The sequence below is a fragment of the Phyllobates terribilis genome, unplaced genomic scaffold, assembly GCF_046119375.1.
Source record: "Phyllobates terribilis strain yellow unplaced genomic scaffold, ASM4611937v1 Scaffold_1__5_contigs__length_1240528914, whole genome shotgun sequence".
NCBI lineage: Eukaryota > Metazoa > Chordata > Amphibia > Anura > Dendrobatidae > Phyllobates > Phyllobates terribilis.
The window spans coordinates 365,477,994-365,599,889 of record NW_027362761.1 but is presented as its reverse complement, the minus strand read 5'-3'; the positions used below and the strand labels follow the sequence as shown (position 1 = coordinate 365,599,889).

The following is a 121,896-nucleotide window of genomic DNA, read 5'->3' as shown; positions in this document are numbered from 1 at the left end:
CACCATAACTCAGTTTTTGCAGGACACCCGGGGAGTAAAGCAACTGTGGATCTCCTCTCGCGTCGGTTTTGGTGGCCTAACTTACATAAGGAGGTGGTAACTTTTGTCGCGTCCTGTGGGGTTTGTGCGCGCTCTAAGACCTCACATACCCGTCCGTCTGGGGCCCTCTTACCTTTGAAGATCCCGGAGCGTCCTTGGACTCATCTGTCTATGGACTTTATTACGGACCTCCCTCCGTCTTCGGGTAAAACGGTCATACTCGTTGTAGTGGACAGGTTCAGCAAGATGGCACATTTTATCGCTCTTCCGGCTCTCCTTAATGCTAAAACTCTTGCGCAGGTGTTCATTGGGGAGATTGTGAGGCTTCACGGGGTACCCTCCGAGGTGGTGTCTGATCGGGGGTCTCAGTTTGTGTCCAAGTTCTGGAAGGCGTTTTGTGCACGGCGGGGGATGCATTTGTCATTCTCATCGGCTTTTCATCCTCAGACCAATGGTCAGACGGAACGTATGAACCAGAGCTTGGAGACATATCTCCGGTGTTTTGTGTCAGAGAACCAGGAGGACTGGGCTTCTTTCTTACCTCTGGCAGAGTTTGCTCTTAATAATAGGCGGAGCGAGTCCACTGGTAAGTCCCCGTTTTTTGGGGCATATGGTTTTCACCCCCAGTTTTGTACTTTCAGTAGGGGGGGCTCTTCGGGGGTTCCTGAGGAGTAACGATTTTCCTCATCACTCGCTTCAGTATGGAGAGGGGTGCTGAAGAATCTGAATACTATGGGGAACCGATACAAACGTATGGCTGATAGGAGGAGAGTGTCTGGTCCGGACCTAAGTGTGAACGATCGGGTATGGTTGTCTACCAGGAATATTAAACTTAAGGTTCCCTCCTGGAAATTGGGTCCCAGGTTCATCGGGCCGTACAGAATCAGTTCTATTATTAATCCGGTGGCATTCCGTCTTGACCTCCCCCCTACGTTTAAAATTCACAACGTGTTCCACAGATCGTTGCTTAAGAGGTATGTGGCGCCGGTGGTACCGTCACCTTTACCTCCCCCTCCAGTGGTGGTCAATGGTAACTTGGAGTTCCAGGTATCGAGGGTCATCGATTCACGCTTTAATCGCCGGTCCCTTCAGTACCTGGTTCATTGGAAAGGGTATGGTCCTGAGGAGAGGATGTGGGTTCCTGCGTCAGATATTAACGCAGACCGATTAGTTCGGGCCTTCCACACGACTCACCCGGATAAACCTGGCCCTGAGGGTCCGGAGGCCCCTCGTAGAAGGGGGGATACTGTCACGGGTGTGTCGCCACGAAGATCGTCACGATTACACAGCCTGACTTCTCGCAGCTGACTTGTTGGTGCTTTGTGTTTTTCGGCAGTGAGGGAGTTAATTCTCTCTCTCTCTGTGCTAGACGAGGTCCTACCTCGCCCAGCTGCAATCAATGCTGCTGTAGTGAGACTCCTTCAAATGCCTGCTGGTCTGTTAGGGAAGTGTCGGTGAAAGCATTTCATGCAGACTAACAGAGCGGATCGTGGTATTTGGAGTTTCTGAGATAAGTGTATTTGGAGTGTTTTTTCCCTTCCTCGCTTTATCATTTATCTCCTTTCCCGTTGGTGTTCCCTCTGTTGTAGTTGTGTAGTTTTTGTATGCAAGGTGGTTTTGGTTTTTCCCTTGTACTGTCTCGTTCGTCTAAGTACTGTGTGTGGGCATATTATTACTTGTCCCCTTTTGTTGTGATCGGGGTCCTTCTCAGGACTAGATTACTTAGGTGCAGGGATCCTCAGGAGATAGGGGTTACGCTGGCGGCCTGGACCTCTGTACCTTTAACAGTACCTCCAGGTTGAGGGATTAGTCAGGGCCCCAGCTTAGGGTCAGCTTAGGCCCCCTACCTCCAGTATACAGAGACAGCGTGACAGTGTCCCATGAATCCGAATTTAGTCAAGACTGCTTGAAGGTATCCCCAGTGTACTCGATCAAACGCTTTTTCTGCGTCCAACGAAACGAGCACACTGGGGACCCCAGATTTTTCTGCTCTGTGGATTAAGTTTAGAACACGTCGAGTGGCGTCTCTGGTTTGTCTCCCCGGCACAAAACCCATTTGATCTGGGGCTACCAGCTGAGGAAGGACCGTATTAATTCTTTGGGCTAGAATTTTAGAGTACAATTTAAGGTCACAATTCAATAGTGAAATAGGTCGGAAATTTTCAGGTTTATTTGGGGGTTTGCCTGGTTTTGGGAGGGTAACTATAGTCGCTTCCAAGAATAATGGATTAATTTTACCCTTGATTCTCCAGTCCAAAAATAGTTGGTGCAAGTACGGGGATAACTGCTCCGAAAGCAGTTTATAAAATTCATTGGCAAAGCCATCTGGCCCTGGTGTGGAGTGTAATTTAGAGGCTTTAATTGCCCTTTTTATTTCGCCAACCTGTATAGGAGAGTTCAAAGATTCAAGTTGGGATTGTGAGATTTTCGGTAAGTCAATAGGTTTTAAAAATTGTTCTATATGTAGAGTCGAGGGATGTCGGATGGTATGATCCATATTCAGATTGTACAAATGAGAATAATAGTCCGCAAATGCGTTGGCAATCTCTATTGGGTCAAAAATTTTGTCCCCATTCGTCTGAAGCAAATGGTCAATCCTCCCCTTAGCAGTCAGTTTTTTCACTCTACGGGCCAGTATAGCACTTGCTCTATCCCCCAAGGCATAGTATTTTGCTTTAACTCGTTTTAAATTATATTCATAATTGAATAATAAGAGTTTCCGAAGGTCATTTCTACTCCAGCAAAACACTATTAACTGCCGGGGTCTTGTTTTGTTTCTGGTTGTTTTCCAAGATTTTAATTTTATTTATGACTGATTGCACTTTGCACTCTCTGCGTCTTTTTTCTCGTGAAGCCAATTTTATACATAAACCTCTCATAAAGGCTTTTTGCGATAGCCATAAAGTCTCATCGGAAACTTCTCCATTATCATTAATTTCGAGAAAATGTTTCAGTTCATTAGAGCAGGGTTCCCCAACTCCAGTCCTCAAGGCCCACCAACAGGTCATGTGTTCAGGATTTCCTTAGTATTACACAGGTGATAATTGCATCACCTGCACAGGCAATAATTCCATCACCTGTGCAATACTAAGGAAATCCTGAAAACATGACCTGTTGGTGGGCCTTGAGGACTGGAGTTGGGGAACCCTGCATTAGAGAGATATTCCCTATTATGAGCAGATTTTAAAAGAAAAGTGTTCAAACGCCAAGTAAGCGCAGAGGGTGGAGGGCCGCCGTCATCGAGTTCCAATATAATTGGGGCATGATCGGACCAGGTTATCGGACCAGGTTATCGAACCTATATATGAGGATTTACATAGTGATAAGGCTGTTCTATTTACTAAGAAATAGTCTATTCGAGAAAGTGATGAAAATCTAGGGGAAAAATACGTATAGTCCCTTTCGTTGGCATGATGATATCTCCAAACATCGTGGAGAGCTTCTTCTGATATAATTCCTTTTAACTCCTCCCGACCCGTGGTTCGATCCGAGTCCGTGTCTAAATCTCTAGATACAGGGGCATTGAAATCTCCGCAAATTATCAATGGTCCTTGAGAAACGGAGCAAATTTTTTTAAGAACTTTAGAGAAGAAAATTTTGGGTTTGTTATTAGGGCTATATAAAGTCACAATTGTGTATTGGGAATTATTTAGTAAACAAGATAGGACTATGTATCTCCCTCTGGGGTCAGTATAGAGGGACAACATGGAATATGATATGGTATGTTTTATGAGTATCGCAACACCTGCTTTTTTATTTGGGGCATTGGCCTGAATTATTGTAGGGAAATGAATATTGGATAATCTAGGTGCGTCTTGGGAAAGCAGATGAGTCTCCTGCAAACAAATAACTTCGCATTTAGATGATCCTATCGCTTTCCAGAGGAGAGACCTTTTAAAAGGGGAGTTTAAACCCATCACATTAAGAGATAAGATCTTAATACCCATGGCAATGTTCAAAGTTCTCGAGTACGATCAAAGGGGAAAACATTTGTACATCAATACATATTCCTGACATGGAGAGAGATAAAACAATTCTATTTCGAGCATTTGGAGAATAGGGACCCAGTGGGTGAGGGTTAATTAACCAAACATAAACATGTCTAGGAAAGAAAAAAAACAGAACAACAAAAAATACATATATGGAACAAGTATTCAAATGATAGCGAACCATCTGGATATACGCTATCGAGTGGGGGTATTCAAAGAATACGGACACAACAAAAAGAACAACCAAAGTCGTCAGGTCCGTACTCCCGTGCCAAAAGGCAACAAGAGAAAACAACAAATACAAAATTGGAGAATAGGGGTGGACTCCCAGAAAGAAAAGACTGCAGACCTCAACGATTTACAGTGATCCAATCAGTTGGAATTTTTTTATACTGTTGTTCTGGAGGAAGAGATAAGACAAACCCTTCCGGAAGAAGCTTCCATTTGCTGAGTTGTTTTTCTGCATGCCGCGGTGACAGGCAGACCACCACGTCATCGTCTTTAATGATTAGTAATTTGACCGGGTATCCCCAGCGGTAGGGAATGCCGACGTTTCTCAAAATTGCTGTGTGAGGAGCAAACTCCCTGCGTTTTGCTAAAGTGGCGGCTGACAGATCTTGAAAAATGGTGATCCCTTGAAACGGAGCAGGTAGATCTGGATTATCTCTGATGCAGCGTAGAAATTTTTCTTTGATGGTGAAAAAATGAATCCTTGCCAGAGTATCTCTAGGCAGCGAGGGATTTACATGTTTAGGTTTAGGAACCCTGTGAATTCTATCCACTACCAACTCAGAGTTAGATGCGTCTGGAAGTATGGACTGCAGCAGATTGTGAAAAAATTGGGGTAGATCAGAGTTTTTGACGCTTTCAGGAATCCCACGTAGTCTCACGTTATTCCTACGAGATCTGTCCTCTTGGTCTCCCATTTTATTTCTGAGATATTCTGAGGCATCTTTTAATTCGTAGTATGCATCAACCAGAGAGTTGTGAGAATCCGCAAATTCTACCATTTTGTCATCTAACCGTGAGGTACGCTCCTCCAGGTTTCTCACATCTTTTTTCAGGGCACTCACCATTTGTTTCATATCATCCTTTAAAGATTTACGCGGAGAACTCAGTAACTCTTGCATCATGTTTTTGGTTAACGGAGCATCTGCAGTCCCTGGATCTTCTCCCATAGTTGAACTTTCACGGGAGGAGCGACCAGAGGGTGGTGAGGAGTCTCGTTGTGTCTCTTTCTGATTGGATGTAGATTGTACCGCTCCCCGTGAGAAAAATTCAGTCAGTTTAGTAGGTGATGCTGTTTTACGAGGTCTGCCCCTGGTCATTTTTACTTTTATTAATGGGATCAAGATATAAAAGTATTAAGCGTGTTCTCTATCTTGGAATGTTAGCTTAGCTTCACTGCTCTCTGTGAATAAAAATGCTTCGTGCCGCTTTTATAGAGGTCTGCACAATAGGAGTCACCTCATCTTGGGGTCAACATAATGGGGTTAGGCACAGGACAAAATTATGTCACTATACATTGGGGAATGATTTGGTGTTTACTGTGTTTCCCAAAAGTTCCAGTAGATGGCAGACTAGCATTAGAAAACACAGGGAAAGATTCTCACAGCAGCAGCGTGGAGACTACAATGTACTGTCACCAAAAAATAGTCCCAAAGTACCCTTGTTATTGGCCCAGGAAGTTCCAGAAGGGCAGGGTGCTTTGGACGTGGGAAAAGGTGTGGGATTATGAGGAGTGATGTATAGGGGGTCTCTGCTTGTGTCTCAGGGGAGATCACTCACTGTGCTTTCCTCGTGTTGAGGCACCTCAGAATAAAATTCTCCCATCCACCGACTTTCACTCGATCACCGCAGCCTCTCTCCGGACAGGGCGCCCGCTCCGCTGCCGCACAGCCAGGCCGCTGCAAGTCACAGCCCACGGAGATCTCCGATGGTAAGCTGATGAAGGTGGTTGCGTCTCAAGATGGCGCCTTCTCTCCTGGGTTCCCGGCCGTCTCTACTCCCCGCTCTCACCAAGGGTGCAAGGGTGCCAGGCTGAATGATAGGAGGGCACCGGGGGTTCACCGGGTCTGTGAGGGCTCGATAGAGCCAAGATTCTTCTGTTTAAGAATGCGTGGGCCTCTGAAAAGATTAAAGTCTGAGGAGCATCTGTGAAGCACCTCTGCTCAGGAAGACAGTCAAGCCACGCCCCCCGATATTCTACTTTAGTGAGATGCACTTGTATGTGCACAGCGGAGAGTACAGGCTAAATGTGAACCGAGCCTTATTCTGATTTTTGGGAGTTAGAATGAACAAATAGACAGCAGTACAAGAACAGTTATTTTTACGACGGTTTTCGTGCAGTATAAGTCATGAGACTGCTTATTATGCGGGTCGGCTCGATTCCAGTGATACCAGATTTATATCCGGTTTAACAGGACAGGGTCTAACAGGACACTGTTATCAGATAACCTCAGGGTGCCATGGCAACTATCAGCAACTCCTGCGATTATGATTACTTGGGGCAGATAGTGTTAGAGGGTTTTTTAACCCCTTTTTAACCACTTAGATGCTGCCACGTTTGACAGCTCCATTTAGCGAGTTAATCGCCCCCATATCGATACTAAAACCGGTTGGGGCCGATGCCGCAGGGTGTCAGCTGTCATTTAAAGCTGTCTCCAGTGGGACTTTTGCCCACTGGGGGGGTGCTATGTATTTATTTGTCACCACCATTTTAAAACGGTGATGAGTAATAAGACCCCTTAAGCCCTTCACTCCTCAAGCCTGTTTTCTGTTTTCACCTTCATGACCAAGCCAAATTTTACAATTCTGACCATAGAATCATAGAATGGTAGAGTTGGAGGGGACCTCCTGGGTCATCTGGTCCAACCCCCTGCTCAAAGCAGGATTCACTAAACCATCTCAGACAGATGTCTGTCCAGCCTCTGTTTAAAGATGTCCATTGAAGGGGAACTCACCACTAGTGTTGAGCGAGCACTAAAATGCTCGGTTGCTCGAAGCTTGGGCCGAGCTCACTGTGATACTCGGGTGCTCGACCCGAGCAACGAGCCCAATGTTAGTCTATGGGAGACCCGAACATTTTTGCGGCGGCACCCCCGGCAGTCTGTAGAAAGCCTAAAAAGTGCCCAAAACGATAGTGACAGTGCTCAAAAGACATGGGGGCAGCATGGGGATCGCCCCTGGAAGCATTTCTGACCCCCAGGTCACTGCTGTCAACAACGTGGTCAGTGGTATTAAGCCACTTTTACAGGCTCACAATAAAACGTTCAAAAACGAAAGTGAAAGTGCTTTCCTGTGAAATATGTTAACCCTTTTACGACCATGGGTCTTTCTGTTTTTGTGTTTTCCTTTTTTGCTCCCCTTCTTCCCAGAGCCAGAACTTTTTAAATTTTCGTTCAATATGGCCATGTGCGGGCTTATTTTTTGCGGGACGAGTTGTACTTTTAAACACCATCACTGGTTTTACCATATCTTGTGCTGGAAAATGGGAAAAAGTTAAACTGCAAAAAAAATGCAATTCCACAGTTGTTTTTTGGGTCCTTTTTTTACCACGTTCACAGATTGCTAAAACTGACCTGCCATCATTATTTTCCAGGTCATTACGAGTTCATAGACACCAAACATGTATAGGTTCTTTTTTATTTAAGTGGTGAAAAAAAAATCCAAAGCTTGCTAAAAAAAACAAAAAAAATGACACCATTTTCCGAGACCCATGGCTTCTCCATTTTTCGGGATCTGGGGCCAGGTGAGGGCTTATTTTTTGCGTTCCGGGCTGACGTTTTTATTGATACCATTTTGGGGTAGATCCGATGTTTTGATCGTCTGTTATTGCATTTTATTGCAAAGTTGTAGCGACCAAAAAAACGTAATTCTGGCGTTTAAAATTTTTTTCTCGTTACGCCGTTTACTGATTGTATTAATTCTTCTTTCATATTGATAGATCGGGCGATTCTGAACGCGGCGATACCAAATATGTGTATGTGGTGTTTTTTTTATATATATATATTTTATTTTGAATGGGGCGAAAGGGGGGTGACTTAAACTTTTATATATTTTTTATTTTTTTATTTTTTTAAAAACTTTTTTTTACACTTTCTGCTTGCTTCTATAGTCACCAGAGGAGACTAGAAGCAGCAGTTGTCTGCATACAAGCGATGAGCAGATCGCTTGTATGCAGGAGAAATGCTCACTTGCTATGAGCGCTGACCACTAGGTGGCGCTCATAGCAATTGAGACATGACAACCACAGGCGTCTGCTGCAGACCCTGAGTTGTCATGCCCACCCATTGGTGACCCGCGATCACGTGACGGGGTCACTGATGGGCGGGGCTTAGGACTCCCGGAAGCGCGAGTTAAATGCCACTGTCAGATATTTAACATGTTAACAGCCGCGGGTGGATTGCGATTCCAATAATCAGCTGACATGTGCTCGCTTCAGTGCGGGCTCACCGCCGGAGCCCCCGCTGAACCGGCCTTCCCGACCTGGTGCGTACTATTACTGACCAGGTCGGAAAGGGGTTAAGGAACATCCTTTCCAGGGTAAAGACTTGTGTATAAGGTAAAATAAATAACCAAAAACAAAAATACTCCTCCACACCTTGGGCTATGTTCACAAGTAGCATTTTTTATGCGTTTTTGCACGTTTGTATTGCTTTCAACCGTGACAAATGCATTCACCGGTAAATGTCATTTTAACATTTTACAACCTTATCTGGCCATGTGCTGTGTGACACATGCATACAGTGCTAAAAAGACAGGGGAACAGCATGGGGAAGACCCCTGGAAGCATTTCTGACACCCAGGTTACTGCCTAAAAGTGTGCCCATCAGAAGTGATCCTTGCCGCATCAGAAGATGCAGACTTGCAACTATCCCCGTGCAAGTCCTTGTCCCAGGGCAGTGTTCAATTGTACCTCCCCCATAACTTGCAATACAAGCGCAAGTATGCAGCCTGCCACCCACCCACCCCCAGGCTGCAATACCATACTGCTAGCTTGCTTGCACTTGAAATTGGGCCTTTTAGGCATGTGGAGGTGGAATCTGGCCACCACGTCATGGCTGCGTCGGTAGCCTGGTATTCATACTCAGTCCCCAGCCGCCCGGCGGCCGGGTGTCCACGCTTGGTCCCCAGCCGCCAGGGGGCGGCCAGGTGTCCATACTCAGTCCCCAGCCGCCCCGCGGCCGGGTGCCCACACACAGTCCCCAGCCGCGTGGGGGTGGCCGGGTGTCCATAAACGGTCCCCAGCCGCCCCTATTTGTCCCGGTGCGCCTTATACACAAGCGCGCATACCAAAACATTACCTGTGCCCTCCCCAATGCATTTAGTGGGAAGGACAGCCTAACCACAAACACGTGGACAAGTGAATGTGGCCAGGAATGGTCCACCTCACTGATGCCTTCACACTGGGTTAATATTGTGGAAGCCGGGACACAGTTGGACACTGGGATGCAACACGTCCTCCAGACATAGAGGATTGCGGGTTCTGGGTCAATCAGGCTTCAACACAAAGTTCAGAAGGTAGACAGCAGCAGTGGTCGGCCTCCTACACAACGAGTAAATTATTCATGATCATGAGGCCATCCACCTCCTTAGCTTTCTGTTCCTTGGAATGCAAGCGCATGTATGTAGTAGCAGCTAGGCCTGAGGTGGTCAGCGTTTTGGCGCATATTCTACCTCCTTCGAGGATTGCTGGATGTTTTCCTGCTACTATCCCAGTTCTATGACTCCTGTTAAAACAAAGCTTCAGGTGATGGATGATGGATGAGGTGGTGGCAAAGGAGAAAGAGCAGGAGGAACAGGGACCATTCACATCAATATCAGGCCAGCCAACCACACATGTCTTGTAGGATATGTTTCTGTACCAAAAGGAGCGGTTCAGCTACACAGTTATAAGGCATACAGTGAATGCAATGCCTACCAAAAATTTCGAGGCACTCCAATGCCCCTTGGAAGTGACATGGAGGTCAGAGGGCCTTAACTAAACCGTTTTTTCCATTTATAGCAACTGGGTCTCCTGTACACTGTTGGCCTAAGCAGGGAATGGAAGGCTTTCCAAAAATTATTAGACACTGCAATGCCCCTTGAAACAGACGTGGATTACAGCGTATTAAAAACCTTCTACCCATTATTGGGGAGTGGGTCTCCCTTAGTGTTCGCCTATGCATTGAAAAGCAAAAGCTGACAAAAATTAGGAGGAAATGCAATGCCCGTTGCAAGAGTCGTGGAGGTTAGAGGTAATTAAAAACAACATGTCAATGCCCCTTGGAAGAGCTGTGGAGTTCAGAGTGGTTTAACAAGACGGTTTTAATGCCCCTTAGAAGAGACGTGGAGTTCAGAGTGGTTTAACAAGACAGTTTTAATGCCCCTTGGAAGAGATGTGGAGGTCACAGTAGCTTAACAAGGTGGTTTTAATGCCCCTTGGAAGAGACGTGGAGTTCAGAGTGGTTTAACAAGACAGTTTTAATGCCCCTTGGAAGAGTGGTGGAGGTTACAGTGGAATAAAAAGACAATATCAATGCCCCGTGGAAGAGACGTGGAGGTCACAGTAGCTTAACAAGACGGTTTTAATGCCCCTTGGAAGAGTGGTGGAGGTCGCAGTGGAATAAAAAGACAATATCAATGCCCCTTGGAAGAGTGGTGGAGGTTACAGTGGAATAAAAAGACAATATCAACGCCCTGTGGAAGAGACGTGGAGATCACAGTAGCTTAACAAGACGCTTTTAATACCCCTTGGAAGAGACGTGGAGGTCACAGTAGCTTAACAAGACGATTTTAATGCCCCTTACAAGAGCCATGCAGTACCGCATATTAAAAACATTATTCCCATTATTGGGGAGTGGGTCTCCCATAGTCTTTGCCTATGCCTTCCAAGCAAAAGCTGCCAAAAATTAGGAAGGGGGAACTTGGAATGTCCCTTACAAGAGCCATGCAGTACAGCATATTAAAAACATTATTCCCATTATTGGGGAGTGGGTCTCCCATAGTCTTTGCCTATGCCTTCCAAGCAAAAGCTGCCAAAAATTAGGACAGAGGAACTTGCAATGCTGGCAACATGGACCACGGTCACCCTGGTGGTATAGTGGTCGTGGAGGCTGAGGATAAGGAGAAGAGCAAAAAACAGCCGAAATGAGGAAGCGTATACCCATGTGAGGGTGTGAAGCGATGCATGGGAATACACCTCCCGAAATAACACAGATGATTTGACTTTATGTTACTCTGCTGTCATTTGGTGGTGATGAGAAGTCTGGCCCAATCCAGCCCTTGTTCATTTTGATAAGGGTCAGCTTGTCAGCATTGTCAGTTGACAGGCGAGTGCGCTTATCAGTTATAATTCCCCCAGCGGCACTAAAAACACGCTCCGACAACACGCTAGCGGCAGGGCAGGCCAGGACCTCCAAGGCATACAGAGTGAGTTCATTCCAAGTGTCCAGCTTGGATACCCAATAATTAAAAGGCACAGAGGAATCACGGAGGACGCTGGTACTCCCTCACCATCTTTTGAAACTTTCCACTCCTTGTGAGAGTACCCCGCGCCTCAGGGCCTGTAAGCTGGGCGGGTGTCAGAAAACTGTCCCAGAACATTGACAGTGTTCCCCTGCCTCTGCTGGATTGGAGTTGCATCTCTCTCGCCTGTATGCCTTAGTTGGGCAGCGAACTGTGACCTCTGCCGCTAGCGTGTTCAGATGGGAATTTTTTTAAGAGTTCTGCAGCAAGGGCCTTCTGGTATTGCCCCATTTTTGTAGACCTCTCCACCTCAGGAATAAGAGAGTGAAAGTTCTCCTTGTAGCGGGGGTCTACAAGTGTCACCAACCAGTAATGACTGTCACCCAACATTTTGACAACGCGAGGGTCACGGTTAAGGCAGCATAACATAAAGTCAGCCATGCGTGCCAGACTGGTAACGGGCAAGATTTCCGTGTCCTCACCAAGATGACGACTGATCATGCTCTCCTCCTCCTCCTCCTCTTCCTCCTCCCCCCTGTCCTCAGGCCACCCATGCTGAACCGACGGTATGACACTTGTACAGGTACTACCGTCTACAATGCATGATAGCAGCTCCTGTTCTTCCTCCTCCTCCTCCTCTCCTTCATTGTCCCCCAATGCACGTTGGGATGAGATGAGGCTGGGCTGTGTGTAATCGCCCGCTACGGCTTCTTGATCCATCTCATCATACTCTGGCTGCAATGCCTCCTCTTTAATTCTCTGCAGAGAGCGTTGCAAAAGACAGACAAGTGGGATGCTGACACTAATGTTGGCGTCATCGCCACTCACCATCTTGGTGGCCTCCTCAAAGTTTGTCAGGATGGTACATATGTCAGACATCCAGGTCCACTCCTGAGGTCTTATGTGTGGAGTCTGACCTGAATATCGATGGCCTTGTTGCAGCTGGTACTCCACAACTGCTCTCTTCTGCTCACAAATCCTTTGCAACATGTGGAGGGTAGAGTTCCAACGTGTGGGGACATCACACACCAGTCGGTGTGCCGGAAGCTGCAAACGCTGCTGCAACACAGCAAGGGCGGCGGAAGCTGTAGCCGACTTGCGAAAATTAGCTGACAGGCGGCATACTTTCACGAGCAGATCTTGCAACTCGGGGTACGATTTAAGAAACCGCTGAACCACGAGGTTAAGCACATGAGCCAGGCATGGTACGTGTGTGATCTCACCTCGCCTCAGAGCCGCCACCAGGTTACGGCCATTGTCACACACGACCATGCCGGGATGTAGGTTCAGCGGTCTCAGCCACAGATCTGCCTGCTCTTTCACAGCTGTCCACAACTCACAAGCAGTGTGAGGTTTATCATCTAAGCTTATGAGTTTCAGCACAGCCTGTTGCCGCTTGGCGGAGGCAGTACTGCAATGCTTCCAGCTTGTAACTGATGTGGTGATATCTGAGATGGAGGCTGAACATGAGGAGGAGGAGGAGGAGGAGGATGTGCAGGAGCTGTACACTATGGGGGCAACTCTGACATAGGGCCCGCAATCCTCGGTGTGGGGAGGATGCGTTCCGTCCCAAGGTCCAACTGGGTCCCAGCTTCCACTATGTTTACCCAGTGTGCCGTCAGAGAGATGTACCGTCCCTGGCCACAAGCACTTGTCCACGTGTCCGTTGTCAGGTGGACTCTCCCAGTAACTGCGTTGTTGAGGGCACGGCCGATGCTTTGGGACACGTGCTTGTGTAGTGCGGGGATGGCACACCGGGCAAAATAGTGTCGGCTGGGGACCGAGTACCGAGGGACGGCCACCGCCAAAAGATTGCGGAAGGATTCCGTCTCCACCAGCCTAAAAGGCAGCATTTCCAATGCAAGCAGTCGTGAAATGTGCGAATTTAAGACTGTGGCCTGTGGGGCGTTAGCTGCGAATTTCCGCTTTCGTTCAAAGGTCTGGGATATGGACAATTGAACGCTGCGGTGGGACGTGGACGTGGACGTTGATGCTGCTTCTTGAGAAACTGCCATAACAAGTGAAGACTGAGAGGAGGGGGCATCTTTACATGCAGTATGGACAGGGGATTGCCTTGCACAAAAACAGGGGGTTTCTATTGCACGCACAACAGTGGAAAAAGCAGTGGTGACACCCGCTGACACTGGTCGTGGACCCTGGGTTTCACCCCACAAAGTCGGGTGCTTTGCTGCCATGTGCCTGATCATGCTGGTGGTGGTCAGGCTGGTAGTTTTGTCACCCCTGCTGATGCTGGCATGGCAGGTGGAACATATGGCCTTTTTGGGATTATCAGCAGAGTCTTTAAAAAAATTCCAGACTCTGGAAGACCTACTGCTTGTACTGGCAACGTCCCTCGTGTTGGTGTTACGGGGAACGGTTGCCTGCCTTCTGTCTGCGGCCACCACACTGCTTCTTCCTGCCTGTTGGGGTACGCTGCCTCCCTCCCCCTGTGTGCTGCTGGCCTCACTCTGCATGTCCTCCTTCCACGTTGGGTCAGTTACTAGATCATCCACCACCTCCTCCTCTTCCACTTGCGCACCACGATCCTCCTCCTCACTTCCTGGCAATTGTGTCTCGTCATCGTCCACCTCTTGTGACAGATTGCCAACGTCGACTTCCTGTGGCCGTGGCTGTTCAAATATTTGGGCATCGCAACATGGGATCTCCTCTTCCACCACTTCAAGCGTATCAGGCGAGGGGCCCAAATATGGAAATGGACCAGTGAACAGCTCTTCAGAGTGTCCAAGTGTGGGATCACTTGCTGTCTGACGACACTCGGCATGGTGGGGGGAAGGAGCATCAGGGTGAGGAGGAGTATGCGGTCGAGACTCACGGCTACTAAGAGTTGACCGTGTGGAAGACAGACCGGAGGTGGTGGTGCCCAGGTAACTGGAAGTATTGTCTGCTATCCAATTAATAACCTGTTCACACTGATCAGTTCTCAATACTGGTGTTTTTCTGTGCTTCCCTAGTAATTCGGTCAAGAAGTGGGAGCGAGAAGATGTGGCTGTTGGTTGTGGCACATTTTCACCTTGGCCACGGCCCCGTCCTCTGCACGAACCATCACCAGAACGTCCACTTCCACGTCCCTTGCCACGCGCCTTGCCCATTGTAAATGAAGTAAAATAGCTTACACTTGCACTATCAATGGAAAAAGGGTAATAAAGAGTAGATTAGAACCGTGGAAGAGGAAAACCACAGTTATTGTTTACTGGGGTATACCACACTTTTTTAAATAGAGATATTTGTGGCTGAACAGTGAGCGACACACTCAAACTGCTTTTTTTTAGATACCAAAGGCCCAAAACTGGATAGTACAGCGATTTGACCCGTGGAACTGCGAAACCACACTGGGATGTCGGGCCTACACAAGACTATTTTCAACAGATATATTTTTGTGTCACAACAGTCAGGAGACACTACTGTTTTTCTTTACGGAAAAAACTACCAAAACCTGAATAATAGAGATTTTTTATCGTGGGATGGCAAAACCACAGTTATTGTTTACTGGGGTATACCACACTTTTTTAAATAGAGATATTTGCGGCTGAACAGTGAGCGACACACTCAAACTGCTTTTTTTTTTAGATACCAAAGGCCCAAAACTGTATAGTACAGCGATTTGACCCGTGGAACTGCGAAACCACACTGGGATGTCGGGCCTACACAAGACTATTTTCAACAGATATATTTTTGTGTCACAACAGTCAGGAGACACTATTGTTTTTCTTTACGGAAAAAACTACCAAAACCTGAATAATAGAGATTTTTTACCGTGGGATGGCAAAACCACAGTTATTGTTTACTGGGGTATACCACACTTTTTTAAATAGAGATATTTGCGGCTGAACAGTGAGCGACACACTCAAACTGTTTTTTTTTAGATACAAATGGCCCAAAAGTGGATAATACAGAGGTTTGAACCGTGAAACTGCAAAGCCACACTTGTATTTCTCGGGCCTACACCAGACTATTTTCAACAGATATATTTGATTCTGAACAATCAGGAGACACTATTTATTTTTTACGGCAAAAAATGCCAAAAGCAGGATAATAGAGATGTTTTACCGTGGAACAGCAAAACCACAGTTATAATTTACTGGTGTATACCAGACTTTTTTGAATATATATATATTTGCGGCTGAACAGTGAGCGACACACTCAAACTGTTTTTTTTAGATACAAATGGCCCATAGAACTGCAAAACCACACTTCTATTTCTCTGGCCTACACCAGACTATTTTCAACAGATATATTTGTGTCTGAAAAATCAGAGGCACACTTTTTTTTTTTTTGGGGGGGGGGGGGCACCAAAAGGTTAATAAGATGGGTATTTGTACATTGTGAAGGAGGAAAAAAAAAAGAGGATTTAGATTAAAAAAAAGGATTTTTCCTGGCCCCCGGGACCTGGAGCTAAGTCCAGCAATTTCAGCAACAGGAGCAGCACACAGGACTGTAATGCAGCGTTTGCTGGTATAACCACTGCGTCTCCTATACAGCCTGCCTGCCTGCCTGATATACCTGGGATGGATATTAATCCTGAGAAGGACTGTTTGTTTGATCTGGCAGCCTTTACAGACCCTACACTAACTATTTTGCAGGATATATCTCTCCCTAAATCAGCAGCGCTGTCCCTACACTGTCTGATCCGGAGCGACTGTGTCCAAGATGGCGGCGCCCGGTTTTAAATACTCGAGGTGACGCTGTGTGGCCAGCCAATCACTGTAATGCCCACAAACAACATGGCTGCGGCATTACAGTGACTGGCTGGCAATCCCTGCATGTTCATTGGCTCTGTAAAGAGCGCCAAACATGCAGGGCGGAGACCCGAGCTCCCGCCCGAGTAACCCGGAAATGCTCGGTGCTCGCCGAACATCCCTAGTAGCGTGATGCTCGGGCGAGTACCGAGCAGTGTCGAGCATGTTCGCTCAACACTACTCACCACCTCTCGTGGCAGCCTGTTCCACTCATTGATCACCCTAACTGTCAAAAAGTTTTTTCTAATATCTAATCGGTGTCTCCTCCCATTCAGTTTCATCCCATTGCTTCTAGTCTTTCCTTGTGCAAATGAGAATAAAAATGATCCTTCTACAATGTGACAGCCCTTGAGATATTTGTAGACAGCTATTGTCACTTTATGTGGTAATAACGCTGGAACGCTTCAATGGATCCCGCCGATTCTGAAATAGTTTTTGCCTGATAGTGGAGTGTCACTGTGACTTCCGGGCACCTGCGCACAAGATCACTGCTAGAAAAAATATAGCCAGGAGATAAAAAAGCGTGCCTTGCGTTATAGGTGATTTGCGCAGGATCTGGAAGACGAGACTGCACATCACAGGGCAGGCATTGTAACGTGCAGGGGATGGGGGGAACGTTATAATTAACAAAATAGGTGGGGATTTCTTCCCGTCCCCCGACCCGCTAGAATGAGAAAACGGACTGAATAAAAAGCAATTTCAAAGCAACCAGACCTTTAATATGGGCCATACAGGTATGTATAGATTTACTTTTCTATTACCTGTATGCCCATAGTAGAGGTCTGATATCTCCCAGGGGGTGACACATTCCCTTTAACAAATCAACAGCAGATGAAGAATTGGTTTTATTTTTTTTTATGCTGTTCCTGGAGCGATATAAGTGATTAAATGACTTTATTCTTCGAGCGATTACAGTGATACCAAATTTATTTAAGCGTTTTTTTACGTTTGGCTGCTGTCACACACTAAAAGACGCCTTTATTTGTTATTGCTTATTGGTCACTTTCACATTATTAGATCAGGCGGACTGTCCATCACCATGAAGGTGCACCCCGTGAAAATAAATAAAGGAATGAAGATTAAAGACTGAAACAGAATGCAGGGTTATTAAAAAGTTTGTCCACTATTAGGACAAACTTCTCATTCCCTATGTTTGGCCCAATAAAACAAAAAAAGCTTATACTTGCCTTCCCATGCTGGCGCCATTCCAGCTGTGTCTATACTCGCTCTCCCAGGGCTCATGTGTGATTGTTATGATTCGTGAGCCCCTCCCAGTTTGAAGGAGGTGTAAAATGGCCACCGGACATGTCCTTGAGGGGAGATATGTATTGCTAAGGTTGGCAACTTTAAAACCAGAAAAGCAAGCTCCAGCACAAGTAGTGCTGAGAGGGTGAATTAGGTGTATCAGGGCTGTTTTTTTTTTTTTTCGAGCAGTCCTAATAGATGGACGGATTGGCTGCTCACATATCCCCACCCCCAGGGCGTGTGTATAAAATGGAGACCAAGTGTCTCATTCAGTGTCTGTGGCTGGAGGTGTGGAGACCTCCAGAGTGTTTGTGCCAAAAAGACACTGACTGTGAGCGGGTGAACCCGCCATGTTGTATTGGACTGTTAATTTTCTGTTTTTGTTACACTGTGCCGGACAAGGCTTTCTTTTGTTTACTTCTGAAAGTGCGGTTTATGCAGCATAATAAACCTGCCTTCGACATTTTAAAAAGACAGTGTCCCATGCCTACCTCTAACGCGGCTAAGGGAGTACCGAACCCTACATAGGAGACAGTGACACCTGTGGTGATTGGGAGCCGAGCTCATGTGTCATAACAACCGCACGTGAGCCCCAGGATAGCAAGTGCCAACACCACTGGAATGGCGCTGAAATGGCACCGGCACGGGAAGAGAGTATAATTTTCTTTATTTTATCAGGGCCAAACATAGGGAATAAGAAGGGGTTGTTCTAGTAGTGGACCAACCATTTAAATAAAGGGAACCACTAACGTGTAAAAAACATTTTTTTCCTATGTCAAACGGTGCCCATAGCCTTCAAAGCCAGTTAGACCTAAAATATACGGTGATATGTACAGTATCTAAAGAATATTTATTAATGCTAAACCTATTCACATAAATAAAAATGAAACTAAAGGATGTAACAAACAATGGATTTTGTAGTTTCCTTATTTTTATTTTACTAAAGTGCTTTGGTGAATCTCTGTTCTTGACTTGAATTTTTTACCTTTACCACCATCTAAGGATCCTAGGTTGTTCGATACGTGTTCCACTGCCTGCATGCAATTTAACTTCATCCTTCCAACCAAGAAGTTGTCTAGATACGGAATGAACAATACATCTTTTTCCCCGATATGGGCTGACATCTCGGCAATAATCTTTGTAAACACTATGTGCCATGAACAGCCCGAAGGGAAAAGCTTGAAATTGGAAATTGTCAGCCCCTCTGAATAGTCACTGCAATCCTTACAAATTTTTGATGTTCCTGGAGGATAGGTATATGCTAATATGCATCCTGGAGATCCAATATTGTCATGTAGCATTTTTGGAAAGAGAAGATTTACTGTCATTCATACGGTTTCCATTTTGAAAGATTTGACCTTCAGGCAGCGATATAAAAGTCTTTTAAGTTTACAATATCCCTCAAGTAGAGGTCTGACTTCCTCCTTAAAAAGAGAGGACTGTAAAATCCTCTCCCTTTTTCTGATATTGGAACAGGAGCAAGGACCCCTTCCATACTAAGGATAGGACGTCTCATTCTAAGGATGCTTTCACATTGCGTTTTGTCACATGTTCCTTGGTCTCCTCGGGGCTTGCATCCGTAACCCCCACTCTTTCCCCGCAAAACAGGATTAGAGTGTATGCATAGATGGGGACATAGTGGACGTGTGCTCTGCCGTGCATTATTTTTGGCCGTATATGCTTACTGGAGACGTACACTCTGACGTAATGGACAGCATCAGAGCACACGGTCAATCTGTCTGCACCGTTATAGTCTATGGTCCTGTTAGCGCATACGCCTAAATTCAGTTTTGGGGGAGGGGGTTCTGGACATAAGCCCTAATGGCCTAAAGGGAACAAGGAACATATGACAAAACACAATGTCAAAGCACCCAAGGACTGTTGCTCTTCTTTGGAGGCCTGGATATTGGTAACTAGAAATATTTCTGGTGGCCAGGAGCTGAATTCTAGTTTCAAACCCTGATCTATGGTGTTTATTATCCAACTGTTTATTGATATTCCTAACCAGGCAAGAAGAAACCTTTTTATCCTTCATCTACCTGGGGCCTGGTGTCATTGACTTCCAGCTCTTTTCCGGGGGTCAGCGGAAAGAAGTCATACATGAAAATTTTCCCCCTTGGATCTTTGGACCTTCCATCTTGGTTCTCGTGGGAACAAGCGGCCTCTTCCAGGATGGACCAAAGGATATTCTCTGAAAGGAATTAGAGGGGAATCCTTTCTTGTTATTTGCAGCTTTTGCCAATATCTCATCCAGCACTGGACCGAAGAGGAACTCTTCTTGACAAGAGATACCGCATAGCCTACCTTTAGATTGAAGATCCCTGACCAATTTTTCAACCATAGCTCTCGATGTGCGGAGTTAGATAAGGAGCAAGATTGGGCTGCTAGTCTTACTGCATCAATGGAGGCATCTACTAAAGAGTCTGGCGCTTTTTGGATGATTGGAAAGCTGGCTAAAATCTGATCACTTTTATTTATTATGCTCAAACCTATTAGAAGTATTGTAAATAGAAAATTCAAAAAGAAAAAATTCATAAAAAAATATCATGATCTCAATCTTTATTAATTTCAAATACACAAAACAATATAAAAAGGTTACTGCAGAAAAATCTTCGTAGTGGTTCCTCAATTAAATGTGTAAATATGCCTATAACTGGTAAGCAAAATTTATATAGCTCACGTAGAGAAAGTATATAAAATCAATTTATGAGTATATTAGGCTAGTATAGATCATGTCTATAGAACTAACCTTGTAATCAGAAATTTATACACTATGGGACAAACATGTTATTATTGTATATACACGATTAATATACAGAAAGATAAATATACAACAGGTAAATAACTGATTTTCGGAAGGGTAATAATATATTATTACTATAGCACCATTTATTCCATGGAGCTTTACATGTGAAATATATAGAGTTGTTTTTGAAAAAACACTAACATGTTAAATTCCAATTCAGGTAAGTGCATTCAGAATCACTTGTATAGCCAACAGATCCATATATAAGCAAACAAAGGTTAATCCACTCAACAAAGAAGGCTCAGCATGGGTGACAAGTTGATATATACCACCGGAAGACCCCCTGATGCGTGTTTCGCATTATAGGGGCCTCAGAAAGGAAGGCCCTAAAGCACCCTAATTGAGTTTTTGACCTCTATTTTATGTATAGCTTTCATGCTCTTCATAAATGATGAGGACTCTTCTGCCAAAGTTTTTTGGATGCAATGTTGACAACTTTTTATCATACGAAGTTAATTTAACTCTACAAAGCGCACATTCCTTATGCTATGTTTTTTACAGCGCTTTCCTAGGTCTGTCCTATAACAAAACACATTTAAAAGGGGAAAGCATTAAACCCAAAGGCTAGTAGGGTATTTTAGGACTTGTCCACCCCAATAGGCAGGAAACTACCATACATTGTGGAGCTACTTCATCAACAGGATCCCTGGCCATGTTGTCCTTTTCCATCCTTCAAAAGTGCTGTGAGTACAGGGCATGCACTCTCCTTACAGCTCCGGAGGTGCCCTGCCTTTTATAAATATCCTGCGCCTGGAACAACCACGCGCCCACTAGGTAGCGTTTCTGTGACGTCAGACGCTCCGGCGTTGGGTCACCATACTTCATTGCTTTGTGCATGGATTTTGCTCTGGAAGCTCACCACTGCGGTCGTTGGGTAACTGAGGATTTAGGAACAGCTCATGTCTCGAAGCGGCCTCCCAGCTTGGCACCCACAGAGAACTCCCGCGAGTGCTGCCATCACTCCCCAGCCCAGGGAATAAAGTAAACACCAACCATCCAGGGGCTGTATATCTCCCTCCAAAGAAAAGAAACCACTGAAGCTGGAAGAGAGGCTCCGCTTTTTAAACCTGTAGGTTTCCTGTCCTTGGGGGCGGATCCTCTCTCTCACTATGGTGCTGTCGTGGGGATGGGAAAAAAAAAAAAAAAAAAAAAAAGTATCTTCACCTTCTACATTCTGTCAGTATGTGAAAATCGGAACACACTCCGAGAGCGGTCCAATGTTTTTCACAGACCCATAGACTTGCATTGATGATTTTGAGCCAACACTCGAATCAAAAATCAGACATGTGCACAGCCCCATTGACCATCATGGGTATGAATGCCATGAAAACCACAGAAAGCACTTGTCTGATATAATCGGTCGCGTGCACAATCCCTTGGGTTGATTTGCTTGTCTAAGACACCATTGGTTTTTAAACGTGTCCATGATATGAACAGGCCTGCGCACAAAGAGTGGATCAACTGTGTAAACTTTGGTCCAAAACGTCAAAAGTTTTGTGAATGTGCAGTTGCTCTTAATTATTGACTCAATTTTTTTTTTTAAATGAAAAATGGAGACATTGAGACATTTCAGTAAAATCTTTTTATATACATTAATGCATATTTACATTATAATACTGATCTGAAAAAAAATGACATATCATACAATAAACATCGCAAGACAAATTAAATATGCTTACTACACTAAAGAAACGAGATTAAGAATGATGAACCACAGCAACAGATTAGACACTGATATTCTTCCATGGTTTATTCTCCATCTGAATTCCTTGAACTCAGAACAAGATTGTTCAAAATGCAATAATTAATTTAGCCTTCCTAAAGGCCTGATGAGAACTTGCATGGAGAATAAAAAAATAACTTGCTATCAACAAATAAAGGCAACATTTCTGCCAAATTCTAAATTCTTTAATTAGTGCATTTGTACATAGTCAGGTCAGGATTAGGATTTTAGCACCCAAGTTTAAGATGAATAAATCTCATACGTTAAACAAGATGTTTCCAAAATTATATGTACATTTTGCCTTCAAAGTACAGAAATTAGCCCATAACATGAAACCCTTGTGGTCAAGATAATTAAAATAGTTGAACTTACAAGATGTCAAAGCATGTCCACAAGTGGTAGAAATGGTAAATTACACAATACATTCAGAGTTGGCATCTGAAGGATGTATACAGACCTCCAAGTAAATGGTTGATATTTCTATAGTATATCCTGGTTCTTTTTGTTGGTATTTCACTGACCAGGGTCTTACCAATGAAGCCTACAACGATAGATTTTAGGTGGTTCTTGTAGTCATAGACCTTAGGATATCCCAACGGTCCATTATAATAAACCTTTGTAGACATTTCCTGTACACAAAGGGGCAGATTAATCAAGACCAGCATTTCATACACAAGCCTTAATGAAGGGCTCGTTGGAGTACGAAGTGCTGAATTCATAAAGCAGCGCAAGCCACTTAATGAATTCGACACATCTCAGTAGCGGACGCTTTGTCGGAAATGCTACTCCCGACTGGAGTAGTATTTTTGGCTTAAAAAAAGGCTGACATTTTTGTACATTTTGACAAGTGGGCGTGGTGTAGTCACATATCTTCCCCAACTCCTCCCTAGCTCTACAATTTGGCAGAGCTGCATTTAACTGGCGCGAAAACATGAAAAGTCACAAAATTCTTACGCATCTCAGTGTTGCGCAAAAAGTTAGACTTTTCAAAGCCTTTTATGCCAGTTTTCTGGTGTAAAAGCTTTGGCAAATCACCAAAAAGAGCCCAAAAATGTCAACAGTAGGTAAGAAGCCTAAACAAAAAGATTATAGTCCTTTCCAATAATGTAGATTGAGGTGGTAAGAGTTAGGTGTCAAATAAACATGCAAATTTTGTAGCAGGTACATTTATAAGAAGGATCAAATTCAAAAATCACATTTCCTTACTTCTATTCTTTGTTTAATAATTCCAATTAGTTTTAATATATAGTACGCTCGCATCATAGACTTCAGATAAACTATAAATATGGAACGCCTTGCTCATTCTACTTATGGTGTGTAACCTGCCTAGATAAGCTAGGCTCATCTCTGTGTTCTTTAACGACATGGCGGACACCAAAGGCACCTGATAGACTCGGCTGAGATCCATCATGGTGTTAGGTAATTTTACGTGATAAAAAAAAAAGGTAGGAGGAAAGGATTATAGGGATTTTTTTCACAGCTAAGTCAACAATCTTTTGATTGGTCCAACAGCTAGCATAAATGACTCCATTTACACAATATTAGCAATATCCTAATGCTTTGGGATGGGATTACACAAAGTCTTCACAGTTGTGAATATATGTAAAAGGACAGTCATGAGCACATATATTGCCCAGATCACCACCATGCCTCTCTGACCGAATATTAAAATAAAGGAATATACCTCCGGTAGCTTAGTAACATTGTTCAGTAACTTGTTACATGTGCACCTAAGGAACATTTATCAGATGATGGATGTAGACAATTCTTTGGTTGCTTTTAAAATAAAATATACAAGGATGCAAAAGGTATTTCACTAACAGAACATTAAATTGACGTGTTTGACATCACCAAATGCACTGGAATGGAGAATACTGAGTGACTGAAGGGCAGATAGATTAGGTCCACCAGAAAAAATGATAAACTCTTCTAAATTGCAATAGTTTGGATTGGTCTTCCAATCAAAATGATTCCATCTTTATCTCCTATAAAACAAACATTGACTTAACACTCAAACCATCAAGACCAAACAAGATCACTTTACAGTGTCAACTCCACAGACAAAAATTTCAAGTCCTTACTTAAACCCCCAAAAAATCCAGCCCTTCTCACAGCTTAATGTCACCTGTCTAGAAACTAAAACAGGCATCAGGGTCAGTAAGGGTGATGTGCAAGTCAAAATATTGGTAGCTTGGAGTGAGGATCTATTTTTGTCTTAGACTAAAAGCTGCAAAACTGTACATATATAGTTTCAAGTGTATAATGAACTCCTGACGTCAGCACCATGAAACCGCTATAATAATAATCATCAACAAGACAAAAACCTGTTGATATAAATAAAATCCAGATAATCTGTGAGTCACAAAATTCAATTACTAACCCCAATTTTCTGGCTTTACCACCTCAAGATAGGATTTTCTTCACTGCGATGTCCAATGGGTCCCAAAATTAACTGTAAATGTACGTCAATGGACAAGAAACTTTAGGAAATAAAAAAAATAGGAGGAAAAGTAGCTGTCCAGCGTATAGTGACCAATTATTCTAATGACCTGATTGGTTGATTAATATTTATGGTTGGTTTTGTCAATGATCCCATTATACCATATCTTCTCATCACTACTGCTGTCTACACACTATACTATTAATAAAATTATGCTACGCATAAAAGTATATATTTCTCAAAATAGTGTTTTTGGGTAATGACCACAATACAACGACAAACCTGAAAAACTTAGTGACAGAGAACACAACTTAGTTTACAATTTCAAAAGAATCTTTTTTTTTTTTTTTTTTTTTTAGAAAAGAATGGTTGTGCTTGTGCCAATTTGAACATTTTTGCTACTCCCATTGGGACCATGCATGTAAAATGACCTACATACTGGAAACAGGAACAGAGACCCTCTCATTGTAGGCATCAGGGTGTCTCAGCTGACACACCAGAACAAGGGGGGACTTTTTAAAAAAAAAAAATGAGCTCGACTTGTGATGACCCAAGGGTTTTTAAATTAAAAAAACACTTAGATTTTAGAATCTGAAACCTAAATGAGTAATAATTATTAATATACAACTAACGCCATGCAGATAGCTTGGAAACAGACTGCATTGTATACGGCATGCCTTATAGCAGAGTTCCCACTGCTTGGCTGTTCTTGTGGCATCCAACAGATATGCATTAAACTAAAAGGGATTTCTGACTTGGAGAGATTTTCATTCAGTCAGTCATTCTGTAAATCATTCTCTTTTTGGAAGAATGATTAAAAAAAGCATTTGTGTAAAAAAAATATGTTGTAATCATAATGACCACATCATCTTTAGGATCCTAGCAGCAAAACAGATTTTACAGAAAATTGGTAAACTGTTCTTTCATTTCTACACCACAGAATTGGTAAATAAAATTAATCATTGTAATAAATAAAATTATTTGGTTGCTGGTTACATCTATTTAATAAAAAGCCCTCACCTGCGTTTTCATCACGAAGGCATAAACTTTGAGGGTCACATGCTATGTGTGATCAACTCTTCACCACAATCCAAACCTACACTACCTCCTGACCACCATAGATACGATACTGATTGCCTACCCAACGATAGCCCGACAATATTTTGATTCTGGAAAACCACTTTAATAAAGAGCCTGACGAAAATTTCTTTAATGTTTTCTACTTTTTGCTCCTGATGGTCCCCCTACTGCACGCTGAGTTGCATCTTCAGAGAGCACCCCCTTTTCCTCCAACACGGAGGTCCGTATGGGCAGCACACCATTTTCACCAATAGGTGCTGTACTGTATGCCTAGGAGAGCTAGGTCTCCATCAAAGCCACGGTAACCTTTTCATGGAAAACTGATACTTTTCATACGGAAAGCTGTCGATATAGTAATTGGCTTTTAGCGCTAGTACCAATCTAGATCAGTATAATAGGAAATCCAGACAGTACCGTCTACCATTATAATTAAGATATAAAAAGTCTGTAAAAAGTATAGAAAACCAAATTTGTGCCAGGAGGGTATCTTCACATGTAGTATTTGAAGGCTAGAGCTTATATGTTATATGGAGGACTGATAAAATTAAGGATTATTATTCAAAGAAAACCCTTTGAAGGTCCATTTCCATAAATTAGTGATAAGTGCAGGTCCCATTAAAGAAGTTGGCCACAACTTTTTATTATGCCCCCAATGTATCCCCCCCGGGGCCCATAAGTGTGTTTGTAATTACCTTCTGTTGCAGGTTCTGCCTGTGAGCGGCGCTATCGGTGGCCAGCCACTGATGTTACGTCAAGTGAGGCGTGACATCAGTGACATGGTCTCCGCAGTGGCTGCTGGGTTGTGGGAGGGGTTACCCCCCGCGTCACACCCAGCATCCACGCACGCTTTCCCGATGAATGAGAAGAGGGAGAGCGCGCAGTGGATGCTGGGTGTGACGCGCAGGGTAACTCCGCCCACAACCCTGCAGCCACCGGTGGAACACAGAAGAGGGAGACCCCTGGCTGCAGCCTGAACTTGTCGTGACGTCAGCAGATGTCAGAGCCGGCTGCAGCCGGGGGTCACGTGATGCCTGGTGAGCGGCCACCGATCGCGCCGCTCACAGGCAGTAACTGCAACAGAAGGTAATTACAAGAAGTCTTAGGGGCCCCGGGGGGGATACATTGGGAAGGGGATAATAAGTAGTGGACAACCCCTTTAATCACTTCATTTCCTGTACATGAACATTAGATCTCCTCCAAAAGAAAGAAAACTGTCTGTAGTGCCAATGATATGTTGCTACCCAGTAGAGTAATGTCCAACCTGTTAAAAAGCCTTGAAACATGATTAAACATATCCACCAATGCAAAGACTCATCTTCGTTAATGTTTTTTTCCCTAGTTATGTTTTTAATGAGTTGATATTATAGTCGTCACTAGAGACCGTTTTCTTCCTTCTGGAGGAGAGCTAATTTGCATGATTTCTCATGAAGGCATTGCTTGCTAAGCTCTGTAAACCAGCTGGATAGCTACAAGGAAACTCAGTAACTTCAAGAGTTTCATTTTAAAGCAAAATTGTCAGTATGAATGTGGTTAGGGAACGTGGTAATGCAGGATAGGGCAGAAAACACATTTCCAACTCACATTTTACCTTATTCTATCATTATCCGGTGTGCGCTTCGTTACCCTGAAATTCATGTTTTAGTAATATGCAAATTAGGCTAGCAAGTGCACTGGTGGGCATATCTGTGCACTTGCAGTTCGCAGCTCCTCTTAGTCTCCCCCTCACTGGCACCAGCCCCGCATCTTGATAATGGATAGCAGAGGTGACATCGTGCAGCATAGCCTCTACATCCACTGTCAATCAAAATAAGGGAAGAAACAAAGAGGAGCAGAGGACTGCAAGTGCACCAATATGCCCACCAGTGCACTTGTGAACCTAATTTGCATATATGAATAAAACATACATTTTGGCACAATGCAAAGTTGGATAACAACAGAGCAGGTAGAGTTGGAAATGTAGTTTCCTGCCATATACTACAGTACCTTAGGTGTATTAGGCACATTCTTACTGACAGGTACCCTAGGGTTCATATATCTTTAATGGAGGCATAGCACTCCATTCAAACTTCAAATAAATCTGCATTTAGGGTTTTCTAGTTGAATAAGTGCTAGCCTTTAAAAGACAATATATGATGCTACCCAGAAGCAACAAAAAGAATACAACTAACTTTTGCAGCAGGTTTTCTAGATGATTTATATTTCACATTCTGATCTATACAGTAATACTTATAAACTATGAACTGCAGTATAAGTGTCCTTGATTCCAGCATAGAACAAAAAGTAAGTATATATTCATAAAGTGGATAGGCCACTGAGGATGACCTTCACACGTCAGCGGATTGTAATAAATATAGGTCAATACAATATGGAAGTCCTACGAACTCTATTAGGACACGGCTTCGACTTGAAATATTCTACCAAAAAGCAGACTTGCAGACAGCAAAGCAGAATAAAAAGTAGACTATGATATAATAAAATAACATATACAGACAGAAATGAAGAACAAACAATCTGGAAGAATTCTCCAACTATACACCAATGCACATTCAACTAATCTCTCTAGTACAAAAAAGCTTAGAAGATGAAGCCAGGAGATATACCCCCGCAAAGAAAGCGGTGGGTGACTTCAACTGTGCCACAAGACACCAACACTGTTGCTAAGAAATATGTTTAAAGAGAACCCTAGAATTGGCACTTCAGTCTGCAGCTCATCGCTGCGAGTTTAGGCAACGAGTTTATGCCACATATGCATATTTTGTATTGAAGAAAGGGTTAAAATAGAAATAAAGCTATATACAACACAATCTATTAAAGCTCAAAGCTGTGCAGTTAAAAGTGAAAAATAAAAAAACGCACCACACAAAAATAAAAGTGATAAAAAAATTCAACATTTGAACAGATCATAAAATGCAACAGATCTTAAAAACATAGGTAGTGATCTGATTTACTATGTTATAGTACAGCAGCGCCACCTATTGGAAAATAAACTAACAAAAAAATCTGACAATTCCAGGGTTGGTAATTTCATGAAAGTTCTACCCATATAGGTAGGCTTTACCGATATCTTAAAGAGCAATCGTCATTATAAGTGTTTTTCATAAATCATTAGCACACATGAGAATTAATAAATGTTGTAATATATATTTTAAATCAGAAAAATATTCTCCTTTCTCCTACAGGGTCTCTGTAAACTCTGTATTCAAATGGTAAAATCTGTATTCATTGAAGACCGATTTCTCCCAGAACGGAGAAAGGAAATGATTGTTTCTACTTGTATCTACGGATTGGGAAGGGGGAAGGAGCCGGACATTCTGCTGCAAGTTCTTATGAAATGACAGTTACGCTTTGAACTTTTTTTTATTTAAGTGTAACTGTCATTTCAGGAGAACTTGCGGCAAAATGTGTGCCTCTCCTCCCACCTCATCATAGCAACGCTTCCCATAGAACTTGATGAATGCTAACGGTCATCTCCTCTCTCAGTAATATGAAAATCTGTCTTCACTGAAGACAAATTTTACCCCTTAATTCAGAGTAAAATATAACCCAGAAGGATAAAAAGGCAAATTTCTCTGATAAGATATATTAAAAAGTTTGTTATTTTCATGTGTACTATTGATGTACGAAATAAAAAAAAAAAAAAATCAACAGCTACTCTTGAAGTATTGGTAGCATGTGAAAGTCACATTTCTTTCTGAATTATACTGGCACATTTGCAGAGCAGCTGGTGAACATTTCAAAGGTATGTGCTCTTTCCAATTATTCCTGAGGAAATTGCTAGCCAGTGTAACCAAGTCAGTTACATTCCACAAAGCATTCTTCAAGTATGTTACTGTATTGACTACCGTTCACACTGGTGTTGTCTGGTAGTGTAAGGATCGAGCAGCTGCTAGCTACCTAGGAGCAAAAAATGGAGAGGGCTCATACCTTTCTGGAGTACTACAAAGCCATTAACGACTGTGTATTCCCTGCTAGGATTGTACCTATTAACAGTACAGTAGTGTGAAAAAAAATATTTAAATCAGTTCATCATTTTCCTAAATAAATTACAGTACCAATGATTTTTTTTTCTTAAACGCCTATCTACATGTATGCTGTATTTTCAAGCACTGTGGAAATTCAGTGATATAATTTACATAAAACTATTTTACAGTTATTTAAGATGCAAGATTTTTTATCTTCTAAAAAAGAAAATAAAATAAAAACAGAACAAAAAAAAAAAAAAAAACCCCTTTCGCTACTGCGATTCTTCTTGAGAATTTGTTCGCTCCTCGATAACTTGTTTGACTATTTCTGCAAGTTTGAGGCGATCGACTTTGTCTGTAAATCCTTGGCCTAAAATAGACAAATAAAAGGTTAATGTGAAGGGATCTTGTATAAAATAAGTGGTTAGAACATAAACATGCTCATTCCATAAAAAAACACCAACAAAGTCAAAACAGGCTTTCTCCATTCACCTGAGGTCAGGATATCTGCATTCAATGCACTAAGATGCTATGAAATGGAGACATCCCCATGGATTAACTCTTTACATGCTCTCTCATACATGCCTCTAATACAAGTTTTATAATATAAAAATGTGCCATTCATTAAAAAGGTCCTATCAGCGGATTCTTAAGTCCAGAATCACAGGCAGCGTGAATCAGAATGGCTCCATCATTTCAGACATATATGGTGAACCCTGAAACATTGTTGCACTTCAGAGAGAACAGACTTTGATACCGCTTCTCCCTGCTCCATTCCCCTTGACTGATGGCTCTCTCCCTATACACTCAGAGAGACCTGTTGATCTAGGGCAGGGGTCTCAAACACGCAGCCCCCAAGGCTCAATTGTGCAGCCCCCATGCCTGTGAACTCCCGAGACTATCATGTCCAGGGATTAAGGGGACCACCGATGCCAGCACTTGTTTTCAGTTGAATGTATGTCAGAGGACGCACATTCAATTGAATTTGTATTGCGGTGCAGAGACCAGATCTCTGCGTCGTCGCAATACCTATACCAGCTATTGGCCAATCAGAGGCTGGCAGCTGACGTCGTGCCCGTCGCGGCAGTACATGACATCACTGCCATGCGCCGCCCCAGCTGGGGAGGAGGAAGAGGACACTATTTGCCGAGGGAGCAAGGTCAGGAGAGAAGATTTTTTTTAATGTGTATGTGAAAAACTGCATATTGGGGGACATTATAAGAAGAGGAACTGGATGGGGACATGACTACAAGATGGGACCAGGTTGGGGAACATTACTGTAAGATTAGGACCAGGATGGAGACATTACTACAAGAAGGGGACATTAGGGGCCAGAATTACTATGTGGGGTTAACTGTTAAACAACATTACTGTATGGGGCTGATTGGGGGACAAAAGAAAGGAAAAAAACTAATATAAAATTAAAAAGAAAATCAATATTAAAATATTTTGCAACTAAAAATTATGTATGTAAAAACTGAAGTAAAAAAAGAAAACTTGTACCATAACACGTGATAAACACCATAAAAAAAACATACCAAAAATTGTAAAAATTATCAAAAAGTCATATAGAACAAAAATGGTATCACTGAAAACATCTTTTCGTGCAAAGAACGAGGCCCGTCATATTAAAATTTTTGCTATGTGCGGCCCATTTACTTGGCTGAGCTTGAGACCCCTGATCTAGGGGATTGGGGCAAGAAAAAGCCAAAGGAGGATCTACTCCTTGAACTAGTCATCCTAGTCACCTTGTCTTGGGCTGTTTTTTCAAAGCATGTTCTCTCTGAAACGAAGCAGTGTTGGTCATGACGGACCGGGTCTCCGATACATGCTGCCCTTGGTTCGGCGGCATGAATGAGACAACATGATCACTTAAAATAAAACATATCCATTGTTCAAGGCATACAGCTTTGCAGACCACATTCAGGAGACACGTCTGCCTTAGCACAGAGTCATTAACTTTTGTGCACTGCTGAACATTTTGTGTCTGCACAGATAATCGGCTTTACAAGTATTTCACCCGACATTACACAACAGAAAAATCAATGTAAGCTTCTGTATAAAATTGGAGACATACAGAGATAGTGTTGAGAACTCATGCACCTTTTTTCCTTTTTTAAAGAGCATGCCCATGCATATTTCTGCGTAGTAACTGGAGGGTGACAATTACTGGCCAATTTGCTCTCCTGACGTGTCTACTTTAGTAAATGCTGTAATTGTTTCCTCACAATATAACAATTCTGGAGCATTTCTAGAAATGTATGATTAAAATATGAGCTGGGCATTACCAGTTTGGGGTGGGTGTGTCACCACGTTAGTTGGCAATGCCCAATCCATGCCAACTGTGTAAGGGCATATCCCATTAACATAGAGAATGGTAACAATTTCTAAATTTCTAGGAGTAACCGGGGAAGGGCACAATGCAGAGTTGTAAGGAAAGAGGTTTCAGAACTGTTTTTTTTCTTTTTATGAATTTATTAAAACAGATTTGTCACGAGAGCTGAAAGATCCACTATAATGTCTACAAGCTCGAGCAATGTACATTTATGATCTCACCATTCCAACTAAAACTTTGTAAAGTGTCTCTGAGCAATTTACAATCTCTATTGTATTCCCAAGCTTCTAGTACAACTTCATTTAATTTTTCATCTTCATTTTCTCCTGCCAAAAAAAATATAAATAATAATTAACAAAATTTCCCAGACTTGATATAGATCAACTGATGCTGTGAACTTAATTGGCAACAAGAGTGCACAATACTTACAGGCATGCAATTTGCTCTTTTGTTCTAGCTTTGATAGATACTCACTAAACAGACGCAATATATTTTTCATACAAGTACACCGCGTTCCAAGTTCTAATGCAAATGCTATTTTTCTCTGATTTTCCAACATGGTCAATGCAAATGAGATAGTGTAATGTTTAAATCATCAACCATTAGACTATAAATCCAATTTTATTGGACAAACCTCTCAATGATAACAGTATTGTTTTCAAAACTACAAAAAGAAAAAAAAAAAACCCTCAAAATTCACTGTTCCATATTATTATGCACAAGAGAGTTTCCAAACATTGTATAGGTTGTAAAGAACTGGAAATGCTCATTTGTAGAATTTGCAGCATCAATAGGTCAAACTTACTGAAATCAAAACATTTTTCAATAAAAAAAAATGTCATCTTAACAGGACAAGTTACATGTTAACATAGGACCCCTTCTATGATATCACCTTCACAATTCTTACATGTATTGACCTTGTGAGTTTTTGGATCGTTTCTGGTTGAATTTCTTTGCAGGATGTCAGAATAGCCTCCCAAAGCTGCTGTTTTGATGTGAAATGCCTCTCACCCTCAGAGATCTTTTCTTGAGGATACGGAGGTCAGGGGAGGATGGTGACCACACCATGAGTTTCTATTCTCTAATGCCCATTGCAGCCAATGACTCAGAGATATTCTTTACAGCATGAGATGGTGCATTGTCATGCATGAAGATTATTTTGCTATGGTTCCTCTTTTTGTACCATGGAAAAAAGTTGTCAGTCAAACTCTATATACTTTGTCAAGGTGATTTTCACACCTTCAGGGATCCTAAAGGGGCCTACCAGCTCTCGACCCATGATTCTGGCCCAAAACATGACTCAGTCACAGCCTTTCTGACATTGCAGCCTTGTTGGGAAATGGTGGCCATCCACTACTCCATCCATCTGGACCATTCAGGGTTGTACGGCACTCATCAGTAAACAAGACTGTTTTAAACCGCAAGCCTCTGGAGGATCCTACACCTTGAGGTTTGCGGAACTTGAGGCACCAGCAACTTCAAATACCTGTTTGCTGCTTTGTGATTGTATTTTAGCAGCTGCTCTCGTAATCCGATGAATTTGTCTGGCAGAAGCCTTCCTCATTATGCCTTTATCTGCACAAACCTGTCTGTGCTTTGAATCAGCGACAAATCTCTTCACAGTATGATGATCATATATCATATTTAAGTTTACGTGAAATATCTAAGGTTTTCATACCTTGTCCAAAGCATTGCATTATGAATCTCTCGGCAGCAGAGAGATCCTTCTTCTTTCTTACATTGCTTATAACCTGTGACCTGCTTAATAACGTGGAATGTCCTAAGTACTTTTCTTTAATTGGGCTGATCTAGCACACTAATTATCACAGGTGTTTGAGATTGATTTCAGTGATCCAAAAAGCCCTGAGACACAATACCATCCAGGAGTTTGTTTGAAAAACAAAAATTATATCTTTATGACACTTAAATCCAATTTGCATAATAATTTAGAACATGATGTAAGCCACGCTTAACTTCAGATAAAAATAAAAAAAAAAGCCAATATGCAGACAATCCACTTACTATACCCAAGCAGAAAAAGAAAAGTAGAAATAGGAGTGGAACTTACCAGCTTGTGGTAGTATACATTGTGCAATCACATCCCGGAGTTTTTCTAGAGCAACATTAGAATCTTCAGCTAAATTTTCAGGGTCTTGGCTGTAAACATTATCCTTCGGCTTTGTCCTGGTATCAAACACAGATGAATAAATGCTGACACACTACAAACTCTTGTTTCAGGCTACCTATATAGACATACTGTAACCAGCCCAGAAGCTGTGTAGCAGGAGACCTGGGGCAGCTATTCAGTATTTGAATGTAAGCAATGAGTGCGCCAATTCACTGGTTTCAGGCAGGGACGTTAAAAATAGTCCACAAATTAGGTTTTTTTAGTTAGAATTTTCATTAATTTAAAATGGAACCCATTATTACATTCGGGTTGTCTGAAGAACAGGCAGCGTAAATCAAAGCCTGGATGTGCGATTGCAGTCAGGCATGCTTTACTCTGAATCGCTGAAGTGTTTTCAGAGCTGGCGGGGGTCTCTAAGGAGATCTGACTAGTTGTAATTTTCTATAGGCCTACCGGAAATATCCGAGTGCAGTACTGGGCTTTCTCCAGCACTCCCATAGGCAATGAAATAATAGCAGAGGTCGAGCATGGGCACCTCCACTCCATTCAAGGAGGGACTCTGCAGAGTAGCAATCTTGGAGTCCAGAGACCCTTATCGGGAATGCTCAGTTGGACTTTCCCCAATGATCAGTAAATTATCCCCTATCTTACCCCACTAAATGACTTACTAGTGCCAAAAAGTGGGGGCAATTAAAATGGACTATAGTCATTTTGCTTGGAGAATGTGGATACACATTAGGGGCACAATTTATATGACACATCAGAAGGGGACTTAAGCTGGATTTAATAATCTAGGACAATATTTACCCCAGAAGTTTTCTTTTCCGCAATATGGGATTATTGACAATATTCAAAGGTTTCAAGTTGACATTGAGATCTTGAATTCTCATGTTGGCAAGCTGCTCAGCATGGGCTTGTTGTATCCCAGCAACCATCGCCTGCAATTGAAAATGGCACACGTTAATTAGTTCCTCTGGAGCTCTCCAAAGATAAAAGCTTCAGAAGTGAGGATAGCGGACGAGTTTTTAAACGGAACTTGTCATGTCCCCTAATATCAAGCAGATATACGTTTACTCAGCAGGTTAATCTGCACTGATACACTGCAGAGATGGCTGTCAGTCAGTGCCGAGGCATGGATACAACTGAAGCTGTGTGATGAGTGGTGACTGAAAGCCGGAGGCTGCTGGGAGGAATAAAGTTGGTCTCCTCCTGGCAGTAGCAGCACTTTTAGGGTGGCAGCCAGGCAGATTTAGATTGCTATTAACCTGCAGATTAACCATGTATTTGCAGCTTAACCCCTTTCCGACGACATCAATAATAGTACGTAGCTGTGCCCTGGGACTTATGGACCAGCTACGTACTATTATGCATAATGCGATCGCGCCCGCACACAAGCGGTGCGGGGTGATCGCGCCGGGTGTCAGCTGTTTGTCACAGCTTACACCCGGTGCTATGTGCAGGGAGCAGTCCCACACCGCTCCCAGCACATTAACCTCCGCAATGCTGTGAACGAAGTCGATCGCAGCTTTGCGGGGGGCAAGGGGGAAGGTAAGCGCCGGTACTCACCTCCTTTCCGGCCTCCAGCGAAGTCTGCGGCGGCTCCCGGATATTGTTATGATGATCCGATGTCGTCACGACAACATCCAGGAGGCAGGAAGTTACTTTGGTCATGCGCAGTGCGTGACCAAAGTAATGTCTCCCCAGTGTGCAGCGCTGACAGGCTGCATGGCATAGGGAGCTGCTGCTAGAGTTAGGGTTGGGGGTTGTATTAGGGTTGGGGTTTTTTCAAAAGTAAAGAAAGAAAAAAATGATGATGATATGGCGACCAGTGTTGAACGCAAGTGCTCGCTACCCGAGTTTGCATTGGGTGCTCGGGTATGCACTGAGTATCGTGGGTGTTCGAGTGACATGCTCGAGTCTCTGCCCCATATGCTTCACGGCCAAAAGAAACGTTGCTGGGATCGCCTGCCATGCACTAGCGATCCCCGCATTGTTTTTTTTAGGTGTCTAAAAACCGTGAAACATGCGGGGCGGGGACTCGACCATGTCACTCGAGCAACCGTGATACATGGTGCATACCCGAGTACACGATGCAAACTCAAGTAGTGAACACTTGCGCTCAAGACTAATGACAAGTTATTCAAAATGATGACCTAATGTTATCAAATTCTGTCGTACCTATGGGTTCAAAATGTACACTATACCCCTTGATAAAATCCTTGAGGGGTCTAGTTCCAAAACGGAGTCAATTGTTGGGGGTTTTCAATATTTAGGCGCATCAGGGGCTCACGAAATGTGACATGGCGTCCGCTCTTGATTCCAGCCAATTTTGAGTTCAAAAAGTCACAGAGTGCTCCTTCCCTTTTGAACCCAGACGTGCGCCCAAAGAGTGTATTTTCCCCACATATGGGGTATTGGCGTACTGAAGAGAAATTGCACAACAGTTTTTAGGTTCCATTTTCTCCTCTTACCCTTGTGAAAATAAAACATTTGGGGCTAAAAGATCATTTTTGTGTAAAAAGTTTGATTTTTTTATTTTCACGGCTCCATGTTATAAACTTCTGTGAAGCACCTAGGGGTTACGGGTGCTCACCACACATCTAGATAAGTTCCTTGAGGGGTCTAGTTTCCAAAATGGTGTCACTTGTGGGGGGTTTCCACTGTTTAGGCACATCAGGGGCACATCCGCTAATTATTCAAGTAATTTTTCCATTCAAAAAGTCAAATGGCGCTCCTTCCCTTCCGAACCCTGCCGTGCGCCAATATGGGGTAGCGGCTTACTCAGGAGAAATTGCACAACAAGTTGCATGGGGCAATTTCTCCTGTTACCCTTATGAAAATGCAAAACTGGGGGCTAAAAAACATTTTTGTGGGAAAAATGTGAAAATTTTATTTTGATGGCTCGATTGGTTTAAACTTCTGTGAAGCACCTGGGGATTCAAGGTGCTCACCACACATCTAGACAAGTTCCCTGAGGGGTCTAGTTTCCAAAATGGTGTCACTTGTGGGGGGTTTCCACTGTTTAGGCACATCAGGGGCTCTCCAAATGCAACATGGCATCCGCTAATTATTCAAGCAAATTTTACATTCAAAAAGTCAAATGGCGCTCCTTCCCTTCTGAGCCCTGCCGTGCGCCTAAACAGTGTTTTTTCCCCATGTATGTGGCATCTGCGTGCTGAGGAGAAATTGTACAACAAATTTTGGGGTCCATTTTCTCCTCCTACCCCTGCAAAAATAAAAAAATTGGGGTCTAAAGTAACATTTTTGTGAAAAAAGTTAAATGTTCATTTTTTTCTTCCCCATTACAAAAATTCCTGTGAAGCACCTGAACGGTTAATAAACTTCTTGAATGTGGTTTTCAGCACCTTGAAGGGTGCAGTTTTTAGAATGGTGTCACTTTTGGGTATTTTCTGTCATAAAGGCCCCTCAAAGTCACTTCAAATGTGATGTGGTCCCTAAAAAAATGGTTTTGTAAATTTTGTTGTAAAAAAGAGAAATCGCTGGTCAACCCTTATAGCTCCCTAATAAAAAAAAAAATTTGGGTTCCAAAATTGTGCTGATTTAAAGTAGACATGTGGGAAATGTTATTTATTATTAACTATTTTGTGAGATATATCTCTCGGATTTAAGAGCATTAAAATTTAAATTTTGAAAATGGACAAATTTCTGATTTTTTCACAAATAAATGCAAGTGATATCGAAGACATTTTACCACTATTATGAAGTACAATATGTCACGAAAAAACAATCTCCGAATCAGGGGGATCCGTTGAAGCGTTCCAGAGTAATTACCTCATAAAGTGACGGTGGTCAGATTTGTAAAAATTGGCCCGGTCATTAACGTGCAAACCACCCTCGGAGGTAAAGGGGTTAATAGCGTTTGGGGACATGGCAGGTTCCCTTCAATATGATATTCTGCAGACAAGTGAAAAATGCTTGTCCTTTATTACACACTCTCAATGAGATAGTATTTGCAACAGGATACAAAAACCTTAATGTTGTGTCCAAATGCAATACTTTGGAGGTATTTTTCAGCCTCATTTAAGATACAAATGCTGGAAGATGGGGTGGGTGTAAAGCTGAGCTACTATACATTGGATACACAATAGGAGCCTCCTTTGGTAGCTGAAATAGGGGTAAAACTATACAAATATTGGTATCCTAATAGATTTTTATTATTATTCCCATATGTCCAAAAAATATAAGTATAATGCTAGACACGCTCCTGGAAGAAGTGAGCAGTGAAATGGCGCCTGTCGGGTGTGGGGTGGACACAGCGGGTCCTACAGGCTCCTGGTTCAGCCTAGTTTTAGGTAATATACCACGTGTTACATTTAGCAAATGGTGCTGGGTGTGTTGCCAGGGTTTTGCCCTCTTAGGAATGTCATTATAGGAGGAGTGATAAAAAGCAGGTTAAATATTCATTTAGATCTGTGCATTGGTACTTCACTCATATTATGCTCTTCACTCCTGCCAGCTATCATTTAGCCTTTAGATGGGGGCATATGGCACTAGGTCTATTATCTAGCTCTGATTCTGCCTTCTGAATTTTTCTGATTATGTATTAGCATGTATCTTTTTCACATTTTTTGCTGATTATACTACATAATTGATTATAGGCCTGGCACAGTATACAGTGTAAGTATTCAGATACTTCTACTTGGCTATTTGTGGAATTTGCGGTGTTTCCTCCCTCTTTTTGGAGGTCTTTTGCTCTATCTTTTTTAATGGTATGTTTTTAGGTCTATAATTAATAAAATGTTATGTTTTTATGTTATTTTTGGTTGGAATCTCATCTTCTCGGATGGCTACGTGCCGTAAAGTTAAGTTGTGTTACAGATTTTAATTATTACCTGCAACAGGGGCAAGTCAGGAAATCATGTGTTTGTTACTCTGTATATAAAGTACGGGCAAATCTGAAGAAGCTAATGCGAAATGTGTGTTGGGGTGGTTTTGGTAATACACAATTGAATGTGTTTTATCCCTTTGCTCTGCTTCTTGTCCATGTTAGATGTATAACCTTCACCATTTGGATAGATTATTGTGAGATGGGATTACAGTTTGTATTTTTATGGATATTATTTTTTGTATTTTTATGGATATTATTTACAGATATTAGCGCTGAGCATCTTATTGGCCTTTGATTTATTAATAAATTTACATTTGGGTTTCATAAACAACATTTGCACTTCAGGAGCGGGTGAATTCCAGGATATGAAGGTGTACAACCTGACCTTCATTCCATTTTTAATGTGTTTCTTTATTGAGAATTATGGCTTAATAAAGATTATTATGTGTACATAGTGGTATTATGTCCTCTATCTAGAGGTGGTTATAATATAGATAGAGAATAATTATTTGTACATATTTTGGCCTACTTTGGTTTACATGTACAATGCACAGCAGTAGAGAGATATTGAACCAATGCATCCAATCATTTTAAACATGCCATTATGACATGCCAGAAGTTCCTAAACTTTGTGTAAACCCCTGCCTGGGAACCTCTAATCTGTAGTCCTAGTAACCAATTTTTGTTACGTTTTCAAATTAAGAAAATTTGATTTGCATTTGTAATATTAGTTATATACAACAAGAAAAGATATTTGGTCTTTTTTTTAATGTTGAGTACAGCTACTTCCCCATAATATCTAAGAAGGGTCCAAGTAGAGCCTTATCTGTGTTAATAATGGTATCATCCTGCCATATTAGGCCTTCAGTACCCCAGGATAGTAGTAATTCAAACCTAGCCCCATTCCCCAAACCATTATATATATTTTTTATTTTTAACATAGACCTGATTGGATTACCAGCTATTAGTCTATACTGTCCACCACTAACCGAACCAATTTTGGGCTGCACTGTAAAAGTTATTGACACTAGCTGGTTTTCCCTATATGTGATGATGACTCAAATTTAACAACAATGTGAAATCTACTATTCACATTGACTGGATTATCAGCAAATGCTTCACTATACAGCTAGAAACTATATAAATTCCCATTGACACTAGTCAGACACTTGTACAATATGCATATTTTGTAACTGGTACAGAGAAAAAAATCCAATGACAACCTTGTCCATCATCATCTGTGCAGATGGCAAAATGTTATCGAGAGCTTCAGTAGAGTTCAGCCAAGGGTGGTCCAGGACTCCTTCAATGGTGAGACGCTCTTCTGGCTTAACCTTCAGCAGCCTGGATGGGAGACAGGTTTGCACACTCATCAGTCATGTGAAAAGTGAGCTTTACTTACAAGCCACACAGTAAGAGGAAAGGGGTAAATAGGTCTTGGCTACTTCAAATGTATATGACGTGAACTTTCTAAGCCATCACTGCAAATCAAATCTCTGAAAACATACGTTTGCTTTCTAAAGAAAATATGTAAAACTTGTATATCGTACCATCCTTAGAATAATAAATGATCAATGGATTTGAACATTGTATAAATGTTAGTTTCCCAGCTAGAAGTTCAAGGCCTGAGCTGTAAAGCAACGTATCGCCTGCAATGTGTTACTCCGTGATCTCATGCAGACTTACTTGCGATATGCTGACAGCATTTGCTACATTTTGGTTGGGTACTTTAAGGCCACCTTCACACGTTGAGTATTTGGTCAGTATTTCACACCAGTATTTGTGTTTCAATGATTTATTTATTGAACTTTAGAGAACATTTAGAGGGAGGAAAAGGAAGGGAGGAAGATTAAAGGGGTTGTCTGGTACTTTTAAAAGAAATGCCAGTGTGTTTTAATGATAAATACAACCTTCTTTCTAATTACCTTGCGCTGTTGATACTGCCTGTGAGCGGCGCCATCGGGTGTGACGTGCGGGATAACCCCGCCCACAACCCAGCAGCCACCGGTGGAACGCGGAAGAGGGACCCCCGGCTGCAGCCGCAACTTGTCGTGACGTCAGCGGATGTTAGAACCGGCTGCAGCCGGGGGTCAAGTGATGCCTGTGAGTGGCAGTATCAGAAGCGCAAGATAATTAGGAAGAAGCTTCTATCTATCATTAAAACACACTGGCATTTTTTTAAAAGTACCGGACAACCCCTTTAAGGAAATAAAAAAAAGGGGGGGGGAGTAAATATTTATTAAGAAGTCACATCAGTATTGTAAGCCAAAACCAGGAGTGGAACAATCAGAGGAAAAGTATAATAGAAACACGTCACCACTTCTGTATTTTCACCCGCTCCAGGTTTTGGGTTACAAATACTGAGGTAAAATACTGACCACATACTGAATGTGTGAATTTGGTTTCTGGACTGCAAGAAATATGATGAGATATCTCAACGTCATTCAGCGTACATGCACAATAACTTTACCCATTTAAATGGCCCAATAGGTATCGGTCATTAGAGTATCTTGACAGGTTATGACAGGTCCAATAGGCTAACATACCAGACACCACAAAAAAACAAAAACTAGAATACAAACCAAACCATGTTGTTGTTTTTTTTTTAACACACACAAAAAAAAAAATTAATACAGCATATAAACATGAATTGGCAGTTATCCCACTCCCTCACTAACAGCATAGACACATGTAGCAGATCTGTTGCAGAAATTTCTGAGAATTAAGATCGGTTCTGTATATGTGAATGTGGATTATAGTAAGTGTATCTACCCTCTAATAATGCCCGTAGTGCTGCAGACAGAGACAACTGCTGACAATCATTGAGGGTGGTTGAAGGAGGCCCAGTTTATGAGGATTCTTGGCCCATATGCAAATAGTACAATGGTCCTGATTCATTAAGGTGTTTTTGTCAGTTTTCTGTATAAATATAGTATTACAATAAAGTTATGGAACCTTGTAAATACTCAGATTCAAATACCTTACATTTATGGTTTACCTCGAGTGTCAGAAAACCTTTGACATGCCAGTGACAAGTCACAAATTTTTATTGGTGAGGGTCCGAGTGTGATGATATCTTGTGATTGATGAAATGAGGGGCTGAGGCAGAGCACTGTACTTATTTGCTGTGTTTGGCTGACCCTTGGAAAGGTGGGGTTAGTGGTGTGGGGCCTCACAAAGTATACAGTATGAGTATCTACAACGCTCTGCTTAGGTCTATATGGGTAGTTGTATTTGGTCAGCATATCACTAGTATTTGTAAGCCAAAATCAGGAGTGGCTACCAACAGAGAACAGGTGGGAATCTTTCCATTATACGTTCTCTATCCAAAGGTTCCACTGCGCTCAGCTTATGGCCTTTACTGTTCTTTTTGAGACTTCGTGACAGGTCCAATAATCAGAATTGTGTTCCCCAATACCCTGCAGATTGTAAGCTGTAAGTCCTTGCTTAAACTTTGTACACATATGTTATGTATGGAACCCCTTTTCACATGTACAGCACCCTGGAATTAAGGGTGCTTTAAAAAAAAAAAAAAAAAAAAAAAAAAAATGGCCCAAAGCTCCAGGAAGTGTCTACTGGGTGCCATACTCTGGTGGCTACATATGATAGATTGGTCTCTTTATACAGATAAATACAGAGGGAGCATCAAGCTCAGTGAGGGGGCAGGCAACTCAGCATTTTATTATATGGGCATTTCATATATTTTACAGTCAGTATTAGTACCATCCCAAATACCTAGAGAAGGAAAATAAACACTAGAACTCACTTTCTCACAATGTCTTTTGCCATTTCAGAGATCTGGCTCCATTCTTCCTCTGGGAACTCAAAGCTTCCGGTCATTATTTTCTTCCTCATGTCCTTTGGGATAGTCCGACTGTGATGCTTGGAGTAAAATGGAGGATAGCCACAGAGCATCACATAGATAATGACACCTAAGGACCACAAGTCACAGCTCTGGGAGAGAAAACCACAGAAGACACACACATTTTGGTATAGTTACTGAAACCATCTAGAACACAAAACTAAACTAGTTTGAAAATAATCTTTAAAAAAAAAAAAGATAAGAACATCTTCAGGGACATTTATATTTTCTTAAATACAAGTATTTTGTTCTAAAGTAAGTTTTTGCAATTAGGTTATAAACATTTTTGGACAGGTTGCCTACTATAGTCTGGCTGCTTTGCTGCCGCCAGTCGAGATGGGATTATTGATTTGCAGGACTCCGCTCCAGGACCAGGTCAGTAATCTGTGATTGCTGGATGGGGGTCCTGCGAATCTCCTCACCGCTCTGCATCCCCGGCTACTCGGATATCACACCAGTCCGGGTAATCAAAAGAGCTGGGAATGTCAGGGGGCAAGGCGATTACAAGGTCCACTAATAGAACCAACTCACGGATTAATTTTCAGGTAACTCATTCAGACATTTTTTTTTTATAAAAAACTCAATTGCAAAAGTTAAGTCCACATCACAAACAACACGACCAACTGACTTCATGTTACTTAGAAATAAAGGACAGCAGATTGTTGATAAAACTGAACAAGGACACAGGTCCATCACTACAGTGATGATCGAGAAGGAGAAACTCCTATGGAGGTATAAAATATTATCATACAGTAAGTTAACTCCTCCAAAACATTTTTCTCCAAACTGAATAACGCCAAGTTTGATAACTTGTCTTTGTACTGCAGTCTACCCATTCCCTTAATAACCTTGGTCGCTCTTCTCTGGGCCTGCTGTGGTCCACAATATTACAAGTGTGGCCTGACAAGTGACTTGTAAAGAGGAAAACAATGGGGGGGGGGGGCAGGGTCAGCTACGACACTGCCTATAGTGAATGATGGATCCTGTGTTATCAGCTGTGTTAATAGCTCATTTTGAGAGGATAGTTCCAAGTGTTTCCATCCCTGTACTCCCCACAAGATTGTCTGCACTCCTTTTTGTATACAGTGTACTACCCTGAAGAAGTTCAGCCTCTTGTTTTATTCTCTTCAGTGTTGAATCTTGAATCCTAGCTCTGGTCCTGCACATTTTCCTCTATTAATCCCATAATACATTAGCACAGCATTACATAACCATCTAGTGACATCACTGTCTGCCAAGGGATCACCGCAATTATTCTTCCCTCTTTAGTTCTTTAAATAGGCTAAATATAATAGAAGTGAAGCAAGGGAGGCTGAACTGTCATCTCCTAAATTATAACTGTGTGACAGGAGCTGAGCAGTCATCATCATTTGTGGTTGCCGTTTTGTATCCCCCCTGTGAGCATTTCAGTGGTGCAGTCCATGCAATTTCATCATGCAAGAACTTCTTGTCACTTACATGGTGACCTTCCCTTCAAAAGAGCGTAAAACCATGCAATTCCGAGGAAATCATAATGGGATCACATAATGTAACTGAAGAGAAGGATACCATGAATTTCCAGATAAATAGGAACAACTAATGAGGTAATACTAGCTGAATTATATGCATTGGGGAATTAGTGACAGGAAGATTAAAAAAAAGAAGAAAAAAAAAAAGGACATTTAGAGTAGGGATGAGCGAACCTGAACTATAACGTTTGGGGTTTGTACCGGACAGCTAGTGTCCTGTGCTAGACTCCAAACACGGACTTCTCCTGAAGTCCATGTTACTGTTCGGATGCTTAATAAAATTTGTTGAAAGGTCTATATAACCGCCGGATCACGGGTAGTGCTGCCATTGTGCTCTGACCAGTGTAGTGACAGCTCGAGTGAGGGACAGTAAAATAAATAATTAAAAAACAATGTAGGGTCCCCCATATTTTTAATAATCAGCCAAGGGAAAGCAGACAGCTATGAGCTGGTCTTATTATGCTGGGAAGGGGACAATATCCGTGGACCTTATCAGCCTATTAGTTTCATCCCCAGCAGTCTGCTTTGCCTTTGCTGGTTACTAAAAATGGGGGTCCCCCCTATTTTTAACAATCAGCTAAGCCAAAGCAGATAGCTGGGGGCTGATATTAATCGGCTGGGAATGTCCATGGACATTGGCCGCTTCCCAGCCTAATAAGATCAGCCCTCAGCCGCACCAGAAATGACGCCCCAATTCTGGCGCTTAGCCTCGGCTCTTCCCAATATCCCTGGTGCGGTGGCAATCAGGGTAATGGTTTATGGGGTTGATGTCAGCTTTGTAGTGTAAGCTGGCATTAAGCCCATGGGTTAGTAATGGAGAGGTGTCAGTCAGACGCCCCCATTACTAACCCCGTATTTAGCAAAAGGGCAATCGGGAAGAAACAAGGCTAAGCGCCAGAATTAGCGCATCTAATGGATGCGCCATTTCTGGGGCGGCTGAGGGATGGTCCTATTAAGCTGGGAAGGGGCCACCTTCCCAGCCTATTAATATCAGCCCCCAGATGTCTACTTTGGCTTAGCTGGTTATTAAAAATAGGGGGGACCCCACGTCATTTATTTATTTTTTTTTTAAAGAGTCCCCCCATTTTTAATAACCAGCAAAGGCAAAGCAGACAGCTGGGGGCTGATAATAGTCCGGAAAGGTCTATGGATATTAGCCCCTTCCCAGCATAATAAGACTAGCTCACAGCTGTCTGCTTTCCCTTGGCTGCTTATTAAAAATAGGGGGGACCCACATTGTTTTTTTTCACCATTTATTTATGAGCAAGTAAAGTAAACTACACATGCAAGGCACTGCTCCACTCCTCCACTTGGACCTCTGCCTCCTGGTTCAAGATTATGATTTTTTATTTCATTATATGTCATTTTAAGTCATTTTCTTATCCACATGGCAATTGTCCTGCTCTTACTCTCATTTTGCTTCCTTTTTCAGGCCCTTAGCCATCACTACGAACATTTTACAGTACCAAAGTTCGGGTCCAGGGTCAAGTTCTGGTACCCAAACCGAACTTTGGACTAAAGTTGGTCCGAACCAGAGCTCATCCCTAATTAAGGGTGCAAACAAAATCTGCATTTAAGGGTATGTGCACGTCTTTTTCAGGTGGATTCTGCCTGGAACCCACCTGATAAAACTGTAAAAACAAACAAACCCCCCCCCTAAAATGAATGAATATATACATAGCAATGGCGAAAAACTTGCTGTGCATATGTCCAGTTTATTTTAGCTTCTTTTAAACACTCTAGGCTCCGAAAGGCACTAAGTGGTTAAAAGAAGTGACTGGCCCATTCTTCTGTATGCTTGAGCTTAGAAGCCACTCTCTAATAATACATACAATTAAAGAAAAAAAACAAAAACAAAAACCAAAAAAACACCAGTTGCAGAGCCGCAGCAAAAAATATATCAGAAAATAAGCTTTGGGAAAACACTACTAGTGCTTTCCTGAAGTTCTTTTGCAGGGAAAACTCAGTGTGTACACCAGCGTCTAAACGACACTGTTGTGCACGTTCCCGAAGGCTGTTTTCTGTGATTTTCAAAAAAAAGGTAGTTGTGGAAAAACCTCTTTAATTCTGTTACACCTGTTCTACATTCCATTATTACAATATTGATGGGCAGTATAGATCTAGATGTGGTGAGAAATCCACGAAAAACGAGCAGGCAGTCTCTCCACAAAGTACCCTTAACATACACTACTATGGGACCACAACTCCGATGTACGGTGAAGCGTTACCTTGTTGTAAGTGTACGGTGTTGGTGAGGTAGGAATAATTCCAGACTTCTCTTTCTGGTGTCTTCTTTGTGCCTCCAGAACCTGATAATTAGCACACCAAAGAAAGGATATGTCACTTACAGTGTGGTGGAGCATGCCATTATACATTGTACAAGCACAGTAACCGCACTGATTCTGCCTGATCTGTACAGCAGAAATAGAATTATATATATTGATGTTCAACTGTAATAATGGATAATGAATCCATTCAAAGTATTGGGGTTGAAAAGGACATGGTTATATGCTAAAGAGTTTTCTACCTCTGATTTTTCTTTTAAAATAAAAAAAAATGGGTTAAGAAAAATGAAATAAAATATATATTAAAATCAACAATCCAACGCCACTTCTCTTCACAGAATTTCTATTTTTATCACATATATGTTTGTTTAATAATTCAAAACAAGCAACAACGAGTTAAAATTTTGCTAAAATCAGTTCACATTTCAATGGTACTTGGAAAAAACTGGCCAAAATGACTGGCAAGGTTTGATTAACTCAAGAAAACCTTTACGGTATTCCTTAGAGTAACACTTTTTTTTTTTTTTATCTATGGTAGTCCAATTAGAGTCATACCTTGATTTACTTTAACCTTTAAAGTCTTTGGGATTGAACTTTGTAGGCAACAGGCAATTTTAGGATGGTTTCACACGTCTAACATTCACGGTCCAAAAAATGGACAACGATGTCCAGACTGACTGGATCTGCTGACCTTGAAACACAACAGCCTCACACACTCTTCAACGTATTGTATCACCTAGAAGGAATACTTGTGAAATTATGGAAATCACAGGATCGATAGATATGTTAATGATATGCAAATGATAAAAGTTGAGACATTTTGAAAATTTTGTTTTACATTTTTTTTAAGTATCAAGTATGACCGTCACACAGAAATACAGGCACTTACACGTCTTGACTGCCATCAATTAGGTTATTAAATGGTTGTTTGAGGAATGTTCTGCCACGCTGAATGCACTTGGGAAAGCAAATTAGCAAGATCCACTGTTGGGAGCTCGCTTTGCAACTTGTGACCAATGACATCCCATATGCGCTCGATGGGAGACAATATTGAAAATGCTGCAGATCATGGTAGCACGTTTAGGCCCCACAGACTACTCATAGTAGAAAAACCAATATGCGGCCTGGTGTTAAGTTAAAAGTCCTTTTCATAGTGTTGCTCACATGGTCTCCAGACTAATCTCAAGCTATCACTGCCTCCAAGACAAAAGCAGGACTTCTAGCTAAAAAGGATAGGCCTCCATTGCAGTCTTGCTCTGTACCATGATAGCCTTTGAGAGCTGTAACGTGAGGTCAACGGAACACCTGAAGCTGGTAGTATGGCTGGTACACTGGCTTGCAAAAGTATTCACCCCCTTGGCAGTTTTAGTTTTTTTGCTACCTTACAACCTGGAATTTCACTGTTTTTGTGAGGGTTTGCATCAGTTTATGTAAAGAACATGCCTACAACTGTGAACATTTGGTTTTCTTTTTATTGTGGAGCAAAGAACAATTAGGACAAAATAACTGAAAACTTCAGTGTGCATAACTATTCACCCCCCTAAAGTTAGTACTTTGTAGAGCCTCCTTTTACAGCAATTACAGCTGCAAGTCACTTTGGATAGGTCTCTATGAGCTTTCCACATCTTGCCACTGGGATTTTTGCCCATTCCTCAAGGCAACACTGCTCCAGCTCCTTCAGGTTAGATGGTTTCCTCTGATGAACAGCAATCTTCCAAGTCTGATCACAGATTCAATTGGATTAAGGTCTGGGCTTTGCCTAGGCCACTCCAAAACATTTACACATTTCCCCTTAAACCACTCGAGTGTTGCTTGAGCAGCATGCTCTGGGTCATTGTCTTGTTGGAAGGTGAACCTCCATCCCATTCTCAAATCACTGACAAACAGGTTAAGCTCAAGAATATTCCTGTATTTTTCACCATCAATCTTCCTCTCGACCCAAACCATTTTCCCTGTTCAGCTGCCAAACCCCCCCCCCCCACAGAATGATGCTGACACCACCATGTTTCACTGTGGGGATGGTGTTGTTGGGCTGATGAGCCGTGTTGGGTTTGGAGTCAGACCTAGTGTTACCTTGGCCGCCAAAATTTAAATTTTGGTCTCATCTGACCACAGCACCTTCCTCCAAACAATTGGAGAGTCTCCCATATTTTTTGGCAAACTCAAAACAAGCCTTACAATTGTGTGTAATTTAAGGCTTTTTTCTGCCCACTCTTCCATAACGTTTTAGACATAAAAAAAGTATAAATATTAAGGGAAACAAAGTGTGTACATAATACCTTTAAAAACATAGAATTTATTTAAACTCTATTAAAAAACATCAGCATTCCCAGTGTGAAAAATAGAAAATGTGAACAAAATGCAGTCCAACTGGAGATGCCCGCACATGCTGCTGTTGCTGCTACTACCCCTTCCTCACTTAGCTAGTTGGACTTTGTCTAGTACAGGCTTCTACAGTGATACTGCTATATCAGGAATAGTGAAGGAAAGAGAGGGTGAGTCGTAGTGAAGTGTGGGTGCCAACCCCCGCTGCCAGGCAGGGGTAGTAGTTTTATTGCCTAGGGTGGTTATCCTGGGTTTCACATGTATTACCCCACAACCTATATTGTTATCCGGTTCTGTGAGTATAAACTATACATGAACTGACCTGTCTCTATGCTAATATCTTTCTATGCATGATATACTTCTTCATTAGAACAAAAGAAACATGACTTGATGGTTAGTGGTTGATATGTGCAGGCATCTCCAGTTAGCTCAATTATCATAGACTGGATTTTGTTCACATTTTTTATTTTTCACACTTAGGATACTGTTTTTTTTTTTTTTTTTTTTTTAATACAGTTTAAATAAATTCTATGTTTTAAGGTTATTATATGCGCACTCCTCCATAAAGGCCACCTCTATGGAGTATATAGCTTATTGTGTTCGCATAGACAGATACTCCATTGTCTGCTTGGGAACTCTGCAGCTCTTTCAGGGTTACCTTTGGTCTCTGTGTTGCCTCTCTGATTGATGCCCTCCTTGCCCAGGCTGAGAGTTTTGGTTGGCAGACCTCTCTTGGCAGGTTTGTTGTGGTATCATGCTCTTTCTTTTTGAGGATAATGGATTTCATTTTGATCCAGGGGATCATCAGAGATTGAGATATTTATTTTTTTTATATAACCCAGCCCTGACTTGTACTTTTCAACAACTTTGTCCATGACTTGCTTGGAGATCCTCTTGGTCTTCATGGTGTTGTTTGGTTAGTGGTGCCTCTTGCTTAATGGTCTTGCAGCCGCTGTGGGCTTTCAGAAAAGGTAAAGTGTATATACTGACAGGCCATGTGACACTTAGATTGCACACATGTGGACTTCCTTTCACTAAGCATGTGACTTATGAAGGGAATTGCTTGCACCAGAAATTTTTAGGGGCTTCATAGCAAAAGGAGCAAATACATATGCACATATCAATTTTTAGTTATTTGATCCCATAAATTTAAATTTATGCCTATATTTTTCTCACTTCATCAACTTAGACTATTTACTGCTGATGTATCACACACAAATTGGATTACAAAAATATTTAAACACAGGTTGTAATGTAACAAAATAGGTAAAAAGCCAAGGGGGTGAATACTTTCACAAGACACTGTAGCTTAATATCATACAAAGGCCTTCTGATTGTTCTTGTAGACACTATTTAACGCCTTAGGCTTGGCATTTGAAATCTAATCTCCCTTGCAGTACAGAATGGATCACTACTAGTGATGAGCGAATGTGGTCGTTTAACCCTTTCACCGAACATGCTCGGGAGCTTGCCGAGTATCTCCGGCGTGCTCATATATTATGTTTGAGTCCCTGCGTCTGCATGATTTACAGCTGTAAGACAGCCTGAACACATGTGAGGATTCCCTAACAAACAGGCAATCCCTGCATGTGTTGAGGCTGTCTAACAGCCGTAAATCATGCAGACACAGGGACTAGAACATAATATACGAGCACGCCGGAGATACTCGGTAAGCACCTGAGCATGCTCGGTTAAAGGGTTAAATGAGCGCGCTCGCTCATCATTAATCACTACGCATTGTTCTTTGAATCTGACAAAACCACGTGGGTAATATCATGAAGATACCTTCATGAGAGAACATCACACTGGTCCTACTACCGGCATTATGGTGTGGTGGCATAATGTACTGTAGCTAGATATAGATAGCTTACATTGATTTTGTTGTGGAACCAAAAGGTATAGCCATTTCTATAGTATCAGGAATCTTCAATAACACCATACCACATGTTTCTCGTGCTGCTGTTAGTGGGCTAAATGTGCCATCATGGCCTTCAGGGTTTCTGGACTTCCATCGAAAACATCTGGGACATCATTGGTCGGCAATTGCAAAGGGACGTGACAGCAGTGAATCTTGATGATTTTCATACCCAAGTGCATTCAGGATGGCAAAACATTACTCAACCAACCATTAATAGCAGCCAAGGCATGTAAATGAGTGTATTTCTGTGCATGGCGCTTATACTTGATACTGAATAAATCAAGATGTTTTGAATACTTTGTTTCCATTTCACCATTTGTTCATCATAAACTCATAAACATGTCCATCGATTCTATAATTGTCATAATCTCACTACTTTTCCTTCCTGATGTTGTATCTTTTTTTTTTTAATCAAAAAGCTTTTATTGAATCATTTATCACATATTAAACATCATAAAGATGATATATTGCATACAAAGCAAAGTACACAGAAAAAAAAAGCATTGGTCATCAGTAAATTTAAACCATAAACCTACCCTCCTCCCCCTCTAAGCCCACGTCTTCTCTAAATATGCCCCCTGACCTTTTTGGTACCCACAACAAACCTCACAGCTAGATAAATAGGAGCTAATGCAATACAATTTTACATTGTTTCTCAAATTTAGCAACTGCTCCCTTTCTATACATACCTTTATTTTACATCAGTATTGTATTGTGTTATTTAAGCACTGGACTATTCCATCCATCGAGGGAGGGCTACTTGCCAACCAGTGTTTAGCAATAGATTTTCTGCTTTGGTCAAATATTTTGGAGATAGCCAGCTGCACTGAGGAAGAGCCAACATCCTCCCCCCCAGGCCCAAAACACAAGATTTAGGACTAAGTGGAACTTGAATGCTAAATACTTCCATTACCAGACTGCCAACATTCTCCCACTATCTGGCTAACTGAGGACACGACCAGAACATATGCATGAGATCAGCTCCCTCACCTCTGCAGCGTGGAGAGCAATAATCGGTTCTGAGACCCATTTTATTTAGTGCTTTTGGAGTTCTGAATACCCTAAGGACAAGAAACAATTGAGACCTCCTCTGTGCTGTACTGATCGAGACTTGATGTTGCATCTTTAATGTTGAGGAGATTAGATGTATATCAGGCTGTTGAGTTTGGGTCAGGAGACATGAGGCCATTCAGGACATCGTGTTTCGATATTTCGCCTACTGTCTCATATTGAAATAAATGTGAGCGTGCACCACATCAGAGTTCTTTTTTTCTTTCAGGGCTGGAGTGGTACTATTAATCCAAGTTCCTTGCCCCTAGTATTATACTCGCCAGCCGCCGTCTTCAGCTCTTCCCGGCGCCACTTCGGTACAATGCTGCCATCTTGTGACCGCAGATTCTGATTGACCGGAAGTCAGAGCAGACGGTCACAACTCTCAGTGTAAGGCTATGTGCCCACGATGCAGAAATGAAGCAGAAAATTTCTGCAGCATTTCTGCATCTCCCTGGCAGAAAAAACGCATGCAGACTGTGCATGCGTTTTTCCTGCAGAATACATGCGGATTCACATGCGTCAACACATGTGTTTCCGCATTCGGACTGACAAGCACTTTCCAGGCGATAGCATCACTTGGAAAGTGCTTGACAACTAGGTCACACTATATAAATCCATGCAAAAGGCATGGATTTATATAGTGTGACCTTAAAAATAAAAAAATAAAGCTATACTTACCCCCGATCCCCAGCCGCATGTGCTGTCGCGCTCGTTCTGGCTTCTTCCAGGTTGCCGGCATCTCGCGAGACAGCCTGCGGTCACATGACCGCGACGTCATCTCAGGTCCTGGAAGATAAGCGCTGCAGGGGCCGCCGGACAGGTGAATATAAACTTTATTTATTATTTTATTCTTTTTTTTACAGGTACAATGGTACCCAGGTCTGGATGAGAGTCTTCTCTCCTCCCGAACTGGGTACCATCCGCACATAGAGACGCATATAATCCGCGTGTACAAATGTACAGACACGGATTCTATGCGTCACAATGCAAGTCAATGGCGGCGCTTCCTCTGCGCTGCCGCAAAATTAATGAACATGCTGCGGATTTATTTGCGCTGCAGAAACGCTGCGGAAAAATCCGCAGCATGTGCATTGACATTGCGGAATGCCATTGGGGACCATGTGGTGCGGATTACCATGCGTTTTTGATGCGTTTCCGCTGCGGAAATTCCGCAGCATAAATGCATGAAAAACGCATCGTGTGCACGCAGCCTAAGACTTTGAGAGGCTTATTCTGGCCTTGTTCTGGCTCTCATAGACTTGCATTGAGTAGTGACTTGTGGATCAGCCAGCAAACACTGGAGCGATCTTCAGGTCACAAACTGCTGGAGACCAACCGGATCAGCACCAATAACAGAAGATGGTGGCTGGTAAGTATGACACCAAGTGTAGGGAACTTAGATTAGTAGCACTATCCAGCACTGCAATTAAAAAAATAAATATGCGGGAATGGTGCTTTAAGAAGGCCCCTGAAAAAGAGCTTTAAAGAGTACTGATCACAAATCTAGGGCCCTTTTCATTTAACAAGAGAGAGGGTGGTCCCAGTTTGGGAATTTTAATAAATATAAGTTCATGTCAAAACCACTCCTTCCTAGTGCCTGAAAGGAATCTACTTTCTACCAAAGTCAGTCCCGAACTTATGGGACACTGACATGCAAAACAGGATCACAAAACCCTTAGTGGCCACTCTCAAAATTAGAGAATGAAACCTTGCTCGTTGCGCTAATCCAGTGCTGCCGCGTACTTTAATAAGCAGTTACAGAATGGTAACAAACATTAGAGATGTTAGGTATCAACTCAGTAAAGGTTGGGTTAGTACGAAGAGCGAGCGCTCACTTTCACACTGTGAGAGTGTGGCACCCCAGGTCTGGTCGCCACAGTGGCAGCAATGTCATGTCTAAGAGCAGATGGGAGGTTCCCTGGTTGGGGACAATTAGCATGCAGCATCTCCTGCCTCAGTCCAGGGAGGGGAGAAATCTGCCCTTTATAAACTGGATCTGGGGCGGGGTTAGAGAGACAAGTTCGAGACAAGGTTCCAGTGAAGTTGCAGATAGGGATAGGTCAGCAGCAGGCTGAGGAGTCCCTGTAGGCAGAGGAGGAACACGAGGCCAGGAGAGGAGCTAGCAGAGCTCATCCTGGCTAGAGACTTACAGAGCCGGACACTGGAGTCCGAGGCTTATAAGCCCAGCAGCAGAAAACCACCACGCAGGGGACTTCAAGTCCTCTGGCCCAAGGAAGCCCGGAGGCTCAGCCACACGAGAGGGACCACTACTGCCCCGGAGGTGTGAGAGGTATGGAAGGCCCGAGTCGCCAGTCATACGGGTGAGAACACGGTACACTCAGAGACGTGGGCTACCACTACACTACAGCGGGATAGCCAAGAAAGAGTGAAGTCAGCAAGGTAGGCCTACAAACTCCCCCTGAGCAGCGGGATTTCCCAGTTGCTCTCAGACTGACTAGGCCTCCATTGTTAACCTATATTCCGGACGGGTCCCTTAATACCACTAACAGTAAAGACCCTGAATCGCAGGACAGACTCCGTGTGGTTACTGCTGCTCCCGCACACCATCACCACCAACATCCCTATTTTCTGCCCTGAGGCTATACTCCTCCCGTGGTGAGTTATACTACCCTCAGCTGCACCCACAGCACCAGCCTCAGCGGTCTGCCCTGCAGTGGCGGTTCACTCTGACCGCAATCCATGGGTGGCGTAGTCGGACATTCAGCTTATAGACTGCCATTTGGTTTGACCGCCCTGAGCCACGGGACTGGGTCCCCGCCACGCAAGGAGTACAACCCCCAGCATCCACAAAAGGTCCGGTTCCGGGTGCCCCCACACACACACGGCCCAGGGGGCGGGTCAACAGCACCCGTGGAGGAATGGGAGAGGGATCGCTCTCTGCATGTCAAGATCCCACAACCTGGAAGTTTCTACCATAGTTGGGCCCTTTTCGAAGGCATTAGGAGTACTTAGGACAAGTTTTGCCACTAATTATTATTAACAATACTCTTTAAGGGGAATCTGTCACCAGATTTTTGCTACCTTGTCCGAGACAAAGGAGGAGAAAATGCCAAACACTGAAGTAAAGTTATTAAATAGTATAAATGAATGATTAAAAACGTTTAAAAAGAAGAACAAAGAAAAAAAACTGACATGGTGTTGACAAAATGGCAGCGTTGTCCCATGGATGGGTAACCATATTCCTCTAAAATGGGTTTACTTTGAGATAAGTTACACAGTCATAAAATTGTCTTTTTTCAGCAGCTGAGTCATTTGATATTCTTGTAGGCTCATTTCCATATGTACGCCATTTTTCTCTCTGTATACTCATATTAGTAGTAATGTTAATATTAAAGTACAGACATATTTGTGCCACTATTTTTATTTACCAACAGCCATATTACTATACATAATGAGTACGTATTTTGTTTGGGACATTAGCCAAGTCAGCTACTGAGACATAGTACATGACTATTATTCTTGTTTTCCACAGTCCATGTAACTTATTGCAGCCATTTTGTCAACACCGTGTCAGTTTTGTTCTTGTTCTTTTTAATCAATTATACTATTTAATAAAGGATACATTTATACTTTACATTAGTGTCTGGCATTTTCTCCTCTTTTGTTTCATAATTTTGATTTATGCCCAAAGATATAGCACCTGGCTAATGACTTGCCCTGTAGGATTACTGTACCTCACCTGAGAGCAGCATGATATAGGCCACACGCGTCAAACGCTGGCCCGTGGGCCAAATTTGGCCCGCGACACTGGCACCGCCCACCTTGCCCCTCAGTATTGCACCTTCAACTCTATCAGCATCCTGACCGGAGCAGTGGGGGACCGGGGTAGATATATTTTAATTTTATATATGGGGCCATTATACAGTATGGAGCTCTGTGTGAGTCCATTATACTGTATGGAGGACTATATGGAACCAATATTCTGTAAAGAATGATAAGGAGAAACGTCCTCAATTGTAGACATGTTTTTAATAAATATCAAGGTTGGCCCGCGACTTTGTTCAAGTTTTTAATTTTGACCCTCTGTGTATTTGAGTTTGACATCCCTGAGTATTTGAGTTTGACATCCCTGATATAGGCAAATAGACCCTAAATCCAATGATTTATCAATTAGCTTACTGGATGCACAGATTCTGACACAGTTTTTAGATTTAGAAATGCAGCAGAGTTGAGAAAGCCAATTCCACCTACACCACATCTCTGTAATTACATTATCTACTGACAGTGAGCTGCTTATCACAGAGTCAGACAAGCAAGCACATGCCAGCTAGTCACAACAATGAGCATGTCCTAGTGACAATACCTTCATTAAAAGTAAAAAAAAAACAGCACTCAGCTTGATAAGTGACACATTGTTGAATTTGGTATTTTAACCCCTACCTCATTCTGTTCTCACATTACATGGCAGAATTGCCTTTAAAAGTATTTGTTCATTTGTTTTTATCCCAAGTTATGTTTTGGAAATGGCCACAATGTGACTGTGCGCCTACACATTGCACTTTTAGCAACTTGTGTGTGCTACCCATTTCTTCGGTCTTACCTCAGTGTTTTGAACTTAGTACATATAGGGGCGATGCTCCCCCTTTTTGGGCTGTGCATTCCGTCTATATAGTTTTCCACGGGCAGGTGTTGACACAGTCAGGTTTGGGTCCTGCTCTGCCCCCATCTATTTTGAGGCCAGCTGGCACATAGCGTAGTGAAGCGAGTTACGGACCATCCTGATTGGGTACACCTTGCCATGGTGTGATGGCTTATACACTCTTTTGATCAAAATAGTGTCAACTAAGTATCCTGTGCCATTTACTGTACAAATGACTATTTATTTACTTACTTCAGGCTACCTGATCATTTCTTTTTATCTTTAAAGATAGTCTATTGACCTACAGCACAGACCAAAAGTTTGGACAGACCTTCTCATTTAAAGAAATTTCTGTATTTTCATGACTATGAAAATTGTACATTCACACTGAAGGCATAAAAACTATGAATTAACACATGTGGAATTATATACTTAACAAAAAAGTGTGAAACAACAGAAAATATGTCTTATATTCTAGGTTCCTCAAAGTAGCCACCTTTTGCTTTGATGACTGCTTTGCACCCTCTTGGCATTCTCTTGATGAGCTTCAAGAGGTATATATTTAACTTTTTTGTTAAGTATATAATTCCACATGTGTTAATTCATAGTTTTGATGCCTTCAGTGTGAATGTACAATTTTCATAGTCATGAAAATACAGAAAAATCTTTAAATGAGAAGGTGTGTCCAAACTTTTGGTCTGTACTGTATATAAGGGGAAAATAAAGTACCAATTTCTGGTACCTGTCACTTATTTAATGTAGTTTGTTGATGTAGTTTTTATGAAATCAGTGTTTACCTGCTCTAGCACAAGTCGAGCGCTGAGTTCTAGTATTCAAGAGAGGCTGGAACCCCCAACCTCCCACTGCTGATTGACAGCTCCATCCCCTATGCACAGTATAGTGAGACAGGAGTCAATCAGCAGCTGGGATTCTGGTGGAGCTGAATCTCACGAATATTCATGACTAGTGAGCACGTGCACATCACTGAGCAAACTACAATGCTTGGCTCAGCACGAACCTGGTGGAAATTACCATTAATAAAGCTCCAATCCAATATCTGACTAATGCTAGTTTATAATAGAGACATAGATTAGAGAACAAAATACGTTTGGGCAATTATTTGGGAACACATATCACATAGAACAGCCAAGTGTGCAAGCAGTTATTACCTGAGGTGCTACATAATATGGAGTGAACTGTGGCGTCATTAGGTCCCCCTGGTCTATTTTTGCAAAACCAAAATCACACAATTTCACTGGAGCATCCTGAAAACAAACAGTTGTTAAAAAGTATATGAATGTAAAGGGAACCTGTGTAACAAGCACTGGCTAACTTGTAACGTTTATAAAGTAGGGCTGATTAACAGCAGCATAATGGAGTCATGGAAGCACCTTTTCGTTTTATTTATCCTTTTTGTGGTTATTGAAAAGTGAAGAAAGCTCCACAAACATTTTCAAAAATATATTGTTTTGCATTGCACTTAACATTCTAAAATAAGAAAGTTGTATCACTTGTTTACACCTGATTATTATTGGTTCTAGCAAATGAAAACTTAATTTTAAAACACACAACTTCTTTATTTGTTCATAGGGTTGCAGACCTATAACCTAACAAATGGAGCTTACACAAACACAGCCGTTACTGAAACTACCAGGATCCAGCGCTGTCTCACCGTCACTCATCCGGCCTTTGTTGATCGGCTACAAAGGTGAAGTCATGTTTTGTTTTTTAATTATAATATAAACTAGATGGAGGCCCCCCCGCCCCTCCCCATGTGCTCACCCGCCCATCCACTCTCTCTTTCCCCCATGTGCTGACTTCTCCCGCCTGTGCTCTCTTTTTTGACCTGTCTACCCCATGTGCTATCCTCCTTGCCTGCTGTCTCTCTCCTTCCTGTGCTGTCCCGTTTGAGCTGTCTCCCCCCCTGTGCTCTCTCTCTCCCCCATCTGCTGTCTTCTCCTCTCATGTGGATCTCCTCTTTGACCTGTGTACCCCATGTGCTCTCCCCATTGTCTGCTCGCTCTCTCCACCCCTGTGCTGTCTTCTTTCCTCATGTGTTCTCCAGTTTGAGAACACCGCCGGGATCAGCCGAATGATTCACTGCGTCCGCGCGGAATTCACGCAGGCACAGTAAATCAGATCACCGCCATCTTTGTGCAGGCAGATAGCGACGTCACATTAGAACTGCGCATGCGCTCCTCCTGTGCAAAGATGGCGGCGGCCAGTGAATCATTCGGCTGATCCCGACGGCGGCGTGTTCGCAACGGTGTTCCGTTGGTGGTACCGCGCAAGAGGCTGGTAGCACCAGTGGTTTTCATATTGAGACACCCATAACTTGGGTGTCCCAATATGGTGGTCGACAAACTTCCACCGCTTGGAGTTCTGGGATCTGGACAAATCTGGATGGAACAGGATGTGAAGATATTTACAAGGTAATTATATTATAGATGTAATAAGGAAAAAAAGTGAAACATAGATATGAACAACCTATAAAAGGCTCATTTGTCATTTTAGCAATATGTTAAAAGGAACTCACAGCAAGATAAAGACAAATGGAATAAATATGCATGCCGAAGACATGTAGGCCAGCGTTTGCAGGCGGATATCAAAGTAATCCAGGAATAAAGGAGGATTCACAGCTACCACAAGTGTGGCAATGCCAGACCAAACACTTCTAAACACCCACGCAAACAGACCACCCATGTATACACACTAACACCCACTCACTCCTCTGCTTCCTACCCCTAGAGAAGCAGTACAATAAAATGCCAGCTGTAGTAATCCCCATTAGCTAATAATTAGGGGGATGCCTCAACAGCAGTTGTAACCTCAGACTTAAGCCAGAGTTAACGGACCCTCTCACATTTGTTTGGACATTGTACATGTATACTGATGAGCAAAAGGGTAACAATGTTTTGAACTTTTGACTTTCAGGCTTCATATCTCACCATCCTCTACTGCTTTGAACAGGAGACTACCATCATTGTATAGACCTTCATGTTGGCTATCTCATACATAAATGTGACTATTTAGCATATTATTATTATTATTATTATTTATTATTATAGCGCCATTTATTCCATGGCGCTTTACATGTGATAGGGATATACATAACAAAAGCATTTACATAATCTTAACAAAACGAGTCAGCGACTGGTACAGGAGGAGCGAGGACCCTGCCCGCGAGGGCTCACAGTCTACGAGGGATGGGTGAGGATACAGTAGGTGAGGGTAGAGCTGGTCGTGCAGTGGTGTTTACTGCAGGTTGTAGGCTTGTCGGAAGAGGTGGGTCTTCAGGTTCCTTTTGAAGGTTTCCACGGTCGGCGAGAGTCTGATATGTTGGGGTAGAGAGTTCCAGAGTAGGGGGGGAAGCACGGGAGAAATCTTGTATACGAGTGTGGGAGGAGGAGATAAGAGGGGAGTAGAGCAGGAGATCTTGTGAGGATCGGAGGTTGCGTGCAGGTAAGTACCGGGAGACTAGGTCACAGATGTATGGGGGAGACAGGTTGTGGATGGCTTTGTATGCCATGGTTAGAGTTTTGAACTGAATTCTCTGGGCAATAGGGAGCCAGTGAAGGGATTGACAGAGAGGAGAGGCCGGGGAATAGCGGGGGGACAGGTGGATTAGTCGAGCAGCAGAGTTTAGGATAGATTGGAGAGGTGCAAGAGTGTTGGAAGGGATGCCACGGAGCAGGAGGTTGCAGTAGTCGAGGCGGGATATGATGAGGGCATGCACTAGTGTTTTTGCAGAGTCTTTGCTGAGGAATGCACGGATCCGGGAGATGTTTTTGAGTTGGAGTCGGCAGGAGGTGGAAAGGGCTTGAATATGTGGCTTGAAGGAGAGATCAGAGTCCAGGGTTACCCATCCATATGATTAGTCACTGCATTGTTACCGTTTTGCTCTTGGTTGTGGAAAAATCTTTTTTTCCTGTATACTACAAAATACAACCTGTTTTCACATTCACTAATAGCTCAATGTGTTATTAAGTTAAGTTGATTCCCAAGCAAAAAGGTCCATGGTTGGAATCGAGGACCAACAATGAAGAAGATTTCCCAAGTAAAGAGATACAGCATCATCCAGCTCATTGATAGCAGTCTCTCAGCCAAGAAAATTGCCAAGTGTGAGTGCCATGACAGTTGGACGTTCAACCAACTGGGTAGAGTTGAAGTGAAATTAAATACATCCATCCATTCAAAAGCCAAGAGGTGGACGTTCAGGCAAAATACCAGAGTCAACCAGTCGGCTCATCTCCAGGTCTATCAGTTCTGGCACGACAGACACGGCAGTGGAGGTGGCTTGTATGCTTAGTGAGATCACAGACATCCATTCAACACACAAGCCTGGAATGGTGGCCCGAAAAAAGGTGACGAAGCCTTAACTTCACATTTCGTACTTTTTTGCGAACTCGAGCCGATGCTTCTTATGACGATATTGGACAGTAAAAGATTGGAAATGGGTGATTTGGAGTGATGAGTCGAAAGTCAAAAGTCAATAGACTAGGCTCTGATGGGTGCAAATGGGTCTGGAAGAAATAACGGAAAAAGGTGCTAACAGATCGAGAAATTGAAGGAACTGTCAAATTCGGTGGAGAAAGCTAGATGATATGGCATTGTTTCACAGGCAAAGGCGTTGGATAATTGACTAGGATCAATGGTGGTCTCAATGCTGAGCTATACGAGAGTATCCTACAAGACGAGTTACTTCGTACACTCAAGTATTATGGGTATAAAAAGGACAACACAGTGTTCGAGCAGGACAACAACCCGAAGCATACGTCACGATGGTCATTGAACCATTTCTTTGGAAATGAAGTAGAGGTGCTGGATTGGCCCCCACACCTCAAACCAATCGAACACTTGTGAGTAGAGTTGAAGAAAAAGCTGTATACATACCCAAGTGAGTCGAGCAGTATGCACCAACTTTGGGAACTTGTAGAAGAGACCGGGGATCAGATTTCAGTTGAGACATGCTTGAATCTGATCAAAAGGATTTTAGGAACAAAAACAGTAACAATGCAGTAACATGACAAGAATTTGCATAACTAATCATATGCTAAATACTTGCAAGTCAAATTTATGTATGAGATAATCATCTTGGCTGTCTATAAAATGATGGTAGTCTCCTGTTCAAAGTTGTAGTGGATGGTGAGGTATGGAGCCTGAAAATCAAAAGTTCAAAACATTGTTACCCTTTTGCTCGTCAGTGTAAAGTACTTTGTAGAAGAGAATATATTTGTTAACTAGATTAAGCCAATAAGACAACGGAGGAATATCTGTTGACTTCCATATGATTATAACCACTTTCCTGGCACTGAAAAGAAGAATGAATAAGAGTAGTTTGTAGGAATTCTGGATCAAATCATCCAAGAGCTCAAGGAGACATCTGTGGGGAGCCAACACATGGGAACAGAAAATGGATATACAAGAGGATCATCTTCAATCAGAATTGGGAGAGCTTGGGACAGGGCCAGGTGGCATGTTATAAAAGGTGCCATAAGCCACATTTAAAGCAAAGATCTGAATCAGACATGCCCATTTTCTGCAGTCTAGTGGGGTGTAGTAAACTCTATGTAGGAATCAATCTATACTGTATCAGAATATGTTTTGAACTCACCATCGAAGGCAGAAAGGATTCCCCAACTTCTCCCCAATCATCATCCTTAAGCTCCTTTATATGACCCTTCCTCTTAACCAAGGCACATGCAAAGAGTTTAAGGAACGATATAGATAACATATAATATATACACGACAAAGGTTTAGCCAGGTCTGTCGACCTCAAAAACAACTCCAGCTTAGTGTAACCTAATTGTATTTAGTGGAAGCCAAACTGTGCAGAGTCAAAGGTTGGGAAGGTGGACAAGTCAGTAGTTAGCCCAGATACCGCAGGCTAACGCTTGCTCAGATTATACCCAATGGGTGATGTAGCTGATGTGGCACAACAGTCATCTACCACAAGGTAGTATGAGGAGAGAGAAGAGGGCTTTCGGGAGTAAAGCATGGGGGTTTTAGCCACCACCCATGCCTGAGCCACCACTTTATGGGACCAAAGTTTAGGGTGACACAGGTTATGAGAGTGTATCTAATTTCTTTTACATATATAAGAGCCAAGGAGGTCTCTGTATAAAGATGTGGCTGTCACTCATATCCAAGTCTAGCCACCAGTTTGCATACACCAATAGTGCTGCTAGATAATTATGCATTTCTGGAGCCGCTAATCCTCCGGACTCCTTCGGGACCTGTAAGGAGGCCAGTTTGAATCTAAGGGATCTGTCCTGCCAGTAGAATGAACATACAATTTTATCAAGACCATGGAAGTACTTCAAGGAGAGAAAAATGGGACAAACATGAAATAAATATAGGAAATTGAGAAGATATATCACTGTAAAAATATTAAATTCTACCTAACAGGAATAAATGGAAACAAGAACATACCTTTAATTTATTTGCAGCAGTCTGTACCAAAGGGTCTACGTTTAATTGCTTGTACTGCTCTAGAATATGGGAGATCTGTATCCCAGGATATTTAAACTAAAAGACACAGACCAGCTACCCAGGAGATTGTCCATCAGGGTGGGTGGGGTTCTGACCAGCATTGGAAAGGGGGCCGATTTTGCCCATTTAACTCTCAAGTCAGAGAATGTTCCAAATTTCTTCACGAGATCTAACAAAGTAGTCAGGGAAGGACCAGAATCAATTAGATATACTGGTGTGTCATCTGCGTATAAAGATGCCGTATCAACTATGTCACCCCTCTGGACACCTACAATACACGAAGACTGATGTATATAAACCTCAACAGCCAGACCAAACAAAGGAGGAGACTAGACAACCCTGTCTGGTACCTCTTTCTAGGAGAAATGTGGAAGATAAATTCAAGTCAGCATGGACTCGAGCTAGCAGGGAATCATACAATAGCTGAATCCAAGATAAAAACTTGTGCCTGCTATCTACTCTCCTAAGGAGTCCCCAAAGGTAAGGCCACTCAACAGAATCAAAGGCCCTACAAGTATCTAGGGACAGAGATTTTTGCTAAAAATTAGCTGCAGCAATATTTATGAAAAGGCGGCATAAATTGAATCAGATATAAGAGCACTTCCCTTAGTCTTGTGGACAGTATTTTGGCAAAAAAATTTATATCAGCGTAACAAAGAAAACAACAAAAGTTAGGGGAACGAGGGCCCTTCCCCGGCTTTAGAATAACCACCAGCAGAGCCTCCCTCATTGAGGCTGGAAGATTACTCAAATGCTGCATAGTGACACAGGATTTAAAGAGGTTGTCCACTACTTTAGCATTGGTGACCTATGCTTTGGATAAGTCATCAATGTCTGATTCGTGGGGATGCCGGGTGTCGGACCCCGACCTATCAGCTGTTATCGGTGCCGGCGGCGTCAGGAAGTACTCACTTGCAGAGCTGGCCGTCTTCTGATAGTGGCCGGGCTTGGTACTACACATCTGCCTCCTATTCAAATCAATAGGAGGCAGATGTGAAGTACCCTGCAGCGGCCACTATCAGAAGACGGCCAGCTCCGCAAGTGAGTACTTCCGGCCGGCACCATCGATAACAGCTGATCGGCGTCAGACCCTGACCCTATGGATACGTCATCAATACTAATGTAGTGGACAAACTCTTTGAGTAATGGGAAAATGCCTGAAGGAAGAGACCCAATAGCCTCCATTATCTGATTTTCAGTAATGGAGGAATCAAGCATTGAAAACGGTGATATCATGTCACTGGGCTCAGCAGCTTGTGCAGTGTACATCAATAGAGGGGCAGCACTGGACCCCGAGTATGCGAGCATCAATTTGTATTGGAAAGAGTTTGGTGTAATTTTGCCACTTACATATTCTTTGTTTCAGCTTTGAGTTAGCCTTTGAGAAGGGAAGCAGCAGGGACTGCCAGGTACCAGAGCATTCCTAAATAGTTACCTTTGCACAGGCTCACTACACAAACACTTGTTTTCATGCTACAAAAAGACCTATGTCAATCTTAGCTTTCTGACCAAAGATACCGGGATAAGCAGGATGTAAAATTTTGGATTAGACAAAGAACAGTTGAGTCCAAATGAAACTGTAGAATATGGAGCAGGAAGTCTGCGCTCATCCATCTGGGCACCGGGGTATTTTGGGGGCTCCCCCAGATGTGGAGGCAGGTTTATTAATGGATATCTTTTGATATCGTGTCTCATTAGCTGCTGATATCTTTTATGTTGTCCATCTTTTCCCATCTAGTAAGTTTTTTTTTCTCTATATTCTCGTGCATGTATTTTTCATTTTTGTAAACGATATTATTTAATTTAGCCAATGTGTGTGAATCTCTTTAGTCTGGTGTATTTCAAAACATTATAAAAAACAGTTTATTGTCTTATAGGTCTGCAACTCTATGAAAAAATACAATTATAATATTGACAACCCCAAACCGAGCACTGTCTGCCTGAATGCCGCAGGCAAGTGTGCGCATGCGCACTGTCTGTATCCGGCATCGTGCGCATACAGTGGCCGAGCACATTCTCCTACCCATCTTATTTTTGGTGATGCCGCTGTGAAGCCGGTCACTACACTTCCAGGTGCATTAACGTAGCGAGCGGCATCGGCAGAAGGAAGACAAGGAGGAGAACGCACCCGGCCACTACGCGCATGAAGCTGGGCACAGGCAGCATCTGGGAAGTGAGCACTGTTAATCGGAAGCGGGGGGAGAGCTACCAATGTGCCACGCCAAGGGTGCACCAAAGCCCTCTCATTTGCCCCATCATCTCAGTAACAGATGCAGTGCTAGTATGGTTTTTATGGGGGTAAGTCCAGTACAAAACTGTATAGCCCATTTAACCTTTACTTTGGGGATGACGGACTCCCTTTATTATAAACTGAATCTTTTAATATGTCGACTTATAATGTAAAATATGTACAGTATGTAACTAAAGCAAATATTTAGCTAAACATTACTGGTCTGTATTACATATGACACTGCTGGCCAGTGTCCGTATAAAACACATCCATATTTGTTATTCATTTAGTTTTATGCCCAGTTTAAATGGAAATTACGTTAGGTTACAAAGTTGTATTTAAAAGGAAATGTATAATTAGAAAATGACCAATCAGGTTTTTGTGGTTTTGGCAACTTTCTCTTAGTTTTCTTCCCATATCATAATCTGCATTAAAAAAATAAAAAAATAAAATAAAAATATATATATAATTTCTATATATTAGAAAGTTTTCACACTCAGGAAGTGTTTTCAGCAGCCTCATTGTCATCGCCGGCAGGATTACAATTTACAGGTAACCCTTCTATATACAGCTGGCATCACAGGATCCACCAATCACAATAGATGATGTCACAAATAACCTCCTACCCCACCCTTCACTTTGTACAAAAACTTATTAGGTACTTCAATATAAAAAACTAGGGTCTCACCCAGTCTAATGTACATGTGGATTTCCTGAATAAAAAAATGGAAGAAGTGTAGAATAACTCCATATAACCAGGGCTGTGGAGTCGGAGTCTGTGTCCATTTTGGTGGAGTCGGTATAAACTGGACCGACTCCTAAAAATATATAATAAATTGGGTTCAGTAATTCAGTGCAGTTTGTGGGGAAAATGTTTTCATAAGAATTTGGGAAAGTTATGAAATGTCCTATAAATGTTCTGTCCTATTCCTGATCTAAGGGACTAGACTTTTAGCTGAGATGAATCTGTGCTACAGTAAATTTATCACTTAAACATCGGAGTCGGTGTCACGGAAATTGAGGAGTCGGAGGTTTTGCTTACTGACTCCACAGCCCTGCATATAACTCCAATTAAAAATTGCAAGCTTTTAATTTTTTTTAAATACAGAATGTGATGTGGAAAAAACAAACAAAATTAACAGGAATCTGTCATAATGTTTTGGCTACTTAATCCTAGAGCAGCATAATGTAGGGACAGAAAGCCGGATTCCAGGGATTTTTCACTTATTAGGCTGTGTGGTGTAGTTTCAATACAATCAGTGTTTTATCACCAGGATATTATGACTTTCAGACGATTAAGTTGCTTGCAAGCCAGTCCAGCTAATCTGTGTAACCCCGCCCCCACCACTGATTGGCAGTTTGCTGACAATGCACAGTGTACTCAGGAAGCTGCCAATCAGTGGTGTGGGCGGGGTTACAAGCTTTGTGACCACTGCTACATCTACAGCAGAGAAAACAGGGATTCTATAGAAACTGAATCAAGCAATCCTGTAAGTGATACAGCGTTGAAATCAGGCTCTCAGCCCCCAAAATTATCTGCTCTCAGATTACATAGAAAACCTGCTGACAGATTCCCTTTAAAATAGTTGTCTGAAAATGAAGTCCAATCTTCAGGCGCCATGTAAAAGAGTGGGGGGAACTGAGCAGATTCTCTGCTTTTTCAGTTCAATGTGTGGTCCTGACAGTGACTGAAACCTCCTTTGTAATAGTGTGTGTACAGAGATGTCAGTCACTGATAGGACCACCTACTAGGTCAAAAATCACAGACCGAGCTGAGCTTTAAATGATTGAAACACGAGTTACTGAATCATTTCTCACAAAATTATACAATCAATCCACTCCGCTCCCCTGCTCTATAACATGTTACCTGCAGGTTAGATTGCAATTTCATGGTGACAGGTTCCCTTTAAAATAAAAACAGGTCATTTTCTTTTGACAAATTCCCTTTAAAATGGCAACAAACTTAAAAAAAAACAAATGTAGCAAGATTATAAAAGTCTGTCTTCACTACAAAAGTTTTAAAAACAGACAATAAAAAGGGCTTTGAAAAATTAGATTTTAGGGGATATAGGATCAGGAATGTTGGATTTCATTACACCTGATCCTTTATTCCCACACAAAATAATCCCCTGCAACAGGGGTAGCAGCTTGTGAGCTTATTCCTCTGATCCAATCAGGAAGAATAGCTGTCGCCTGAATGACCATTTAGCTGACCGCTTTTAAAAGTGTTCGGGTACCTTAAAAATGCATTAACTAGGATTGTAAATAAGTTAGTTGTTAAGTTTTAGTCTGCAAACTTCATTCCTCGATTCCTTGACAATGAGTTCATAACCTGCTCCTAGTTTCAGATTTTTCTCTTCTGGGTGTCTCACTCTCTGTAATACATGTTGGATGTGAGCTCTCCGGTATTAGCACAGCTTCATTCCTTAAAGGGGTTGTCCGCTCCAAATCGATGGGTCTGCAGTCACTGTGTGCGACAACAGACTTATGAATCTTCTCAGGACACGCACTGTGAGCAGCGGGGATTCGCCGGTTTCAGACCCGAGGTCGGAGGGTATGTATGGGTTATACATACCCCTGGCCAGTGGGCGCAGCCTCGCTCCATACAACTGTATTGAGCGAGGCTGCGCCCAGTCTAGTGCCACAGCTGTCCAGTGGGTGTGGCCGGCTAGAGGGCACGGTCTCACTCCATATAAGTGTATAAAAGCGAGGCCGCGTCCACTGGCATGTATAACTCATACATACCCTCCAGTCCCGGGTCTGAAACCGGCGAATCCCCACAGTGCACAGTGAATGTGCTTGGGGGATTCATAAGTCTGCAGTCACACAGAGTGCTCATAAAGGATCATGTGTTTCCCCCTCTACCTACAGCCCAAATGAGCTGCCATCCCTGATAATGTGACTTTCCTCCTTCTCTCCCTCTAAAGTAGCAAAATGGTAGGAAATTTTAAATGAAGACTATTTAGGAAGTTGCTTAATTTTATATTTAGGAAGCGGAGGAGTAGTTAAAAAAAAAAACAGAAAACAAAACACACATGAGTGCAAAAGGTGTACATATAGACCTTGTCATTTCTTTATTGCAAAAAGGTGTTTTTTTAATTGCCCATTAAGACTAAGTTAAAAGAAAGGTAGCCTAAGATCCTTATGCACTGGTGAAACAAATAAGCCCTTTTTTATACTCTAAACCAAATTATTCCTAACATGCTCACTTATTCAACCTTTTTTGTCTCTTTTCAAACTCAGTACACACTTCACAGAAACAAAGGATGAGAAAATCCTTACCAAAGAGTTATCCTTAAAGAGCAGGTTCTCTGGTTTCAGATCTCTGTGTGCAATATTTAGCGAGTGACAATGCTGTAGGGCCAAAGCAATCTGTAAAAAGAAGACACAAGTCAGCACATTTGTCTGTGCCATATAGATGAAAACTGCTTTATTGCGAGATGAGCTGCAGAACGGTATAACAGTGCAGATCCAGCCAGCAACAAAGTAGTCAGACTCATGGACCTCTCTGCTCTTACCACATACTAGAGATGTAAACGCCCTAGATATACTCAACCTTTCAGCTCCATAATGATTAGAAACACCAGGGTAAGAGACAGCAGTGTAGGAATCTCATCGCTACAGTGGACAAGAAGCTAACGCCATACAGTAAGGCTTCATAGAGAAGTGGAAATTCAATCATATGAAAGCGTATGTGCTATAATCTTGTACATCTGCACTCAGAGAAGTGGGATAGCCTGAACTTTTCATTCAATGGAATTACAAATCTCGGATATTAACCTCTAAAAATTTATAAATACGCAAATTAGCAACCAGGAATCAAGAGAACCATTTATTGTGTTGATCATATGATTTGGACCATGATAGCCTTGCAGTCCACTGCAGTCTTTGGAAGCAGAGTACAAGCTTATGATAACCCCAGAAGGAAAAAAAATAAAGAAAAAAAGGAATTTCGAAGTGTGGCTGAAATAAAACAGTTACGCCATTGGCAGCGTGCATCACATAATCTGATTATAACAAAGCAGGCAATAAGGTCAAGTGAGAACCTATGTCGCTTTAATATGCCTTTAGCACGCAAGTTGTTCATTGCACGACTGCTGGTGGAAGCTTCTGGAACTTGCCTGCTTTGTTACTTGGCTGGCTTGCTTCTCAGTGAAGTGCCGGTGCTGGCTGATTCTGTGAAACAGCTCGCCCCCCTCCATCATCTCCATAACAATTAGGAGCCGTGCCCTGTTCAAAAGTGTTAATTTAAAGAGCGGGTCAAATATCAGTGAGTATGCAATTAATGCTGATGCTGGTCAACGGAAGGCGCAACCTTTGCCTTTCTCCCCTTCCTTCGTTGTCCGATAAGATTTTGGTTTGGTGTGGGTGAAGGTCGCGCCCCAGATTGACAGCACTGGCACTTCTCTTCCAGCAGGGACAAACTCAACCTTCCTGCCATTACCCCCATCATTCTGTGCAGTCCCCAATGTTGTTGTATCAGAGGAACACTAATGCTACCATTTACACAGTAGGAGCATCTTTTTTTGTGCTTTTTTTTCTCCCCCACATGCCTGCTTTAACCCACCTCTATTAATATTTCTTTAGTCTAAACATGTGTAACGCTTGGAACTACCATCTGATTGCAGAATCGGGGAGAACATTTTATATTGTGGATATGGAAAATGTCTGACCTGTCACTTGGCTTTCTTAGTAATGATCTCACTCATGATTAATATGCATTGAAAATTGCATGACGTTATACAGGGAATGTTTCCACGCTTTCTCAATTTAATTCTGATTAGTGAATTTCCTAAATACTCATGCCTTTGCATCTAGCTGTCATTGCTGGATAATTTGAGATGGTTTACGGGAACTAAATAGTCTGCACATGTCAAGACCCTTGGAGTAATGATTGAACACATTATGGAATACCACTGCAACTTTAACCCTGACACTTCAAAGCTCATCAGAAGTGTGCCACATAACCAGCTGCTTTCAGACCGACTCTAAAAACAGGGGGGCACTAAATATAGCCAACATCTAGTGACTAGCAAAGTGCTAACCTGGGCATTTCATGGAGATTAATACAACAATTGATCATTTTCTAATACAAAGTGCCTAGTGTAAGACGGGTGGGAGAGCCGACACGTTCTCCGGCACCATAAGCTAACTGATGAAGGACTATTGAAAAGTTCAGTGCACCGAAAGCATAAATTTTACTGTAACTTTTGGACATTTTAATATGCCCTTGAGTAAAGAATAGCAGTTGTAAGAGTACCTAGAAAAAGCAGCACATAAGGTATTAAGAACCAACACAAAAGATAAGAAACCCTTCAGAACTAGGTCATCCTATAATTGGAGGTCTTACATTTGTTACAGGGCAAACTATTGGAGGTCACATTTCTGCAAAAGAGTAAAGTACATGTAATCATGAGCAGAATACAAAGATGTTACTGAGGCCATCAGGATCTACTCAACCACACAGAACTGCCTGCTCTTACCTGGGGCTCGATTCGTGGGGGAACTGCACACTGTTTGCGTAAACGTCAATTATTTGTACAATGTTTGGATGTGATGCGCACAACATGTGGAGTCGTACCTTAAAAAGAAGAGGATCGGCATTAGTAAATGTAGAAGCGGATCATAATAGTTCAAAAGACAAAAGAATGAAAAAAAAAAACAAAAAAAAAAACCTGGACTTCAACCTCCAGCAGGTAACAAGAATCATGCAAAAAAAATAATGGCACCAACCTGCTAAAACATGTCTAATGGGATTTGATGCAGACAGACACAGTGGTAATAATAAGAACAATGACATTACAAAACTACGTTACCAATTTTTAATTCCTTCACCATTACAGTTTACAACATTAAAGGAAAGATCTAGATGATGGCGGTCAGATTAACTACCGTAGCTTACTCTCACAAGCATGGCCACTGACACTGACAAAGCATGTACATGCAACTATGCATTCACACCGTGCTTGCAGTGTATGCATTTCATACGCATCAGGATAGCTTGTAGATTGCAAGTACAGTGGATATAGAAATAATACATTGCCAGGTTTTTGTCGTGTAAAAAAAATCATATCAAAAAGAATAATTTCAGAACTTTTACATCTTTATTGGACTCCCTCTTAAAGTTGGGGATGTTATTGTGTTCAAAATTAGCCAATCACAATTAAACTCATGTTACTGTACATACTATACAGGGTGGGCCATTTATATGGATACACCTAAATTAAATGGGAATGGTTGGTGATATCAACTTCCTGTTTGTGGCACATTAGTATATGGGAGGGGGGAAACTTTTCCAGATGGGTGGTGACCATGGCAGCCATTTTGAAGTCAGCCATTTTGGATCCAACTTTATTTTTTTCAATGAGAAGAGGGTCATGTGACACATCAAACTTATTGAGAATTTCATAAGAAAAACAATGATGTGCTTGGTTTTAACGTAACTTTATTCTTTCATGAGTTTTTTACAAGTTTATGACCACTTATAAAATGTGTTCAAAGTGCTGCCCATTGTGTTGGATTGTCAATGCCACCCTCTTCTCCCACTCTTGACACACTGATAGCAACACCACAGAAGAAATGCTAGCACAGGCTTCCAGTATCCGTTGTTTCAGATGCTGCACATCTCGTATCTTCACAGCATAGACAACTGCCTTCAGATGACCCCAAAGATAAAAAAGTCTAAGGGGGTCAGATCGGGAGACCTTGGTGGACATTCAACTGGCCCACGACGACCAATCCACTTTCCAGGAAACTGTTCATGTAGGAATGCTCGGACCTGACACCCATAATGTGGTGGTGCACCATCTTGTTGGAAAAACTCAGGGAACGTGCCATCTTCAGTGCATAAAGAGGGCAACACATCATCATGTAGCAATTTAAGATATCCAGTGGCACTGTGGTTTCCATTGATGAAGAATGGCCCCACTATCTTTGTACCCCATATACCACACCATACCATCAAGATACGAGATGTGCAGCATCTGAAACAAAGGATACTGGAAGCCTGTGCTAGTATTTCTTCTGTGGTGTTGCTATCAGTGTGTCAAGAGTGGGAGAAGAGGGTTGCATTGACAATCCAACACAATGGGCAGCACTTTGAACACATTTTCTAAGTGGTCATAAACTTGTAAAAAACTCATGAAAGAATAAAGTTACGTTAAAACCAAGCACACCATTGTTTTTCTTATGAAATTCGCAATAAGTTTGATGTGTCACATGACCCTCTTCCCATTGAAAAAAATAAAGTTGGATCCAAAATGGCCGACTTCAAAATGGCCGCCATGGTCACCACCCATCTGGAAAAGTTTTCCCCCTCCCATATACTAATGTGCCACAAACAGGAAGTTGATATCACCAACCATTCCCATTTAATTTAGGTGTATCCATATAAATGGCCCACCCTGCAGTTCTGTACACAGCTGCCATCATTTAAAGTCAGTTGTTCTAGAAGGATTCTCCTGACATTTTCTCAGTTGCATTTTCCAGAAAAAGTCTTGGTGCATTAACAGCTTATAATATAGCAAAGGGATCTGATTGTTGAAAATTATCAGTCAGGAGAAGGGTACAAAATACATTTCCAAGGCATTAAATATACCATGCAGGGCTGTGGAGTGGGTAAGCCAAACCTCCGACTTAATTTCCCCGACTCCCGACTCCACAGCACTGCCTCACTACTGAGCATGTACATAAAGTGCAGCACAGATTCATCTCAACTAAAAGCCGAGATCCTTAGATCAGGAACAGAACAGACATTTATAGGAGATGTCATACCTTTCCCCAATTCTTATGAAAAAAAAATGTACAGCACATCCTGCATTGTACTAATGTACCCAATTTACTATGTATTTTAGGAGTCGGTCTATTTTATACCGACACCACAACTCCACAGCCCTGATACTGTAAAGGACATATTGATATTCATGCTATGGCAACTCCATTTTGTCTGCTTGCTTCAAAATCATGTTATTATACTCTTTGCATAACATACAGTCTTTCCTTCTTTCCTCTTGATTCACATGCAACTTTCCCACACTAACCTTTTCTCTCAGGAACATTCTATGAGACACCCTGCTCCTGTTATCTAGCTAGTCTGAGCCGGGATGTACGACCTTGTAACTTTCCACCATGCACCGAACTAACGATAATATGCCCATATATGTATTTCCGTAATAATTGTACTAACATTGGTTCAAGCCAGTAGTATGGCTGTAGGTGATTGGCTATTGATATACTCAAAACAATATAAATTGCTAAGTAGAAATAAACGGGATTAGAGATTCTCTGAATCCTCCCATACAGAGCACGGTCTCCGTTTGGTTTTCTGTGGATTGCGCAATAAACCTTGTAAAATAATTTGACACTCACTTGGTCAACCGTGAAGGGCCATTGCCCTCCCTCAACAATACCATTCAAGACTGTGAAGACGGTCATCAATAAGTGGCTTAAATTTGGCACAAGAGTGACATTGCCTAGAAGTGGACGGCCCTCAAAAATAGACAAAAAGACAACAAGAAAATTAGTCCAGTAGGCAGCCAGAAAGCAACATTAAAGGAGCTGCAGGAATTTCTGGCAAGTAGTGGTTGTGTACTGCATGCGACAACAATCTCCAGTATTCTTCACAAGTCTGGCCTATGAGGTAGGATGGAAAGACAGAAGCCTTTTCTAACAAAGAAAAACATTCAAGCCCAGCTATGTCTGCCAAAACCATGTGTGGAAATGTGTTAAGGTTTGATGAGCCTAAAGATGAAAAGCTTTTGCCAAAAAGTTCAAAGTGATTTATGCTAGAATTCGGGTGTAAATACTTTTGATGAATTGGGTCCTGAATACTGTCAAATTCAAAGGGTGTTTCAACAAAGTATTAGGTTAATGGTGTGCCTATTTGTGCAACCACTTTCTCCACCCGAAAGACTTCAGTTTGTTTTTCAATTGAATTGTACAGATTATGGTTGATATTAATGGCAGAAAAAGGTGTGGACTGATTCTTCTTGGTACAGTTTTTCTACATGCCAAACATCTGGCATTTCAACAGGGGTGTGTTTTTTTTTACCTCCACTGTACATCATATGCATCCATAAGCCTACATTCACCTATCTGAAGCCAAAAGAGCGTCCATTTTATAACATGTGAGCTCAGGGGAACACGTTGTAAACATCCAACAAAGAACACTTATAAATTTCAAATTAACTTGTACATTAAACCAAAAAGTGATTGGACCACGATAAGAGGCACTGCTATGCTCCAGGGATTAAAAGTATTGGACATATTTAGGATCTGCAAAAAAAACCCAATCGAAAACTGGTGTCTAGATCAGCTTTATACTTTACTATCGCCCCTCTGTCCCCTCATTGTACATCAGGTTATTCTGCTTTGTTGACTAGTGGATTTTAAACCCAGACTATCTAATGATTTGAACAATGTAAATGTTAAAGGTCAATAGAGAAAGGTTAGTAATGTGTGTTTACATGTGTCTAGACTAGGGTTGAGCGAGTATGTTCTATTAACCCTTTCGCCGAGTACGCTCGGGCCGAGCTCCGAGTATTTACAGCTGCTCGGTGATATGGTTGAATCGCTCCCGTGTGCATGATTTGCAACTGTTTGACAGCTTTATTACATGGGAGGAATGTGTAAGGGAGCTCCAGACAACTAAAATAAATACCAACCTAAAGCTTCTTTATATATGTAAAAATAAAGTTATTGGAGAGACAAATTACACTGCAACGTATGATCTGTAGGGTATTTTCCCTACATAATTTTAGCTATGATTTGACAACATGTCCAATTGCAGAAGTAATTGCTATTGTAAGTGGATGAAACTATTCGACCCTTCGGTTCAGAAAAGTATCTAAACTGCAATATCACTTTTAATGAACATCATATAAAAATTATTAAAAATACAAACCGGTTGTTAAAATTGATTAACAAAAAAACAAAGAGCATTCCCATGTAATCACAGCGGTTGCATCTACAGCAGCAATTAATGCAGCGGTATATATTTTATTATCCCCCAGAGCAGCTTTCATAATTCTGCTGGTTGCAGACAGACATATCCTTACCATCTTATAAAGCAATCACATGTTGCCATGTTATATGAATAGAATCGTTTGGAGTCCACTAATGCTGAGAATAAGAGGGTTACATCTCTAAGAAAGCACTAGGCCGAGCTGATCGTTTCTATGTATGGCGGAGGTGGGAGAGACCGCGGTCTATATAAAGTGGTTGGGGCCTTTCCTATAATTAAGAATGTTGGTTTCACTGAACAATTTCAGACACATTAAGACCACGTTCACACATTCAGTATTTGGTGAATTTTTTACCTCAGTATTTTTAAGCCATAACAAGGAGTGGGTGAAAAATACAGACGTGGTAAAAAAATTATCAAAATTATTAATTCGGAGGTAAAATCTGTATTCAGTGAAGACCGACTTTCCCATTAATGAGATAGGAGATGGCAGCTGCTACTGATACAATTCTATATACATGGGAGGAGCTACAGGCAGAGCTCCTCCTATCTACATAGAATCTTTTCCAAAGCAGCTGCCATCTCCTATCTCAGTAATAGGAAAGCCGATCTTCACCGAATACAGATTTTACCTCAGAATTGAGAATTTTGATGATGACGGATCAACTTTGGCAGTGAAAGAAGCAGATTTCTCTGATAAGATATATTAGAAACTTGCTTATTTTCATGTGTACTATTGACTTATGAAATTAAAAAGACGGTTACTCTTTAAATGGTCAAGGGCCCAATCCAGAAAAGGACACCCTAGGATGGGTATGTATATTGCTTTCTGGATGGCTACATCTTGATGTTTACTAACTATTTAACATGACAATGTTTTTGCCGTTCAGCTGCTGAGTTACGGTAGCCATCACTCCATAGGCCATCTTATTTATATTTTCTTCTTTTCGGGTTTTGCAATTTTTACTGATTTCACCACTATTTTACATAAATTTATAATTATCATCACCCCCTATCCTCCACATGGATGGATATACTGTATGTTACTTGCTGTACCCATGTCCGTCCTATGGAGTTCTACCTAACTCTGCATCCTCATATTTTGTACCAACAACAATACGGCCATCTTTATTGTATGCATGTCAGTTTTGCCTGATATATTTTATTTTATTTTAAGCATTGACCCTTTTTGGCATTTTCAATAAAGGATATGGTTTTATTGGTATTTTTCGTTTGACATCCATCTCTTCTTCGGTTCTGTAAAATTCTTAAATAGTTAAAATTACAAAGTACTTGTAAAAACTAGCTACTTTGCAATTTACTTCCTAGTTATCCTCTCAGTTCTCAAGAATGGAGGGATTTTTAGCTGCATAGTGTACAGCTCGTTGCCTGCCACTTTGCAGTCTCAAAGTGGCCAGTTACCCAGGTAAGAAGTATGTGCCACGAGTGGCTATAAAAGTCCCCCTGGGGGTCCCTTCAGTTCCCCTGAACTTCTTCCAAAGCTGCCTCTGCTACAACCTGGGAGTGCGCAGTTTGGAGTAGCAGCGTGGCAATGCTACTCGTCCAAACTGCTAAGTCTCCAGGAGTGTATCAAATTAATTGATAATATTTTCGGGTACATAATATGTTGTTTTAATTAATTCATTTTTTTCTATAAGGAAAAAAGAGTAGTTACTTACCGGTAACGAAATTTCTCGGAACCCATGACGGCACCACGGAGAGAGGGGATCCGCCCTTCAAGGACAGGAAACCTACAGATAAAAAGGGCGGCACCTCTCTCCCGCATCAGTTGGTTTACAGAGCACCGAGAGGACCGCCAGGTTAGTAACACCAAATATGGCATTTTTATTTATATATATTATATATGTATATTTTTTTTTTTCAGACACACCCTGTGACTAAACAACAGGTAGTAACGATTGTGCACACCCATGTGTAAGAAAAAAGGGGAGGGAATGTACGGGTGCAGTCATGGGTTCCGAGAAATTTCGTTACCGGTAAGTAACTACTCTTTCTCTTTCCCCATGACGGCACCACGGAGAGATTGCAGAGCAGTGAAGATTAGGGAGGGACCACCGCTTCCAGAACCCTTCTGCCAAAGGTAAGATCTGAAGACGATGTTAGATCCAGCCGGTAGTGTTTAAAGAACGTGGAGGGAGAAGACCAGGTCGCCGCTCTACATATCTGTTCGATTGAAGCTCCGGCCTTCTTCGCCCAGGAGGCTGCCACTGCCCTCGTCGAGTGAGCCCTTAAGCCCACCGGCGCTGTTTCCCCGCTTGAGGAATAAGCCAGGGAAATGGCTTCCCTTATCCACCTTGCCAGGGTTCCTTTGGAAGCTTTCTGTCCCTTCCGAGATCCCTTGAAGCACACAAAAAGAGCCCTGTCCTTCCTACACTCCCGTGTGGCCTCTAAATATTGCATAATGCACCTCCTGACGTCCAAGGTGTGAAGGGCCTCTTCCCCCTTGTTTTTTGGGGCTGCGCAGAAGGAAGGGAGGGTAACCTCCTGTGACCTGTGAAAAAGGGACCCCACCTTAGGAAGGTACGCAGGGTCGGTCCTAAGCGTCACTCTGTCGTCTAGTATTTGTGTAAAAGGGGGTCCTGCGGATAGTGCTTGGATGTCACTAATGCGGCGAGCCGAGGTGAGGGCTACCAGAAGGGACAAGGTTTTAAGGGACGCTTCCCCTAGAGGTTCAAAGGGGCCTCTGGTCAGGGCTGAAAGAACAAGATTTAAATCCCACGGAGGAGCCTTCCGGGAGGGGATGGGCCTGGATCTATGAGATGCTCTGATGAACCTGGAGACCCATCTATCCCTTGCCAGGTTGCAGTTATACAGGGCTCCCAGAGCTGCCACCTGAACCTTCAGCGTGCTCGTGGCCAACCCCAGCTCCAACCCCCTCTGAAGGAATTCCAGGATGGTAACCACGGGGGCCTCCCCCACTATATCCGTACCTGCAAAGGAAAGGAATTTCTTCCAAGTTTTCCCGTAGAGCCTAGTAGTTACAGGTTTCCTACTCTGCAGCAAGGTAGAGATTAGATTGGGGGAAAACCCTTTATCCCTCAAGAGTGACCTCTCAAATTCCAAGCTATCAAGTGCAGGTTTGTTACCTGCGGGTGGAGTACTGGACCCTGAGACAGCAGGTCCGGAACTTCCGGAAGGACCCAGGGGTCGGAGACGGACATGATCCTCAGCCAGGAAAACCAAGGCCTTCTTGGCCAGAAAGGGGCGATCAGGATCGCATTCGCCTCGTCTTCCCTGACCTTCCTCAGAACTGCCGGAATGAGAGCAATCGGAGGAAAGGCATATACTAGCTGGTGGCCCCATGGAATCAGAAAAGCGTCTAGTGCTACTGGGTTCCCCCTGGGGTCGATCGAGCAAAACGTGTCCACCTTTTTGTTTTTCCAGTTGGCGAATAGGTCTATAGATGGGATTCCCCAAGCCCTAGTGATTTTTTTGAACACTAGCTGGTTCAACTCCCACTCGCCCTGTCTCAACTGGGTCCGGCTTAGGAAGTCCGCCGTGACGTTCATGGACCCTTTTATGTGCAGAGCTGATAAGGACTCTAGATTCCTCTCTGCTACGTGGAGGATGGAGCTTGACGCCTGAAGAAGGGAGATGGACCGGGTACCCCCCTGGTGATTTAGATATGCCACCACTACTCGGTTGTCCGAGAACACTCTCACGTGGTGACCTTTTAACACGTTTAGAAATTCCAAGAGGTCATACTTCACCGCCAGAAGTTCTTTCATGTTGGAGGAAGAACCTTCCACCCACTTTGCCCAGACTCCCTGAGCCACTCGGTCCTCTAGATGAGCCCCCCACCCCCTGGGGCTTGCATCTGTCGTCAGATCTGGGGTGACGGTATTGTCCATGGGACGCCCCTGCCTAGATTTTCTTTCTTTGTCCACCATGTTAGGGAAAGTAAAGTTTTTGAGGATAAGGTCAGTCGACCTTCTAAGTGCCCTCTTAGAGATTTTTCCGCCCTCAAAATCTCCCATTGTAAGACCCTGGTGTGCAACTGAGCCCAGCGGACCCCCGGGATGCAGGCAGTCATAGAACCGAGGAGGGACATTGCTCCCCTTAGTGTCATAACCGGATGCTTCCTCACATAGGACACACGGGCTATCATATTTTGGACTTTCTCTTCCGGAAGACGGCATTCCTGACTTCTTGAATCTAACAGGATACCTAAGTATTCCTGTAGCTGAACTGGCTCCACTCTGGATTTTTTTAGATTTAGAAGCCATCCCAAACTTGTCAAAGAATCCATGACTACTGCTAGCTGGTCTTTGCAGTGGCTGAACGAGTTGCCTATAACCAGTAGATCGTCCAGGTATGGGACTATCAGGATGTTCCTCTCCCTCAGATGAGCCATGACTTCCGACATCACTTTCGTGAAGACTCTGGGGGCTATTGCTAACCCGAAGGGAAGGGCCCCATACAGGAAGTGTCTGATTGTGCCCCTTATTGGTATAGCTACCCTCAGGAATTTCTGGTAGTCCCTGTGAATGGGGACATGATAGTAGGCGTCTTTTAGGTCTAAGACCGTCATGAAACAGCCTGGAAACAGTAATTTCACACAAGTTTTTATTGACTCCATCTTGAAAGGTTGTATATTTAGAAACTTGTTTAATTTCTTCAGGTTTACGATAGTCCTGAGTGTACCATCCGGTTTTCTCCTGAGGAATAGTGGGGAGTAAAACCCCTCGCCTGCCTCCTGAGCTGAGACCTCCTGCAGGACTGCTCTGTCCACTAGGTCTAGGACTTCCTGTTCTAGAGCCAACTGCTCTACCGCTGAGGACCTTACGGGGGTTACTGTGAAATTTCCTCGGGGAGTGGAGAGGAACTGGAGTTTTAGCCCAGATTTTATCAGGCCCAAAATCCAGCCCACATTTGAAATCTTTTCCCAGGCTGGGAGGAAATGGAGCAGCCTTCCCCCCACCTGGGGCTGCGTTTCATTGGGCGGGCTTCTTGCTGTCACTAAAGGGCCTGTTGAACATAAACCCCTTGGCTTTCTTCTGTCTCCTATCTTCCCACCTGTCCTGATCTCTGGGGGGCCTCTTTCGCATGAATTTTTTGCTCCGAAAACCCTTCCTGAATGATGAACCGGAGAGGACCGGAAATCGTTTTTTGTCATCCCCGGCTTTATCCAGGATGTCATCTAGGGTAGATCCGAACAAAAATTCCCCTTCACACGGGATGGAGCACAGTTTGGATTTTGTTTGGAGGTCGTCTGGCCAGCATTTGAGCCATAGGGCCCGTCTAGCTGCATTTGAAAAACTCCCTGCTCTGGCTGCCAGTCTGACGGAGTCGGCTGAGGCATCCGCCAGAAAAGCCGCTGCGCCTTTCATCACAGGGATGGCCCCTATAATATCCTCCCTTGAGGCCTTGTCTTTTAGCTGAGATTCCAGCTGGTCCAGCCAAACCATCAAGGATCTGGCTGTGCAAGTGGCTGCCACTGCAGGTTTTAACCCCCCCCCCTGCCGCTTCCCAGGCTCCTTTCAGAAAGGAGTCCGCTTTTTTGTCCATAGGGTCTTTGAGTACCCCCATGTCTTCAAACGGCAGGGAATATTTTTTAGAGGCTTTGGCTACCGCCACGTCAATTTTTGGCGCTTTATTCCAGAAAGAGCATACAGGGTCCTCAAAGGGGTATTTCCTTTTTGGGGTCAACAACCCTTTTCTCTCTGGCTTCTTCCATTCTCTCTTAATCAGGTCGTGTACCTGATCATTAAGAGGGAAGGATCTCTTTCTTTTCTGACCTAAGCCACTGAACATCATCTCTTGGATGGACTTTTTGGGATGAGGGTCTACAAACCCCATGGTGGACCTAACTGCTTTGATTAAGCTATCTGTTCCGTCTATAGGGAAACAGTTCCGACCACCGTCCTCTGAAGATGAGGAAGCAGATGATGAACTGGATGATTCAGATACCGCAACTTCCTCATCTGATTTACTAGACTCTGACTCCGGGGAAAGGTGCCTAGTTTTTTTATGCTTCTTCTCCCCCCTTTTGGAGGGATTTAAAGGTATCTTCGACTTGTGATTTTATCAGGGATCTGAGCTCGGTAGCAAACTTAGGGGTCTCCTCACAGATGGTTTGCTCGATGCATGAGCTACATAGTCTCTTTTGCCATGTGGTGGGTAGATCTGCTGCGCAAAGTGCGCAGGCCCTGTTTTTAAACTTCCCCAAGAAGAAAAGAGAGGGGGGAGGGTCCAAATTACAAGTGAACTTTCACGAAGATCACTTACCGCCTATACGAAAGAGAGAGAGGGAATACCGCATTCGAAGAGGAACCTGCTCTGGTAGCTGGGTCTTTCGCCGAGGCTGATGCCGTGCCGGAATCTTTGTCACGCTGAGAAGACCTGCCAGACCGACCGCTTCCTCCGTCACCTTGAATATGTTGACGCGGAGGGCCGCTGGAGGGTCCTTTCGTGCGTTTCCTCTGAGGCGATGGTGATGGAGATGGTGAGTGGGGGGCGCAGGGACTGCACCTCCTGGTCACTCATACTGCTGATTTTCACGTATGCCAGGAAGCATTTTTCCTTTGCTTCCCTGGCAATTTAAGCTATGCAGTTGACCGCCCCCTCCCCCTCCAACTCCGATGTGGGGAGCGCCCCCCTCTGGCCAGGGCACTGCTGTGTCCTCCATGTTAGGCCTTTCCCGCGTGCGCGTTTGAACTCGCCGCTCCTGCGGCCGCGTCACTTTCGGCGCACGCGCGTGGGGGAGCGTCGGTGTGCGCGCGCACCCGCCCAAACGCCGAATCGCTATCCGGCAAGCATGCGGGGCGCGCTCTGCACAAGGCCCAGACCCTGACCCAGGGCTCAGGCCTACTCCCAACCCGAGCCCTGAGCCTCCTATACTTACCGCCTGGGCCCGACGCCACAGGAGACCGCGGCTTGCTTCGCGTCTCCCTGCCACCCTAGAGGCCCGCTGACCCCAGCTGTGGCGCTTCAGGACACCGCACCAGCCGAGGCAGGTGCCTGAGCCGGACTGGTCGGGCCTGGTAAGTAAAATCTTCTTTCTTCTTTTCTTCAGGATTTCATCCGTAGGTCCCTGTCAAGGACAGGAAACCAACTGATGCGGGAGAGAGGTGCCGCCCTTTTTATCTGTAGGTTTCCTGTCCTTGAAGGGCGGATCCCCTCTCTCCGTGGTGCCGTCATGGGGAAAGAGAAAAAAAAGCAATTCTGGAGTTTTAAATTATTTTCTCTACATGGCATACACTATACAAGTTAATTAATTTTAGATTTTGATAGACTGTACTTTTACAGATGAAGAGATACCAGCTATATTCATTTTTTTTAAATTATTTTTAAAGGGGGAAAAGGGAAGGAGGGATTCAAATTTTAAGATTTTTTTTTTTTACTTTATTTTTTAGTTTCTGTGGTGGATTTGTGATCTTCTAATCACTTATACTACATACTGTAGTATTGCAGTACATAGTGACTGAACTTCACAGGAGTACCAAGATTGCCTCCAGCTGTCATGGTAACCCATCGGTGCTCTGTGATTGCATTGCACGGAGCCGATGGGAATCAGTAAGCATGTGCGCGCCAGCGATGAAGTCATTTAAATGACGCTCTCTGTAAGTGACAGCAGAATCTACATGGTTAATAGCAGCAATTGGAGCTCAGCTCTGCTCGCTGCGGTTAGGCACAGATGCCAGTGATGTAACATAGCCAGCATCTAGAGCATGTGGCGAGAGCTCAGCACCCTCCACACATTCAGACCCCAGCACAGGATGTAATTACACCCATATGCATGAAAGAGTTAAGGTTATTGAAAAACAAAGAACATAAAAGGCAGCTCACACCCACAATATAACCTGCCTCTGGATCAATAGAATTACGTAAGGTTATGATCGATAATCACCTTCAGTGCTGTAAAGGGCAAAGTCTGATTGTAATAACTCACCTCATTTCTGGCTTTTGGGCGATCAATGAGAATTTTCAGTGCAAAACGTTCTTGTGTTGATTTTTTCACACATACTCTGCAAAAAAAAAAAAAAGACAAAACTGTAGGGTATGTTTCAATCTGAAAAAAAAAAACCACTGAGCGGTAACAACGTACAGTCTTCAATTCGGGTATTCTTATTGTTTATATGTGGTCTATAATGGACAATATAATCTGAACTGATTTATCCATAGACTTTAGATGTCCAGGCGGTATGCATTTTACTTTGCACTGATGCTTGACAAGAATGAAGGCCCATGTATCGGGGGCAAAAAATATTTCAATATCCGAACGAGGAAATAGTTTTGAGCCATTAATAGAGTAAGAAATAAAAAGTATGAAAATTTGCCTGGTCAAGAAGGGGGAAAAATAGCCTAGTCCTAAACTGGTTAATAGTATGACAGTATACGGGGTAACGTAAGGAACATGCGGTGTAGAAGCAAACAATGGCTGGAGTAGCGTGCTCTGATGGCATGGCCGCTATGCATCAGGAAGGTTATTGTTGTCTGGGCAGAATCCACATTACTACCAGATGGCAGGACAGGCCCCAAAAAGGAAGCGATTCTCTCCCCTGGTATAAATAGATGAAGGCCACATTACTGTATGAGAGCTTGTGTAACCCAACACTAAGGCATATACAATATTATGTAGGGGTACAGATGTTTAGCACAACACACAGTGACGGCTGCTTAGTACTGTTATACAATATCACAAGGTTTATGTAAAAAATACTCCAGAAATCCAATGACAGAGAGGCTGTTAAAGGGAATTAAATAAGCTACGCATATACTGTATACTAAGGAGTTTTCATCTATGAAGCTGTGGTCACTATGCTCAAAATACAGCGGTGACCGGTTACATAATAGAACGTACACTTGACCAGACACGATAGGACATCAGTAGTCAAAGATATAGGCGTTCCCACCATTTTATCCAGAAACTGAAAGCAGATGTACCCATATTGCTGTGCTGACCTAACATCCAGCAGTTTCGGGAAGGTAATGTACTATAGAATAGACTTCAAGCCAGAAGCTGAGTCACCAAGACAGCGGCTATCAGTGCTTTCTCTTCTATTGCTGAAAAATTGCAGTACATTTGTCTTATTGGGTCGTAAAGTCTACATTTAACTTTTTTTTTTACAGAATAAAAGAGCATATTTACTAATACTGTTAGCCTTACATCAAAGTTTTTATGGCAGAAAACTGGTGAAAAATTTGCACAATCAGAGTAAGAAAAAATATTGTGACTTTTGGTGCTTTCATGCTAGTTTCAAATCGCTCCGCCAAAATAAGTGGAGATGGAAAAGAGCTGGGGCATGGCTACGACCGGTCATCAAATTCAGCAAAAGTAGCGGCATAACTTATGCCAGAAATGCTATTCCTGTCCCTGACTAGAATAGCACTTCTGGAGAGGCGGACAAGACATGCCGAATTCATTAAGTGGTGCGCGCCTCATAATGAATTCGGTGCATTATGTACTCCAGCACACCCTTCATTAATGATTGATTACAATTTCCTTGGTTAGTAATGATGATGTACATTTGATCTGTACGGGATCAGATTTTGGGGAGTGAGCCTCAACCTAGACTCTGAAGAGAAGAGTGCATGCTGCGATTTTTTTCGTGGTCCAAGTGAAAAAAACAAATCTGTAATCTGAACACCCCTATCAAACTACATTGGTCAGTGTGTGGTCCGATCTTTACATGGATAGCACACATCCATATAATATGCCCGTCTAAACGAGCCTTTAGTGTGAGCTTAAACCACCTTATCCCATCTGGCACAAGGATAGCCAAATTGGCTTTTGTACCAGAAATGTGTGCCACAATTTTCATATGTGTTTTTCTGCTAAGCTATGCCCTTTTTCAGAATGGGGAAGAAATGTCTAAAATACACATTAAAAAATATGGTGCAAGTCATGAAAGACACATGTAGCTTGAGAAACCTTCCCCAATGTTGTACCTTACTGGACCACTGATTCCTGCCCCAAGCTTCTGGGTCCAATTGATATTAAATTCTTCAAGAATGGACGTCTCCTGTAAGTACACAAATAATAAATAGGGTTAAGAAATGCACACAACTACGCCTAAGAGCTGGAGACTACTAGATATACTAGGAAAAACACCAAAACATGATTGGTGATGGACTGACTATTGGGGCCCCTGATATTCCTGAGAATGAAGGAGCAAGGGTCTCATTGCCATACTGCCAGCACATCTGTACTGCCGGCCACCGGCTGTGCAGGGAGCTGCAACATCAGTCCAATTGTGTGACTGGGCCCGTGTTTCAGCTCCCTGCACAGTCAATGACACCGCTGCACATGGATAAACTGACACTTGAGGCAATTGTGAATATTATAAAAAAAAAACAAACAACAACTTGCATAGCTGTCCATATATACTTACCCCCCAAAAAAGAGAAAGAAGACCTGTAAGATAAAGAAAAATGGTACACAACCCCGTCATCTAGCACTACAGTTCCTTCATTCTAAAGGAGTGGTTGGTGGCTTCAACAGCCAGATGTCCACCCATCTGAAGGTGATGGCATTCCCCAACAATATGTCATCATTACCCATCATAGAAGAAAATAAAAATACTGAAAACACAGCGTGTAAAAGCCTTCAAAGAGAAGCTTTCTTCAGAAAATTACCGGATGAATGATCAGGTTTGTGTTACGTGTAACTAATCTCTTATCACGTATGGACAGGAGCATATTATAGATTGCCATATACTGCAATACTGTGATATTGCCATATACACTATAAGCAATTGGTTAATCGCAGGATCGAGTCCCCTAAGAGAACTAGAAAACAATTTCATCTCACTTAGAATTTTTTTTCCTGTTTTTCAGAACATTATATGGTAAAATGAATTTTGCCATTCCAAACTATAACTCGTGTAGCATAAAAATAAGCCCTCATGCGGCTATGTCAACAAAACAAAAAAAAAAATAAAAAAAAAAAATAGATGTGTTGGCTTTTGGAAGAAGGAGAAGAAAAAAAATGAAGGCTCAAAAATGATAGATTGTCACTTCTTTTTTTTTTTTAACATATGATCTTTATTAAAACACAAAATTAGCAATGTTGCAATTGTTACACTGGCCACTGGGTGTTATTTTTTATTTTTTTTGAGTGTTCAGCAAAGCTTCTTATCAGAGGCAGGATTACAATGACAGGCAACCCCTCTACACACAGCTGATAACACAGGATCCAGCAATCACAATAGGTGATGTCACAGCTGACCCCGCTCCCTCCCTGCACAATGACCTTTGTTACACGCTCATTAAATACTTCAATATAAAATATAGTGTCAGAGTGTGACCATTGTGGCTATGTACATGTGTTGTTTCCTGAAACAACAGGAAGTATGAGTCTAATAAGGCCCCAGTGGGGTATGTGTGTGTGTGTAATAATATATATATATATATATATATATATATATATATATATATATATATATACACACATATATATACACACATATATATATATATACATACATACACACACACATGTTCAAAAGTTTGGGGTCATTTAGAAATTTCATTATTTTTGAAAGAAAAGCACATTTTTTTTCAATGAAGTCAACATTAAATGAATCAGAAATACACTCTATACATTGTTAATGTGGTAAATTACTATTCTAGCGTCTTGTTTTTATTGCATTGTCTACATAGGTGTATAGAGGCCCATTTCCAACAACCACCACTCCAGTGTTTTAATGGTACATTGTGTTTGCTAACTGTGTAAGAAGGCTAATGGAAGTTTAGAAAACCCTAGAAAACCCTTGCACAAGTATGTTAGCCCAGCTGAAAACAGTTTGGCTGATTTGAGAAGCTATAAAATTGACTTTCCTTTGAGTTAGTTGAGAATCTGGAGCATTACATTTGTTTGTTCTATGAAAGTCTCAAAATGGCCAGAAAAAGAGAACTTTCATGTGAAACTCGACAGTCTATTCTTGTTCTTAGAAATGAAGGCTATTCCATGCGAGAAATTGCCAAGAAAATGAAGATTTCCTACAACGGTATGTACTACTCCCTTCAGAGGAGAGCACAAACAGGCTCTAACCAGAGTAGAAAGTGAAGTGGGAAGCCCCGCTGCACAACTGAGCAACAAGACAAGTACATTAGAGTCTCTAGTTTGAGAAATTGACGCCTCACGGCTCCTCAACTGGCAGCTTCATTAAATAGTACACGCAAAAAGCCAGTGTCAACGTCTACAGTGAAGAGGCGACTCACGGATGCTGGCTTTCAGGGCAAAGTGGCAAAGAAAAAGCCATATCTGAGACTGGCTAATAAAAGGAAAATATTAATATGGGCAAAAGAACACAGACATTGGACAGAGGAAGATTGGAAAAAAGTTTTATGGACAGACGAATCAAAGTTTGAGGTATTTGGATCACACAGAAGAACATTTGTGAGACACAGAACAACTGAAAAGATGCTGAAAGAGTGCCTGATGCCATCTGTCAAGCATGGTGGAGGTAATGTGATGGTCTGGGGTTGCCTTGGTGCTGGTAAAGTGGGAGATTTGTACAAGGTAAATGGGATTTTGAATAAGGAAGGCTATCACTCCATTTTGCAACGCCATGCCATACCCTGTGGACAGCGCTTGATTGGAGTCAATTTCATCCTACAACAGGACAATGACCCAAAGCACACCTCCAAATAATGCATGAGCTATTTAGGGAAGAAGCAGGCAGCTGGTATTCTATCTGTAATGGAGTGGCCAGCGCAGTCACCAGATCTCAACCCCATTGAGCTGTTGTGGGAGCAGCTTGACCGTATGGTACGCAAAAAGTGCCCATCAAGCCGATCCAACTTGTGGAGGGGCTTCAGGAAGCATGGGGGGAAATTTCTCAAGATTACCTCAGCAAATTAACAGCTAGAATGCCAAAGATCTGCAAAGCTGTAATTGTGCAAAGGAGCATTCTGTGACCAAAGCAAAGTGTGAAGGAGAAAATTATTCTTTCAAACAAAAATCATTATTTCTAACCTTGTCAATGTCTGGACTATATTATCTATTCATTTTGCAACTTATTTGATAAATAAAAGTATGAGTTTTCATGGAAAACACAAAATTGTCTGGGTGACCCCAAACTTTTGAACGGTAGTGATATATTATATATATATTATATATGCAGTGCAGACCAAAAGTTTGGACACACCTTCTCATTTAAAGAAATTTCTGTATTTTCCTGACTATGAAAATTGTACATTCACACTGAAGGCATCAAAACTATGAATTAACACATGTGGAATTATATACTTAACAAAAAAGGTGAAACAACTGAAAATATGTCTTATATTCTAGGTTCTTCAAAGTAGCCACCTTTTGCTTTGATGACTGCTTTGCACACTCTTGGCATTCTCTTGATGAGCTTCAAGAGGTAGTCACCGGAAATGGTCTTCCAACAATCTTGAAGGAGTTCCCAGAGATGCTTAGCATTTGTTGGCCCTTTTGCCTTCACTCTGCGGTCCAGCTCACCCCAAACCATCTCGATTGGGTTCAGGTCTGGTGACTGTGGAGGCCAGGTCATCTGGCGTAGCACCCCATCACTCCCCCTCTTGGTCAAATAGCCCTTACACAGCCTGGAGGAGTGTTTGAGGTCATTGTCCTGTTGAAAAATAAATGATGGTCCAACTAAACGCAAACCGGATGGAATAGCATGCCGCTGTAAGATGCTGTGGTAGCCATGCTGGTTCAGTATACCTTCAGTTTTGAATAAATCCCCAACAGTGTCACCAGCAAAGCACCCCCACACCATCACACCTCCTCCTCCATGCTTCACGGTGGGAACCAGGCATGTAGAGTCCATTCGTTCACCTTTTCTGCATCGCACAAAGACACGGTGGTTGGAACCAAAGATCTCAAATTTGGACTCATCAGACCAAAGCACAGATTTCCACTGGTCTAATGTCCATTCCTTGTGTTCTTTAGCCCAAAGAAGTCTCTTCTGCATGTTGCCTGTCCTTAGCAGTGGTTTCCTAGCAGCTATTTTACCATGAAGGCCTGCTGCACAAAGTCTCCTCTTAACGGTTGTTGAAGAGATGTGTCTGCTGCTAGAACTCTGTGTGGCATTGACCTGGTCTCTAATCTGAGCTGCTGTTACCTGCGATTTCTGAGGCTGGTGACTCGGATAAACTTATCCTCAGAAGCAGAGGTGACTCTTGGTCTTACTTTCCTGGGGTGGTCCTTATGTGAGCCAGTTTCTTTGTAGCGCTTGATGGTTTTTGCAACTGCACTTGAGGACACTTTCACAGTTATCCCAATTTTTCGGACTGACTGATCTTCATTTCTTAAAGTAATGATGGCCACTCATTTTTCTTTACATAATACAAATTCTAACAGTCTATTCAGTAGGACTATCAGCTGTGTATCCACCAGACTTCTGCACAACACAACTGATGGTCCCAACCCCATTTATAAGGCAAGAAATCCCACTTATTAAACCTGACTGGACACACCTGTGAAGTGAAAACCATTTCCGGTGACTACCTCTTGAAGCTCATCAAGAGAATGCCAAGAGTGTGCAAAGCAGTCATCAAAGCAAAAGGTGGCTACTTTGAAGAACCTAGAATATAAGACATATTTTCAGTTGTTTCACACTTTTTTGTTAACCACTTCGCACCAGAGCCTGTTTTTGCCTTCGTGACCGGGCCAATTTTTTCAATTCTGACCACAGTCACTTTATGAGGTAATTACTCTGGAACGCTTAAACGGATTCCTCTGATTCTGAGACTGTTTTTTCGTGACATATTGTACTTCATGATAGTGGTAAAATGTCTTTGATATCACTTGCGTTTATTTGTGAAAAAAATCGGAAATTTGGCGAAAATTTTGAAAATTTTGCAATTTTCAAACTTTGAATTTTCATGCCCTTAAATCAGAGAGATATGTCACACAAAATAGTTAATAAATAACATTTCCCACATGTCTACTTTACATCAGCACAATTTTGGAACCAACCTTTTTTTTTGTTAGGGAGCTATAAGGGTTAAAAGTTGACCAGCGATTTCTCATTTTTCCAGCAAAATTCACAAAAACATTTTTTTAGGGACCACATCATATTTGAAGTCACTTTGAGGGGTCTTTATGACAGAAAATACCCAAAAGTGACACCATTCTAAAAACTGCACCCCTCAAGGTGCTCAAAACCACATTCAAGAACTTTATTAACCCTTCAGGTGCTTCACAGGAATTTTTGGAATGTGGAAGAAAAAAATTAACATTTAACTTTTTTCACAAAAATGTTACTTTAGACCCAATTTTTTTTATTTTCACAGGGGTAACAGGAAAAAATGGACCCCAAAATTTTTTGTGCAATTTCTCTTGAGCGCGCTGATACCCCATATGTGAGGGAAAACCACTGTTTGGGCGCACTGCAGGGTTCGGAAGGGAAGGAGCGCCATTAGACTTTTTGAATGTAAAATTTGTCTGAATAATTAGCAGACGCCATGTTGCGTTTGGAGAGCCCCTGATGTGCCTAAACAGTGGAAACCCCCCACAAGTGACACCATTTTGGAAACTAGACCCCTTAGGGAACTTATCTAGATGTGTGGTGAGCACCTTGAACCCCAAGGTGCTTCACAGAAGTTTATAATAATCAGCTGTAAAAATAAAATTTTCACATTTTTCCCACAAAAACGTTTTTCATCCCTTAATTTTGCATTATCATAAGGGTAATAGGATAAATTGCACCATGAAATTTGTTGTACAATTTCTCCTGAGTACGCCGATACCCCATATGTGGGGGAAAACCACTGCTTTGGTGTACGGCAGGGTTCGGAAGGGAAAGGAGCGCTATGTTGGCTGGGATAGGCAGCAGACACCATGTCACATTTGAAGAGTTGCTGACATGCCGAAACAGCAGAAACCCCCACAAGTGATCCCATTTTGTAAACTACACCTCTCAAGGAATTCATCTAGGGAAGTAGGGAGTATTTTTTAATTTTTAAATTTATACCATTGGGCAGTGAAAAAAGCATAATAATATTTTTAACAAAAAAAAAAATGTTTTACCCTCAGATTTTACATTTTCACACAGGGCAATGGGTAAAAATGGTGCCGAAATGTGTCACACAATTTCTTCTAAAAGTGGCAATACCCCATATGTGGCTGTATCGTACCACTCAGCCATACGGCGAGATCTGGGGGGGACGGAGTGCTATTTGACAATTGGAGAACAAATTATTGTACAATAGGCATTTGGATTTGGGAGCACAACATTTTCTGAATTTCTTTTGGGGGGCAAGGGCCATTTTGCTTTTCCAGAGCCTTTTTGCTACCAGTAACTTGGAAGTCCCTTATATTTTTAACAGATGACGGACCTGAGTGGGGACTAGCTTTTTTTGAGGACTGAGTTGAAGCTTTTATTGGGAACATTTTACGTAACATTTATCCGGCGCTCTAGGCTGAGCACTTACATCGGGGTTTCCATCTAAATTTCCAAGTGATGTAATTCAGATGAAACCCCTGCGGGATCCATTCACTGTAATGAGGCAGCACAGTTACTCTGGACTCCGTCTAGCCTCTGTTTAGTGGTGTCCTTTTTTTCAGAAGTGCACAAAACTGTGGCCAACCGCACTTTTATGCACGCCTAAAACAAATGACACCGTGGGATCCCAGGCTAGACCGCATCCACAGTGGCCTATATCTGTCTCATTACAGGGAATCTTCCGTCATGGGTTCCAGCTGAATCACATATTTCAGAGATTTACACGGAAACTCTGGTGTAAGTGCTCAGCGCAGAGCGCAGGATAAATGTGTGCCGAGCCATACTGCGATCTTTGGGAGACATAATAAACAAATCAGTAGCAGGTGAAGAATTGGTTTTATTTATTTTTTTTACGCCGTTCCTAGTGTGATATAACTGATTAGATTACTTTATTCTTCGGGTCGGTGCGATTACAGAGATACCAGATTTATATCGGGTTTTTATGACTGACAGCTGTCACACACGAAGACGCTTTTTTTTTTTGCAAAATCTAGTTTTTGCATCGCCATATTTTGAGAGCTATAATTTTTCCATATTTCGGCTGTCAGAGTCATGTGATGGCTTGTTTTTTTGCGGGACGAGTTGACATTTTTATTGGTACCATTTTTGGATCGCTTACTATTCCGTTTTTTGGGAGGTAAAATTAATAAAAACCAACAATTCAGGAATTGTTTTTTGAGGGTTTTTTTTATGCCGTTCTGCGTGTGGTAAAAGTGATCAGGCAGCGTTATTCTTCGGGTCAGTACGTTTACAGCGATACTATACTTACTGTATATTTTTTTTATGTTTTGGCGCTTTTACACAATAAAACAATTTTATAGAAAAAATATTTTGTTTGCATTGCTTTATTCTGAGCGCTATAACTTTTTTATTTTTCGGCTGATGGAGCTGTATGGCGGCTTTTTTTTTGCGGAACAAGATGACGTTTTCAGCGGTACCATTTTTATTTCCATTTTGCTTTTTGATCGCATTTTTTTCCACTTTTTGTTTGGCGATATGAGGAAAAAGCATAGTTTTTTGCTCTGTTTTTTATTTATTTTTATTACGGTGTGCACAGAAGGAGTTAATTAGTGTGACAGTTTTATAGCTCGGGTTGTTTCGGACGCGCCAATACCAAATATGTGTACTTTTTTTTTATTTTTGCATAAATATACGGATTTATCGGTTTAATATTTTATTTATTTATTTTAATTTATTTTGTATTTTTTTTAACAGTTTCAAAACATTTTTTTTTTACATTTTTACTTAGTCCCTGTATGGGACATTAATTTTTATTTTTCTGATCCCTGATCTCATGTAATGTAATAGACATATATTACATTACATGAGATCTTCACTGACTGTTTCACAGTCAGAGTCTCCTGCCTGGCTTCAGCTGCAGGCTGAGCCAGGCAGGACACCATATATGGCAGAGCTGGAGGCGGTCATGTGACCTCCAGCTGCCATAGCAACCCAAGGTCCTGGAAGGTATCAGGGGTCGTCGGAGAGGTAAGTGGACGACCCCCTCTCCTCCTGCTGTCTTCTATATGCCGCGATCACTATAGATCGCGGCATATAGAAGACAGCAAAGGGATAACATCACTGGGACCTGATCCAATCAGGTCCCGATGATGTTCTCTTGTCAGAGCTATCGCTCTGCACCGCTCCTGCAGCGCTTGCAGGACCCTGGGGGTCCTGAGCGCTGCGGGACCACCCACCATTTTTAAACGTCCGCGCTGCACAGAGCCCAGGCAGCGCGGACGTTTATCTACAGTGGGCGGTCGGGAAGCGGTTAAGTTTATAATTCTACATGTGTTAATTCATAGTTTTGATGTCTTCAGTGTGAACTTTTGGTCTGTACTAATATATATACACATACATATACATACACACACACACACACACACACACACACATACAGTGACATGGGAATAAATAGAATCAATGCCAAAAATAAAAAAACAAAACATAAAATACCCAATTTAAACAATAGGTCATTTTCTGATGATAGCTTCCATTGAAAAGATATCTGTCAGCAGGATTTCATCCCCTGAACTATTTATGCACATGTAGCTCTTTCTAAGACTAGTCCAGCAATAACTTTTCATGACCTGTCCGTTCCTTCATTATTGAGAAATCAGCATTGCAAAAGGAGCCCCGACCAAGTATTGAGTGCATTTACTGAACATACATTTCAGTAGGCCAAAATTTCAGATTTTTAAAACATTTTTCAAGCTGTTGTTATAAAGTATTCTAATTTACTGAGATAATGACTTTTGTGTTTTCATTGGCTGTAAGCCATAACCATCATTAACAGAAATAAACACTTGAAATAGATGACTCTGTTTGTAATGACTCAATATAATATGAGTTTCACTTTTTGTATTGAAGAACTGAAATAAATTGCATTTTTGAGGTTATTCTAATTTTCTGAGAAGCACCTGTATGTTAATTCCTCACCAGCATGGACCTCACCAAAACCCAAGCATCCAGTCTGTATTGCTGCTGTCCACCAGATGTTCAATCTGCTCTGCTCTCCCCCTTCACCCAGAAGCTGCCGGGTGTCTATTCTGTAGATTCAGCTCAGCACCCAACTCTGCATTGCATGTGAGAATTCTGCACAACCTCTCCTCTAATGTCTGCCAGGTGAACACTGGGCGCCAATTCTCCCAATATATTTTTTGCCTCACCTTTCCCCAGTCTGCCAAGTGTTCACTATCACATCCCCCCTTTTGCCTACCTGGTGTGTATTTTATGTCATCACTAAACCACATAGGAAACCATGTATTCTTTCAATGCCACCTCCCCCATGTTGCCTGCCAGGTGTGTACATTTACAACACTGCCAATCCACACTGCCTGCCAGATGTGTAGGTTTTATGCAATCACCAACTCACTTCAGGCTGCTAGGTGTTATTCACCTGACTCAGATCCAATGCCAGGTTTTGGATCACCTTTCCCAGGCAGCCAACCCACTCTGTGCTAGCGCATGTCGATTGCTATGGCAGCCCAACGCACAAGTCTGATGTTATCATCTAAGGCCTTTTAAATCTGATTCAGGCAATTGCACACTGCCAGAGTATTCAGGTAGAAAATTGCTACTATGTGCTGTTCCTGAGCGCTATCTGCACACCCAGCTCTACTACAACAAGGTATCTGGTCTACTCAGCGCTGCATTTCTTCAGTGCTATGCGCACATTCAGTTCTGCTACTACAAGGTGCCCGATTGTTTACATATTAGTACTGAATCTAGGTGCGATCCCCACACTCAACACTGCTGCATCAAGTTACTTGCCTTCCTACTCATCTATACTAATCCTAGGTGTAGTCAGCACACTCGACTCTACTGAGCGACTACACTTGCTGTTCCATGTGCCATCCAAACGCTCCCAGTCGGCTGCATCAAATCCTCCGGTCCGTGCTGCTCACCCTGACTTACAGCTTAGCAAATCCAGGAGTTCTTTTCCTTTTATAGCAAAGACAACCTACACCGCTTGCCAGCTTTGTACATTTTACGCAAATGCCAACTCAAACAGTCTGACGGATATTCATGTTATATCACTGTCTGCAGACAGCGCGCCACTGGCCCCCGCCACGCCGTCCCAGCGCGTCACTGGCCCCCGCCACGCCGTCCCAGCGCGCCACTGGCCCCCGCGCCACGCCGTCCCCCTGTGACATTGCTCTTTTGCACCCATCTTGTCATGCATCATTCATTCCCAGGTGGTCAGTCATCTCCTCACAGACCCTTCCCTCCGGTGACACATCCAGCAGTCACACATTGCTCAGGGTAACTCCACCTGACATCAGCCTGGGCTCTCGGCCTCCCAGGCGCCGCTTGTCAGTCGCCCGCAGTATGTACCGGAGCTGTGTGACACTACCGCAGTCCCCGCAGCACGGTCCCACTGTCCTACCTTTATTGTTCTGTCCATGGCGTTCCCGTGAGACATCCGTCAGCGACAGCTGTGAATGGCGCAATCACAGCGGGTCAGAGCTGGTGACGAATCATGGAGCCACCGGTCTGAGCCTCCATACAATGTCACCAAGGGGAGGGCAGAAGACTGGAAGCGGAGGGACCGGAGCTGTAACAGGGCTGTGAAGAGGCCTCCCCCAATACACTAGATGACCTCCCTCCAGGGGTGACCTCAGCAATGCCGGCTACGTGTACTGCCCACAGCAACACAGTTCCACCAAGATTACACAATTATATGTCACCGGAATAGACGAAGAAAATGAACGCACCCGAAGAGTGGGGTAGTGCTATGTGAAAGGTGACCAGGTACCGGGAAAATAAACAGGCATATGCTAGGACACCTCAATACGCGCCACAGCCAGCAAGGCCCCATAGCGCAGAGTGGTGGATAATCCCCGGACAGGGGGCTTTCTCATCCGGCGGCGCCCAGTGATGAGCGCGCTAATGTGCAGGAGGAAGGCTATGCCGGCTCTATGATGGCTGAGACTACAATGGAGGTGTTGGAAGGAGGTCCTCTCTGTGGAGCAGGCATTCTGGCCTGGCCACTGCAGAGCCTGCTGTAATGGAGTGATTAGCAAAAGCTGCTCCTGGCTTTGAGCTGATTTATTAATGATATTTTTGATTCGATTATTATAGATTATTATAATAGGAGCTACTGGACGTGGTCCTCCAGCACTGTAGATGACTGGCTGCTCAGGGCGGACTTCTAACAACCTCAGTCTAGTCAGTTCAGTACAGAGCCGGCGAGAATGTGGGGAAACGGAGCTCCGGCTTTATAGGTTATTTATCTGCTTCAATCTTAATAAGGGAAAGCGGAATACCTGGATAAAACTGAAAAGTTGATGTGCAGAAGCTTAAAGGGCACCAGGTCTCATCACCTTATTTCAGTTCCATGTCGGGCACATAAGCTGTGAAGCCGCATTGCACATGTTTAGTGTATGGTCACTTATGCGATAGTGCAGCATTTTTTGATGCAATTCTACACATTTTTTTCCAGCAATTTTTTAAATCTATGTAAAAAATCATGAAGAGTTAAAACAAATCGCAATGCGATCAAATCATGGCAACATACACTTTATGCAATTTACCTGTTGTTAAAAGTTCCTCTTCATTTTCAAGAATGGAGGGATTGTTAATTCTATAGACCTCTGCAGTCTAGTTGCAGGGGCCGGTTTCCTAGACAATAAAAGGCCAAGAGAGAGAAACACGGCACTGTTAGCGCAATAACTTCCAGATGGGTTTATAGTGCCAGGCTAGAACCAACCCACTGTAGAGAGGCTCATCTTAGGAGGTTGTACAGCAACCAGGCACAACATTGGGGGTCAGCATATGGCACAGGTCTGAGTGAATGGGCCGCCTGCATCAGCCGTTGAGGGGCATTGTGATGTCTGGGCATCCATGCAAAAACTCAACATAACGCACGAAAAAATATTAAGCCTTAGGTGTTTCTGGTTAGGGAAGCCCAGATGGAATAGAAAGTGGGATATAATCTTTTGTAAATTAGTATATTATTGATAAAAAGAACTCAAAAATATAAAAACAAGAAATAGGCAGAACATGGAAGTAAATAAATCCATGCAACGCATTTCAACGCCGGACCGGCATGTTCAGGCATAATTGCAAGGATTGAAGCATTGGGCCCTAAGAGTTTTCGTGTCCATGCTTCTCTGACTGTTAGTTTTGTACAGGTCTCTTAGCAATCTGCCATTTAGAGTTGGGACTCTGTGTAAAATGTAAAGAAAACGAGAAAAAATAAAACTGGAAAAATAAACTTTAAAGAAGAAGGAAAAAAAGGGAGCAAAGAGACGGTGATATCTAAGCGTAGTGTTAGGCTGTGTGCCCACGATGCGTTTTTTAAGCGTTTCCGCAGCGGGAAAATCGCTGCAGAAACGCTTAAAAAACGCACGGTAGAAGGCCTGCCATGTTCCCCAATGATAATCCGCATGTGCTGTGCACATGCGGAAATTTCCGCTGCGGGTTATCATTACGGAAAAAAACACAGCACTACCAATTATTTTGCAGAAGCGCTGCGTTTTCACCGCCATTGACTTGCATTGAATCGCTTGGATTCCGCATCACTGCATCTGTAGATGCGGAATCCAAGCGTACAGTGTCCATTTTAGGACATGATCAGATATCAAAATCAAACATCAGAATGTCAGTTTGAGGTTAAATACCCTGTCTGAGAACTGATTCTGACGAGTGATTCTGACGAATGATTTTGACGAGTGATTCTGACAAATGATTTTGACGAGTGATTCTGATGAATGATTTTGATGAGTGATTCTGACTAGTTATTCTGATGAGTGATTTTAACAAGTGATTCTGACAAGTGACTTTTACAACTGTAAAAAAAAAAAAGTAACTATTCGCTGATGGGACCTGAACCCAAAATTCTGTGTCCCAAAGCCAGTGCACTAACCACTAAGCTATTAACTTACTTGTAAAATCCTTAGAGTTCTATTTGGTTATATGATTTTCAGTGCAAACTCGTCTAACTCATTGGGACCTATGCACAGACTGCAAGCAAGCCAAATTCAAATGATGTTTGATTCTGATGTGTGAGTCTGATGTGTGACTTTCTTCAAACATCAGAATCGCAATAACTTTTAGTCATCCTGAGTATTTTCATGGTTGATCTCATAAGACAAGAAAAGCTATGAGTTGCAGTCACTTGAATGGATAGCGCAATGGTAAGGTATCAGTCTCTCAAACTACAGTATGAGAGTTCAAATCCCGATGGGAAGAAGTTTGTTTTGTTGTTTTTTTTAGCTATGACTGTTTAGCACACAAACTACAGGGGTGTTTTACTTTTAATATCTGACACTCTGATTGTCATCCTGATGTGTTAAGAGTTTCAGACACGCTGTCTATTTGCATGGTAAATTACATAGCCAAAGTAAATTGGGAGTTTGCAGCCAGTAACTTGGGTGGATGGAAATAAAAATTTACAATAAAGACATTTTATCATTAGACCCCTTTAAGAAATTATGCAAATATAAAGTCACTTGGAAATAGATATGTAGTAAATTATTGCCTCCCAATTTACTTTGGCTATGTAATTTACCATGCAAATAGACAGTGTGTCTGAAACTCTTAACACATCAGGATGACAATCAGAGTGTCAGATATTAAAAGTAAAACACCCCTGTAGTTTGTGTGCTAAATAGTCATAATTAAAAAAATAATAATAATTTTCTTCCTATCAGGATTTGAACTCTGACACTGTAGTTTCAGAGACTAAAGCCTTACCATTGCGCTGTCCAGTCAAATGATAGTAGTGACAGCTTTTCTTGTCTTATGAGATCAACCATGAAAATACTCAGGGTGACTAAAAGTCATTCTGATTCTGATGTTTGAAGAAAGTCACACATCAGACTCACACATCAGAATCAAACATCATTTGAATTTGGCTTGCTTGCAGTCTGTGCATACGTCCCAATGAGTTTTAGACAAGTTTGCACTGAAAATCATATAACCAAATAGAACTTCAAGGTTTTCAGAACTAAGTTAATATCTTAGTGTTTAGTGTACTGGCTTTGGGACGCAGAATTTTGGGTTCAAGTCCCATCAGCGAACAGTTACTTTTTTTTTATTATTATTATTACAGTTGTAAAAGTCACTCGTCAGAATCACTCGTCAAAATCACTCGTCAGAATCACTCATCAAAATCACTCGTCAGAAGCACTCGTCAAAATCATTCGTCAGAAGCACTCGTCAAAATCATTCGTCAGAATCACTCGTCAAAATCATTCGTCAGAATCACTCGTCAGAATCATTCGTCAAAATCACTCGTCAGAATCATTCGTCAGAATCACTCGTCAAAATCATTCGTCACAATCACTTGTCAAAATCAGTCGTCACAATCACTCGTCAGAATCACTCGTCAGAATCACTCGTCAAAATCATTCGTCAGAATCACTCGTCAAAATCACTCGTCAGAATCATTCGTCAGAATCACTCGTCAGAATCACTCGTCAAAATCATTCGTCAGAATCATTCGTCAGAATCACTCGTCAGAATCACTCGTCAAAATCACTCGTCAAAATCACTTGTCAGAATCAGTTCTCTGACAGGGTATTTAGCCTCAAACTGACATCATTCTGATGTTTGATTTTGATATCTGATCATGTCCAAAAATGGGCACTGTACAAGAGTTTCAATGTGCGGATGGTACCCGGGTGTGGAGGAGAGGAGACTCTCCTCCGGAACCGGGTACCATCGAACCTGTAAAAAAAAGAATACAATAAAAAATTAATATTATATTTACCTCCTAATGGCCCCCGCTGCGCTTGTCCTCCCTTGCCGGCAGCTCGCAGTGGACTAAAGGACCTGCGGTGACGTCATAGTCATGTGACGACAGGTCCTTCAGTGTAGTGTACCGCGCGCTGCTGGCTAGCCAGGACGGAGTGAAGCAAGACTCCGGGGGCCATCAGAAGGCAACTATAGATTTATTTTTTTATTTTTAAACATTCTTTAAGGTCACACTATATAAATCCATACCGTTTGCATGGATTTATATAGTGTGACCAAGTTGACAAGCACTTTCCAAGTGATGCTAAAATCGCTTTGAAAGTGCTTGTCAACCGCATGCGGAAATGCATGTGAAGAACGCTTCACATCCGCATGTCCCTGGCAGGAAAAACGCATGTACAATCCACATGCGTTTTTTCTGCCAGGGAGATGCAGAAACGCTCTGGAAAAAATCCTGAGCATTTCTGCATCGTGGGCACATAGCCTAAGTCCTACTTTATTTACGTTATTTGCAGATGTAATAAGAGGGTTCTCACCTCCTGTTGTGTGCGTTTAGGTCACAACTCCTTAAAAGCACTCGGTATTGGTAAGATTGTATGCAGCCGGCCCAGTCGGTTTTTGGTTATCATCCAAGCAAGATCCCAGCAGTGGAAAACAAAGTAAAAACTCAAAGGTCACCAGGGAACTGTGGTGCTCTAGATCAATTATGGCTTGGGAAAAAAAAAACATTATATACTAATAGCAAATGGTGGTTTTGTGGTTGTAATGTAATAGGTTAAAAAAACAACACTTTTTGCTTATACAAAGCCTTCAGCAGATATGTACAAGAGAGCAAGATACGTAAACTTATATACATATCAAGGGGTGGGATGACCACCAAACATTCTGAAAAAAAAAAATATATACATCATTTCTCAACCACATGCTTTTGGAAGTGCATTGAGCTGTAGGTTGGATTGCTGCTAAAGGGGGAAAAAAAACTCTTTAAATCTTCTTCCTTAGCGAGTGTGACCAGAGCGTAACTGCAAACGGAAGTAAGTGTGTGACTTGTTTTTCAGTGACTTGGATTCAGGGAGTTTGGAAGAGAGGAATTTGGACTGAATTGCTGTCTATATTTTATTAATTCTTTACATTTCTTTTTACTTAACATTTCTGTCTAGTGCAATCCCCATTAGGAAATGAGCTCCATTATTGGCAATGCTATCCAGTGTACATCTTGCCACATGTATGCAATCCTTGAACAGCCGGTCGTAGGTGCATACTGCTGTGCGAGATGTGTGCACGTTGTGCGTTTGGAAACCCAGGTACTGGATCTAAATGAGCAGCTGGGAACACTGAGATCCATTGACAATATGGAAAGGAGTCTGCTACTCACTGAGCAGCTGCTCACTGGGGTAGATGTGGAGGAGGGTGGTGGTAGTAGGGAGCTGCAGGACAGTGAGGCAGCTAGCTGGATGACAGAAGGGGGGGTAGAAGGAAGAGTGCCAGGATGGCTAGTCCTGATCTGGCACACCCCAATAAGTTGGTAGATGAGGGGGGTGTCGGTACAGGGGTAGCACTGCTGCAGCAAGGCATGTCCTCTGAAAGCCGGAGGAGTGTCCGCTCTAGTAAGGGGGGAAATAGGAGATCAGGGCAGGCCAGGCAGGTGCTGGTAATAGAGGACTCAATTATTATGGGAACAGATAGGGCAATCTCTCACAAAGACCGGGATAGTCGAACAGTGTGCTGCCTACCTGGCGCTCGAGTCCAGCACATTGCTGATCGGGTTGACAGATTACTGGGAGGGGCTGGTGAGGACCCAGCGGTCATGGTGCACATTGGCACAAATGACAAAATTAGAGGTAGGTGGAAGGTCCTTAAAGATGATTTCAGGGAATTAGGCTGCAAGCTTAAAGCAAGGACCTCCAAGGTGGTATTCTATGAAATACTGTCTGTACCACGTGCCACCCCAGAGAGGCACCGGGAGATAAATAAGTGGCTCAGGAATAGGTGTAGGAAGGAGGGGTTTGGGTTCCTGGAGAACTGGGCCGACTTCTCAGTTGGCTACAGGTTCTACTCTAGGGACGTGCTGCACCTCAATGGGGAGGGTGCATCTGTGCTGGTGGAGAAAATGGCTAGAAGGTTGGAGGAGTGTTTAAACTTGGAAATGGGGGGTATTCATTTTATAGGTAGGGAAGATTGTGCAGATAGTGACCTGGGCACAAATAAAGAAATTGGGGGTGGGGTTAGAACAGTTAATATAGTAAGAAGGAATAGAGGTACAGAGAGATACATAAAATGCATGTACACTAATGCCAGAAGCCTCACCAACAAAATGGAGGAATTAGAATTAATTTTGTTGGAAAATAATTATGACACGGTGGGGATATCTGAGACGTGGCTGGACGAGAGCCATGACTGGGCAGTTAATTTACAGGGCTATAGTCTGTCCAGAAATGACCGTACAGACAAGCGAAGGGGTGGTGTGTGTTTATATGTAAAATCATCCTTAAAACCCATCTTGTGTGAGAATATATGTGAATCTAATGAAAATGTAGAGTCCCTGTGGGTGGAGATAACGGGAGGGGGAAAAAATAATAAATTACTGATAGGGGTTTGTTCTCCAAAAATAATGGAAGCAGCGGAGAATATCCTCATAAAGCAAATAGATGAAGCAGCGACTCAAGGAGAAGTCATTATTATGGGGGACTTCAACTACTCTGAAATACATTGGGGAACAGAAACCTGTAGTTCAAGCAAAGGTAATAGGTTTTTGACAACTATGAGAGACAATTACCTTTCACAACTGGTTCAGGACCCAACAAGAAGGGGGGCACTGCTAAACCTAATATTAACCAACAGGCCAGACCCCATATCAAATATGCGAATTGGGGGTCACTTGGGTAATAGTGATCACAAAATAATACGTTTTCTTGTATCCTTTAATAAGATCTTTAGTGGAGGGGTTATAAGGGCGCTAAACTTCAGGAAGGCAAATTTCCAACGGTTGAGAGATGAACTTAGTGCAATAAACTGGGACGATATCCTGAGACATAAAACTACACAAAGCAAATGGGAAACATTTATTAGCATCCTGAATAGGACCTGTGCACAATATATACCCCATGGGAATAAACATGCTAGAAATAGGAGGAAACCACTATGGCTAAATAGAGCTGTAAGGGGCGCAATGAGTGACAAAAAGAAAGCATTTAGAGAACTAAAGCAAGTAGGTAGTGATGCTGCATTAAATAAATATAGAAAATTAAATAAATTCTGTAAAAACCAAATCAAGGCAGCAAAGATTGAGGCAGAGAGAATCATTGCCAGAGAAAGTAAAAATAACCCCAAAATATTCTTTAACTACATAAATAGTAAAAAACTAAAAAATGATAGTGTTGACCCCCTTACAAATAGTCTGAGTGAAATGGTGGATGAGGATGAGGAAAAAGCCAATATGCTAAATGATTTTTTTTCAACAGTATTTACACAAGACAATTGCATGACAGAAAACATGATCAGTGATGACAAAAATTCTCCATTAAATGTCACTTGCTTAACCCAGCAGGAAGTACGGCAGCATCTAAAAATCTCTAAAGTTGACAAATCCCCGGGCCCGGATGGGATACACCCGCGAGTACTGCAGGAATTAAGTAACGTCATAGGTAGACCATTATTTTTAATCTTTAAAGATTCCATAATAACAGGGTCTGTACCACAGGACTGGCGTATAGCAAATGTGGTGCCAATATTCAAAAAGGGGACAAAAACTGAACTTGGAAATTATAGGCCAGTAAGCTTAACCTCTACTGTGGGTAAAATCCTGGAGGGTTTTCTAAGAGATGCTATACTAGAGTATCTGAAGAAGAATAACCTCATGACTAGTGTTGAGCATTCCGATACTGAAATATCGGGTATCGGCCGATATTCGCGGTATCGGAATTCCGATACTTAATTCCGATACTTTTGCAATATCGTATACCGGAATCGGAAGTTCCCATAATGCAATGAGCCATTTTCATTTTATTCAGCCAATGAGGATCCTAAGAAGTGTGGGCACATCCTGTTAGGCATGTAGGCATCTTAACTAATGGCATGGCTGTGATTGGCTGCTGAAATGATGTCATGATGCACTATAAAAGCCGCCGCCGCCATTTTGAGCTCACTCTGCTGTGAATTCAGTTAGGGATAGGACGCTGTTGTTCTGAGGGACAGTTTTAGCTACCTATTTGGTCTATTCTGCTTTACCCAAGCTACTTTATAAATCACTGTGCCTTGCAGTGCTAGTGCACAGTTCTCTGTGCTGTTCACCGCTTTCTGCAAGGTCTCTGTGTGTGAGTGCAGCTCACCCTGTAGTGTGTGCTTCAACCACGTCTGGTTGTAGTGCACTCAGTGTGTGTCACTGCCTCATACATTGTCCTTTTTTGCCAATTCATAATTTTTCCTGATATCTCCTATTAGTGTGGTGGTTCCATCCGTATTCAGCTAAATTGGTTCCAAACACACTATATAGGAGTAGATAGAGAATTTTTTTTGGTCTTGCAGCGCTAGTGCACAGTGCTCTGCATCTGTACTGTTCACCGCTGTCTGCAAGGTCTGGTGTGTGAGTGCAGCTCACCCTGTAGTGTGTGCTTCAACCACGTCTGGTTGTAGTGCACTCAGTGTGTGTCACTGCCTCATACATTGTCCTTTTTTGCCAATTCATAATTTTTCCTGATATCTCCTATTAGTGTGGTGGTTCCATCCGTATTCAGCTAAATTGGTTCCAAACACACTATATAGGAGTAGATAGAGAATTTTTTTTGGTCTTGCAGCGCTAGTGCACAGTGCTCTGCATCTGTACTGTTCACCGCTGTCTGCAAAGTCTGGTGTGTGAGTGCAGCTCACCCTGTAGTGTGTGCTTCAACCACGTCTGGTTGTAGTGCACTCAGTGTGTGTCACTGCCTCATACATTGTCCTTTTTTTGCCAATTCATAATTTTTCCTGATTTCTCCTATTAGTGTGGTGGTTCCATCCGTATTCAGCTAAATTGGTTCCAAACACACTATATAGGAGTAGTTAGAGGAGCCTTTCTGCAGCATTGGGCCCTGCAGCCCCAGCCAGATTAGTATTAGCCTATTTTTTGCAGCCTCATCTATTGCATTGTAGGTTACCTTCCTACATTGTAATAGCTACAAAAAGTTTGTGATACTATCGTTATTACATCTTTAGGCACATCCAGTGTCTTTTTGTGACAAAAAAAACCTAAATAAAGTTCACCAAACACTCCACTTTACAGTTGTGTAGGCCACATTAGCTCATATTAAAGTCTAGTCCACACTTTATAAAATTTGTGTTTCTTATACCTGTTAGCAGCTGTTCAGGAATAAGCACACTAAGCCCTTAGTACTTTTCTGCCTATCTTTATCAGTCTACCAAGATGAAGAAGGCAGGGAGTAAGGCATGTGGTCGTGGGCGTGGGCGTGGGCGTGGAGTTTCTGCAGGGAGAGGACGTGAGGATTCTGTGCCTGCAGGGAGAGGACGTGGGGATTCTGTGCCTGCTGCGGGCACCAGTGACTCAGCATCCCCCAGTTTTACCAGGGAACAGTCCTTTATGCGCAGCTTTGTAGGAGCTAGCCGTACCCCACTGCTGCGCGAGGACCAAATTGAAGCCGTTGTCGGATGGATGGCAGCTAACGCATCGACTTCAATTAGTTCCAGATCCTCTCAGGTCCTGAGCACTGAAGAGCACCCATCTGTCTCTTCACCACCTGCCAAATTGCCCAGGCAGTCAGAGAGCCCTGGACAGGAGCCATCTCTACTTCTGTTCTCTGAATCTCTTGGCTTGGAAAGAGGGGGCCAGCCAAGCAGAATTCGAGAATTTGAAGAAGAGGTAGTATGCAGTGATGCGCAACCGTTTTGTCTCTCTGAATCTGAAGAGGCGGGTGGGCCAGTGCCTATGGTCAGCAGCACACCTCAGTACGCATCTGATGATGAGACTCAGGTGCCACTTTCTGGTGCGTACTGTGCTGTCGAGACTACCCAGGAGAAGCAGTTGTTTGAAGAGGGTGGTGTAGATGATGAGGTCCTTGACCCATCATGGCGTGAGGGACAGGAAGGTGGTGGGAGCAGCTCTGAGGAAGAGATTCCCCGAACAGCCCAAAAAGGAGAGGGAGGGGGCAGACTTGGTTGCCTGTAGCCTCCACTTCGGCACCCATTAGGAGCATGGCTCTTCCAAAATCCAAAGCGGGCGCTCCCAAGACTTGCAGTGCCTGGTCCTTTTTTGACACAGTTGCAGATGACATTTGCTTTGTCAAATGCAAGCTGTGTAATCAGAAGGTGAAAAGAGGGAAAAGTGTCAGCAACCTCAATACCACAAATATGTGGAAACATGTGCGGACCAAGCACGTGGTGGAGTTACAAAAACACACTGAAGACCTAGGCCAACCTACAGCGCCACCTACCACCTCTTCAGCTCGTGTTGTAGCCTCTTCCTCCAGCTCACACACAGCTGGTTCGGCTTCCTCACAGGATCGCCATGGAAGAATCTCTGGCACTGTTTTACAGAGACACAGTGTAATTCCACCCACAGCACCACTTTCCCAGTCATCCTCACACTCCCAGGCCAGTCTACAGCCATCGTTAGCACAGGCATGGGAGAAAAGGCGCCCATACTCGGCAAACCACCCCCGAGCACAGGCTCTGAATGATGGCATTGCTAAACTATTGGCCCTTGAAATGCTATCATTCAGGCTGGTGGAGACTGACACATTCCGTAACTTTATGGCATTGGCAGTCCCACAATACAACGTGCCCAGCCGATTTTATTTCAGCAGGCAAGCCGTCCCTGCCCTGCAACATCATGTGGAGGGAAAAATTAAACATGCGCTACAAAACGCCGTCAGTAGCAAGGTCCACCTGACCACCGATGCGTGGACCAGTAAGCATGGACAGGGGCGATACCTTTCCCTCACTGCCCATTGGGTAAATGTTGTGGAGCCGGGTACAGATCTTGAGAGTGGCGCTGTACGTGTTCTGCCAACTCCAAGGATTGCAGGAATCCAGTCTGTACACATTGACTCCTCCTCATACTCCAGTTCCTCTGAATCAGCGCTGCAGGAGCCGTCACGGTCTACCTCCACATCGACCCGTGAACGACCTGTTATGGTGACCAATATGAGCACAGCCGTGGCCAAACGTCAACAGGCCGTATTAAAATTAATTTCTTTGGGGAATCGAAGCCACACAGCGCAGGAGCTCTGGAATGCCATCAAGCAGCAGAGCGACGTGTGGTTTGTGCCAGCGAATCTCCAGCCAGGCATGGTAGTGTGTGACAATGGCCGAAATCTGGTGGCAGCTCTGGGCCTAGGCAACGTCACTCACATCCCATGTCTGGCACATGTGCTCAACTTGGTCGTGCAGAGTTTTTTGAGGGACTATCCGGATCTGGATGCACTGCTTCACAAGGTCCGCATAGAGTGCGCTCACTTGCGGCGTTCCAGCAATGCAAGATCACGCATTGCAGCTCTGCAGCGCCGATTACGTCTTCCGGAACATCGCATCATATGTGACCTACCCACCAGGTGGAATTCAACGTTACATATGTTGGAGAGGCTGTGTGAGCAGCAGGCAGCAGTAATGGAGTACCAGCTGCAGCAGGCGCAAACAAGTCGCAGTGCGCGCCGTTCACACTTCACCACCACTGAGTGGGCCTCTATGAAGGACATTTGCCACGTTTTGCGTGCCTTCGATTATTCCACGCGGATGGCGAGTGCAGATGATGCACTAGTCAGCATGACTATCCCCCTTATCTGCCTGCTTGAAAAAACACTGCAAGCACTAACGGACGAGGTTTTGGAAGAGGTGGAGGATGAGGAGTCACAAATGCCATCTGCTTCTCTACAGTCTGCGCAACGTGGTTCCTCACAAAGGCCTAGGCAGGGGACACTTTGTGAGGAGGATGAGGAGGAGTCAATGGATGAGGAAGACATCTGTCCAGAGGAGGGAGGTACACAATGCTCTAGTAGTCAGTATCTAGAGCGAGGGTGGGGTGATGCAGAGCAGGCAGAGATCACGCCTCAAGCAGGGGACAGCGTTTCTTGGCCAGTTGGCAGTCTGCAGCACATGGTTGATTTCATGCTGCAGTGCCTGAGAAACGACCGCCGCATCGCCCACATTCTCAACACGGTTGATTATTGGGTGTCCACCCTCCTAGATCCTCGCTACCGGGACAACTTACAAAGCCTCATAACACCGTTGAACCGAGAGCGTAAAATGCGGGAGTACAAAGATGCACTGGTGCATTCCATCATGTTCTCCATTCCAACCGAGAGCAGTGCTGCTAGTGCTTTACAAAGCAGCTCAGTGCGTCGAGGCAGTGGAGGAAGCTCTGCACAAAGAGGGAGCAGAAGCAGCGCCTCAGCACAAGGCAAGACCAGTATGGCCGAAATGTGGCAAAGTTTTGTGTCCCCGCCGCCACAAATGTCTACACCATCACAGACGGCTCCAGTCAGCAGGAGGCAACGTTTCCGTCAGATGGTGACAGACTACATGTCTTGCCTTCTTAGTGTACTCCCAGACGGCTCTTCTCCCTTCAAGTTTTGGGTCTGTAAGCTGGATATATGGCCAGAGCTTAGTCAGTATGCATTGGAGGTGCTAGCTTGCCCTGCTGCTAGTGTATTATCGGAACGCGTCTTTAGTGCCGCAGGTGGTGTACTAACAGACCGTCGCATGCGACTATCCTCCGATAACGTTGACCGGCTTACTTTTCTCAAAATGAACAAGGCCTGGATCTCTCATGAATTTGCCAGTCCTCTTCCAGAATAAATAATTGGTTGGCAACAGTATCCAGGTCTCCTGTTGTGTTCATGTTTCTACCACCTGAACTGTAATCCCTGAGCTCCAACACCGCCAGTTGGTGCTTGGAAGTGCCGTCTGCACAGTCAACACTTGCTGCCGTGTTATTGGGGTTCAGTAACGTCAGCTGTTCCCCTGCTGTGCGGACGGCAATTTCTCCTGCTCTGTCCACATTCTCACTACTACAGATTTTAAAGTTGCTCCAATTACACCTCTGGCTCCTCTGTTTTCAGTATTATCCCTGAGCTCCAACACCGCCAGTTGGTGCTCGGAAGTGCCGTCTGCACAGTCAACACTTGCTGCCGTGTTATTGGGGTTCAGTAACGTCAGCTGTTCCCCTGCTGTGCGGACGGCAATTTCTCCTGCTCTGTCCACATTCTCACTACTACAGATTTTAAAGTTGCTCCAATTACACCTCTGGCTCCTCTGTTTTCAGTATTATCCCTGAGCTCCAACACCGCCAGTTGGCGCTCGGAAGTGCCGTCTGCACAGTCAACACTTGCTGCCGTGGTATTGGGGTTCAGTAACGTCAGCTGATCCCCAGCTGTGTGTCCGGCAAATTCTCCTGCTTTGTCCACATCCACTGTACTACGGATTTAAAACCTCCTCCAAATACACCTCTGGCTACTCTGTTTTTAGTATTTACCCTGGGCTCCAATACCGCTAGTTGCTGCTCAGAAGTGCCGTCTGCACAGTCAACGCTTGCTCCAGTGTTATTGGGGTTCAGTAACGTCAGCTGATCCCCAGCTGTGTGTCCGGCAAATTCTCCTGCTTTGTCCACATCCACTGTACTACGGATTTAAAACCTCCTCCAAATACACCTCTGGCTCCTCTGTTTTTAGTATTTACCCTGGGCTCCAATACCGCTAGTTGCTGCTCAGAAGTGCCGTCTGCACAGTCAACGCTTGCTCCAGTGTTATTGGGGTTCAGTAACGTCAGCTGATCCCCAGCTGTGTGTCCGGCAAATTCTCCTGCTTTGTCCACATCCACTGTACTACGGATTTAAAACCTCCTCCAAATACACCTCTGGCTCCTCTGTTTTTAGTATTTACCCTGGCTCCAATACCGCTAGTTGCTGCTCAGAAGTGCCGTCTGCACAGTCAACGCTTGCTCCAGTGTTATTGGGGTTCAGTAACGTCAGCTGATCCCCAGCTGTGTGTCCGGCAAATTCTCCTGCTTTGTCCACATCCACTGTACTACGGATTTAAAACCTCCTCCAAATACACCTCTGGCTCCTCTGTTTTTAGTATTTACCCTGGGCTCCAATACCGCTAGTTGCTGCTCAGAAGTGCCGTCTGCACAGTCAACGCTTGCTCCAGTGTTATTGAGGTTCAGTAACGTCAGCTGATCCCCAGCTGTGTGTCCGGCAAATTCTCCTGCTTTGTCCACATCCACTGTACTACGGATTTAAAACTTGCTCCAATTACACCTCTGGCTCCACTCTGTTTTTAGTATTTACCCTGGGTTCCAGCACCGCCAGCTGGTTCTCGGTAGTTCCATTTGCTCTTGTACCTTCTACTACCCATCCGGGTTCCAGTACCGTCAGCTGCTTCTCGGCAGTGACTTTGGCACGGGTACTCTCTCCTGCCCAGCCTGGTTCCAGCACGCCAGCTGTTTCCGGGTAGTGTCAACGTCACTTTGCCTCCAATGCGTTGTCCTGTCGTGTTGCGGTCGGGTTAGCCGACTCTATGGTGCCTGCAGTTTAGGTGACTCCTATGTGGGCTGCGGGATCTGGCAATGAAGGCTGGTTCCATAGTGCCAATAGGACAAGCACCCCCTGTAGGACTGTGGGTTTTGGTAACTGCAGCCGGCTCACGGCCTTGAACTTTTTTTTACATGGGTACCTTCTGCTACCCATCCGGGTTCCAGTACCGTCAGCTGGTTCTCGGCAGTGCCTTTGGATTAGGTGTCTCCTTCTCGGTATCCAAGTTCCACCAACGTCTGCTGGTCCTTGGTAGTGCTTTCTGGCACAGGTACCTCCTGCTTAGTAACCGAGTTCCAGTACCGTCAGCTGGTCTTCGGCAGTTCCATTGGCTCTTGTACCTTCTGCTACCCATCCGGGTTCCAGTACCGTCAGCTGGTCCTCGGTAGTTCCATTTGCTCTTGTACCTTCTACTACCCATCCGGATTCCAGTACCGTCAGCTGGTTCTCGGCAGTGACTTTGGCACCGGTACTCCCTCCTGCCCAGCCTGGTTCCAGCACGCCAGCTGTTTCCGGGTAGTGTCAACGTCACTTTGCCTCCAATGCGTTGTCCTGTCGTGTTGCGGTCGGGTTAGCCGACTCTATGGTGCCTGCAGTTTAGGTGACTCCTATGTGGGCTGCGGGATCTGGCAATGAAGGCTGGTTCCATAGTGCCAATAGGACAAGCACCCCCTGTAGGACTGTGGGTTTTGGTAACTGCGGCCGGCTCGCGGCCTTGAACTTTTTTTTACATGGGTACCTTCTGCTACCCATCCGGGTTCCAGTACCGTCAGCTGGTTCTCGGCAGTGCCTTTGGATTAGGTGCCTCCTTCTCGGTATCCAAGTTCCACCAACGTCTGCTGGTCCTTGGTAGTGCTTTCTGGCACAGGTACCTCCTACTCAGTAACCGAGTTCCAGTACCGTCAGCTGGTCTTCGGCAGTTCCATTGGCTCTTGTACCTTCTGCTACCCATCCGGGTTCCAGTACCGTCAGCTGGTCCTCGGTAGTTCCATTTGCTCTTGTACCTTCTACTACCCATCCGGGTTCCAGTACCGTCAGCTGGTTCTCGGCAGTGACTTTGGCACGGGTACTCCCTCCTGCCCAGCCTGGTTCCAGCACGCCAGCTGTTTCCGGGTAGTGTCAACATCACTTTGCCTCCAATGCGTTGTCCTGTCGTGTTGCGGTCGGGTTAGCCGACTCTATGGTGCCTGCAGTTTAGGTGACTCCTATGTGGGCTGCGGGATCTGGCAATGAAGGCTGGTTCCATAGTGCCAATAGGACAAGCACCCCCTGTAGGACTGTGGGTTTTGGTAACTGCGGCCGGCTCGCGGCCTTGAACTTTTTTTTACATGGGTACCTTCTGCTACCCATCCGGGTTCCAGTACCGTCAGCTGGTTCTCGGCAGTGCCTTTGGATTAGGTGCCTCCTTCTCGGTATCCAAGTTCCACCAACGTCTGCTGGTCCTTGGTAGTGCTTTCTGGCACAGGTACCTCCTACTCAGTAACCGAGTTCCAGTACCGTCAGCTGGTCTTCGGCAGTTCCATTGGCTCTTGTACCTTCTGCTACCCATCCGGGTTCCAGTACCGTCAGCTGGTCCTCGGTAGTTCCATTTGCTCTTGTACCTTCTACTACCCATCCGGGTTCCAGTACCGTCAGCTGCTTCTCGGCAGTGACTTTGGCACGGGTACTCCCTCCTGCCCAGCCTGGTTCCAGCACGCCAGCTGTTTCCGGGTAGTGTCAACATCACTTTGCCTCCAATGCGTTGTCCTGTCGTGTTGCGGTCGGGTTAGCCGACTCTATGGTGCCTGCAGTTTAGGTGACTACTATGTGGGCTGCGGGATCTGGCAATGAAGGCTGGTTCCATAGTGCCAATAGGACAAGCACCCCCTGTAGGACTGTGGGTTTTGGTAACTGCGGCCGGCTCGCGGCCTTGAACTTTTTTTTACATGGGTACCTTCTGCTACCCATCCGGGTTCCAGTACCGTCAGCTGGTTCTCTGCAGTGCCTTTGGATTAGGTGCCTCCTTCTCGGTATCCAAGTTCCACCAACGTCTGCTGGTCCTTGGTAGTGCTTTCTGGCACAGGTACCTCCTGCTTAGTAACCGAGTTCCAGTACCGTCAGCTGGTCTTCGGCAGTTCCATTGGCTCTTGTACCTTCTGCTACCCATCCGGGTTCCAGTACCGTCAGCTGGTCCTCGGTAGTTCCATTTGCTCTTGTACCTTCTACTACCCATCCGGGTTCCAGTACCGTCAGCTGGTTCTCGGCAGTGACTTTGGCACGGGTACTCCCTCCTGCCCAGCCTGGTTCCAGCACGCCAGCTGTTTCCGGGTAGTGTCAACGTCACTTTGCCTCCAATGCGTTGTCTTGTCGTGTTGCGGTCGGGTTAGCCGACTCTATGGTGCCTGCAGTTTAGGTGACTCCTATGTGGGCTGCGGGATCTGGCAATGAAGGCTAGTTCCATAGTGCCAATAGGACAAGCACCCCCTGTAGGACTGTGGGTTTTGGTAACTGCGGCCGGCTCGCGGCCTTGAACTTTTTTTTACATGGGTACCTTCTGCTACCCATCCGGGTTCCAGTACCGTCAGCTGGTTCTCGGCAGTGCCTTTGGATTAGGTGCCTCCTTCTCGGTATCCAAGTTCCACCAACGTCTGCTGGTCCTTGGTAGTGCTTTCTGGCACAGGTACCTCCTGCTTAATAACCGAGTTCCAGTACCGTCAGCTGGTCTTCGGCAGTTCCATTGGCTCTTGTACCTTCTGCTACCCATCCGGGTTCCAGTACCGTCAGCTGGTCCTCGGTAGTTCCTCAGCTTTCTTGTACCTTCTGCTACATTTCCAAGTTCAAGCTTTTTGAAATGGTTCTTGGTAATCACTCTAGATCTCCCTGACGAGGACCCTGAAGACGAGGACCCTGAAGACCAACCCTAAGAAGACGAGGACCCCGAAGACGACGACCCTGAAGACGAGGACCCTGAAGACCACCCCGAAGAAGACGAGGACCCTGAAGACCACCCCGAAGAAGACGAGGATCCTGAAGACCACCCCGAAGAAGACGAGGACCCCGAAGACGAGGACCCAGAAGACCAACCCGAAGAAGACGAGGACCCCGAAGACGAGGACCCCCGAAGACGACGACCCTGAAGACCACCCCGAAGAAGACCAAGAAGATGACCCTGAAGAAGTTGACCAAGAGGACAAAGAAGAGAAGACAAGCACCAAGATACAGAAGAACAAGAGACAGAAAACCGAGAAGCAGAAATACAAGAAGCTGCAGAACAAAAAGCGGAAGAACATTAAGCATAAGACTAAAAATCAGAGCAAAAGATAATATCTAAATTATAAGCAGAAGATGACTAAGCAGTGTATGGGGGTGAGTCCGTTCCTCCTCGTGGTGCCCCTGGAAAAGACCTGCTGCTGCAGGCCAAACTGAACACGGACAAATCCTGTTGTAAATCTTTTGTGACGGGCAGAACGAAAGGTGTAATGTCCAACCTTTTATAGATAACAACTACAGGAATGCCTGCCACAAATAAGAATATGATGAAGAAGAAGAAGATGAAGAAGTAGAATATGAAGAATGTAAAAAAAAAGAATAATACGAAGAAGGTGAAGAAGAAGAAGATGAAGAAGGTGAAGAAGAAGTGGATGAAAAAGATGCTGAGGATGATGAAGGAGAAAGTGTGGGAGAAGTAAAAAAGAAGGTGAAGAGCATGGAAGTAGTGAAACATGCTCTTAAAAATACTTAACATACTCAATATTTCCGTAACTCAGAACGTCTTAAAAAAAAATATTAATTCCTGCTATTCCATTTGATTGGGCTAAACCTCTATGCCTTTATTGTCTCCCCCACCTCCCCCAATACATTCTACATTATTCTTAGTTGTTTTCCTTCATGTAGAATTAACCTACAAGGAAAGAAAGGGTTTATTTTCATTCCGATATTTCTGTCCCATTGACTTGCATTGGTTTCCGGTATCGGAATCGGCGATATCCGATACTTTTTCGGTATCGGTCCGATCCAATCCGATCCGATATTTCCCGATATCGGAAGGTATCGCTCAACACTACTCATGACCCAATATCAACATGGGTTTACGAGGGACCGTTCCTGTCAAACTAATCTGATAAAGCTTTTATGAAGAGGTAAGTTCCGGACTGGACCAAGGAAAAGCAGTGGATGTTGTGTATATGGACTTTTCAAAAGCTTTTGATACGGTTACACACAAAAGGTTGATACATAAAATGAGAACAATGAGCATAGAGGAAAATATATGTATGTAGGTTAAGAACTGGCTCTTTTATAGGAAACAAAGGGTGGTTATTAATGGAACACACTCAGACTGGGTCTCAGTTAACAGTGGGGTACCACAGGGGTCAGTATTGGGCCCCCTTCTTTTTAACATATTTATTATTGACCTTGTAGGGGGCATACAGAGTAGTATTTCAATATTTGCAGATGACACTAAACTGCAGGGTAATCAATACAGAGGAGGACAATTTTATATTACAGGAGGATCTATGTAAGCTAGAAGCTTGGGCTGATAAATGGCAAATGAGCTTTAATGGGAATAAATGTAAGGTAATGCACTTGAGCAGAGGAAATAAAATGTATAATTATACGCTTAATTGTAAATCACTGGGCAAAACTGTAACTGAAAAGACCTGGGTGTATTGGTGGACGAGAAGGTCACGTTTGGTGGCCAGTGTCAGGCAGCTGCTGCAAAGGCAAATAGAATAATGGGATGCATTAAAAGAGGCATAGATGCTCATGAGGAGAACATAATTTTACCTCTATACAAGTCATTAGTGCGACCACACTTAGAATACTGTGTACAGTTCTGGTCTCCGGTGTATAAGAAAGACATAGATGAACTAGAGAGGGTGCAGAGAAGAGCGACCAAGGTTATTAGAGGACTGGGGGGTCTGCAATACCAAGACAGGTTATTACACTTGGGGTTATTTACTTTGGAAAAACGAAGGCTTAGGGGTGATCTTATTACTATGTACAAGTATATGAGGGGACAGTACAAAGACCTTTCTACTGATCTTTTTACTCTGAGGCCTGAGACGGGGACAAGGGGGCATCTTCTACGTCTGGAGGAAAGAAGGTTTAATCATAATCACAGACGGGGATTCTTTACTGTAAGAGCAGTGAGACTATGGAACTCTCTGCCGCATGATGTTGTAATGAGTGATTCACTATTAAAATTTAAGAAGGGCCTGGATGCCTTTTTTGAAAAGTATATGATTACAGGTTATATATATTAGATTCCTTGATAGGGTGTTGATCCAGGGAACTAGTCTGATTGCTGTATGTGGAGTCAGGAAGGATTTTTTTTCCCCAATGTGGAGCTTAGTGTTTGCCACATGGGTTTTTTTTTTTTGCCTTCCTCTGGATCAAGAAGTTAGGCTATGGGTTGAACTAGATGGACCTAGTCTTCCTTCAACTTTAAAACCTATGTTACTATGTTACATGTTTTAAAATGTATACAAGACGTTTGAATATTCAGCAGATTTTTGTAAATAAAAATGAAAAGGTTCCTCATTATGTTAACACACTTTAGTATATTTTATATCATTTGAATTGTAAAGGAAATCTGTCATCAGGTTTTGGTTACCTCATCTGAGCAGCATAATATAGGGGCAGATTCCAATGATGTGTCACTTACTGAGCTGCTTGTTATTATTTTGATACAGCGACTGTTTTCTGCTGCAGATCTAGCAGTTCTCTGAATAATGAGCTATGTATAACTCCGTCCACACCACTGGTTGGCAACTTTTTGCCCATGAGCAGTGTACACAGAAATCTGCCAACCAGTGGTGGGGGTGGGGTTATACAGAGCTCATGAATATGCTTGATTACTGGGCAGCAGGTTTACTAGTCCTCTAGTGATAATCTCCTGCTGATAAAACTCTGATTTTATCAAAACTGCCCCAAGCAGCCCAGTAATTGATACATCACTGGAATCAGGGTCTTTTCCATTATGCCGCTTTCAAAATAGGAGGCAAAAACCTGGTGACAGATTTTAATATATCCTCATTTGTCGCTTATTTTATATGGATCAATTATTAACATATTTTTCCTTAATAATGAGTCGTCTTTTAAAGAGAACAAAAAAAAAAAGACCGTGGGGAAAATAAATATTTGATACGCTGCTAATTTTGCAAGTTTTCCCACCTGCAAAGAATAGAGAGATCTGTAATTTTTATTGCAAGTACACTTCAACTGTGAGCGACAGTATCTAAAAATAAAAAAGAAAAAATCACATTGTACGATTTTGAAATATTTAAATTGCATTTTATTGCATGAAATAAGTATTTCATCACCTACCAACCAGCAAGAATTCTGGCTCTCGCAGACCAGTTAGTTTTTCTTTAAGAAGCCCTCCTACTCTGCACTCATTACCTCTATTAATTGCACCTGTTTGAACTAGTTACCTGTATAAAAGACACCTGTCCACACACTCAATCACACTCCAACCTCTCCACCATGGCCAAGACCAAAGAGCTGTCTAAGGACCCCAGGGACAAAATTGTAGACAAGGCTGGGATGGGCTACAGGACATTAGGCAAGCAGCTTGGTAAGAAGGCAACAACTGTTGGCGCAATTATTAGAAAATGGAAGAAACACAAGATGACTGTCAGTCTTCCTCCATCTGGGGCTCCACGCATGATCTCGCCTCGTAGGGTAAGGATGATTCTGGAAAGGTCAGGAATCAGCCCAGAACTACATGGGAGGACGTGATCAATTAGCTGAAGAGAGCTGGGACCACAGTTTCAAACATTACGCTTAGTAACACACTACGCCGTCATGGATTAAAATCCTGCAGGGCATGCAAGGTCCCCCTGCTCACACCAGCACATGTCCAGGACTGTTTGAATTTCACTAATGGCCATCTGGATGATCCAGAGGAGGCATGAGAGAAGGTCATGTGGTCATATGAGACCAAAATAGAACTTTTTGGTATCAACTCCACTCGCCATGTTTGGAGGAAGAAGAAGGATGAGTACAACCCCAAGAACACCGTTCCAACTGTGAAGCATGGTGAGGTAAACATACTTTGGGGATTATTTTCTGCAAAGGGGACAGGACGACTGCACCGTACTGAAGGGAGGATGGATGTGGTTATGTATGGTAAGATTTTGGCCAACAACCTCATTCCCTCAGTTAGCATTGAAGATGGGTCGTGGCTGGGTATTCCAGCATGACAATGACCCGAAACACACAGCCAAGGCAACTAAAGAGTGGCTCCATAAGAAGCATTTCAAGGTCCCGGAGTGGCCTAGCCCATTCTCCAGACCTGAACCCAATAGAAAATAGTTGGAGGGAGCTGAAACTCAATGTTGCCCAGCGACAGCACCGAAACCTGAAAGATCTGGAGAAGATTTGTATAGACTAGTGGGCCAAAAACCGTGCTGCAGTGTGTGCAAACTTGGTCAAGAACTACAGGAAACGTCTGACCTCTGTAATTGCAAACAAAGGTTTCTGTACCAAATATTAAGTTCTGTTTTTCTATTGTATCAAATACTTATTTCATGCAATAAAATGCTAATTAATTATGTAAAAATCAAACAATGTCATTTTCTGGATTTGTTTTAAGATTCTGTCTCTCACAGTTAAAGTGTACCTATTATAAAAATTACAGACCTCTCCATTCTTTGTAGGTGGGAAAACTTGCAAAATCGGCAGTGTATCAAATACTTATTTTCTCCATTGTTCATACTGTGCCGATTTGTAAAAGCGCATTTGTACTTGATGGCTGATGAACTACAGAAATGAACATCTTTCAAAATTCTACAGAAAATGTTCATTTAATTGTGTACCATCGAATATCAAAATATAAGAAGACAGCATTGGATCCTCATTCAGCAATATTAGCTCCCTCAGTTATGTCTTAATGTGTATTCATTTTGAAATTTTATGGAATCTATTGGCTGAATAAATGTTGGGGAAAGGAATCCGAAATTATAGGAACTTCACTGCATCATTGAGGCCATTAGGATAGTAAACTTTGAAGTTTCTATTTCCAGTAGGATTCTTTTTTATTAAGTGCATTTTTTCTATTTGGGCTGTCAGTGTTCATTTCTTCTAGTGGATTAACCTTTACATTATCAAATGCTCCACTACGTATGTCATGATAGGCTTTGTTTCAAAAACCCATTTTTACTTTTATGTCTTTGTTCGTTTATGAAAGGGCTGTTTATTGCGGCCAACATATTAAAGATCACATTTACAGTCAACTATATAAATGACCTAGTCTAAATTGCACAATAGTTTTTTATATTAAATGTTTCCCCTGTACTATTAGATCTTATGTATTAAGCTTTATGACTTATAATTTTACAGCCACTTTTTTACCCCACGTTTTAATACAAACATAATTTTATCACCCTTGTTGGCGTTTGGTTCTTTGTTGATACATGATTTTTTGTCTGCCATTAATTTACTGGGAGTGATGATGCTTTTTACTGTGTTGCCCCTGTGGAATATTATACCTGGTTCTGCTGGAAATTACCCCTTTCAGAACTAGGCCATTTTTTAAGAATATATCAGTATTGTTTTAATATTTTTCTAATAGATTCATGATCTCTTGTCATAATATGTAATACAATTGTATTTCTGACAATCATTTTGATTTTTTTTCATAATTGGTGTCTTTTTTGCAAGATAATCATCTCAAGTCTTGCTCAGATTATTTTGTAAGTTAGATCTAACCAGATTTTTTGGATACTCTTTCTTATTGAGTCTCTTTTTTATAACATTGGATTGTATTATATAATTATTAGTCTGGGTATCATTTCGTTTGATACATCGAATTAGCTTATGGGTATATTCTTTTTTCATTTTGCAATCCAAATAACTGTTGCCATCTACAGATTTAAAATGAGATTTCTTAATAATGAGGTGGTTGAGATGAGGAATCTCTAGATCTAGAAACATGATACATTCCACTGAAATAATTGCTGTGAATAATATACCTCAATCATTCTTGTTGAGATCTTAAAGGAAAAGAATTGCCCCTTTAGTTGCTTTGCCAAATAAAAACAAATCGTCAGTGAACCGACGACAGTATTTTATTTGGTCTTTGAAGCAACTGGAGCCAAATATTGACAGGGATTGTCCCATAATCAAATTTGAATAGCTGGGAGTGACATGGGTCCCCATTACAGTTCCATGATGCTATTGATAGGATGTGATTACTAATAGTGTTGAGCGAGTATGTATCATTAACTCGCCGAGTATTTTGGCATGCTCGGCATTTCATTCACTGTCGCCGTGCCTGCAAGTGTCACGGCTGTTAGACAGCTGTAACACATGCAGAGATTCAACACTAATTAGTATTACTAACATTAGATGGATAATGGAAAAGGCCAAAGAATACAACAAGGAGTTATATTTTTGCTTCATTGATTACAGCAAAGTCTTCAACTGTGTCGATCGCAAGAAATTTTGGAATACTGTGAAGGATATGGGTGTGCTAAACCATCTGATCAGGCTCATTAGGATCCTTTACATTGACCAAGAAGCAATAGTCAGAACGGAACACAACAACACGGCATGGTTCAAAGTAGAGCCAGGCGTCAGACAAGGCTGCATCATATCACCATTTCTCTTCAATTTCTATGCAGAAGCTATTTTCAGGAAGGTTGACTTTCCGAAAAAGAAGGAGTCAAAATTGCTGGATGAATCATCAGCAATCTTAAATACGCAGACAATAAAACATTGATAGTAACAAGCTTAGATTGAATGAAGGATTTATTAATGAGTGTCAAGATCGAAAGCTCGAACATGGGAATGCTACTCAACACAAAGAAGACAACGATATATACTACTGCCAGGTACGACCAGGACACATTTGAGATGGATGGTGATGAAATGGAAGTTGAAGTGGACTTCATTCCTACTCGGATTGATTATCACTCAAAATGCAGCAACGACACCGGAAGTCAATAAGAGAATAGCTTTGGACAAATCAACAATGACGTCACTGCACAAGATCTTCAAATTGAAGAACATTTCTGTAGTAAGAAATGGATGTGAAACCAGGACGATAAAGAAACAAGACAGAAGAAGAATTGACACCTTCGAAATGAGGTGCTGGAGAAGGATGTTATCAATACCATGGATGGCAAGAAGAACAAACAAATCAATTTTGGAACAAATCAAGCCAGACATATCACTCGAAGCAAGGATCACCAAGTTACGACTTGCCTACTTTAGAAGCATCATATAAAGAGAGCAATCACTGGAGAAGGACATCATGGTCGGAAGAATTGGAGGAACAAGGCGGAGAGGAAGACCAGAAACCCGATGGCTTGATACAAACAAAATAAGGGTGGAGAAGACGCTGGTGGACCTGTCTAGGTTTGCACAAGGTCAGTGGCTAAGTTTGAGAGCAATGCAGAGACATCTAGGGTCATAATCAGGAAATGTTGTTCCCCATGTCATTTTCCTGATGTCATTGATCAAGTTGAAGGTATCCCTAAGATATGAGGGTAATTGTACTACAATGTTTTGTAGAAATAAATCGATATAATGGACAATGGGCTGGTCAGTGATCCTATTCTGATGTTCAGGCGGATTTTCAGAAGCATTGTGAATTTTTGGGAAATGGCAGAATAGCTCTATATTTGGTGATAGAACTTCGAGGAAATGTTTTTCTTTTTTATTTATTTTCTTTCATATATAAGCAACCTCAACTAGTTTATTGTATTCATGTTGATAACCTCTAGTAGGGTCTTTCTGGATCTAAATGTAATATTTGGTGTCCAACAAAATATCATTGGTCTCTGTAAGATAATCAACCCTGCTTTGTAAAACAATGCCTCCCCCTGCCTGATTACAATGTTCTTATTATTTGTGAGATTGTCCATAAGTTTTATTTCACCCGGTGAAAGATTAATTTTCCCATTTTCATTGTATATGATGTTTCTAAATCCCTGGGCAACCAGTGTGTTAAAGGACTTGAAGTAATGTCCTTGATGTTTCTCCATTCCTCCTACAGGTATGAAACCCAGCTTTCCTCCTACTGTGATTCCCCTATACCTCTGCTAGCTGTATGTTTTGGTATGAAACCCAGCTTTCCTCCTACTGTCATTCCCCCATACCTCTGCTAGCTATGTGTGTTCTGGTATGTCTCTCACCTAATCACTGCTCTTATTTATGACCTCCTTGTTTACTCTGCCTTAAATATCCTGCATCTAGCTCAGTCTTAACTATCTGATATAGATGAGCAGAGGCCACTCCCCTCTGGTTCACAGCTGCCTGCATTTTGTAGCAAATATATATTGTGAGTAGGACATCTGCAGGACGTCGTCTGCCAGCGTAACATACAAGTGTAACCTAGAAGTGTAACATAAAAGTGTACTGAAGAAATACTCAGCTAAGAATTATACCTGAATTGAACCTGAAGGGAACTGAAGGTAGCTTAGTCACAGTAAACAATGTTCCTGTTTGTTTTCACTCTCTCCTCTATAGTCCTTCACTTTCTACTAACCCCTCTAATCCCTACTCCAAGTAAGGAACTGGTCATCTCTTCCTCCATCCTCCCCATCCACCTCACCTCCTCCTCAGAACTGATCCTCAACATACAATCCTGTGTCTCTAAGCACAGACAGCCACCCCATGCTCTCTCCTTCTCCCACCTACTAACACTTTCTCTGCTCCTCCTCACTGCTGGCGATATCTCTCCAAATCCCGGCCCCCCCACCATATCCCCAC

The 121,896-nt window shown here is 43.0% G+C and overlaps 1 protein-coding gene across 1 annotated transcript; it reads right to left on the bottom strand.

Annotated features, from left to right (window-relative positions):
* Positions 1-21,888: 21,888 nt before the first annotated feature.
* On the bottom strand, positions 21,889-95,574 carry MAPKAPK5 (MAPK activated protein kinase 5). The gene is made up of 14 exons (XM_073676347.1): positions 95,371-95,574; positions 84,949-85,022; positions 82,949-83,024; positions 70,559-70,656; positions 69,197-69,305; positions 68,358-68,447; positions 57,523-57,618; positions 46,401-46,481; positions 42,569-42,756; positions 40,026-40,146; positions 34,761-34,891; positions 33,894-34,009; positions 32,047-32,151; positions 21,889-29,860 (listed from the first exon to the last, which is right to left on the bottom strand). Exons 1-14 carry the CDS (start codon positions 95,404-95,406, stop codon positions 29,763-29,765), a joined length of 1,419 nt encoding a protein of 472 aa, XP_073532448.1. The 5' UTR covers positions 95,407-95,574; the 3' UTR covers positions 21,889-29,762.
* Between the last annotated feature and the right edge of the window lie 26,322 nt (positions 95,575-121,896).

Excerpts from the sequence above, each read along its gene's own strand:
- MAPKAPK5 (XM_073676347.1), bottom strand. The coding sequence starts at position 95,406 with ATGTCTCACGGGAACGCCATGGACAGAACAATAAAG. Across the intron at positions 68,448-69,196 it reads CCAGCCAAGTAACAAAGCAG|ATTGCTTTGGCCCTACAGCA; the intron begins GCAAGTTCCAGA and ends TTCTTTTTACAG. Across the intron at positions 42,757-46,400 it reads CACCGTACACTTACAACAAG|AGCTGTGACTTGTGGTCCTT; the intron begins GTAACGCTTCAC and ends TTTCTCTCCCAG.